Source organism: Coenobita brevimanus, chromosome 70 (assembly GCF_032717465.1).
Source record: "Coenobita brevimanus isolate Jiangsu-jjx chromosome 70, ASM3271746v2, whole genome shotgun sequence".
Classification (NCBI taxonomy): domain Eukaryota; kingdom Metazoa; phylum Arthropoda; class Malacostraca; order Decapoda; family Coenobitidae; genus Coenobita; species Coenobita brevimanus.
Window position 1 is genome coordinate 54,117,352 of NC_137023.1, and position 125,197 is coordinate 54,242,548.

Consider the following 125,197-nt stretch of genomic DNA (forward strand, 5'->3'; position numbering starts at 1 on the left):
CTTGATTACTATTGACATTTTGTCAATATTGTGCAGAAAAAACTGCTGTAACTTGATTTTAAAAATGTGGGGGGGGGGGGAGTAATATTACCGACTTTTAATAGAATGATTAGCGACATTTTAGCGACTTTTAGGCATGATCATAGCGACATTTGAAAATGTGAGGTGGCAACCCTGATTCCTGTGCCACTCTAGTCTAGTCAACTCTCTGCCCGTTTTCTGCCTCCACACATGCTGTGTGTTAACTTTGCTCTTTTTTTTTTTTGGCCACCTGACCCAGCCTAACCATGCCACACTACCATGACTCAGCAAGATGGCGGAGCGGAAGCATTTGACCCAGGAGCAGAAGCTTGATGTGATCAAGCAGAAGGAGAGAGGAGAATGTAATTGTGCCATCGCCAAAAAGTGCCAAGTCAGTGACTGACCCAGCTCATGTTATGATGGAAATGTACCCCCACGAGCAAAAGTTCGCCGACAGTCCCAGGCAGGCATTTGTTTCCAAACATAGCCCTTAGAGGGTGCAGCGTTCGTCCCCCAGAGTAAGGGGGAAGGGAGGACACGGAGAGGGGGAGGGGGAGGGAGGCAACGAGACGGGAGGGAGAGGGAGGCAAGAAAACAGGGAGGGAGAGAGTGTGGCAGTGGTAGATGCCACATATCGGGTGTTTATTAGTAGTAGTAGTGTTCATCCATTCATCCATCATCCAATCCTACGTTGCCCCGTGAGGAACATAGATGCCCGGGGCTAGGCAGGTTAGTCCTGACATTTAAGATAAAAGTGACCAGCCTCACTCATCTCTGAGTGGCATAACATGAGCAATAAACCCCAACCATCCCTTGGATAGAAACCTTCTCCGGCTCAGTCCGACTGGAGCACCGTAATAACTCACTTAACCACCCAGCGCCATAATTTGGTTATATGGTTACCACCTAGTGCAGTAAATGGTTTCCTGGTGTACAGGAAACCATTTTGCTTGTCACTCAGTGTAAGGTCACGTATAGGCAGAAAGAGGATAGAATGAAGGAAAGAAAGGCAGAAGAGGGAGTGTAAAGTCACCCATAGGCAGAAGGATGAGGAAAGAGTGAAGTAAAGAAAGACAAAAGAGGAAGGAAGTAAATAAGAAAGGAGGAGAGGAAAGGACAGACACCTGAGAGCAGCACTGCATCGAATGAGTGGATGGCGAGCGCCCCACCTATCACCAAGCCCCCACCTAATTATTATTGTTAATATTATTATTATTATTATTGTTATTATTATTATTATTATTATGTATAACATAAGTATAAGAAAGAAGGTAGACTGCAAGGTAGAAGGACGTAAACTAAGAGGCAAGGAGAGAGAGCGAGAGAGAGAGAGAGAGAGGGGGGGATCAAGGGGTTAGCTAGTGTAACACGTAAAGGGCAATGCCTAGCTTAGTGGTAAGTATTTGAGAATCATATAATTACATACCACGGGAATGATAGAAGCTGATAAATAAACTTATGATAATAACTTTAAAAGGTCCATCCATCCATCATCCAATCCTACATTGCCCCATGAGGAGCATAGGAACCCGGGGCTAGGCAGTTGGTCCCGACATTTAAGATGAGAGTGACCAGCCTCACTCATCCCTGAGTGGCATTACATGAGCAATCAACCCCAACCACCCCTTGGATATAAACCTTCACCGGCTCAATCCGATTGGAGTGCAATAATTACCCACTAAACCACCAGGCGCCAAAATTTGGTTATATGGTTACCACCTAGCGTAATAAATGGTTTCCTGGTGCACAGGAAACCATTTGGCTTTGTCACTCAGTGTAGAGTCACCCACAGGCTGAAGGAAGTGGAAAGAATGAAGTAAAGAAAGACAGAAGAGGGAGTGTAAAGTCACCCGTAGGCAGAGGGACAAGGAAAGAATGAAGGAAAGAAAGACAGAAGAGAATGGAAGGAAAGAAGGATTGAGAGGAAAGGGCAGACACCCGACAGCAGCACTACATCGTGTGAGTTGATGGCGAGTGCCCCCACCTACCACATAACTTTGAAAGGTATTAAATGTAATAACCCTTGTTATTTTGATGGTGAAAAGACAGGGTTAGTGCTGCATTTTTACATTACTGATGGTACACACTTAATATACCATCTCTGTTCGACCAATGATGTTGTCATACTTCAAAGTGGTCAAACAATCCTTTTCAGTTGGGGTGGCAATAATACATTATGTCTATCAACAATAAAGTTACTCTACCACATATCACCCTCCCATTTCTGAAGTATGTAATAATATGATTCTCAAATACCTCCAAACTAGGATTGCCCTTTGCATGATTTACTTGCTAGCTCCTTGCCCCCCCCCCTCTCTCTCTCTCTCTCTCTCTGCTTGCCTCTTAGTTTACGTCCTTCTACCTTTCAGTCTACCTTCACATCACCTGATATGTTTAATTTACTTCCTTAACCCTTAGACGATGGGAATTCTCTTGTGGCGTCTTTGATCGTCTTGATCTAATTCAAACCGTTGTTTATGGGTTGCTAGACTTTATCAAACCTTTAGCCATTGGACATCACTGTTGCTTCCGTCACACAAGAAAAATTGTCTAAAATTAGTCAAAAAATACAAAAGAAGTCACCCGTTTTCTAAGGGCTAATGCTGGATTACATCCCTCTTTCGTATACTTATGCCATACATAATAATAATAATAATAATAATAATAATGATAATAAACATCCGATATATGGCACCTACCATCGCCACACACTCTCTCTCCTCTGTCTTCTTGCCTCCCTCTCCCTCCCGTCTCGTTGCCTCCCTCCTCCTTCCCTTATCCTTATTCTCCCTTCCTCCTTACTCTGGTGGAAGAGCGCTACGCCCTGTATGGGCTATGTTTGGAAACATATGACTGGCAGGGACTGTCGGCAAACTTTTGCTTGTGGGTGTACCTGGTCATGTACTGCAACCAACGAGAGAGAGAAGAAGTTCCATTCGACTCTACAAGCACACACAGACACTTCAGTTCTAGTTGAGGAATCATCCAGTGTTTGTGGGTACTGAAGTTATTTTAGGTAGGTAAATGTCCTGGGAAAAATCCCGGAAAATTGACCCAAAAGGTGAAGCTGGGGCTGGCTTGGGTACCATGAAACCCTTTAACATGTAAACATATGGCTGTATAACGCAGAATTTTCATAAAGCGGGACCTGCCAGCAAGAAGATTCGCGCGTTATGTGAGAGGTGACCATTTATATATATATATATATATATATATATATATATATACACAGTATATATATATATATATATATATATATATATAGATAGATAGATATAGATATAGATATATATATATATATATATATATATATATATATATATATATATATACAGATATATATCTATATACATATATATATATATATATATATATATATATATATATATATATATATATATATATATATATATATATATATACAGAGAGAGAGAGAGAGAATTATAGCAATGACTTACAGGAAATATTTTTGGCAGTTGTAGTGTCTCTGCAGGTTTTCTTTGCAGTGGTTAGAACAGGCATCAGAATAGATCTTCAATATGCACACACACACACACACACACACACACACACACACACACACACACACACACACACACACACACACACACACACACACACACACACACACACACACACACACACACACACACACACACACTCACTCACACACACACACACACACACACACACACACACACACACACACACACACACACACACACACACACACACACACACACACACACACACACACACACACACACACACACACACACACACACACACACACACACACACACACACACACACACACACACACACACACACACACACACACACACACACACACACACACACACACACACACACACACACACACACACACACACACACACACACACACACACACACACACACACACACACACACACACACACACACACACACACACACACACACACACACACACACACACACACACACACACACACACACACACACACACACACACACACACATCAGTCTCTTGCTACCATCACCCCACCTCGCCAGGCTTCTCCCCTCCCCCTCTGACCTTGTCCCAGAGATAAGGTTTGAGGGCTTTGAGGAGGATAAGTGAGTGCTAGGGAGCACACATGCCCCATAGCCTTGAGGGGGATAACAAGGATGAGGTCCAGGACCGTACATGGAGTTACAAGAAGTAAGTGATGAGAGGTGTTTGATATTTTCTTACCTGTTTTACAGGTATATGATTTTCAGATTTTATTTGTTGGTTTTAGTGAGTTTTTTTGACAGATGTTAGGCATAGGTTAGCCACTTTTACAGCTGTTAGGCCATTTAGATTGACTTTAAACTTTTTTTTTTTTGCCTCATTCATTCGGGTTTAGGACTTGGTTGGGGAGGAAACCCAAGGCTCAAAAATGCATCCTTATACTTGACATGTTAAATTGTCCCTGATTTATGACACCCCGCTTAGTGATGGGTTTTTACTTAACCAGTTGCATCATTAAACCAGGGTTTGCCTGTATAGCAAATAAACTTGATGAAATAAATATCATGTTGGGTATTACAAGAATATATAGAGGAACTGTGTATACCACTGCACAGAATATTTGTGATTTTGTGAAGACAAAGTAAACTGCCAAAAAGGTATGGAAAGAAGTCAACATAGTACCACTGTTCAAAAAGGAGAGTAGAGATAACCTATTAAATAGGCTAGTCTACACAGAGTGCTACATGTTGAATACTGTACTGGAAAAACTGATAAGGATGAACTGAATCACCTAGAGAAGCATGGATTTTAGTCAGATAAAGTTGTCATCAGATCCTGGAAGATTGTGTGCACCAGTCTTGTGAGCTGCCATGACAGGGTAACAAATAATTCAAGAAATGGATGGGTTAAGTATTTGTTTAACCTTCAAGAAGGCTTTTAATCATGCACCCTATTGAAGACTTGTTAGGGAAATGAAAGACAAAGGATTAGGTACAGAAACTCCCTTAAAATGGATGGAAAATTTTTAAGTGCAAGAAAATGTTAAAAGTACCAGCAGTCTTAAGAATGTGATCAGGACGGAGAAAGGTGGCTAGTGGCGTTCCACAGGGATCATTATTTAGGTTGTTATATCTCTTTAGAGAATCAGTGATAAATAAAATTTGAAAGTTATTTGAATAAGTTTGCATATGAGTCAAAACTCTTCAAACCCATAAAAGAAATCACGCTTCTTTCAGAGAATGTCTAGCTGATAGTTATTTTAATGGAATAAGAAAAAAAAAGGGGGAGATGGAATTCAGTGTAGAGGACTCATGCAATTGAATTGGGAAAAAGTAAAAAACAAAACAGATCTATACTAATAGGTATATACCGTAAAAAATGAGAAAAAATTATCTAGGAATAAATGAGAAAAAAATGATCTTAGAATAATTGTGAACTCAAAAGTATCATTGTCTGAACACCTAAGAAAGTAAGAAATGTATAATGTACTTACTGCTGGCCAGTATGAAAGTTGCATTTAGATACTGTATATAAATGAGATTATGGTTAGAAGTAAGCTTGGGTGCTGTCCAAGCTCATTCCTTCCTTCCTTAACATGCAATTTGTATAGAGAGCCATTAGTGGAGGCCTCTGACTCTTCAGTTGATGCAGATGATCTGTAATGAGTTGGTGAGAGATGCACGAGTTCTTCCGATGTCATACCTGACATGCCAGTTGGTGCTTTTACTTGCCTTACTGTACTGGGTAGGTAGTCCAGACCATGTGTGTTTGGGGTTGGCATTCTGGCATACCCTGAGGAGTTAATGGTGAACTGTAGTGCTAGTTGTATACTGTATATGATGGGGCACTGACAGGAAATAGGTATAACCTACCTTGGACAAGGACAGGGCAGTGGTGAGGGAATGTCCCAACCGGGCCTTAACCAAGATGAGGTGGTAAAGGATTGAGATAAGAACCATTTGTATTAGAGGAAAAGGCCCAGACTACTTCCAGGATGTGCTTTAAATTCTGTTCCTGCCTGTGGCTGGGGCTTTGATTTAATGGGTCCTGCCCCTGCTGTCAGTCAGAGTCTGGTGTATCCAACAGCGTCCAGTACTTCAGTGATGGAAGTTGCTCCAAATCTCATGACTGATGAGCATAAATTCATGTACATTCTGTCTCATATGATGTAGACAGCTCATGGATATTTAATGTAGGTGTTAAAGAGCAACTGAATATCAGCATTGGGCATCCAGAGTGATGGTTAGCATCTGGACTAAACTGGAGGTGGGTCTGGGACTGGTGTGAACCCAGGCCTGCCTTGATGGAGTCTGAAGGCATTATCTGTGTGTTTGAGCCAACAGGCTGTGCTCATGAGGACACGAAGCTGTGTCAGCTTGTACTGTACTGCCAAACCAGAAAACTGTGTTGTCCTACCTATATTATAAAGGCACAAGCAATTAAACAAGAACTACCGGAAAAGGAAGTTTATTGTAGTTTCATAGTTTCCATACCTTATGATACAGTGGAGTTCCAGCATCTAACAGTACTGTGTAGAGTTTTTAGGCAATTTAAAAAGTATCTAGAGTAATAGACTAGAGCACTGAGCTGTGGTGGTCATATTCTAATTCATTTAATACTGGCCAAAGAAAGATAGTTTACTTTTTAAAATGGTATACTCTACTCCCCTCCCCTCCCCTTTGTATGCCTTATCCCATATATGTAGATTTAAGGAGGTGTTACCTTTTAGAATATCATTTTCTTTTCTTTTTTCTTTTTTATTATTTTATACATCAGTACCACTGTGGTATCCCCCCTGCTAAGTATTTTTTGACATGTTTCACAGCTCCAGTATACTGAATATGCAGTGGGTAAAACAGCTAGTCAGTGACTTGTCATTTGGTTTAAGTTGGAACACTTCACTGCCTCCTTTATTACTATTTTATGGATTGATGCAGTTCAGTAATGGAATGTGAAGTGTTTGTCTAGCATGTCTCATCTTAACCCAGGTAATAATGTATGATGATTAATTTCTTCTCATTTAACTACTGTATAGATTGTAGTAACCACTGGAGTCATCAAAGTCAGGTTTGAGTTGGAGGTTTATTATGGTATTGTTTGTAAGATGTGTGTTTAATAGGAGCACTGTGCCAGTGTTGTTAATATAGTTATTTTGTATAGTATTTACAATTTGCAGAAATGGCCTGGTATTGCATGTAGTTCCAGTGAATATGTATTGTTCAAAATATGTTACAGTCCATTATATCGCTGTTCTACTGTTAGTCTACATGAAGTGTCACATATGCTTAGTTTACTTGATATGGGATAAGCAGCATTTCTATATGAGTTTAATAATGTTCTCTGTTACCAAAATATTATTAGACACTTGTTATACATATGCTGTACGATATGCAGCAATGCTTACAGTAGCTTTTTCTCCTTTTTATTTTGTAGAGAAAGGATTGATTCAGGCATCTGTAACTTCATAAGTTTTTGTGCTACTGTATATATTTTATGTTATGGAGAAAAGTTGTCATCAAATTCATGGTTGCTGTGCATAGTACAATATATTATAAATTATTGGTACTGCACCACAGTATTGTATTCATTCATTTGGTGTAACATAATGGCATGTGACAGGATTCTATCAACTTTTGTTATATGTGATTCAAATTTTTATTGATGAACCATTTGTTCATTAGGAGTATTCCTTAGCTGAATGAAATCAAGTGGCAATAGCTGTAATAAAAACCCAAGTATTACCCTACCTTAAATGGGTTAGTTGATATTAAGTTTATAACTGTTTGTCAGGCAAGGACTCCCTCAGCTGAGTATAATCTGGCAGTGGCCATAGTTGTTGATGTTGGAGATCAACTCCAGTCTGTCTGGCTGAGCAGAGACCCTTCAGCCGCAGGCAAGCAGTCATCTGTGCGGAGCTATCCTATGGAGAGAAGTGATAGTTCCTTAGAGTTGACAGTGATAAAAGTGAAGAAGTTTGATTCTTGGATGGATACCGCATTTGCATGACTCCACCCGGTTAACAGGGCACCATAGCAGGCTCCATATGACCCTGTTATCTGGTTATATGATTACCACACAGCATTGTACATGTTTCCCTGGTACAAGAAAGCATTAGGCCTGTCACTCAGTGTAGAGCCGCTTGCAGTGAAAAGAAGAGTAATGAAAAGTGACAGGAGGATAAGGGAGAAATAGGAAGAGAGAAGGGCAGACACTGAGATAGCATGATAAATGTGAAGGAAGAAGTAGGCAGCACTACATTGAGTGGATGATAGTCAGCACCACTTACCACTTAGTGGCTACAATATAATAGGTAAGTGATGTCTTGCCCTACAGAGGTTAAATAAATTAGTCTTATACTGTACTTTACTTCAGAGTGTTGTTAATTTAGATATATATAGTTTTGGAGTAGAGAGTATAGGTGTTGGATAATCTTCAGTGCAGATGTTATTCCAGTCAGTATTATTCCATGACAGTTAGATGATGTAATAGTCTCACTGTGATACCAGTTAGTGAAATTGATACTTTAAACAGTAAATGAAAATTCCACAGGAAATAGTTGTGTTTGTGAATGTTAGTGTTGCTTATGTTTATACTGTATGTTACCTAAGACAGTATAATTTGGGGGAGTGGAAAGGTAAAATATTAGTAACAAGTACATCATATTCCTTACCAAACACCCTAAGATCCTCTTGAGTAAATCTGTGTACGTATTTAGTGCATACTGTGATTAAAAATAATAATAATAAGACAAACAGATGGATGTTAGGCAAGGGAAAATGCAGAGATGCAAAAAATACAATGTACCTGTACTGGTAATACAGTAAAAGTCCAATTTTTCTGCTGCAAATTATTCAGTAGATCTGATATTTTGGCAGTTTTGAGAAATAGTCCCATTTACGAAAGTCTTTGATTGTTCAGTAGATATTCTGAATCATCTCAGCACTCTAGGAAGTGTTATCTCTGACTTGTAAGCCTACTGTGTCATTATGCATGTATAATGTATATGTTCACTAATTTCTATATTTTTCAGATGCAGGTATAGTACTGTATTGATTACAGTATTGTACAGTATCATACAGTACAGTAACCCCCCCCCTCCCCAATTAGCGAGGGTTATGTTCCAAACCCCTCACTAATTCTTGGATTTTGCTAATTCTTGACGCCTTCCTGAAAATGACATTTACCTGTATTTGTGTAGCGTATGAACCACTGATACTGTAATGCATAACCCATAAATAAACGTTTCTTGTTAAATCTGTTTCCCCGTTGTTTTAAGCTGTTCAACTGTGACAACTCTTGTTTGATTTGTCAGCGTAATGGCGGAAGGGACTGTCCCAAGTGTTTAACTAAACCTAACCTAACCTAGTTTAACTGTACCTAATAATTTAACCAAACCTAACCTAACCAACAGTTGGAAAATTGGGAAAAGAAATCCATCTTTGGGTACATAGAGTAAGTTTCTTCCATTGTTCCGGAAACAAACAGTCGTAGGTATGGCTTAATGGCATTACCCATCAATGGCCATGGGTTCAGAAATTTGTGTGCACTCTTGGCCGGCCACAGAACAATTTTTTACGAGTTCTAAAATCATTTTCTGTGAAGAGGTTTGTTTAGTGCACCTAGCAATTATTTTTTAGCCTCCTAAACCCATCCTATGATTTGCTATGATTCACAGAAGAATTCATAATATTACGGTGCATATGCCATATTGGCAAAAACATCTGAGGTTAAGCAACTGCCTGATTACTTGGGATGGTAACGTAGACTCTTGTAAACATACCAGTTACCTGCGTTCCCTTCCCATAATTGTTCACAGTTTTCTATAGCTCATTGTAACTCGGCGTCACTGACACCGGTACTGTAAAGGGTTCTTCAGCGCTGGGGGTTATTAAGAGGTTAATGGAATACATTACTGTTTGCATCAATACTCTCTCTTTCACATATACACACAAAAACAAACAAAAGAATGAGCACTAAATGTACGTTTAACTTTCAGAAGAGAGACCATTCCTTAGTTTATTTTCTGTATTTTTCCAACTATTTTTTTTGTTTTGTTTAGGAAATCACTAATTAGTGAAGTCATTAATTGTCTGTCTATCTGTAGCCAGATGCCATAATCCCATAAGGGGTGGCCATTTGTCTTTGAGTTAGTTGTCTTACGGGGAGGGTCACTAACCCTCTGCCAATCCACTTGTTGACATGTTGGGAATTGTGTGGGTTGGTTATATGGTTTCCACCCAGTATTGCAAATGGCTTCCTGGTTTACAGGAAACCATTAGGCTTGTCACTCAATGTAAAGCCACATGATAAAGGAAAGGTGAGTAATAAAAGGTGACAGGAAAGATAAAAGAAATAGGAAGAGAGGAGGGCAGATACAGAAAAAGAATGATAAAGGTGAAGGAATAAGTAGGCAGCACTACATCAAGTGAGTGGATGATGATCGCCACCACCGACCACCAATTATTTAATTATGAGCCCAGTAGTTATGGCATCCTGCATTATACAGTACTCTCTCCAAATACATTTGTAAAAATACACGTAGTGATGACAGTGTTCACCGATAGATACAGTATAAGGTACTGAGTGGGTAGGTAATATTCTGTACCATCTTGGCAGTCCAGGAAGTGTTATCAGTGACTTGTAGGCCTACTGTGTCATTACACTTGTATATATATTCACTAATTTCTGTATTTTTCAGATTCAGGTATAATACTGTATTGATTACAGTATTGTACAGTATCATACAGTATACAGTACTCTTTCCAAACACATTTGTAATAATATTAGTAGTGACGACATTGTTCATCTATATGTGTAAGGTACTGACTGGGTAGGGTTTTCGATTATTCAGCAAATCCGATTACTCGACATCGGCCCAGTCCCTTAGATGCCAAATAATTGGACTTTTACTGTATAAAAACCAGACAAGAAGAGAAATATTGATGCCCCTACTTGCTTACGGTACATTTGTCACAAGACATGCCAGCCAGATCCACCCAGAAAGATTTCTAACAGCTGATGATGCTGACAGTTTCAAAGTGTAAATGGTACAGTGATATTAATGTAGACATATGACGTCCTTGTTTATATTCGTTTAATGTATGTACGTTGCTGAAGGTCTATACCGTGATCTTGTGAAGTACTGTACTTTCTCTGGTGTAGTTTATTCTAGTATTTGCTGTAATTCATCCGTTTTCCATTAACTTCTTTTAATCTGGTGACATCTCCTTTACTTTATTTGTGTTACCACTGGACAGTTTCATCAAGTTTTGGAGAGTCTTCAGATAAAAGGAAGTAGATATATTCCTCATTAATCCCTTCAATAGAAGAGACTGTTCATGAGTTAAATAAAATGGTCTGGTAGTAGCCAGAACAAACTAGTGAAAGATCTCACCAGATTGAAGCAACTAATTATGAATTCAGAGGAGCTATTCCATAGGCTGATGCATTGCACCAGGAAGGACTGGAAATTGAACTGTTATGTTATTATATATACAAAGAATCTCTAGAGAGTATGTTGCAATTGCTGAAAACAACCATGTTTGCTATATGCTGAATTTGCTCATCACTGCACTGTCCTACATCGTTTGCTGAGTGTTAAAGCTGCACCCGTATTCTCTTCTCATCTACTGTTTGTACAGTGACTGTATGTAATCTGATTATGTAATCTCGTATGTACCAGTATTCGTGCATGACAGTTCAGTTAATGATTTCAACACACCAAATTGTAAATACTGTACTGGGAATCATAGTAGTTTTCAGTTGTATATGCATTGCTTCTGGTGATGAACACTTTCCAAAGAAACATTGTACAATTTGTTAAAGTGTAGTGCTGGAGAGACAAGCCTTCACACACTGGCACCATTTATAACTGGGTATATCTACTGCCCAGTTACACAAACCTCCTTCAGCTCCTTCTGTGTCCCTGAAAGGACAATTGTAGGCAGCAGGAGAAAGGGATCTTGAGCCAGCAATTCATCAAGTTCACATGCAAGAGTAAGCTTGGGATCACAACAGTAACAACAAAATAAGACTCTTTAATAAAACCTGGGGTCACAACAAAAACAACAGTGTAAATAAGAAGATTGCTCTCTTTTTAATAAAAATATTAATAATTTTCAAATGGTGAATTATTTCGCACTTACCGGTACCTGTGGCTACAGAAATGATAATGTGAAAGTACTATCATTATACAGTATGAGTATATTACAGTACCTCTATACATACAGTACCACAAGTACTACAGCAGTCAAGCTGTTTCATACCACCTCCCAGGACTCTTGTCTCAAAGAAGACTGCAGTTGGACCTAAGAAATCCACATTATGAATTTTAAGTCGTATCATATCATTTGTGAAAGCTCCACCAAGCTTTCGTGCATCAGCCTTGGTCACCTAATGGCAGCTGTCCACCCCGCTCAGTCACTGGCATCCTAATCACTGGCACCCTCCCTATTCAGTCACTTATCCCAGAGGTCACACTCTATCTTGTCCCAGGTCTTTTTCAGTTTGCCTCTCACAACCCTGTCTGTGATGTTACACTTTTCATTTTCCACACCCAGTTGTCATCTTCCATCCTTGCCACATGCCTAAACCCTGTAATCTGCCCCTCCTCATCACAGCACCAGTGCATTCCTGTCCCATGCTTCCTCTCTACACTTCAGTCATAAAGCTATCACCCCCCAGGCCTCACATTCAGCAACGCACTACACATCCATCTAATCGTTGTCATTTTTGTATGTTTGAGCCCACGAATATCCTTTTCCGTTACTTCCCAGGTCTCACTACCATGCAGCATTACACTCCTAACACATGCTGCATACAAAGATCCCTTAGCATGAAGGGAGAGCCCTCTTAATGTCCGGAGAGGCAGTAGCACCCCGAACTTTCTCCATCCACTCCTTACCCTAATCGCAGAGCTATCTCCAGCCTCTTCTTCAGCACATAACATGTCCCCCAAATAACAAAATTTTTCCATACACTGAAGAAACTCATCAGCATTATTAATCCTTTCATGCTTGACGGTCAGAATATGCTCTCTCCAACATACTAAACACACAAAATTGGCATTATCTTCCAGTCTACCTCTGATACCACTACAGTACATCTCTTATGCACCCACTTATTGCAAATACAGCACCAGATGGAGTTTCGTTCTGCATCCTTGTGGCAAACTGCACATGGCCACTTTCCCTCTGCTATGACAGTACTGTCACTTGCCCAGTATATCATCACATTTGTTTTATCCGCATTTATTGTCAAACCCGTGTGCCCCACTCCATCTTTCCACTTCCTAAATCTTTTCTCTGCCTCCCTTTCATTCTCTGCAAACAGCACTAAGTCATCAGCATACAACATCTTTCACAGGAGTCCATTTCTGAAGTCACATGAGAGAGCTTCAAGCACCATGACAAACAGTAACGGGCTCAAGACTGACCCCTGATGCATCCCACTGTTCGCTGAAAGGTCATCACTCAAACCTCCATTCATTCTCACCTTGGTGCAAGCACCCACATACATAGCCATAACCACTCTAACCAGCCATTTCTTAATCCCAAGCTTTCTCATTGCCCACTTCACTGCCTTTGTAGGGACTCTGTCAAAGGCTTTCTCCAGATCAACAAAAACAAAAAATAGATACCTTTTCTCTCTTAAATACTTTGAAGCTGGTGGACTGTCAATACAGCATCAGTGGTCCCTTTGCCAGGCATTAACCCAAACTGCTTTTAATCAGTATTCACTTTTTCCATAATCATACATTTTAAGACTCTCTCGATTGCCTTCATTATCTGGTTCAAAAGTTTTATGGATCTATAATTTCCTCTTTCCAGGGCATCATCCCTCCTCTTGCACACATTTGCAGTCACAGTTATCTGCAGCCACACACTCATATACAATCGTATTTACCAAATCAGTAACTGACCCTACTCCTATATCTCCCAAAGCCTTCAGCATTTCAGTAGTCAACCCAAACACATCTGCTGCCTATCCCAATTGCAGCCTGTCTATTACCCTGCTTACAGTAGCAGCATCAAAGGCCAAGGGCCAAACACTGGATCTGTTGATAAATCAGTCAAACTCCTATTTCAGCAACTGGTTATAATGCCCTCTCCAGGTGTCTTTAATATTCTCATGGGATCTTTATTTTGTTTTTGTTGATTTGGAAAAGGCCTTTGACAGAGTCCCTAGAGAGGTGGTGAAGTGGGCAATGAGAAAGCTTGGCTTGGAGGAGTGGCTGGTTAGGGTGGTTATGGCTATGTATGTGGGTGCTCACACCCAGGTGAGAGTGAATGGAGATTTGAGTGATGAGTTTTCCGTGAATGTTGGTGTGCATCAGGGGTCAGTCTTGAGTCCCATGTTGTTTATCATGGTACTTGAAGCCCTTTCACGTGACTTTAGAAACGTACTCCCGTGGGAGTTGTTGTATGCTGATAATTTGGTGTTGATTGCAGAGAATGAAAGGGAGGCAGAGGAAAGGTTTAGGAAGTGGAGAGTTGGTATGGGGCAAAAAGGTTTAAGGGTAAATGCAGATAAAACAAAAGTGATTATATCTAGGATTGGTGGCGGTACTGTCAAAGACGAGGGAGAGTGGCTATGTGCAGTTTACCACAAGGGCGTGGGAAGTAATTCCATCTTGTGCGGTGTGTGTGATAAATGGGTGCATAAGAGATGTAGTGGTATCAGAGGTAGACTGCGAGATAATGCTGATTTTATGTGTACGGCGTGCCGGGGTGAGCAGGTGGAGTTTGTCAGACGTGAAAGGATTGAACTTGCTGGTGAATCTCTTGAGTGTGTGGAAGAGTTTTGTTATTTGGGAGACATGTTGTGTGCTGGAGGTGGGGCTGGAGCTAGCTCTGTGGCTAGGGTGAGAAGTAGTTGGAAGAAGTTCAGGGAGCTCTTGCCTCTCCTGACATTGAGAGGGCTCTCCCTACGTGCTAAGGGGTCTTTGTATGCAGCATGTGTTAGGAGTGTAATGCTGTATGGCAGTGAGACCTGGGCAGTGAAGGAGGAAAATATTCGCCGGTTCAGACGTACAGAAATGACAATGATTAGGTGGATGTGCAGTGCGTTCCTGCGTCCAAGGCCTGGAGGGGCTGGGTGTACAACGGAAGAGTTGAGAGGTAGGATGGGACTGGAGTGTATTGGTGTTGTGATGAGGAGAGGTAGATTGGGGTGGTTTGGACATGTGAAGAGGATGGGGGATGATAATTGGGTGAGGAAGGTGAGAAGTGTTAATATTGGAGGTGGGGTTATTAGGGGTAGACCGAGAAAGACATGGGACGAGGTCATTAAGTGTGACCTTAGGGTTAAGGGACTGAACAGAGAGGCTGCAGTGGATCGTGCAGCGTGGAGAGCCGCCATTAGGTGACCAAGGCCGACACATGCAAGCATGTTGGAGCCTTTAAAAACGAAAACGAAAACGAAACTGTCCACCAGTGCCTTTCCCTCATCATTCTTCATACACTGCTAACCTTGAATATCTCTGTTTTCGCTTCTCATATGCATAGCCACCTTAAATATTATAGGTTATTCTTCCTTTCAGTGCTATTCAGGTTATCCATTAAAGTCTCTGAGATTTTGCTCTGTATACTTCCTTTCTAGGCCTACTCTTGCCTGTCAACGATTCCTCTGTTACCACCCATTTTCCATTCTCGGAAAAGCCTTCTTTTCTCCCTAACTGTGGCTTCCACACCCTTATCCCACCACCATCTCACCTTATATATTGGTCACAAATGTGTTGTCTCCAGCATTATTATTAAGCTTGCTACCACTACACCATAATATAAAGAGTTCTGTCTACTTTCCCATACACTGTCACTGAGAGTACCTTGTTCCTAGGGTTCTCAACAAGCACCCCAAGTTTGTAAATTTAAAGCTTTCCTTATATAATGCACCACAGACTGGGCGTATGTAGTGGGGGAAGAGATGTAATTTGTTGGCTGTAATATCCTGTAGTGTTAGGTGTGCAGTTTTTAGTACATTCTACAAATACTGTGATCGGACGTGCTTGGCGCTGCTCCTGCATATCGAGAAATTCTCCACTTCGCCGGCCCCCAGCACACCCTAGCTCTTCTTTAACCTGGTTTGGTGTTTCCCTTATTACAATTTTGCAGTTATGGCTCGGGGAAGAACTACTAGACGTGGACGGGGTAGGGGAAACTCTAACACTGAATTGTTGCCACCGCGGTCGGACACAAACATGGCTGCGGCTCCCCTAGCACAGGGAGAAATGGAATTCCCCCGAGCTAAGCCTTGTATTGGACTATATAGCCCCGCTAGGGTTACAGGAGCGAGCTACCACTCCCGGCACGGCAGCCCGGGCGAGGCTCGAACTCGCAATCCCCCGATTACGAGTCCGGCGCGCTACCACTGTGCTACCGCGCCCCCCTCCCCTAGCACAGGTAGTAAACAATGATCTCGTCCCTTCATTAGACACCTTTCCCCCTCTGCCTGGAACTACAGTTAACCATCACTCTGATCAGTGTGGAACGTGCAATATGGTAACTAGATTAGATGCTGTAGGCTGTGATCGTTGTGAAACCTGGTTTCACCCCACAGCTATGTGTCTGGGCCTCCCAGACCAGCTAGTGGAAAGTATAAGAGAGTACGATGGTCAGGGCATTGCTTTTATTTGCACAGAGTGCCGTTCTACTACTGGTAAGAGCGGCACCGTGTCTGATTCTGCATTTAGGCAATTGTTTCAAACGGTCCAAACTCTCTCTGCTAGGCCCGACCTGAGCAGCATTGGCCAGGCAGGTCGGGCCGACCAACAGCCTGAGCCTGGGCCCAGCCCATCCATGACAGACAGGGATAGCCTGAGAACTCTTATCAGAGAGGAAGCTAAAGAAATGGAGGAGAGGAATAAAAGGAAGACATCAATAATAATTAGAGGCCTCGAGGTACAGTCCACTGACGCTGTAAATACTGCCTTTTATCCCATAACCAGACTCATTCTGGGATCCCAGGTGACTGTCAGAAGTAACATGTATTAACAGGGACAAAAAGTTGTACCGTGCTAAGATACTAGATGACGACGTGAGGAAAGAACTGCTAGATAATGCGAGGAAACTACATAACACCCAGTTTAGCCATATCTATATCAATAGAGACCTGACATACAACCAAAGAATAGAACTGCGTGCCAGGCGTGCACAGCGTAGCACTGCCAGTGGAGGAGTGGCCAGGGGACCCACCGATACCGGCCCAGCTAGCCCCCATGCTGCTGGAGATGCCACAGTTATACCCAGGACTTCCCGAACCCAGCGCACCCCTTTGGACACTCAGGTTGCTGCAACTCACGCACAAGATAATACATCCATGAGAAATTTAAACCATTAACCTCGCAGTCCTCCCAGGCAACAGTGAGTTTTCACAATTTGAAATTAGGGTTCTGCAATGTAAATAGTATAATTAATAAATTACATGTCATCTCTGATTTTCTGTCAGACAATGGTATAGATATTTTTGGAGTCGCTGAAACCTGGCTGCTGCCTGAAATCCCCGATTCATTTGTTCAGATTAATAACTTTAACCTCTCACGTACCGACACCAAAGGTAATACCCGTAAGCACGGAGTATGTATATATATAAGGAGTAGAATAAGTTATGTAGGTATAAACACCAACTGTGATAATGTCTGTGCCATCCATTTAATTACATTTAACCTGTACGTAATAGTAATATATCGCCCTCCTTCTAACAGTGATGCTGATAACCAAGTATTACTAAATTTCTTACTAAACTTCTGCCCATCCAAAGAGGTACTAATTGTTGGGGACTTTAACTTACCCCTTATCAACTGGAAATCAAGCACAGCACTGGCTATGAAATATCCTCCTCTCCATCAGTCATTCCTGGACTGTTTTGCATGTCTGGGTCTGCACCAGTGGGTAACTATGCCCACTTATCTAAGCTCAGGCACCACTCTAGATCTTGTCCTCACATCCGAGAATGATAGAGTAGGAGAAATTGAGGTAGCGAGTCCCCTGCCCAGCTGTGGACACTGCCCTGTGCTAATACAATATTATTTTCAGGCTGCTGTGGTGACAGATAGCTATTTGCACACCAAGCGCTCCTGGCATAAAGCCAAATACAACAAAATAAATAATCATTGCGTGAAATAGACTGGTATTTTGAATTCCAAAGCCTGTCAATTGATGCCATGTATGACAGATTGCAGTCCATCCTTAGCCCACTAATTGACCAGTATGTGCCAAATATGCCTAGCACACCTCCCTCACCTCCCAGATCACCTCCCAAGGCCTTAAAAAACCATCGCAGGAAAGCCTGGGAAACATACAAACACTCCAGGAATGTTTATGGAAGACTATCTCCTGAGGCTTCCCGAGCTCTGTCACACTACGACTCTCTCAACGACACCTTTCGTAACTACTTTGCACACATGCAAATCAGTCACGAAATGTCACTGATTAGAAAACTACAGGTCTCCTCAAAACCATTTCACCAGTACATCAGAAATAAGAAAGTAGGTGTACCCTCAGTAGGCCCCATAAGATTGGATAATGGTGTGTTAACATCAGACTGTACTCAGATGGCAGAAACTTTTGCTACACATTTTTGTACAGTTTACTCAACTCATGCTCCCCACGCTCCCTTCCCTCACCAAACTTTTGAGGGTACCCTCGACACAGTGACCCTGTCCTTGCAAGAAGTGAGAAATAGGCTCGCAGCACTGGACCCGAACACCAGTATGGGGCCTGATGGCCTCCACCCCAGTCTTCTGAAATATTGCCAAGCCTTAACATTACCCTTGCTTTTGATATTTCAAAAGTCTGTCACCATTGGTAAATTGCCACATGACTGGAAAAAATCCATTATCATTCCTATATTCAAGAAAGGCTCTCGACACAAACCTCTTAACTATAGGCCTATTAGCCTAACCTCTGTCTGCTGCAAAACCCTGGAAAGATTCATTACAGAGGCATTATACAACTACCTTGACACTAATGGAGTGCTGTCAAATGAGCAGTATGGATTCAGACAGGGTAGAACTGTAGATGACCAACTGTTACTCGTGTATAATGATGTTACGTCGTGGATGGATGCTGGATATGTTGTGAATGTTGTCTTGTTTGACTTTAGCAAAGCCTTTGACATAGTCAACCATTCGATACTCACTGACAAGCTGAGGCTACTTGGGGTCAGTGGTTCCTTGCTAACTTGGATCTCTGACTTCCTGTCCGGCCGCACCATGCAAGTGTCTGTGTCCGGCTGCGCCAGTTCCTCAAGGAATGTTCTCAGTGGTGTTCCCCAGGGATCTGTTCTAGGCCCCTTGCTCTTTCTGGTATATATAAACTTTCTACCCTCATACATACGCTCCAAATGTAAATTCTTTGCTGACGACATGAAGATTTACCTCAAGTTGCGCCAAAACACTTGTTCCACATTAGCTGCAGATATAAGTACATGCCAGAAGGACATTGATATGGTCTACAGTGTCGCTGAGTCCTGGGGTTTACGTTTTAATCTTGACAAGTGTACTGTTCTGCGATGTCAGAGAGGCCCAGTAGACTGGAATTCTATTGGCGCACTTCAGTACTATCACATGAACAACACCAGGCTCTGCGTAGAAACTACACACAAAGACTTGGGTATCTTGGTTGACAGTTCACTAAAATTTCATTCGCATATAAGAAATACTGTAAAAAAGGCAGCAGGCCTGTCAAATAATTTACTTAGGTCCACCCTCTGTCGAGACCGAGATTTTATGTTGACTTTATACAAATCCCACATCAGACCCATCATGGAGTTTGGCTCCACTGTATGGAACACAGGCTACCACGGAGATCAGAGGCTCCTGGAGTCTGTACAACGCAGATGGACTAAGCAAATCAATGGCCTGTCCGAACTCAGTTATGCTGACCGTCTGAAAAACCTGGGTCTGTATTCTGTAAAAGGGAGACTGATCAGAGCTGACCTCATTAAATGCTGGAAAATCTTCCATCGCCAGTCCCCAATTGCACCGCCTGAGCTCTTTTCTCTTCCTTCGTTAACTCACACCAGGGGCCATAATTCAAGGTGGCCAAGCCCCGCACTTCAGCCGAGTGTAGACGCAGGTTTTTCAGCATCAGATGTATAGACCTCTGGAACTCTCAGATGATGCTGTTAGCGCTGACTCAGTTGCATCATTTAAAAAGTCCCTCCACTCACAACTAGGTCACATCCTGTTCGACTATATTGAATAACTACGACTCTTAATTCGAAGTCCTTCAAGTAGTGCAACTACCGTGCATATGGCACAAAACTCAGCCTCTAATCAATAGTCTATTCTGATGATGATGTGTATAGGAAACGGGGCTGGCGTGCCAGCAGGTATGGGCTGCCCTACTTCTTGAAAAGCAGATTCCTACCGAGCCATACTGTTAATTGTAGTAGGGTAGCCAACCAGGTGAGTAAACCAGGTGAGTGGTTAACACAGCTGCTTTATGTACCTAGTGCCTGTTGACAAGACGACAACGCAGTGGCTCGTATTCCTCTACAAAAGTGGACACAACAGTCGCAGACTCTTGTTTCTCTGCAAACAACGGAAAAGTTCCCATCTGGAGGGAAGAACTACTGCTTAGATCGAAAATATCTGATTCTCCAATATCTGCCATGCTGTGTGAAACTATAGTTACGCAAGATAGGTTAGGCTAAGCGTAGGTCACTAGCCAATATAATTTAGACAAAGTTACCCTTAAGTAGCCAATGTGTAATATCCATGTCGTGGATGTAGTAGTAATGCGGCCGGATGGGATTAGTTCAGTGTGTACGATAGTTTTGATTAAAAAATAATTTTAACATGTACGATAATAAGGGTTTGGGCACGATAGTTTGGGAATCTGGCAGTGGCAACGCTGTATCACAACATAGTAGCTCGGCCATCTTTAGTGAGTGAGTACGCTTGTGCATGGGATCTTCTCTCTCGTTGCACACTCAGTGAGGTGAGTTGTCGAATAGTTGCCTGTATATAGATTTGTGCATTCACGACCTGGATTCCAGAAGAATGATACAAACCATTGGAATGGCGAATCAAGTAGGTGACTGTAGGTCATAAAATGCGGAGGGCTGCTGTTGCCCGGGGTACACGCAACTACTGTATCTCCACATATCAGAAGTTCAGTAGCTAAGTGCATAAACAATTTTTGGACAGCATACACCATGAAGATGCAGTGGTTTATTTTCGGTATTGCATTCTAAAACTAGAAACAAGATGCCAAATGCATAGTCTTCAGCAGGGACGGTGGTATAGCCAAAGTGTAAACATGCGGAATAGGCCAACAGACTTCAGTTACATTTTGCATTGACTTACTGGATGGCAGTCGTAATTGAAAGACCACAGAGAGAAATGGTAAAAAAGGTCTTGAACTTCATTAAATGAGGCAAATGTATGTTTTAATCAGCAGAAGGACCTTAACAGTTCAATTGCCGTTACGCCAGTTTGTTTTCCATATTTTTCACTTTTCATGGTAGTAAACCATTATTTTATGTTGACTCTTTTTTTTTTTCCCCTATGTTATCATGTTCCTCATGCCACACAGACATCGTACTTGAATCTTGGTTGTTAGGTTAGATTAAGTTGGAATGTAAGGTTGGGAAGAGGTACTAAAAAGGCAACCAGGAAGTATGTTGGAGATGTCAAAAAAACAGTTGATACAGCAGGAGGAACATGGCTAAAAACATGGTAAATGTATGCTTTAAGCAGCAGAAGGGCCTTTCAATTCAATGGCCAGTACTTCAGTTTGTTTCCCGTATATTTATTTTCGTGGTTTTCTGTTGACTTTTTCCTTTTATTATCTTGTTCCTTATGCCACACCCATGTTTGTAATGGTGGAGTTGCTCAGAGTTACATGAATATTTCTTAAGTTAGGTTACCGGTACGATAAATTGCTACTGTAGGTCAGGTAAAATGGTAAAGTAGGAAAAGGTACCATGCTGTACTTAAATGCGACCGGGACTGGTGTTGGAAGTGTCTACCGTTACTTTCAAGAAACAGTTGATATGGCATGAGGAACATGGTTAAAAGCAATAGGGAAAGAAATTTACTGTGAAACATTCATTTACCACCTAAAATATAACTAGAAAAATACCGGGTGTACCGTAATAGACACTGAGGAAGAAAAAGAACTGATTTGGTAAGGTGTTTCTGCTCTTAAAGGAAAACGTCTACCCTGTTTTACAAGTAACCAGTGTAGGGGTTCATCTTTTTAATATTTTTCATTGCTGTACATCAATAGAAAAGGACACTGATGTGCAGTTCTAGATGATGGAAGGGGCACTGTCATTTTCTCTTTTCAGCACATACCGGTACTCAACTTGGCCATAAATCTATGGCCGCCATTAGGTGACCAAGGCCGACACATGCAAGCATGTTGGAGCCTTTAAAAATGAAAATGAATATATATATATATATATATATATATACAGTAACCCCTCCAATATCCGGATCAATAGAGCCATAGGCAGGTCCGGATAGTGGTCCTGTCCGGATATTGGGCCCCAGCTTATGGACTTGTACTTATGGACCCTAACTCTGAAAAACACCTATACAACTCCCTCTGGACATGCATTGCACCTATTTAAGACCCAAATCACACCAATAAGGGACATAAAAGACTGATATAAATGCAAAAGAACCATAAAATGAGGTTTTAGAGGTGAGTTTATACAATATTAAACATTCTGGGTACTTACAAGTCCCTTGCTCTTGAACTGGTTTGAACCGCCAGTTTGCAGTCCACAGTTAATCCTCTGCACTCTAAATTCTAATTTCTTAACACTGCACAACACTGTAAATTCCCGTGTGTTCTAGTGGCAAGGTATTGCAGTTTATTCACAAAAAACAAGCACCTGTGGCTTGCACTGTTATGAGTATCTGCTCTCCATCGGAGTTAAGCTGTGACTGTTGATGTTGGTGGGGTAACAGAGTTGCCAGATCGCAACAGCCACATTACCAATCTCCTCAACTTTCATTGTCAAATATAACTTTTCATTACCAAATTCGTAAAGCTAGCATATATTCTTCACTAATTATATATACAAGTGGAAATACATGTAATCACTCTACTTATAACTAACACCATGTTGATTATTTTCACACTATGTAGGGTAGCAGATTAATCAGAGAGAGCAAACAATCCACCATCTCCATCCTGTGTATCCTCATACATGTGAAAAATCCATTTGGTAATGCATTATTCTAATTCATTACCAAACGAATTTTTCATTACCAAATTGGCCCACACTTGGTAATGAAAAATACCAAATGGCAACCTGACAGGGGAGGGGGGAGGGGGAGGAAGGAAGGGGTGAAGGGACCATGGTGTAACAGCTGTTTGGCGCCAGGCGGGAATTTCAAATTATGGGAGGGAAAAAAAGTCAAATTTTTTGCGGTTTTTGGCTCATTTGGGGAATATTGGATCCCAGGAGGATTATGTCCGGTTAGTGGGGATGTTCGGATATTGGGCGTTCGGATATTAGAGGGATTACTGTATACTGTATATATACAGGTATACTGTTTGTGTGTTTGTATAGAGGGAGAGAGAGAGTTATTTGAATAGATACAGATAATATGTACTGTACATTAGATGTATACGTGTATTTGTATTGAGATTCATAATGTGCGTCTTGTACATTTTCAGAATACAGTCATGTCTGAAAGCGATGCAAGTTACCATTCCGACTCGGAGCAGGAAAAATCAGGGCCAGGGAGTGATAGTGAGGTAAGTGATCTAAGTTGAAAGTTTATGACTGTTTTGAAATATTTACCCAAGCGTATTTCTGTTAATAAGATACCATTCATCTGTCAGTCTTGGATAAAGGGGTGTTTTCCAGTGCTTGAATGCATCAGTAAATCATCCTAAGACTGCTTTTGAGGAGTTCTCATTATTGTTATTTTTCTCACAGTCGAACGTTCTTGTTGCCTTGTCATCCCTTTTGTCTTATATTTTACATTTTGGCTGAGACTTATTGTTAGTGGCAATTTTTTTTTTTTTTTTTTTTTTTTTTAATCATGTGGAGAAATTAATTTTTTGTGTGCGAATGGAAAAAAAAATGCTTTATTAATGAATGGCAAGGAAAAATAAAAGATCTGGAATATATCAGCTTGAGGTGTCTGTCAAGTTAGATAGTGAAAATAGGAAACATCATTGTGCATGCACTTTATAATGATATGGGAGAGGGAAAGGAAGTCAGTTTTTTAGAACTTGCTATTGTTGTTGTTTTTGCCTAACTTCAGTCTGTCTGGTTGAGCAGACTCATTGACCACAGGTAAGCAACTGCTTCTGTGGAGTGGTCCTACAGGTTCAGTATGATACAAATATTTTATAGTGAACCAGCATCTTGTGACAGACAGCACCTCACCAGAGTCTTTTCCTGTGGCGAGATGCAGGGAATAGTAGGTTTTGCTCCTGCGTGGACACCACAGGTGCTTTGCTTCACCCAGGATATACAGTGCCACCTCAGTTCCGTGTCTGCTGGTTCGTAGGACTAGCTTGATGAAATGATAAGTTGGATGCCTAGAAGTTGCAGATTGTGTGTGATGGGAAACCTGAATGGGAGAGTTAACACTTGCTGTTTAACAATTTAATGTCATTTTTGAGTGTGAAAAGAGAACATTGACAACAACTGAAGGATATATGTTAGGAAAGGATGTTATTTGTTAGTCATTCTTGTTTCAAGCAAAAGATGCACACAGATGTACAGTCAGTGTAAATAGTCCTATTGCCAGTCCTGCCTGTCTTTCTCCATGAACTTGTAATATCAGGCATTTAAGAACCACAGCTACCTGTACGAGTGGCATTGATTCATAGCCAGATAAAGCCATCAGTCTCAGTAGCTGCAGACTTGCTTTTTTTTTTTTTTTTTCCCTGAGTCCATGGAGAAAGAAGCAGATGATGTGACAGGACTTTTGATGTTGGCTGTATGTGGTAGAGAGAAACAAGATAGTGCAGAAAGAAGACTGATTGATTACATGCTTGTAGAGAGATAGTTACTTGGGGGTGAGAAGACCTGGCTATAGGTAGTGGAGGAGTGTGGGTCCATGAATTGATTTGGATTCTGTGGTGAGTTGAAACAAGGATTGTTTGATTAATCTTCTGTCTTTCTTTCATTCTTTCCTCTTCCTTATGCCCACTGTTGACTACACTCCCTCTTCTATCTTTTTTTTTCTTCAATCTTTCCTCTTCTGCATATGGGTGACTCTACACTAAGTGACAAGCCAAATGGTTTCCTGTACACCAGGAAATCATTTACTATGCTGGGTGGTAACCATAATACCAAATTATGGCACCTGGTGGTTTAGTGGGTAATTAAGGCGCTCCAATGGGATTGAGCCGGTACAGGTTTATATCCAAGGGGTAGTCGGGGTTTATTGCTCACGTAATGCCACTCAGGGATGAGTGGGGCTGGTCACTCGTCTTAAATGTCAGGACCAAGTTGTTTAGCCCCAGGCTCGTATGCTCCTCATGAGGCAACACAGGATTAGATGATGATGATGATGGTCAGAAATAATGGTATACAGTGTCAGAATGCTTTATGAGTGATGAACTTCATAGTTTTAGGGGTGAAAGGAAATGTGTGAATTAACATACTGGTATGTATTTATATCAGTAGTGGAGAAAGCATGTAAGAAGGACTAATAAGGCATTTATGACACTATTTGATCAGGAAAAATGTATGACATGGTGAACAGGGAAAGATAATAGATAGCTATTTTAGATGGAGATAGATGGTTAATATGTAGCTATTGTATGAAATGCTGTCAGGAGTTTGTGATGGTAATGAAGCCTGTGTAAGAGTAGTTTGATGATGAAATGATTAATTATCATTTTTGGAGTTGAGAAGACTACGTCTCAGTGGCTGTTCGTTAGCTGTGTACCATATACGGATAGTGTTGTGAAAGAGTTTAAAACTTTTGGAGGATGGGAGGAGTAGAAAGATATGTAAGTGTTAAAGGGAAGCGTATCTCATATCTGATGCATGCTTGTCAATTGTGACAAGAACTTGGCTGGCTGGTGCTGAATTTCGTTGATGTGTAAGTACAGTAAACTCAATTATCCATTATCGCAATATCCGGCCTAATATCTGACATTCTGTCTTGGCTCCATTAAAGCAATATCCAGCCAAATTATGCAACATCCGGCACTGAAACGGGACATAACCGGCAGTCCAATGCAATATCTTGTGTCTCAACCAGCTTGTAGGTGGTTGCCAACTGGCACCAGAGGAGATCCCAAAACATGGGAGCCAATGAAAATACCCACTACATGCCAGCCAATCAGAATTGTCATGGGTGCGGCTTACCTGCCTCCGAGAATACCATCGTGCTCTTATTCTCGTCTGTGGATGTCATAGAGACAAGTCTTGCCTGTGCACACTGCTCTTTTGAACACGTGGTCACAAAATCCAGGTGCACTGACTAACTCTGTGGCATCCTATGTTCAGGGTACTGTATTGTATTTATTGCAAAGCTAATGGCCTGTCAGTTATCATGTCATAGTGCTCTGTTGTGATTGTTAAACTACCCCTGCGCTGTATTGTGTACTGAACTGTTTATGAGTGCGAACCCTCCAAAGCTATTTCTCCTCACCTGCCTCACCATGAATGGCAACACATGGTGAGTATGTACTGTCTGTCCTCGTCTAATGCGGGTACAGGATTTGCTTGCGCACCAACCTCGCGTTAGGCAAATATCATGTTACAGGGACTCTTGAAAACCCCTATTTCCTTCTGCACCCCTGCCCAAAGTCCACTTTTTCCACCCGTGTGGTGCAAAATTTTTTTTTACCCCCCAATTTAAACCTCCTAAAAACATTAATATGGTTATAAAAAATACTTTAGGTCAATAGGACTTTTATTTATTGTACTGTACCTTATGTGAGGAGAAGAGCAGACACATGTTGCCAGAGATGAGGTAGAGGGGGAGAACACACACTAAAATCCATCAAAGTCTGTTTCACTAGCAACACTCGAAACATCACTTTCTAGGTCCTCCATAGCTTCATCCTGCTCTCGCTGGATATCCTCTTGCTTTAGGCCAGTGGCAGCTTGTCTGGTGAAGTAACAAGTGATCAGTGACTGTTTGTGATGGTTTACTCGGTTGGTGTGCATGCGACTGTAGATACTGACTATATCAACAATGTGCGTAATCACGTTGTTACCTCTTGCAAGGGAAGGGTCACTGTCAAAGATGAACTCCTTGGGAGCCTCAGCTCGATTCAGGATTGAAATTACCACGTTACGCTAACACTGCCCACATTAGAATGTTTATTTTCTTACGCAAAATCGTTCCGTGTTAGAGCAATATCAGGTTACAGCAAACTGCGTTAGGTGAGGACGGACTGTACAGCAGTACACTGCAGTATGTACAGTACTGTATTACTGTACTGTATCTTCACTGTATTGTTTTTATTTGCTTATTTTTCATATTTAACTCATGGTTAAGCTTTAGGATAGAATGTCAAGAAGGATAGAATCACAATATCCAGCTCAAAGCTGAATGTTTTGCCAGATGTGCAATCCAGCATTTCATATTATTTGATGTAGGGCTTGGCTGAACTGCAGTGGAAAATTGAGAGTTTACTGTATTGTGTTGTGAAAGTACAGTAAATATAGATTACAGTGAAGCATTGGTGATAAAGAGAGATGATGACTTGATGTGCTGTGTATGGAGGGAGACTTGAATTGGTGAGGGGGTTTTAAGTACTGTATCATGGTGCATTAATGGAAAAGAAAACTGAATGTGTTGAGGAAGTGGAAAGTAGTCTGGCATGGGAAGGGAAAGTGGTGGTATGAAATCCTTGATAGTAAATGGAAGTCTGAGTGTAGAGGCTACCAAAGGATTATTTGAAGGTTTTGGTGTAGCATGAGAATGAACAGTCTTGAGAAAGAGTAGTGAAAATGGGGTTGAAAAAGTTAGGATAAGAAATAGTTATATAATTTATGAAAAATACACAGTAAAAAGGATGTGTGTGTTTTCATTAAAGTTTAAGCAAGTGCACGTTGATGGTGAGTTTGTATGGAGTGAATGGATAGAAACATGTTGGTGAAAAGGATACAAGGAGGAGGTCAAAGAGAAGGTGGATGGATATAGTAAATGAATGTGTAAGATAGTCTAGGAGTTGATGAAGCAAGAGAACTTACAAAGGGATTTAATGGGTTGAATTATTTATATGGTACAAATGAACGCATGATAAGAGTATAGTACCATTTAATTTTATGTCACCAAATTGACTCTGGTAGGTGTAAAGCACATCTATACCAAAAAATGCAGATACAGTACATGTCTCCAAGGGAGAGCCAATAATCTGACTCCTTGAGTGTGTGTGTGTGTGTGTGTGTGTGTGTGTGTGAGTGAGACGCTCATTTCACTGAGCATTCTGTTGATTCTTCATTGACAGTCATAATATCTCTTTCCATGCTGTCTGGACCATGCTTCTCCTCATTCTTTGGTGAGAAAACAGGGTCATGATGATGATGATGATAAATATGTTATGTTTCAGGGTGAGGGAAGGAGAAGCCGGAGTCGCAGTCCCAGTGGCAGCCGTGGACGCTCCCCCAGTCGGAGCCGGAGCAGGAGCCGCAGTCGCAGTCCCAGTGGCAGTCGCAGCAGAAGCAGAAGTAGAAGCCACAGCAGAAGTAGGAGTGGCAGCAGGAGTAGGAGCAAAAGCAGAAGTAGGAGCAGGAGTCGGTCTGTGAGATCTGATGAGGCGATGGAGGCACGTAGTGGTGAGGAGGAAGTGAGTGGGGATGAAGAACCAGCTGACGGGGAGGATATCGCCAACTCAGTAAGTGATCCCTATTACATATTACCCCCTCTGGCTACATGTCAAGCTGTCATGCATCTTAATCCATCAGGAGTTACCATAACAAAATATAACTCACAAACATTCACTTTCCCCTCATTGTAATGGAACCCCTCACATCACAACACACATTATATACCGTAATTCACGGCATGTAAGACGTACTTTTTTGTCTCAAAGTTACCTTAAAATATCCTCATGCGTCCTGCACGCTAGACTAAGGCAGGTTAGCTTGGCTCCATTGCGAAGAAACTCTTATAAAGATGATCATCTCTCTGCTTGGCAACCACAAGTGTTATCCCATTCAAAATATTATAAAAAACGTTGGATAATGGGTGGTATTGTTTTGGTAAAGATGTGGCAGTGCTGTACTTAATCCCCCGGGGGGCTTCACCCCAGAGCTCATCATATTCTGGTTTGACTATAGTAAAGCTATTACCATTTCCACAGTTTTGTAGTAGCCTGTGTAGGAGGTGGGTACAGGTTGATGATATGTTAACTCAGTCATTACCTGGTAAGAAAATATTTGAGAACCCCAGGTCTAAATGTATGTATATCGTCATAAGTTGCACAGAATACATTCCTAATACCAGCACATATGCACAATCCACATGAATATTCTTCATAACACTGATGTGTATAATTTAAACACAACTCTTTTGCAGTAGTAGGAATCAGCACAAAAAATGTGTCCATTGTTGTAAAAATTACAGAATTTTATTTTGAATATTTGCATCACAGGCTGCCGATAGTATGCCTAGATGAAAGAGCATGTCTTTAGTTGGATGTATGCATTTTTCATAACAATTCATTATAAGCCCAAACACTCTGGAAAACATTGTTACTGAAGGCCAGGCAGAAAGGGTAAGTGAGGCTAAAGGGATATAGTGGTGCATACATGAGGGGGAAAGTTATCATAATGAGTATACAGTAATTACAAACACTGTAAGGAAACGATAATACTTGAAAAAAGGTAAATAAATACAACAGAGAAACATACATTGCACATAAAGTCCTACACAAGAACTTGTTAGAAACATTATATGTACACACACATGTACTGTATGTAGATACACACACACACACACACACACACACACATAAATGGATAGATAGATAGGTAGATGTAGATGTACACACACACACACACACACACACACACATAGATAGATAGTTAAGTAGATGTAGATACACACACACACACACACACACACACACACACACACACACACACACACACTTTTTATATATTTATATAGATAGATAGATAGTTTGGTAGATTCATACACGAGTTCATTTATTCGTTTGTATGATTTATGAAGGCTCCAACATGCTTGCATGCATCGGCCATGGTCACCTAATGGCGGCTCTCCACATTACTCAATCTCTGGCAGCCTCCCTATCCAGTCCCTTATCTCTGAAGTCATGCACAATGACATCTTCCCCAGTCTTTTTTGCCTGCCTTTCACAACCCCACATCTGACATGCACACATTTGTCATCCTCTGTCCTCTCCTCATGCCCAACCATTACAAAATACCTCTCCTTATCGCAGTACCAATACACTCCTGTCCCATCCTCCCTCACAACTCTTCAATCATAAACCTGGCCCCCCTCCCCCTCCAGACCTTGGATTCCTGGCTTTCAGAGTCTCAAAAAACTGTCCTGAGTAACATTTCCAGGCTAACACCAAATGTTTACATATTCAAGAGAAATACTAACAATCAAAGTGTTAAATTAGTCTGTGTTGGTGGAACTGTTGCATCCCCAAAGGCCAGTCCAAAACATTACAGTATTTACCGCATTGCAGGAGTATGACAGCGAGGAGGACGAAGATGATGAGCGGCATGCCAAGAGGAAGAAGAAGAGAGGTGCTGTCTCAGACTATTTCTTGGAGGAGGCTGAAGTAGATGATGATGAAGGGGAAGATGACGAGGATGATGAGGTAAGTAGTTGCTTTCATATATCAACAATTTTACAGTATTAATGTCCAATCTGGCAGTATTTTCCTCTTCCACTTTGGATTATTATAATTTACCAAGGATGTTAAAAGGTAATTGTTGTATGTGGTAATTTCTCTGGTGGTAGGTGTGGGCACTCACTGTCCACTCGCTTGGTGCAGTGCTGCTCTCAGGTGACTGCCCTTTCCTCTCTTCCTCCTTTCTTTCCTTCATCCTCTTCTGTCTTTTTTTCACTCATTCTTTCCTCTTCCTTCTGTCTATGGGTGACTGTACAGGTACACTGAGTGACAAGCCAAATGGCATCCTGTACACCAGGAAACCATTTACAGTGCTGGGTGGTAACCATATAACCAAATTATGGCATCTGGTGATTTGATGGGTACTTAAGGTGCTTCAGTCAGATTGAGCTTGGGCAGGTTTATATCTAAGGGATGTTTGGGGTTTATTGCTCACATAATGCTATTCAGGGATGAGTGAGGCTTGTCACTCTCATCTCAAATGTCAGGACCAACTTGCCTAGCCCTGGGCTTCCACACTCCTTATAACACAAGATTAGATGATGATGACGGCAATTTCTTTGTAACAAAATTACTTATATAATTGCCCATAGTTAGTGGATTTGTTAAATAGAAAACCTTGGAAGCTGTGAGAAATTGTAGTGAAAAGTGCTGATAGTGGACTGCAAAGTAGTTTTCAAAGCATAAAAGCATTAGTTTTTGTTGCTTTGGCAACTGAATATGAATAGAAATGAAGTGAACATGACATTAGCCAATACCAGTACTGTATCATTCTTGTCTGCTGGTGTTCAGGGTTTAATTACTGTATAGCAGTTATTTTTGCTGACGGTGGTAGGTGGTGGCGATCATCATCCATTCACTGAGAGTAGTGCTGCCTACATCTTCCTTCACCTTCATCATTCTTTTTCTGTGTCTGCCCTCCTCACTTCGTATTTTCCTCGTCTTTCGTTTCACATTTTATTACTCTTCTTTCCTCTTTAGGTAGCTTTACATTGAGTGACAAGCTTAATGGTTTCCTGTGAGCCCAGGAAACCATTTACAACGGTGGGTGGTAACCATATAACCAACCCATACATATTCCCCATGTGTCAGCAAGTGGGTTGGTGGACGGTTAATGCTCCTCTCTGTAAAACAACTAACTCAGAGACAGATTACCACCCCATATGGGGTTATGGCGCCTGGCTAAAGATAGAGAAATAAGTTTTTGCTGACAGTGATAGGAGATAGTCAGCTGCATGTGCACAATGTGTGGAGGATGTGATATGCATTATTTAGTTTCATTGTTTTAAAGCATTTCTTTCCTTTGTGTTCGCTAAAGCAGAGAAGTAAAGTTTTGCATGATTTTATTGAGAATGTATGCTGCATAATTATTTTATACCTAGTAATACTACAGACAGCTTTATTGTATTGCTACAGGTGTAATGATTTCATGAGTGTTAATCAGTTACAGATGATAAGAGTCTATATGCATGTATGGTAAGACAGGCATTAAGGCATTGAATTGGAAATGTTGGATTTAGGAATGCTCAAGTTGTGTACAGCGTTGCTAGGTTGTCAACTAGTTAGGAAAGAACATTTTAGTGGGATGTTGAGGTTGAAAGAGTGTTGGAAGAAGTAAAGGAAGAACTGTTTTGGGTTCAGATGAAGCAGGGACAGTACTGAGTGTAAGAAATAATCCCCTGAAAGCAAGATAATTTCTTGGAAGGAGGTACAAAATTTTTTGGAATGTAAGAAAGACGATAAAAGTTATGAAAAGGTAAAGGCTGAAAATTGATTGATGCACAAAACACAAGAGATGTAAGGAGCAGATGGAACAAGTAACATGTAAACCTTGGGAGTGGGAATGTTAAGAACAGAACAGTGGTAAACATGAATTAGTATTTATGGTGGATAAGGAAAGAAGGAATGTGGTGTTTGAGAATGTGTGTAGTGGCAGAAATGAAGGCGGTGAAGAGGTTGAAGAATGGAAAGGCTGCAGTCATTGATGAGGTAGCAGTGTGTAAAGGTGATGATATATAGTGGTATGAGTGGAATGAAATATTTCTGAGAGATGTCTCAGAAGACCTAGAATGAGTGGAGATGTACTAGAGGTGTACAAAGGCTGTGGTTGTGTTTCTGTACAAAAGTACAGGTGACCAAATTGGGTAAAAATTATCATGGAATAAATCAGAGGAGAGTTGTAGGAAAGGTACATAATTGCACATACAGTAATTGGTACCAAGCTTGGCGCATGATAACAAAATTGGATAATGGCAGAAGCACAAAACCTATGGGAATTATTACATTTGGTACCAGGCATCCAAAACGCAGCCCCAAATTTTCTCATTTGCAGCAATTTAGTATACAAGTGTGTTTTCCTATGCTTGAACAGTTATACAGTACAGTTGCAGGGTTTTATAGAGGGGTTAGACCTCCTTTGGGGGGTTGGGGAAGGATATTGCATCAGTTTCCATCAGTACGTCACCTCCCATCACCCCTCTGGCTACTGTTCATCAGATAATTGAGGGTTTATTGTATAATTAAGGTATTTATGGATCTGGAAAAAGTGTATGATGAGGCTTGCATCCTTTGTTTCTTTATTTTTTGCATGAAAAGAGGAATAGGAAAGGATTGTGGAAAGTTTTAACTATGTATGGTGTGGATATAAAACTGCTAAATGCTGTAAAAAAAAAAATTAGTATGAAGGCAGTGAAACAAGTAGGCTATAAGAGTAGGTGGATGTCAGAGTGTTTCAGTATCAATGTTGTAGTGAGGCAAGGGTGTTTGGTATCCCCATGGCTAGCAGTCTGCTGCTATAGTCTATTCTGCATTGATTGGATTATGAGAGGGGTTAAAACTATGGATTTGTCGAAGGGAGTTGGGTGGTTATTCATGTTTAATGGTGGAGTATCTCACATCTGATTCATTCATATGATAATGTGTGGCTTGGTAATGGGACCCCAGCAAACTAGTTAAGAGTTTTGTGAATGTTTGAGAGTGAGAGTCTCTTAAATATTTAGAGATTACTCATTACAAGCAAGCAAGTGATGTTTACTCTCAGTTAGGTTTGAAATTGAGCAGCCTGGTCAGGCCCAACCATCATGCTAAGCAGAAGCAAATAACTTTACTCCTATGTGAATAACTTTACTCCATGCGAAATTCTTTCTGCATGTAATACTTTTATTCACTAAATTTTGTTATCAACTAAAAATTCACCCATAAAAGCATGGGAACCTTTTGGAATCTTGAGTTTTCCAAGGGAGTGTTCAGTTCTAATCGGTGAACGTCTCAATCACAAAATCAAATTTTACAAGATTTTCCATTGTAACACTGCTTTTTGGTATCATCTCTAGCAGTTAAATATCAGAAATTCCACCTGTAATTTTACATTTTATTGCTTTGTTTTAATGGTAAAATCACCCAGGGAAAACACCTCATTTCTGGCTTTATTCATCTCATCAATAACCAAGTCTTTATCATTTCAATTTTGTCGTAAGTGTTTGTGTGTGTGTGTGTGTGTGTGTGTGTGTGTGTGTGTGTGTGTGTGTGTGTGTGTGTGTATGTATGATGTGTGTGTGTGTGTGTGTGTGTGTGTGTGTGTGTGTGTGTGTGTGTGTGTGTGTGTGTGTGTGTATGATGTGTGTGTGTGTGTGTGTGTGTGTGTGTTTGCATATGTGTGTGTGTGTGTGTGTGTGTGTGTGTGTGTGTGTGTGTGTGTGTGTGTGTGTGTGTGTGTGTGTGTGTGTGTGTTTGCATATATGTGTGGGTGTGTACTTGTGAAAGATGTCTTTCGTTCCAGTGTGTTTTTCATTGTTCAGCTACTGCCATGAAGAAATAATGGAGGGAAATTGTGTTAACATGGTGCCCGCTCGCTCATCATGTGCTCACAAAGCACACTTTACTGGTTGCATGATATGTTGGTGAGTGGAAGAAAATGTACTTGGTGCAGTAATGAAAGTGAGAGAGTAGTGTGAGAGTGAAGTTATGCAAGGATGAATGGTGACTGATCCTTTAAATTCATTGACATAAAATGAGCACAGTTGCTGCATGATGATGTCAATACTTAAACTAACTTCGGGATTTGAGTCTGGGATAGCTAAAGTATGAAAACCTGAGCTGGAAACAGAGGTAATAGGATTGTAGAATTCAAATTATATGGGTTACATAGATTGAATTAAATAAAAATGATTCAAGATCTGCTACAGATTCGGAGTAATGAAGTCTTGTGATCAGTATGTCGAAGATTGGGTTTGTATGGTATGGTCAAATGAAGGGTGGTTTGTATAGTGTATGTGAATGAGTTTGAGCATGGGATATTGTGTGGATGGCCAAGACTGTTGGATATTGTAAAAGAATGTGTGAGAATGCAAGGTATTGACAGATAAAGACAAAAATTTGTTAGGGAGAGAACTGAATGGGTCAGATATGTGTTGTTTGGAGAAGTATAGAATGACTAGTCTACAGGTGTTTGAAGAGGTGATGCACATCACTGTAGATTACATTTGTGGGGTGAAGTCCAGAATTTTGAAGAAGTTATTGATGCGTGAATGGAAGTGTGGCCCATTTTTGTTGGTAATGTAATGATAGCTCTCCTACTTAAGTGATTTTCCAATTTGCATTTCTGGATTCTGCAAATCCCTTGTATCATGGAAAAGTGAGGATAATAGTGATATTCTGCTATTTTGTATTGTTAGCTTCTATTCAGTACAGTATTGTAAATCTCTTGATGGGAAGTTGCATTTCCTGAAAGAAATTTGGAATACTTCCAAATTCCATAAATACTGTTCCAGTTTGATTTGCATATGCAGAGTCTGTTAATTGTTGTGTATAAATGTATCCTTGAATCATCTTGACAGATATTTCATTCTCTTGTTGTCACAAGCAGCACAGAAGGAACTCAATGGTCTGTTGCTCTTTGTTATGCTCTTTATACTGCTTTATTTTTAATACTGGATATGAATTCTGTAGCAAACCAAGAAATTATGATTATCTCAGTGTATGTATTTGCTGAGTGGTGGCTACTGCATTTTCATCCATGAAATTACTTCATCATATGATTCAGAATGAGTAAAATTTTTGTATAACAGTGACGCTTGATTATGATTAACCTTGTTAAGTGATCATAGGATATTCATGAAGAATGAATAGCTGATAGCTGTATTGAGGTATTATAGTATGCCGAATAAAGTACCCTTTAACTGCTCTTTGACCCTGAAATACTAAATACTAGGCATCCATAGTTCCCATAAAGTGATATCTGTGTCCAGTTGGTGTAGCTTGCTGAATTCATGAAGAAGAAATTATAAGCACTGTCCCTACAAGAAACTGCCTCTCCTGTTGAAAGCAAGGGGAGAGTTGCTTTTAAGTGGATTTTATTTAAATGCCTACATTAATCATTTGCATCTCAAAGGGAATGGAAGTTATTATTGGTAAAACAAAGATAATGGTCAGTCAGTGTGAGCAAGACTGGAATAAGAATTTGTGACCCTGTGCTTTGTTCAACCTGTAATTGATAGGTCCACATAAGTGGTGTTATACTAAGATTGCAGGATGTGAGAAGTTTTCACTGTGTGATATGTAGGAGTATACAAGCTGTGGATACTAAAAAGGAAAGTGTCAGTTGTGGTGAAACAGCCACTTACAATGTGTGAAGGGATTTTGTTATCTGAGGGACATGCTGAGTGTGAGAGCAGCAGCAAAGACTGGCTTTGTTGTTAGAATGAAAAGTGGATTGAAGACATCAGGGATCTGTTGCCTCTCCTAACTTCCAAGGGTACTGTCTCATGAACATGTGTGAAGTGTTATATTGTATGACAGTGAGATTGCATGTTAGAGAGGATACATTCAAATTAGAATGTATCGAAATATGAATGTTGAGATGGATGACTAAGGTCCCACGGAGTGACAGCCGAGAATGGTGTGCTGCAAGAGAGATTGGGCATACAAAGTCTGAGAGGTGATGCATAGTGATATGCTGAAATTGTTTAGACATGTTGGGAGAAGGAAGGGAGACTGACAGGGTCATAGGTGTGAATGTGGAGGGAAGAATTTTCTGAGGCAGACTGAGGAGGGCATGGGGTGAGGTCATGTGTGGAGACCTCAGCGCAAGAGATTGTGTAGGGAAGTAGATAAAGACTGACAAATGGAACACTACCATCTGGTGAAAAGTTCTACATCTCTGAACATTTTATTGGTGTGTAAACTTAAATATAAGCTGTGGTATAAGATGTATACAGTCAGTCCCCTAAATTGAAGAATTCAGAATTTGTCTATTTGTAACCCAGTTTTGAATTAAGTGATTTAAGTGAAATGCTGCTCTGAGGTTGGCAGACGTTACTGATTATGGCACTAGTTTTGAGAGAGCCTGTCGAAGCATTGAGGTAAAGATACCCTGGTTTGGTGTAGTGAACGAAATGCAGTTGCAATACTGTATTAGTAGTACTACTTAATGTATTTCCTGTTTATATACTTAGCTTCATTGGAGCTCTGCAGTATTTCTAAGACTTCTACTGGGTACTTACTGTAAATGTAAGGCTTGTGAAAAAAAATATGAAACAGAAATTTGGAAGGGGAATGTCTTGGCTCAGGATTCTTATCCAGGATTAATATTCAAATTAAAGCCAGGTTTTTATCATGAAGAACTATGGTGAAGCTTGCACATACTGTAGAAGAGTGCTTGAGTATGAAGTGTTCATTGTGGCTCTTCAGTTAATAACATTAGCAGTATTATTTTAAAGAAAAGCTTCTTCCAGTTGAAAGTGCTTTAATATACACAATGAATATTAGTAAATGAGTTTCACAATCTTTAGTCCAAAGTCAAAATGATTATTATGCAGCACTTATTATGATATAGTATGTATTACAGTAATGTATAATGTACTATACAGTACTTTGCTAAGAGTCCAAAAATACATCTGATTTTTTGTATAAAACTAAGAAATTTATGAAGTCCTGTATGTGGAATATATACCATACTTTATCATGTATGTTAGGTACTGTATTTTGAATTATGTACACTAGGAATATGTAGAGAAATTTGTGGTGACAGTTTTAGTTTTACTGAAAAATTTTCCAGATAGCAAAAGTATTGAAAGTGTTTTATACCAAGATCCCTTGTAACGTTGTATTTACTACATTTGAAAATAATTTTTTCTGTACTGATGTGGCCATCTGGTGACATGTTAAACTGTTTTATTCTTCCTGTTTCCAGATGATTTTATTCAGCTTTGAGGAGACCTCTTATTCCTCTGCAGTTCACAAAGTCTATTGTTAGCTGAATAAATTTGTCTAGAAATAAGAGGAAGAAGCTAAATAATATGTCAACAGATACAAAGGTTTAAGCTTCAAATATGAAGCAGAACGAACAAAAAATGGTCACAAAATCTTGGACCTGCATTGGTTTATGCATTACATACACAACAGTTTACTAGAACACAGAGATCTTGCTGTAGGTAACTCTGTGAGTTGTGGATTTGTTGTTCTTAAATTCTAGCCATCCCCTGACATTTTTATCTAGCTCAGGATAGATTTCGAACTGGAGGGGTTTAATGTGTCGTCATCATCATCCCGACCGTCTTTCCCACTGATATAGGGTCCAGAGAATCAGAAAAAACTTGATATACTGTACTGTTTTCACTCTTAACTTTGCCCAGATTTTCATCCTTTTATTTATGGTTTATTTCATATAAATCAGTGGCAGAAAAAGACAATACTACAGTTTCTGCATCCTTTCCAGTGCTCATTTTCCTCAATAGTATGTTACTCAAGTGTTAATACATTGTTGTAACTCATCATTCAAGGTGGAGGGAGGTCAGTTTTAGGCCAAGTTAGAGTAAAAAAAGTATTAAATACAATGCAGAGAACTTGGGCCCTGAGCTGTCGATGCAAAGCATCACTCGGTATGCTTCTGTTAAGCCATGTGCTTGGACGTGCCATGCAGTCTCCATGACCTTGCCTAACTAATCAGTTCATTGTGCCTTTATACTGTATTGCTGACAAAAGATTGGTGGAGATCCATTGAGGGGGGTGAGGAGATACCACATCCACAAGCTTAAACTAAATTGATCCCATATGACCTTGACCTTTAACCCCATGACCTTGCTAACTAAATCAGTTCATCATCCCTTCTTACTGTGTCACGGACAAAAGTTTTGTCAATCCATTGAGGGGTTAGATAATGTGCCCACACTCATATGACCATGACCTTTAACCCCTTGACCTTGCTAACTAAATCAGTTCATCATCCCTTCATATTGTATCATAACAAAAGTTTTCTCAAAATCTGTTGGGTTCAGGAAATATTGCGCCACCGGGATAAACTTAGTCAATCCCATATGACCCTGGCTTTTGACCTCTTGACCTTGCTGACCTAATCAGTTCATTGTCCTATCATACTATATCACTGCCAAAAGTTTGGTCAAAATTTGTCAAGGGGTTCAGAAGATATCACACCCTCACCCATATGACCTTGACCTTGCTGACCCTTTCATTTCATCATCCCTGCAGACTGTATCATTGACAAGCTTGGTCAAAATCCGTTGAGAGGTTCAGGAGATATCGTACCGACAAGGATAAATTAAGTTGATCCCATGTGACCTTGACCTTTGACTCCTTGACTTAGCTGACCTAATCAGTTCATCATCTCTTCATATTGCATCACTGACAAAAGTTTGATGGATACGCGTCGATGAGTTCAGAAGACATCGCGCCAACAGTAGTGTTATGGACGTGCAGACCCATGCACGCATGCATGCTCTGACAAATCACATAATGCCTCCTCCATCATAGGTGGATGGAGACATAATGAGATACTAACCAATCTTTACCTAATTGAATGAGTCACTCTTATTCACTGAGAGTTCAAGTCTGCAGAATATAGGTTCCACCTGATAGGTCAAAAAACTTTCTGCACATAGCTTACACACCTATCTGACAGTCACTCTAATGACTCCAATAACTGTCAAGTCATACCTCCCCTTTGCACAAAATTCATCCAGCCAGCTTGCTTGCTTGTCAGTTAGATACAGTATAATGTGACTAAATTTGTTCAGTACTTGATTCAAAGAGTTAAAAAAAAATAAAAATAATCATGAGAGGTAGAATGTGGCACATGATTGAAATGTGAACGTTTCTCTTCAAATTATAGTGATGTGTTGCACAGGTCTGCAGTAAAACATACACATTAGTATTGATGTAGGTAATAGGAGACCCCACAAACTGGAAAAAGATGCCACTGCCCGTCAGATAACTTAATGTAAAATGCAAAGTGGGATCAACTTGAATTGCCCTCTGTAATACAATTTCTGTGTTACTTTACTGAAAATAGGAAATTTTTTTATTTATCTACATATAATACTTGAGAAAAATGGCTTCTTTATCAAAATATAATAGAAATGGAAGGTTGCGCCCATCTCACTTTAGAGACAGTCCACATGCGATTAATATGTTGCCTGAGTATTGATCACAGTCATTTTTTTAGGTGGTGAATGTACATCTGTAAGGAAAAATTGTATGTGGGTATAAAGAAATTGTATCTTACCTAAGAAATGAAGGAAATATGGTACTCAAACAATCAAAAATCGTATGAACCTACTGAGTTCATATGGAGGCCCTTTCTTATGGGTAGTGTGGCGTAGTTGTTTGCCCGCCGCCAGGGGCCCAGGGCGGCGCTGATGGTGTGTATACACCACACCTGCCTCCCGCACCTTTTGAAATTATCCGATGATTCCGGAAAACATAGTGTCATGGTCCACTGCACGGGTAAAGTTTATGTGGAAAAATAGACTGTAGCAGAACTGAGACATTTTCTAAGTGCAAGAGGAATATCATGCCTTTAAAAATTCGGGTTGGCTGATCTCGACCCTGAAAGATTTCAGCCGTACAATTCTTACTGTTATTAAGTGTATAATGGATAGAATCATGTCAGGATTTGCCAGATGAAAGATTACGATCTCTCGAAACTGTATGATATATTTTTCCAACAATTGAGTTTCATAACACTTGGTAAAAATGTGCTGAATGCAAACACACACAATAAGCTTTCATGCTTTTTAGTAAACTCCATGGAGAGCTTTTGAGCGTAAATCTCATTTAGAGCATCAGTAAAATATCTACAATGAATATAATACTGGTATAATGCTTTATGCATGAGCAATAATCCCAATAGAAATTTTTTTAAAGGAAGGTATACCAGCTCTGAGTGGGTAGTGACCCCATGCAATTTAGTTATCCGGCGAACACTGGCAACTTTCAGGAGTTTGTGGGGGTTCCTATTGTTTTGGCATATTATAGTAATCAGTCTTTGTTTCCAGGGTGACTACTATGATCTGCTCCATGAAAAAGAAGAGGTTGGAGTTACTGCCCGTGAAATTGAAGCCAATCGCAGAGCACACAGTGTCTGGGAGTAAGTCATCTTCATGATCATCATCCTCACACAGTTTTCATCACAGTCATCATCATCATCATCATCTGGACCTCCTTTCCCACCCTAGGGCAGTGTGAGGAGTAGCAATGTCCAGACAACCAAAGTTTGCCCAATTCAGTGGGCCATACTTCCATTCACTCGAGCCCACAGAATCCTGGCTGCATCAGATAGGGCAAAAAAAAATTTCACCACCTTCTGCAGCTTCACATATACCTGTCTGATAGAGCCAGTCCGAACACTGTCATGTTAAATGGGGTGCCAAATCCCTGGTTATGTGCTTCTCCGCACAAAATTTGTCCAGCCAGTTCGGTCTCTTGTCAGTCCCATAGCCTCACCAACTTCCATACCTCTTCCTCACACACATCCACCGTATTCCTCCACCCTTTTCTTGGCGTACCTCGCCTCCTCACTCCTTCAGAATCACTCTGATATACCTTTTTCACCACTCTGTTGTTATCCATTCACATGACCAAACCATCTCAGTACACCTTCGATACTGATTCCCACAGACTTCCTGCACTCAGATCTTTTATGAATCACATTATTCCATATCCTATCCACTCTCTATACTCCACATACATTCCTCAGCAGTCCCATCTCCACTGCTCTTGCTCTTGACGTTTCATTTTAATGCCATACCATAGTTTCACATCTGTATGATAAGGTTGGCACTAACACTCCTTCGTGGAAGCCTCGTGTAGCTGCAACACCCAAGCCTCTGTTTTTTATTAAGGCCTTCATTGCACCAGGTGCTTTCCTTCTTTGTGTCATTCTAATTTCCACTTCCTTTACACATTTTTCTCTCTCTTCTATCACTGTACCCAGGTATTTGAACTCACACCTATTCCATTCTCTCTCCATTCACTATAACATCACACTGGGAGTCACTTTCTCTCTCAGTGATCGTTACTTTACTTTTTTCTACATTTTACTCTCAAGGCACGACACTCACAGACATCTGCAAAACTCTGCACTAGTCTACCAAGCTCTTGACCGTAATGTGCAGGTAGCACTGCATCATCAGCATACAGCAAATTTGAGATATTCCATCCATGACCATTCACTACCAGCACCATCCCTCTCTCTAATACTCATGTTTTTATTCTCTCACACCCTATCCATATATACATTGAACATACATTAGGACATCACACAACCTTATCGCACGCCCACTTGATAGTGAACCAGTTGCTTAGATCCCCATTTACATGCCTCACTACCACCATGTAAACTCTTGACGGCACCCAGCAGCTTACCATCTGCACCGTACGTGCAGAAAACCTTCCACAATCCTTCCCAAAGCCACTCTGTTCGTCACTCACCGGGACGTCTGATCTCTGTCTTTATAACATTTCTTCCATAGACCTTCCCTACCACACTCAATAGATTTATGCCACAATAATTCGTGCACTCACTTCGCTCACCTTTATTTTGTACAGGGGTACAGTCACAGCCTTTTTCCATTCTGCAGGTACAGTTTGACTCATCAATGCCTTCTTCCATATCTCCAACAAACAATTCATTCTGCATTCTCCACAACACTTAATCATCTCTGCATATACCTCATCAACCCCAGCTACTTTCCCAATTTTCAGCCGCTTCACAGGACTCTTCACCTGTGCAAGTGTCACGTCTCCTGGCACTGCATTCCTTCTCTGCACACTCCCAAAACCAGTCATGTTTACAGCCGCTCTGTTCTCTCTATTCCCATTCATCAGACTTTCAAAAAATTCATTCCATGTGGTCCTTACTTCATCCCCATGGGTTAGTAATCTACCACCTACATCCTTCACACCATCACATTTCTTTCCACTTTCACATCTACATTTTCGCACCTCTTTCCAGAATAAATGCCTGTTTTCAGAGTAGTTTGCATTCATTTTTCTTCCTAGATTATCATTTACCTCCTTTTTCCTCAATGCTAGTCTCTTTACGTGCTTCTTGCCCTCAGTATATTCATTTCTTATTTCAACAGAACCCCTGTCCTGTAACCACTCTAGCCACTTCTTCCTCTTTTCCTTCACTGCTTTCTTAACCTCATCATCCCACCATGCCATACCTTTCTTCTTTGTTGTTACTTTTGCGACACCACACACTGCTTTTGCATTTCTAACTAAGCAATCCCTATATGCATTCCACAGTCTGTCCAGATCCATTTCATTGCAATTCACTTATTCTAACTCCTTCTCTACTTTGGTCCTGTAATCATCTACCATTTCTTTGATCCTCAGCTTCTCAACTTCCATTCCTTCTCCCTGACTGCTCCTCTCTCTCCTGATCCACTTCACTCCTCTCAGCTTGATCTTGCATACCGCAATCATATAATCTGACAGACGTCCACATTGTCCTGTCATCTTACACATGCTTCAATTTCCTCGTAGAAAATCAATACAGCATTCAGCACTTGCATACCATACATAGGTAAAAGATTCCATAGTCCTTGGATCCATGAATGCCAGAATTACTTTACAAACCTTCTTACATATTTTTTTCCACTGCTTTTCTTATGGCACATGTTTGATCCTCACATCCTATATGACTTCCAAAATCACCCTGTTCCCTACTGACTCCCTGGACATTTTTAGATATTCATTACCTTTTTCCTTCAGTGCAGTCATTGTTTAACTTCCTTACAGTAAATATACTTCATGCAGGATGTCATCATTATCATAACTGAATTTTCTTTTATCATACAGAAATTAAAGTACAGTTAGAGACTGTTTATGAAAAGTTCCTCTATGTAGGTTTTGAAATTTGTAACCACTGCATCCCTTTCCAGCAATGAACGTGAGGAAGAGATTGAAGAGTATTACCGACGCAAGTATGCTGAGGAATCATCTGCTGCCATGCGCTTTGGTGAGGGAGGTGAAGAGATGAGTGATGAGATTACTCAGCAAACTCTCCTTCCAGGTGTCAAGTAGGTACCATGCAGTAATCACAAGGTTTTGTCTTGCAGTTATAGAGTTACTGCTATGCAGATAACAGAAAGTGGTTGATATATTACCTTATGAAGTATCATGGATGGATGGATGAAGTATGCTTGTTTGTGAATGCTGAATAGTGATGGAATGATGAAATATTTCAAGGATAATAAGTTTGTGTAAGTATTTTGCAGATTTACTGGTACAGTACAGACTCTCAAATCTAGAGTGGTTGGTTCTATGGGCATTACAGAAAATAGAATATTATGGAGACTGGAATCATAAGATTATCAGTAAAAAAATAATCTAGAGCACCATGAACAGTAATGAAATTAAGTTCCTTCCATTAGTAACTATCATTTGTTATATACAGTATGTGTACAAAAGAACTTTGTCTTCAAATGTACATTGAATGTGCAAGGACATGTGATACCAAAACCCCTCTGCTGCAGGAAAAAATGCTTGGGAAAGTGGAGGTTTGGGGGAATGATATGTTGGAATTTGGGAGTTTGTACTCTATTAGAATCTAAAGAAGCAAGTGTTCATGGTAATAAACATTCATTGCATTCATGTTAGCATAAATTTTAATCTTCTTTTAGAGATCCCAATTTGTGGATGGTGAAATGTCGAATTGGAGAAGAGAAGGTCACCTGTCTGCAGTTGATGCGTAAGATGATTGCATACCAGTTCACCGAGGAGCCATTGCAGATCAAGTCTGTAGTAGCACCAGAAGGAGTGAAGGGCTATGTCTACATCGAGGCGTACAAACAGTCCCATGTTAAATCTGCCATGGATGGAGTGTCGAACCTCAAGATAGGAATATGGCGGCAGACGGTAAGTATTTTGACGGTTGCTTTATCTTATATTAGCAGTTTTCTGACTCTAGTACAGTATAGCCTTTATGATTTTAAGACAGATTTCAAAATTGCGTAATTCTGTATATCTTCTGAATTGATTAAAACCAATGTGAATCATTAGTTCAGCTGCAAGAATAATAGTAATTTGAATACATCTTTAATCAGTGAACCATTTCATCATTTTGAGCCTGCAAAATGCTCTCTTGAGACTCTCCCTGTATTAGTTTTAAGTGTGCTTGCGGATTGTTATGACACACTTTTTTTTTTTATATAAACTGCACTAGTATAAATTACTAGTTATTGATTGCATACCCTTGATGCCTCATGGCTTATTCGTATTTCTTTCAGATGGTGCCAATCAACCAGATGACTGATGTATTACGTGTGGTAAAGGCTGTCCCAACACTGAAACGTGGCGCATGGATCAGACTGAAGCGAGGTGGGTACTGAGTTTGTCAGATATTATTTCTGTATACAGTAAATTTTCATGCTTAGCACAGTGAGGCTAAAAGATTAGTTAATCCAGCAAGTGAACACTTGGTGGTCTATTTGGTTATGGTGCTGCAGCTAAATGTGGCTGTTAAGAGTTTACATTCAAAGGGTAATTGGAGTTTTTTTTTTTTTTTTTGCACATGTAATCCCACTGATAGTTGAGTAGCTGGTCATTCTTGCCTAAAATGTCTTGATTCAGTAGCCCTGTCTCAGTCCCTTACATGTAGGACAGCAAGGAAAGATTAAATTAAAGTTGGATGATGGAAATATTTGTATACCATGATGATGAATGTGTTAATATTTATTTGGTCAGTATTGTTGACTTCCAAGAAAAGCCTCTCAAAGCAGTGCACGAGATCACAGATACACCGTCAGAGTCCATATACGCCCCATATCCTTTTCTTACAAACAACACTCGGGAGACTGATTCCATGGTATGTTTTGCATTTATTGGTCACCTGTGTTGTTGTATAAAGCAGCCACAGCTTTCTGTGACTTGAGTAGTGGTACAACTCCATTTTTCCGGGCCCTGTGGTATATTTTCAGCAGTCAATTGATTGCAGCGATGTCACTAGTTTCATTTTGTCAAAACTACATGTACCTCGTGAATACAACACATGCTGCCTTTCATTTCTTCAGCAAACCAGAAATTGTTTGCTTGGTGCAGACTAAATTGCCCCCAGATGTTGATAGAAAATTTTTTTGGATGGAACAATTATAATATGTGGAGAAAGGATAGAGAAAGCAAGTTTGGGGGGAGGTGTATTGATATTAACTTGTACTGATTTAAGAACAGAAAATATAGAAATACCACAGCTGAATTTTTGGGAATGGAAATAGACGACTGTTATGGAGGAAAAAATAAATGTAACAATATTTTAGATACCCCACAAGCTAGGGCATGGACAAAAGAAGAACAGTTAATAAGAGGATCCATTATAAAGCTACATGTATTAATTGAAGGAAAAAAATAGAATAATAATCATGGGGGATTTTAACTGTAGAGAAGTTGATTGAGAAAGAATGGATGCTGGGAACAATGAGGAATCATGGGGAAATAAATGGATGGAATTGGTGATGGGAAACATGTTAACTCAATTAATTAAAGAAAATCCAGGAATTAGAGGAGACGACGAACTAACAAGGCTCGGCCTGGTATTCACAAAGGACCAAACGATGTGATGAATGTAGCCTACCAATGCCCCTTTGGTGAAAGTGATCATCTGGTTATTGAGATGGAAGTAGTGGGAGTAAGAGAAGGAGGAAGAGATGAAAAACACAGAGAAAGTAGTTACAAAGGACCAAACGATGTGATGAATGTAGCCTACCAATGCCCCTTTGGTGAAAGTGATCATCTGGTTATTGAGATGGAAGTAGTGGGAGTAAGAGAAGGAGGAAGAGATGAAAAACACAGAGAAAGTAGTTACAGTTATTGGAAGGCAGACTTTGCTTCCCTGAGGAACTCTTTCTAAAATGTAGAGTGGAGGAAAATGAATACAACCACAAATGTTGATGAGAATATGAGTTTTTGATAGAAGTATATAAAACAGGAGTTAGTAAATGTCCCAAAATTTTCCACAGCAGTGGAAAGGATGAAAGGATGGTTTAACAATAGGTGTCGAATGGCACTTGAGGCAAGAAACAGAGCATGGAATAAAGTGAGAAGAAGATACTCTACAGTAAAACCTCCCTTCGTCAGCATTTCCCTAAGTCAGAATTATATATAAGTTGGCACAGCTCCAAAATATCCATCCAACAAATCTTTTTCGAAAATTTACCACATGCAAAAATAGTAGTCTGCAAAATGCCAGCTAATAACAACTCCAACTCAGCATCACATGAGGCATGAGGTTTCAGGGTATCCTGTTTAAACTTGTAGAAGTCAAAATTAAGTCGGCACATGGTTGTTGGCTGGCAATATACTGACTTTGTGGTATAAACATACCGAGTCGCCACGCTGCACATACAGCTCAGCCATTCCCAAGCTACCACCCACGACTGGCCTCTCCTGCTTGTTCATGATTGTGACAGAGTGTTGCTAACTTTTCAAGTGTACTTATCCTGCATCTTGCCATCATGTCATCTCTGTACAGTACAAAGGGAGCCTCTGGGAGGCAACCTTGTATGCAAACATGGTTAGTGATCTTAGACTTTTGGTGGGGGGGGAGAGGTGATTCTCGTAAGTCGACAGTTTTCCTAAGTCTGCAAGGCCTCAATCCCTATTTTGCCGACTTAGGGAGGACTTACTATATGGTGAAAGGGTTTGGGAGGAATACAAGCAGGTAAGAATGAATATGTAAGGGCATGGAGATATGTAAGAAGGCATGGATAAGTGAAACTGTGCCAGCAGAATGGAAAAGAGCTGTGATTGTACTCCAGTACAAAAATAAAGGTGAGTGAAGTGAGTGCAAGAATTATCGTGGCTTAAGTTTATTGAGTGTGGTAGGCAAGGTATATGGAAGAATTATTATAGAGAAAGTAAGAGAGATATCAGAAGTCCTAGTGAATGATGAACAGAGTGGCTTTATAGTGGCAGAGGATGAGTGGATCAAATACCGGACCCTGGCGTCCAACACGGTAATATTGTCATGCATGGGTACAAGGTAGGGTAGTGGATGTTGGAGTGGCCCTGGTGAGAGAGGGTAGTGTTTGGAAACTCCCTGTACTGTTGTTTGCAGATGATACTGTGTTGTTGAGTGAAGACGTAGGAGAGCTGCAAGGCTTGGTGGATGAGTTTGGGAGAGTGTGTAAGAAATGGAATCTAAAGGTGAATGTAGGGAAGAGTAAAGTGATGGTCTTTGAGAGATATGAAGTCAGTGAATGTACAGCGAGGTTGGATGGTGAGGAATTGGAAAATATGAGTACATTTAAGTACTTGGGTAGTGTGATGAGTAAGGATGGAGGTTTGGAGGGTGAAGGGCTTGAAAGAGTACAGCAGGGAAGAAAGGTTGCTGGTTCCTTGAAAGCAGTGATAAGAAGCAGGGAAGTGAGCATAGAAGTGAAAAAGTTACTACATGACAGTATTGTGATACCAACTCTAACGTATGGAAGTGAAGCTTGGACGTTGCTGGAAGGACACACGTCAAGAGTGAGAGCAGTGGAAATGAGTTATTTAAGAGGAGCCTGTGGAGTCACATGGAGAGACAGGCTGACAAATGAGGATATAAAGGAGTGTTGTGGTGTGGATGTGGATGTGATAGGAAGCGTTAGGAGGAATACACTGAGGTGGTTTGGCCATGTGGAGAGGATGGAAAGTGAAAGACTGACTAGGAGAGAGTATGTGAGTGAGGTGGAGGGGGGAAGAGGGAGGGGGAGGCCGAGGATGGGGTGGAGAGGTATATGAGAGAGGAGGGGGTGAGTTGGGAGCGGGGCAGTGAAATGGCGGGGAACAGGGCGACGTGGAGGGGTTTTGTTTGTGGCAACCCCGAACAGGATTGAGGCGTCTGGCAATAGATAGATTGATAGGTAACCATATTACAGAGTGTCGGGAAGTGTAAAGTGGAGACTTCGTTACCCAACTTCAGAAGTCTTCACAAGTCCTACGGTAGTCGACGAAGGCTCAACAAACATCCCAGGGGAAATCTGAAGGAATGTTCCATGTGCATATTTAATTATAATATTCTAGGAGTAATAACTGATTTTTGGCAAATATTTTTAAAAAGTCAGTCAAAACGTGAATATCCCCGCGTGAGGTGCATGGACCGCTTCCGACATGCCTGCGCTAAAGGGGTTAAGGGAGCTGACCTACATGGAGAGATCAGAAAAATTGATGTTCCCAAAACTGCAAGAGAAGGGAAAGATGAGACTTGATCACGATGTTTAAAAATGTAAGAGAACTAGAAAGGGTGGATAGAGAGGATGTTTTTGTGGTGGGTGATGGAAGACCAAGAGGTCATGACTTCAAGTTGAGGAAAAGTAGATGTCTTAATGATCTTGAAAGGTTCAGTTTCCCGAATAGAATCATAGGTATTTTGAATGACTTAGACGAGGTGGTGGTGCAGGGCAAAAAACGTGTTTAAAACAATACTGGATAAATGTAGATATGAAGGTAAGACAATACGAGCTTAGATCAATTCCCGTATACTACAGCTAGGTAAATTTCTCTCCCTCTCTCTCATGCAACATCTTTGTGCACCACTCTGATTCAGTCACATTCACCATCACCACCCCCACCATTCCATTTACTTTTGTTGAAAAGTTATATGGAAGAATAATAGTAGAGAAAGTGAAGTTGGTATTAGAAAGTCTGGTCATGAATAAGGTGGTTTTCTGGAATGGTCTAAGAGATTTGTAGACTGTAAAATAGCCATGAAATATTTTTGGCATTTTGGATATGAAAAAACAGGGGGGATGAGGTGATTAGTGTGCATATATGGCCTGGTCAGATTTCTGTGCCAAATTATTATTGGATCAGAAAATTGCAAGCGTTGTTTACTTAAGATATTTTTGCTGTTTTTTTACAACTGCTTTAAAAATATTTATACACTGTGGATCGTGTTCCTCAGAGATGTAAGAAAATATATGCTGTTTTATTTCAGGAATATTCAAGGATGATCTTGCTCAAGTGGACTTTGTAGATGCTTCTCACAATACTGTTCACCTGAAGCTCATTCCTCGTATTGATTACACACGCCTCAGAGGAGCTCTTAAGTAAGTCTTCATTACTGATTTAGCAAAAGATTCATTGTATTTTATATATATATATTTTTTTATTCATTTATCGTCATCATCATCATCGGGACCTCCTTTCCCATCCCAGGGCAGGATGAGGAGTAGCAACGTCCAGAAAGCCCAAGTTTGCCTAATCCAGTGGGCCATGCTTCCATTCACACATCATTCAAGCCCCCGGAATCCTGGGCTCTATCTGATACGCCAAAAAACTTTCACCATATTTTAAAGCTTCATATAAATGTATCCAATAGAGTTAGTCCGGATGCTGTCACATTTAAAAGAGATTGTGCACTTCCTCTCACAACATTCATCCAGCCAACTTGATCTCTTGTCAGTCCCCTAGCCTCACTGACTTCCACACCTTTCTTCCTCGCACACTCATCTATTGTATTCCTCCACCTTCTCCTTGGCCTGCCTCATCTCCTTCCTCCTTCAAATTCACTCAGATATACCTTTTCCACCACTGTGTTGTTATCCATTACCTCTTTATGACCATACCTTCTCAGTACACTCTCTTCGATCCTGGTTTCCATGGACTTCCTCACTCTGCATCTTTCATGAATCACATTATTTTGTATCCTATTCACTCTCTGTACTCCACATACATTCCTCAGCAGTCCCATCTCCACTGATCTCACTCTTGACTTTTCATTTTCATGTCACACCGTAGTCCCGTAGTCTCACACCCATATGTTAAAGTTGGCACTCCTGCATGCAAGCCTCATGCAGCTGCAACACTCAAACCTCTGTTTCTTTTCAGGACCTTCATAGCACCAGCTACTTTCTCTCCTTGTGTCACTTTACTTTCCACATCTTTTGCACATTTTCCTCTCTTTTCTATCACTGTGCTCAGGTATTTGAACTCTCTCACCAATTCCAGTCACTGTTCACTGTAACATCACACTGGGAGTCATCTGCTCTCTCGATTACCATCACTTTACTCTTTTCTACATTTACTGTCAAGGCACGACACTCACAGACATCAGCAAAACTCAGTATTAGTCTACCAATCTCTTGTTCGGTATTTGCACGTAGCTCTGCATCATCAGCATACAACAAATTTGAGATATTCCATCCATCACCATTCATTACCAATGCCATCTCTCCCTCCATTACTCATGTTTTTACTTCTCTCATCACCCCATCCATATATATATATATATATATATATATATATATATATATTGAACAGCCATGGAGACAAAACACAGCCTTGTCGCACGCCCACATTGATGGTGACCCATTGACTTAGATACCCATTTACCCTTACACATGCCTAACCACCATTATAAAAACTCTTGACGGCGCCTAGCAGCATACCATCAACACCATACATGCACAAAACCTTTCTCGATCCTTCTCTGTCTACTTTGTCATATGCTTTTTTTTTTTTTTTTTTTTTTTTTAAATAATAAATGTCCTTCTTACAAGCCTTTTCCACTGTCTGTCTCACTGCAAATATTTAATCTACACATCCTCTGCCACTCGTAAAGCCACCCTGTTCGTCATTCGCTAGGACTTCTGATATCTCTCTTACTTTCTCAATAATAATTCTTCCATTTACCTTCCCTGCAACACTCAGTAGACTAATGCCATGATAATTGTTGCACTCACTTCGTTCGCCTTTAATATTGTACAGGGGTACAGTCACCCTTTTTCCACTCTACTGGCACAGTTTCACTTCTCCATGCCTTCTTACATATCTCCAACATGCACTTCATTCTGCTTTCTCCACCACACTTAATCATCTATGCATGCACCTCACCAACCCCAACTTCGCTCATTTTTCAGCTGCTTCACAGCGTTCTTCACCTGTGCGAGTGTCACGTTTCCTGGGACTGCATTCCTTCTCTGCACATCCCCAAAACCAGTCATGTTTACAGCTGCTCTGCTTTCTCGGTTCCCATTCATCAGACTTTCAAAATATTCTTTCCATCTGATCCTTACTTCATCCCCATAGTATACGGTAATAATCTACCAGTTACATCTATCACACTTCTGCATTTCTTTTCACTGTATACATTTTTGCACCTCCTGAATAAATTCCAATTTTCAGAGTAATTTGCATTCATTTTTGTTCCTAGATCATCATTTACCTCCTCATTTTTCGTCTTCACTAGTCTCTTTACGTGCTTTTTGCTCTTAGAATATTCAGTTCTTATTTCAATTGAACCCCTGTCCTGTAACCACTCTAGCCAGTTCCTTTTTTCCTCCACCCCTCTTAACCTGTTCATCCCACCATTCCTTACCGTTCTTCTTTGTTGTCACTCTTGCCATGCCACACACTGCATTCCTAACTAAGCAGGCCCTAGGTGCATTCCATAGGCTGTCCAGATTCATTTAATTCCAATTCACTGTTTCCAGTTCATTCCAATTCACTGATCCTGTATGCATCTGCCTTTTCTTTGATCCGCAGCTTTTCAACTTTCAGTCTTTCTCCCTGACAGCTCCTTTCTCTCTCCTGGTCCACCTCACTCCATACCACAATCATGTGATGTGACAGACCTCCACACCGTTCCTCTCACGGCCTCGTATCAGCAACCATTCCTAGCATTAGCCTCTCAAGGAGCACATAATCAGGCTCCTTTTAACATGATCCCAGTTCCTCTATACTATATATTTATGTGTATCCTTTTGTTTGAAATACGAGTTACAAATGCACAACCTTCTTTCCTGACATATATCCTTCAGTCACTTCCTATTATTATTTTCACCTGGTACTCCATTACAACCCAGTATATCATCCTCAGGACCAGTGCCTACTCTTACATTCATATCGCCCATTTCGATCACTTTATAGCTCCTGGGCATTCCTCCTACTACTTCATTCAGCTCATCCCCAAAACCTATCTTTCTTTTTCCTCACTTCTGTCATCACGAGGTGTATATGCTGCTTATTTATTTTCTTTTTTAATTTGTGGGTCATTATCCCTCTGCTAACTCACTTTGTCACCTTCACATCATGTATGGAGCACATGGTTTTAGTTTTTTGGTTACCACTGAGTGTTGTAAATGTTTTTCTGGTTTATTTGCCATGCCACTCTGTGTTGAGTCACCTAAAGGTAGCCATGCATTAGATCCCTCAATGAGTCCTTGATTGAACATGAGAAGAAAATACTTTAACAATAAAGACATACAGGTAATTTTGAAAATTTGTTTACATCAAAAGCAGTGTTTTGGAAATGATGCTTCAGCAGTGTTTGAATGGCCTGACCCTTCTCGGATATCACAGGTTTTGAATTTTGGGTTTGCCTGGATTTTTAAAAATTCACCTCCATTTCCTGTGACAGATATTGATGCCTGCTGGATGATGCGCCAGTGGGCACGAGTTTACCTCATGCACTGTGTATACTCTGTGTGTGTGTGTGTATATATATATGTATATATATATATATATATGTATATATATATATATATATATATATATATATATATATACAGTCGGTGCAATGGAAGTCTGGCCCCTCTAATTCGCACCATATATTTGGTAGGGTCCAAGAAATATTGTTGGAAAATTCCTATAGTCGGTGGATTTTTTTCTGGTGGCTTCTAGCAACTTTATAGGCTTACCACCACATGCTGTGAGATTATTAGCTCAGTGCCTGCCTGACTTTGGATGAGAGAGCACGTCAGATTTTCTTGTCCTGCCAGGCAGTTGTTGATTTCAAAGCTGTCGTTTTCACACCCTCCTCTGCCTTAGTGAATCATTGGAGATAGGTCCCAAGCCATTAACTGATGTAGAAAAAGCCCAAATTTTAACTATGTGAGGGGAAAATGTAAAAATTAAGGATATTTGTATTCGAACTGGGCGAGGAAAATCTACCGTTATGGCACTTCTCACTGCTGCCCACCATCTGCCAAAAAACACAATTCCCCAATATAAAGACAGGCTAGGAGCTAAAAGGAAGACATCACCAACTACAGACAGGTTACTGAAGCAAGCTGTGATAAAAGACCCACGTGTGACTACTAGACAGCTGAAAGATATGTACCCAGAATTGCTGAAAGATGTGTCTGAAAGAACCATACAGCATTGACTTCAGAAAGACTTCAAGATCCCCAGCCGTACTGCTGCACTGAAGCCTCTCCTTAATTTTTACATTTTCCTCTCTCATGGTTAAAATTCGGACTTTTCCTACATCATTTAGTGGCTTCAGACCCATCTCCAATGATTCACTAAGGCAGAGGAGGGTGTGAAAACGAGAGCTTTGAAATTAACATGGGCCAGGCAGGACAAGAAGATCTGACGTGCTCTCCCACCCAAAGTCAGGCAGGCACTGAGCTAATAATCTCACAGCATGTGGTGGTAAGCCTGTAAAGTTGCTAGAAGCCACCAGAAAAAAATTCACCGACTACAGGAATTTTCCTACAATATTTCTTGGACCCTACCAAATATACTGTATGGTGTGAAATAGAGGGTCCAGACTTCCATTTCGCTGACTGAGCCATACATTTTTTCCATCGTAATTTATATTCTAGAATTTTGCTATAACTTTGTAAACAGTAGCTTGATATTTTCATATATACTGTATATGTGACTAAAATAACCAAATTTTGGCACCTGGTGGTTTAGTGGGTAATTTTTGCGCTCCAGTCGCATTAAGCTGCTGAAGGTTTATATCTAAGGGATGGTTGGGGTTTATTGCTCACGTAATGCCACTCAGGGATGAGTGAGGCTGGTCACTCTCATCTTAAATGTCAGGACCAACTGCCTAGCCCTGGGCTTCTACACTCCTCATGGGGCAGCATAGGATTGGGTGATGGATGGATGATTTTTTTTTTATTTTTTTTTACCGCCATTGCATTTTTTTATTTGCAGGTCAAGCCAGGCGGACAATGACCTTAAGAGAAAGAAGTTTCGCCGACCAGCCCAGAAACTCTTTGACACAGATGCCATTCGTGCCATTGGTGGTGATGTGACACAGGATGGTGACTTTCTCATCTTTGAAGGCAATCGCTATACACATAAAGGATACTTGTACAAGACCTTTGCCATTTCTGCAATAGTTGCCGATGGAGTGAAACCAACGCTGAGTGAACTGGAGAAGTTCGAAGAGCAGAGCTTGGCTGATATGGAGGTATCATCTGCAGTTTAAAATTTTTTTGTGATAATCTGGGAAGATAGTGGAAAGAAACTAACACCAAAAGAGACTTTCATGTTATTGTTACTCTCATTGATAGCAGTAGTCAGTTGTCATGAAAGGCATTTAGTAACTGCTTAGTTTATCATATTTATCCTAATTACTATATTTGCATCATCATCTTCATACATGAAAAGTTCAAGCTAAACTTACCTTTCTTCAACAGTTAACCACATCAGGTCGTGATGATGAAGGCCACAGCTTCGCCCCTGGTGACAATGTTGAGGTGGTAGAGGGTGAATTGATGCACCTGATGGGCACTGTCACCCGTGTTGATGGCAACCGTATCACTATTTTCCCCAAGCATGTGGATCTGAAAGATGAGCTGGAATTCTTGGCACATGAGCTTAAGAAGTACTTCAGTCAGGGAGACCACGTCAAAGTTATTGCTGGCCGTTATGAAGGTGACACTGGACTCATCGTCAGAGTAGAAGAGAATATGATTGTCCTCTTCTCAGATCTCACAATGCATGAACTGAAGGTGAGTTGAAGTAGCTAGCTTATTCTGTACAGGTAATCTGTACTTACTGTGTGTTCATATCATGAAATACTAAATCCCCTCTTGCATTGAAGTAGTAAGTACTCTCTTATGTTGAAATTGTAGGTCATCTCCTAGAATGAAATTGTAAGTCATCTCTTAGGATGAAATAGTGAGTTCTCTTTTCGGTTGAAATTATAAATTGTCTCCTACAACACCTTTTCTTCACAAAAATCCAGGTGACCAAGGCCACTGACAGATACTGTTATTCTGAGACCTAATTTCTGTATACAGTTAGGTCTTGCTGAATGATGTAGATTACGTCAAGTGAAAATACATCACATAGTAATCGTATATTGAGGTCAGTATATCATGGGTTCGATGGGGATTGGGAGGGGACCTATGACCACATAACATTTCATTCCTTTATAAAGACTCCAACATGTTTGCATGCATCAGCCTTGGTCACCTAATGGCAGCTGCATTGTCCACTTGAGAGCCAGACCACCTCACATTTCCCTGTACCTTGCTACGATGTAGGACACTGATGAGGCACTGTTTACCACATCAGGGGATGCAGGTTTCCTACATGGTGTTAACCATTGCATCAGAGCACACACTCCTCTACCCTCTTTTATTAGTAGCCCTACTTGTTCCACATCTTACAGTGATTTCTGCTTTCTCAAATATCCACTGTTTAACCCATACACATTCTTTAAGAAGCCTGTTTCCATTGCTCTTACTTCTGACTTTCGCACTTGGGCCATAGTGAAGTTTCACTCTCATTGCTTAGGTGGGCACTGATACACTTTCATGCAGTGCTCTTGTAGTCTCCATGCTCAAACCTTTTGTTATGTATCAAGATGTTTATAGCACTGGTCACCTTTTTTCCTTGAGCCACTGCTCTTTGGTTATAATGATAATAATATATATTTAGAAAGTACTGTAGAGTGGGGTAACTGGACGATTTTTACCTATTCTAAGTCGTAACTCAGCATGTTAAGTTTTAACAAGATTATGTCTTGCATGAATGTGTGGCATAAAAATGTAGCTTTATGGCGAGGCAGGTGAAAAAAATTCAGGTCTCTGCTTGTATTTTTTAAAAATATTTATAATGCTGTCCAAAGTCATAATCGATTTGGAGTGACTTGGGACTGGGGTGGGGTGACTTCAGACAGTCAATGCTTTTGGCTTTTAAATGGGAGTGCGTGTATATGGTGATGGCTTCGGACACTGACAGAGGTTTTTAAAAAAGAAACTGTGAAAAACATATTTTTGTAGCCCCTGTAGGACTAAATAAAGATTATAATTTATTTTGTACTCCTTTTCTCACACTGAACACATATATGTGTTTGAAAGAAAACCATGTAAGTGTTTATCACAACTGAATACTGGTACACAGAACGTGTAGGAACTTTTCAAACTTAAAAAAAATATACCATAAACTGGGGTGAATTCGGACTTCTTTTTTTTTTTTTTTTCAGATCTTAAGTATTGTATGTGGGGCTGGTACCGTATTTATAGCAAATATAGTAATGGGTGTCCGAATTTGTACTCAAACTTTGGTGAATTCGGACACATTCAATAAATTCGTACATAAATAGAAAATGAATGTATATGACCACCCTGGGTTCCCAGTTTAATCTCGGCCATATGTGGGGCCGTTTCCGACGTTCTGGGGCTTTCAAAAAAATGTTCTTCCGATACAAAAATAATGCCACATCCTAACAGAATAAGCTAATGACTATAATGAGATATGAACACAACAGCAATTTTATTTTTTTCCTTGGTTTAAAGAAAACATATTAGAACACATGTAGATAATATAAATCTAGCTACAAACCTTAGTACAGTACTGTATATACTTAATCATTTCTTGACTGATAATTTTGTTTTTGGAAGACTAATGGAAAATTAGTTAAAGTTGTTATTTAACATGATTGTTTGGCTTTACCAATTTTTTGCTTGCCTTTTTCACTACGATAAGGACCTTGATCTCCACCAGTTCTTTTCTTAAATGTTCGAGTCATTGGGTGACCTTGCTTAAACAGGTAGTATCATAAAAGCTCAAGAGTATACCTGTAAATGACACATATGAACCCAATTACACACATTATCCACATCTGGCAAATTATAGGTAATTGTACATTGTAAGAAGTGTTATTTTTTCGTTCATACTCCCCCTGTCCGAATTCACCCCAATGTCCAAACTGACTCCAATTTGCATTGAAATTTTAAAAATTTCATTAAATGCCCAATTAAGAGATTAATTGAGAAGATTATGCCAATTACTTACTTTGCACTTTCACACTATGCCTGAAAATACATCTGGGCACCGAATATTTTCCTGCATCTCTTCATTAACATTTCTGCCAAAGAAAGTTTGCCAGTGTTACGAAATTTATTCTTGTTACATATGTTTGCTTTTTAGTATATATTCGGTATGTGTCACATGATATATTAAATATCTTTATACACAAAAGTACAGTAAAGAACTACAAACAGTTGGGCGCAAACAGATTTCTAATATGTTTATTCATTAATTATTATTTAATTTAAATAACTTTTTATTGCAATAATATCCGAATTCACCCCGAGTCCGAATTCTCCCCAGTTTATGGTATGATTTTCTTTGTGAAGTACATGTAGTGATGCCTTGAAAATGTAAGACACACCTGTGACTCAACTTCTTATAAAAATAAAAGTAATATTCTTGAGATAAAGCAAATAAATTTTAATTACGTAAATATAAGTATCGCAAGTAGCACCAGACTTAATACATTGCAGCCTGAGTAATTTATGGCTCATTGTGCCATTTTGCTGTAGTAATGATATGCAAAATTAAAGCCTGTAAATTAAACAAATATTTGTGTCACTTGATTATCACTTTTTTTATTCATCCCCTTCTTCTACACCCATTAATCTAAACTTATTGATCATGTTGAGCCTCATTACCCAATAATTTTCTCTGTCTCTGTCTGTCTGTGTGTGTGTGTGTGTGTCTCTCTCTCTCTCTCTCTCTCTCTCTCTCTCTCAGGCCAGCTACTGACATTCACATTGAATATCATATGACATTTTTTGTCAAGTGTTGGCTCTAGCAATGTTTTAACATGTCACAAAGGTATTTCTCTTCTACTGATGATAACACAGTCTGTCCACCACCTGCTTTGGTGTGCTTTCCCTTTAGATAATCATATAAAGTACCTTTACTTAAGTTCCATTTTGTAGCTGCCTTACGTACACTCTGGTGTTTTCTTTCAATGTCATCTTTGGCTTTTTTTATGCGGTCTTTATCTACTTTACTAGTATAGTTCCTCTTTTCACTTTACACTTTTGGGACTTATTTCCTAGACATTTTGCCTCCTGTAAAAGAAAGACAACTTTAATATACAGTAATTTCACCTAGTAATGCACAGCAAGCATCCCCAAAATCATCAGCATCTGTCGCCTTACATAGTTAAGGTTTCTTAAGAAGGGAGCAAGTGACAGATGTTGTCGTGATTGAAAGGATGCTTGCTATGTATAGTTACGTAGAGATACTGTCTGTGTGCGTCTGTGTGTCTGTGCATACACGCACACAGGTTGGAAGCTGTATATTTTTTCCTTTCCCTGTCCGAAGTCACCATGTGTCAGAAGTAACCCCAGATCATGTCCGAAGTAACCCCATTAAATCTGGAAAAAGAAGAAAATTTGCTGTTAGGCCTGTGAACCTTGAACTACAAACACTGCGGCCAAAGTAGCTGTATGTATGGTATCGCAAATGTTTTTGCGACATTCCGGCGATTGTCACGTCTTCACACCTTCCCATCCTTTACGCTCAGTAGAAATTTGACTGATACAAAAAAGCATGCCCTTTTTTATGACAAATTCAATGAATATTTACACAACTTGTGTAAATGGGATTACGTTATTATTTTATCCAAGTTTGACTGGGACAGGGAAGGCTTGAAGCCAGCAGATCCAGTGTTTGGCCCTTGGCCTTTGATTGATGATGCTACTGTGAGTGAGGCAATAGGCAGGATGAAGGTGGGGAAGGCAGCAGGTGTGTCTGGGTTGACTACCAAAATGTTGAAGGCCTCAGGAGATATAGGAGTGAGGTTAGTCACCGACCTGATAAATATGATTATAAGTGTGTTTTCCCAGATGATTGGCTCGTTTCGTTTTCGTTTCGTTCATTTTTAAAGGCTCTAATATGCTTGCATGCGTCGGCCTTGGTCACCTAATGGTGGCTCTCCATGGTGCATGATCCATTGCAGCCTCCCTGTTCAGTCCCTTAAACCCTGAGGTCACACTTAATGACCTCATCCCATGTCTTTCTTGGTCTACCCCTTATAACCCCACCCCCAATATGAACACCTCTCACCCTCCTCACCCAATTATCATCCCCCATCCTCTCCACATGTCCAAACCACCTCAATCCACCTCTCCTTATCACAACACCAGTACGCTCCAGTCCCATCCTACCTCTCAACTCTTCCATCATAAACCCAGCCCCCCCAGACCTTGCATGCAAGGACACAGTACACATCCTCCTAATCATTGTCATTTTTGTATGTCTGAGCCTACGAATATCCTCCCCCTTTACTGCCCAGGTCTCGCTACCATACAGCAGTACACTCCTAACACATGCTGCATACAAAGACCCCTTAGCACGTAGGGAGAGTCCTCTCAATGTCAGGAGAGGCAAGAGCTCCCCGAACTTCCTCCAACCACCCCTCACCCTAGCCACAGAACCAGCTCCAGCCCCACCTCCAGCACATAACATGTCTCCCAAGCAACAAAACCCCCCCACACACTCAAGAGACTCACCAGCAAGTTCAATCCTTTCACGCCTGACAATCTCCACCTGCTCTCCCCGACACGCCATACACATAAAATCAGCATTATCTCGCAGTCTACCTCTGATACCACTACATCTCTTGTGCACCCATTTATCACAAACACTGCACAAGATGGAATTAATTCCCACGCCCTTGTGGCAAACTGCACGTGGCCACTCTCCCTCGTCTTTGACAGTACCGCCACCAACCCTAGATATTATTACTTTTGTTTTATCTGCATTTATCCATAAGCTCTTATGCCCCATACCATCTCTCCACTTCCTAAACCTCTCCTCCACCTCCCTTTCGTTCTCTGCAATCAACACCAAATCATCAGCATACAACATCTCCCATAGGAGTCCGTTTCTGAAGTCACGTGAGAGGGCTTCAAGTACCATGATAAACAATAATTTCTCACTAAACCACCAGGCGCCAAAATTTGGCTATGTGGTTATCACCCAGCGTAGTAAATGGTTTCCTGGTATACAGGAAACCATTTGGCTTGTCACTCAGTTTAGAGTCACCCACAAGCAGAAGGAAGAGGAAAGAATGAAGGAAGGAAAGACGGAAGAGGGAGTGTAAAGTCACCCATAGGCAGAAGGACAAGGAAAGACTGAAGGAAAGAAAGACAGAAGAGGATGGAAGGAAAGAAGGATGGAAGAGAGGAAAGGGCAGACACCTGAGAGCAGCACTACATCGAGTGAGTGGATGGTGAGCGCCCCCATCTACCACAGTTCTCTAACTAAACATATCTGTGCTGTTTAACGTATCTCCTAATTCTACTGACTACGAAAAATTCTTCAACTGTCTTACTTCTACAGTGGAACACATCCTATCCATTTCTCCTTTCTCTGAAATCTCCTTAGTAGGAGATGTCAATGTTCACCACCACCTTTGGCTCTCCTCCCCTTTCACTGATCCACCTGGTGAACAAGCCTACACCTTTTCTATCCTTAATCCTTGAACACCGGGTGAATTTTACTGCTGCCAGCCTCTGAGTACGGGCAGTTTTTCTAAAATTGCTGTTATTCAAACCTTCATATCTCGGAAAGTATGGCAGTTAGAGAAACCAAATCAAAAACCATATTACTCATCAACTCCTCTTCTTGCGGATGAAAGCAACCCCAGGTCTGTAGGTGCTCCTGGTGATGATTACGGATGTAAAGTATGTAGGTTACCTGCAGCACGTGTCGGGATGTGTCCGACCTGTTGTGCGTGGCCCAGACTTTGGGCTTAGCTGCAGCACTCTGGCTAGCGTTTGTAACACTGACTTCCCGGGGAGAGTGGTGCATTTGTAGTGCTGTCTGACCTCTCTTCTATTTTTAGTAACCAATTTCCCACACTTTCCCTACTCACAGCTATGGTTATAAGTCATCACCCGGCATTGTGGCTCGTATATATGGTTTTCCGTTCATGACAGCATTACACTTTGCCCAGTTTGTGTGTGGGAGAAGGTGAAGGACACAATACTTACCCTGACTGTCTTACAACTTTGTACTTTGGAAACTTTTTGAGGGGAAAATTCCTTCTTTCTGTTTCAGTTTTTCCTCAGCTAACATGCACTAGTGTAATGAATACCTTATTCTAAACCATGAGGTAGATGTTTGTACTGTTGGTTAGGCTCTTTGGTAAATTTTCTTGGCATGGGGCTGATGCTTTTCTCACTAATTATGTTAAATATTACTTATTTTTCTGGTGCTTCATATCACATGTACAGAGCATATCACTTATTTTGCACAATAAAGCAAAGGCAAGAAATAAGCCTAAGTAGTACCACAAAAAAACAGTTTTTTTCAGGTGCGCATAAGGTTTTCTTTCGTAAGAGGTAAGGTAAATAGACATATTTACAACCACTTCACATCCACTTTGACTTACGTGATTATGGGGGGGGGGGATTTTTGTCTTTGTCCGCCATTGACAAACATGCTCCCACACACCTATGCTTAGAATTTACGTTCACCTTGATCCTGAAAAAGCACTCTGGGCAAAGTGCAATCTTGCACTCACGATGCTGATAGGCCATTTCCTTGCGTGCAGTGGGCCAACATTTTGTTGTTGAACACATGACAACATCTGTACATCACTCCCCCTGCAGGTGTTCACACCTGATTGATGAGATAATGCCTTCCCAGGTACTGTGCGCTGGCCAGCCCATCAGCCAGTGGCACTTGTTACACTTGCCTCCTTCCACTTGCATCCTCAACGGTTGCACATTTTTCAAGGAACTGCTGTGCCAGTTCTTTCTCATACTCATGTAAGGAAAGGCTTTTGTCCACAACGTCCTTGTTAAGGATGTAACTTTTGAGAATACTGATATCCACAAGGTGCAGGAATGCCATATTACACCACCTGCAAAACTTATGAAGGCATTCAACCTCTCCAATCTGCATGTCAGATTTACCCATGAGCCACATGTTGATATTGTAATAATTGAAAGCATCTGGCTTCAACAATGGTTGCCTAGTCCTGTAGTCTGTTTTGCCGGTGTCCTGCATAACCCCATGGTGATCTGTCGTAAGCATATTCATCTTTCGCTTGTGCCAGTGAATGGCCTACATGTTATCACATTTCCAAGTTAACAGGGCATCTTTCTCAGTCTTTTCTGGGAATGATGGAAAAGTCTGTCTTTGGGCACGAACAGTACCACAGGAACCAGTCCCATATTGCAGCAAATACTGCATCAGTGCCAGAGAAGTGTAGTAATTGTTGATGTACAGGATGTGGTTTTTGTGAAGTAGCTGTCCATATGCACTTTTACCACAGCAGCAGAAATCCCTTGGGGATTATCACTGGGTATATCCACATCTGTAGCTGAGTACCTTATCACGTCTAGCACATGTCCAGTCTTGCAGTCACAGAAGTCAAAGAAGTTTAGGCCAGAGTGATGTTGTTTGGAAGGCATATACTGAATAAATGCTAAACGGCCCAGGAATAAAACAAAAACTCGTCAATAACCTTTTTCTGAAATGACTAGAAAAGCCTAATAAATGACTCCTTCAGCTTGGTAAGAAGTGGCCTGATCTTCCCTAACCTGTCATTTGGGACTGGGCCATAGTTCCTGTTGAAGTGTAGGAACTTGAGAATGGCCAAGTGCCAGTCCCAGGCCATATATATACCAAAGACAGGTGTGTGTAAGATTTTGTCATCATCATCATCATCAGGACCTCCTTTCCCTCCCTAGGGCAGGGTGAGGAGTTGCAATATCCAGATAGCCCAAATTTACCCAGTACAATGGGCCACACTTCCATTCACTCATCATTCAAGCCCCCGGAATCCTGGCTCTGTCGAATACGGAAAAACGTTCACCACGTTCTGTGCTTCACATAAACATATCTGATCAGAGTAAATTTAGACGCTGTCACGTTAAAAAGGGGTGCCAAATCCCTGATCATGCACTTCTTACAATATTCATTCAGCCAGCTCGATCTCTTGTCAGTCCCCTATTCTCACCGACTTCCAAACCTCTCTTCCTCACTTACTCATCCACCATATCTCTCCACCTTCTCCTTGGCCTACCTTGCCTCCTCCCTCCTTCAAATTCGTTCAGATATACCTTTGTCATCACTGTTGTTATCCATTCTCTTCACATGACCATACCATCTCAGTGTACTCTCTTCAGTTCTGGTGTCCGCAGACCCTCACTCCACATCTTTCACGAATCACATTGTTTCGTATCCTATCCAGTCTCTGTATTCCACATACATTTCTCAGCAGTCCCATCTCCATTGCTCTCACTCTTGCCTTTTCATTTTCATGCCACACCATAGTCTCACATCCATATGCTAAAGTTGGCACTAACACTCCTTCGTGTAAGCCTCGTGCAGCTGCAACACACAACCCTCTGTTTCCTATCAAGGCCCGTTAGCTCTCATCCCTTTTCTGTCCAACTCTCCAATGCAAGAGTTAACCACTACTCCCAGTCCTTCATTTATGCAACAGGTCAACTCTGGAATTGTCTCCCTTTGTCTGTTTTTCCTGCTGCCTATGATTTCCAGTCTTTCAAACACAGTGTGTCCAGGCATCTCAAAATGACTGGATCTTGAATTTGGCTCTCTGTTATCTTGTTTTTGTTTTTTCTTGAAGGGAGCAGTTTGCAGGCTCCTGGCCTTTGGTTCCTCTTCTTTGCATTAAGAAAAAGAAAGAAAAATGATTGTTCAGCTCATTTCACTGGGAATGTTGTGGTTAGTTCTCCCGGTTTCACGCTTTTTCTTTCTTTATCTCTGGATCCTAGCTTACACCATCTTTTAAAGTAGGAGGGAGATGGTGATGATAGCACAGAATATGATTTTGACACATCATTCTGACTTCCTTAATTACTGTACTGTATATAGAAGCATCTTCTCAGCTCCATATATGATCAGCCTTTGTATTACTGAGTTAAGGTAATATAGGGTGTAATCTAGAACTCAGACTACTCTGGATTGCAAGAGTCGTTTCCACCGGATTTAGCTTACCGAACTGACGCTGGGATCCAGAGGCTAATTCTTCATTTTTCAAGCGAGTTTTTAACTGTCTCACTTCCCTTAGCAGACTGTCAGGGGCCTCTTCATGCTTGACATTCACAACATTTGTACAAGTGACATATATCGGCTGTTTGTTTATTCAAGTAGCCCGGTTAATATTGATTTTCATTCATTCATCATCCAATCCTACGTTGCCCCATGAGGAGCGTAGGAGCCTGGGGCTAGGCAAGTTGGTCCTGACATTTAAGATGAGAGTGACAGCCACACTCATTCGTGAGTGGCATTACATGAGCAATAAATCCCAACCACCTGCTGGTTATAAACCTTCACTGGCTCAATCCAATTTGAGCACCATAATTACCCACTAAACCACCAGGTGCCAAAATCTGGTTATATGGTTACCACCCAGCGTAGTAAATTATTTCCTGCAGTACAGGAAACCATGTGGCTTGTTGCCCAGTGTAGAGTCACCCACAGGCAGAAGGAAGAGGAAAGAATGAAGGAAAGAAGACAGAAGAGGGAGTGTAAAGTCACTTGTAGGCAGAAGGACGAGGAAAGAATGAAGAAAAGAAAGACAGAAGAGGATGGAAGGAAAGAAGGATGGTGGAGAGGAAAGGGCAGACACTGGAGAGCAGCACTGCATCGTATGAGTGGATGGTGAGTGCCCCCTCCTACCCACTTGTTAATATTGATCCATCCATCCATCAGCCAATCCTATGTTGCCCCAAGAGGAGCATAGAAACCTAGGACTGGGCAAGTTGTTCCTGACATTAAAGCTGAGAGTGTGTTAATATTGATGATTTTATTTATTTATTCAGTTAATTGTTTTTTCATGGTAAGTATATTTGTACCTTCCAAAACCATCTATCTATCTATCTATATACCTAGGCTGCTTCCCCCAAGGAAAGGGAGGTAGCCGAGACAGGACGACACACTCCCCATTTACTCATCCATTCAAACACATTCATTCGCATCTTAGCCCCAAAGGGGAGAATGGACAGATCTTCACTGCACCACACCGCACAAGGGTCAACTGCGCATTGCAATCAGTGACATCCGCAGCAGGGCCCGACAGCAGAACTGGTTTACCCCTGCCACATCATAACAGACCATCCCCTTACCCGCACCTGACCTGACTAGCTGATCAGACCAAATGTCAAGTTCAAGTTTGAGAAAGTGAAAGTGGCAGTGATTGTAGCATATGCACCAACATGAGAACAGAAGTGAGAGAGAGAAAGGCAGGTTTTGGGATGAACTGGATCAAGCAGTGGGAGGAATGCCCAGGAACTGTATTTCTGGAAGATTGATACACTCAAGTTACAGGAACCAGATCAAATTTAAGTTTTGCTGTGAAGTCGCAAGGCTTGTTGCCATTGCCAGCAGCACAAACATGATTTGTGTTTAAGAGTGCAAGATGTGCCTTGATGGCTTTGTGTGGAACAAAGATGAAAGGGTGTGAAGTGGAGTTGTGGAAGGGTGTGAAATGTGTAAGATTGGGCATGAATGGACGAGGAAGGTGCAAGGAAGGAGTTGCTTTATTGATGACTCAGTTGTGGCGGAGTGGAATGAAAGATTACAATTGTGTCAGCTGGAGATGTTTGTATGTCAAGTTCAAGTTTGAGAAAGTGAAAGTGGCAGTGATTGTAGCATATGCACCAACATGAGAACAGAAGTGAGAGAGAGAAAGGCAGGTTTTGGGATGAGCTGGATCAAGCAGTGGGAGGAATGCCCAGGAGCTGTAAAGTGATCGTAATTGGCTATATGAATGGAAGAGTTGTCACTGGACCTGAGGATGACATAATGGGATGTAATGGAGTACCAGGAGAAAATGATAATGGGAAGCGACTGAAGGATATGTGTCAGGAAAGGAGATAGTGCATTTGTAACTTAAATTCCAAACACAAAGATGCATATAAGTATACTGTACAGGTACATGGTATAGAGGGAATAGGGATCATGTTGAAAGAAGCCTGAATGTTGTGAGTAGAAGTGCATGGTCAGGGATTTGGCACCCCCATTTTAATGTGATAGTGTTCCGATTGACTCTCGGGTATGTTTGTGTGAAGCTATAGATTGTAGTAGAAGTTTTTTTGCGTAAATTTTGGCGCCTGGTGGTTTAGTGGGTAATTTCAGTGCTCCAGTTGGATTGAGCCAGTGAAGGTTTATATCCAAGGGGTGGTTGGGGTTTATTGCTCACATAATGCCACTCAGGGACGAGTGAGGGTAGTCACTCTCATCTTAAATGTCAGGACCAACTTGCCTAGTCCCGGGCTCTTATGCTTCTCATGGGGCAACATAGGATTGGATGATGGATGGATGGATGGATCAGATAGAGTCAGGTTTCCGGGGGCTTGTATGATGAACTAATGGAAGCTGACCCATTTGGATTGGGCAGACTTGGACCGTCTGGACAGTGTTACTCCTCACCCTGTTCTAGGGTGGGAAAGGAGGTTCCGATAATGACAATGGTGAATAAAAATGTATGGCGTATGTGTGACAATCTTTTAATAGTTATACTGTTGAAACTAACCAGTATCTGTGATGATTGTGATTAGAGCTTGGATTGATGCTAATCTTCATGTGGATGCAGGTGCTGCCGAGGGATCTCCAGCTGTGTGCTGATGTGGCAACAGGAGTAGACTCTCTTGGGCAGTTCCAGTGGGGAGATCTTGTGTCTCTTGAGTGAGTACCCACTACATTTTGTGCTACTAGAGTAAAAAAGCTTAAAAAAAAAAAATAATACATTCTGTATATTATGCTGGTGTATTATGTGGATGTGCAGTGCGTCTGTCAGTGCGAGGCCTCGGGGGGCTAGGTTTACGATGGAAGAGCTGAGATTTAGGGTGGGACTGGAGTGTATTGGTGTTGTGTTGAGGAGTAGTAGATTTAGATGGTTTGGGCATGTGGAGAGGATGTGCAATGATAACTAGGTGCAGAAAGTGATTAGTGTTAACATTAGGGGTAGGGTTGCAAGAGGTAGACCAAGAAAGACCTGGGATGAGGTCATTGAATGTGACCTCAGGGATAAGGGACTGGATAGGTAAGCTGCCAGAGATCAAACAGCATGGAGAGCCACCATTAGGTGACCAGGGCTGGTGCATGCAAGCAAGGTGAGGACTTTAAAAATGAACCAAAACAAAATGATAATTAGTCCAGGAGCTGGCAGCCATTAATAAAAAAAAAAAAAAAAAAAAAAGCCAGATGTTCGGGGCATTTGAAATGCGTCATCTTATGTTTGACCAGTGGTCGATGTGGACGGTATTAATCCTTTTCCATTGTTTTGTGACATCCACTGCTTCTTCAAAATCATGGGGTAGGGCAAACGTAAAATGCTCTTTCTGACAAGACATTCAGTGCAGAACAGTAATATATACATCAGAGTACTTTTTATTGAATTGTATTTCATTGATATAAGATTTTCCATAGGGCTTAGTGCTGGCACCAGTTATGTTTTTAGTACGGTATATATAAACGACATAGTAACATTGGAAATGAAAGCTGTCTAAATTTGTTTGCTGATGATGAAAAAATACAAAGGAAAATTGCTAACACAGATTCTTGGGGAGAGCTACAAGAAGAATTAAATAAGCTTCCTGAATGGAGCAATAAATGACATGGAATTTAATGTAGACAAGTGTCATTTAACCCTTAGACTTACCAATGACGACCTGGGTCATCATGCATTTGTCAACCTCTGACATCAGTATGACGACTTTGCCCGTTATCCGATGTAAGCTCTAAAGAAATATTTAGGGAGTCATCATTTTTGTTGGATGACAGGCAAAAGTGGGTGGAGCTAAGCCTGCCACAGCTGGTGCATGCGTGCTCAGTGCTCACTTGGTTTGCTTGGCTCAGTGTGGTGTGAGGTTCCCCACAGGTATGATGTACACTTCTTGACTTACCGCCAAACACTTATGCTCCTTTTTCTCACGTAAATATGCAGCGTTATTCTTTACGAAAATACAACAAATGATGCATTATTGGAAAGGATATTTATTCTGCTATGTATTGAAGCAAAAAATATTATTACTTCTTGAATAGTTTTTTGGGGGCGAATATTTTTAAAAAGGAGTGTAACTCTTTAGCATGTCAGCTAACTTCTACTCACTTTTTTTGCATTTTATTTTGTATATACTGTATTGTCATTTTGAACAGTACGACAGAGCAGAGGTCTTCATCTTCAAAATGGGACCAAAGTGACCTTTCTATGATGAATAGTAACTTTCCTACGAGCGTCAGAAGTAAAATATCTCTACACAACTGTTCTGAAAGCTCTCAAGCAAGAGTTACGCGCCACAGCCAAAATTTACGCTCACCCCTTTACAGGATAGGGTTAATTAAGTTTGGTAGAAGTGAAAAAAGACCAGGTTGGAGTTAAAAGTTAGGTAGTTCAACCCTACACATATAACAAGGGGAGAAGAACCCAGGAGTGATTTTCAGTAACAGACTATCTCCGGCTGACCACATCAGAGAGAAGGTACGTAACATGTATACACTGCTTGCTAATATGAGAACAGCATTCACATATTGTATATGAATAAAGACATGCTGAGAAAGATAATAACATCATTCATCAGTCCATCCCTGGAGTATGCATCAGTAATCTGGAATCCTCATCTCAAAAAACACGTAGATATGATTGAAAAAGTACAAAGGGCAGCTACAAGATTGGTACCAAGCTTGAGGGATCTGAGCTACGAAGAAAGACTAGAAATATTGAATCTACCAACACTGCAGGAGAGAAGGAAAGAGGAGACATGATTGTGCTATATAAATGCATCTCAGGGAAAGAGAAAATAGACATAAATGAATCTATAACCTATAGGGAAGCATCGGCAAAAGGACACTGCAAAAGCTACATAAAAAGAGAGGCGATAAAGACGTAAGGAAATTCAGTTTCCCAAGTAGGGCAGTTGATCAGTGGAGTGCACGGCCAAATGAAATAGTATGTGCCAAAACTCTTCATGAATTTAAGGATAAATATGATAAAAATGGTTTAATATATGGGACAGTATGAGCTTGACTCATTCCTGTAAAGATACAGTTAGGTAAGAACACACACACACCAATAAACTGGAGAAGGGACAGACCGACAGCGGGTTTGAAGAGAGGGGGGGAGCCTTCTTCCTTATTATCCTTATCTCGTTCTAGTAGTTCAGTTACTCATGTAGGAGCTGCTTGGCATGGGCCAACTGGCCTGCTGCAGTTATCCTTTCTTCTTATGTTCTTATGATAGCCATAAAAATGACTCCAGACTTGAGGGAACTTGTCTTAAAAGAGAGAGAGAGAGAACCAGTAATATTGAATTAGGGGAAAGGAAAGAGAGAGGAGACTTGATTAATTTATACAAAGGTGTAAGAGGTCTAGAATGACTGGACAGAGAGGCTCTGTTTGCAGTAGATTATTGAAGGACAAGAGGGCTTGAATACAAATCAAGAAAGAGCAGGTGTCTCAGTGATATGGAAAATTTTGCTTCCCAGACAGAAGTATAGATATATGGAATGGGTTGGAAGAGGAGGTGGTGAAGCACAGAACATCCATGTTTTTAAAACTGGATTGGATAAAAGTAAATATGAAGGCAAGACAACACAAGCTTAGCTCATGTCCTGTATACCACAACAAGGTAAATACTGACCTACAGAAACAGCTTATGATGATATTCACATTGATCCATTTTATTTACCATTTTAAATTAACTTAAGTGGTTTTTGTACCATACTCCATTTATTGTGTTGATGAAATTCAAGTTTCTCATTTTGGCCTTTTTTTCCCCCCCCTTCAGTGCTCAGACAGTTGCTGTTATTGTACGACTGGAGAAAGAGAACTTCCAAGTGTTGAACATGCATGGTAAGCTGGTGCATGTGAAGCCCCAGGCAGTGCACAAGAAAAAAGAAAATCGTCGTGCCATGGCCCTTGACTCTGAGCAGAATACCATCCAAGTAAAAGACATTGTGAAGGTTATTGATGGACCACACTCAGTAAGTTAACAAAGGGATTTTAATATATTGAGATATATAGGTGAGCAGTGTGTGGAGAAGGAAGGGTAGTGATGAACAGTGGGGATATTAAAGATGCATGGAGAGAGCATTAGAGCTGGTTGTTGAAGCAGTGTGTGGAGAAGGAAGGGTAGTGATGAACAGTGGGGATATTAAAGATGCATGGAGAGAGCATTAGAGCTGGTTGTTGAAGCAGTGTGTGGAGAAGGAAGGGTAGTGATGAACAGTGGGGATATTAAAGATGCATGGAGAGAGCATTAGAACTGGTTGTTGAAGCAGTGTGTGGAGAAGGAAGGGTAGTGATGAACAGTGAGGATATTAAAGACGCATGGAGAGAGCATTACAGCCAGTTGTTGAATGAGGAGTTTGACTAGGACATGGAAGGTTTGGGACCAGCAGATCCAGTGTTAGGGCCTTGGCCTTTGATTGACGTTGCTACTGTGAGTGGGGCAATAGGCAGGATACAGGTGGGGAAGGCAGCAGGTATGTCTGGGTTGACTGCTGAAATGTTGAGAGCTTCAGGAGATATAAGAGTGAGGTTAGTCACTGACCAGATAAATACGATTATATATGAGTGTGTTGTCTCAAATTTGTTGTATGCTGATGATCCAGTACTACTTGCAAATACTGGACAAGAACTTGGTAGACTAGAGCAGACTTTTGCTGATGTCTGTGAGCATCGTGCCTTGAGAGTAATGAAGAAAAGAGTAAAATACTGGTTATTGAGGGAGAAAGTGACTCCCAGTGTGATGTTACTGTGAATGGACAGAGACTGAAATTGGTGAGAGAGTTCAAGTACTTGGGTACAGTACTAGAAAAGAGAGGGAAAAGTGCAAAAGAAGTGGAAAGTAGGGATGATAGGAGGAATGGGGGAGTGGCTGGGGGGATTGGAGGATGGGGGTGGGGATGGGGAGGAGGGTAGGGATGATGGGAGAGTGGGAGTTAGGGGTGGTACAAGGCGGTGGGCTGTATTGGGATGATGGTGGGGGGAGTTGGGGATTTGGGGGTGACGGTAGGGGGAAGGATGGGGGGTGAGGGTGGGGATGGGTAGTGGGTGGTATGTGGGTGTGGTGGTAGGGGGGTGGGGTGTGTGGGGTGGGTTTGGGGGGGGTGGGGGTGTGTGACTGCATATGTGGACACCCTTCTTTTTGGCCCTAGTACCCTTGGCCATGTGGAGAGGATGGAGGGTGAAAGACTGACAAGAGAGTGTATGTGAGTGAGGTGGAGGGGGGAAGAGGGAGGGGGAGGCCGAGGATGAGATGGAGGGATGGGGTGGAGAGGTATATGAGAGAGGGGGGTGTGAGTTGGGAGCAGGGCAGTGAAATGGCGGGGGACAGGACAATGTGGAGGCGATTTGTTTGTGGCCACCCCAAGCGGGATTGAGGCGTCTGGCAATAGATAGATAGGTAGATAGACCCTTGGACAGCATATCCAGACACCCGTCTTTTTGGCCCTAGTACCCTTGGACAGCATATGTGGACACTCGTCTTTTAGGGGTTAAGGTGCAGGTTTATATCCAAGGGATGGTTGGAGTTTATTGCTCAAGTAATACCACTAAGGGATGAGTGAAGCTGGTATACTCTCATCTTAAATGCCAGGACCGAACTTGCCTACCCCAGGGCTGCTACGCTCCTCATGAGACAACAAAGGTTTAGAGGATGATTTAGCCTTTGGTTCATTCTTCTTTTCATTTAAAAAAAAAAAAAAAAAAAAAAAAAAAAAAAATGATAGGTTTTAATATGTTAAAATAAAAGAACAAATGTCAAATCATGGCAGTTCAGTTAGGCAGGGTTCTTGTAGTTTCATATTGTATGGGACATTGTAGCATTTGGCGCCACACCTCAGTTTCCGTTGTAGATATTTTTTACCCAGGTCTGTGCTAGTCATAAATATTAGCTGGTAGAATTGTTGCTCCAGATTAATTGTCATAACTATGTATTTCTACTATAATGAATATTCCTTGGAAGAATATAATTGTGGAATTATCATCCATATTTGATACTGCTATAATGGACTGAACAGATTTAATCCTCTCGAAGTTAAGTAGATTGTAAATCATGTAAATGCTGGCAGTGGCATAAGTTAGTCTGCTAGCATTAACCTTTGGCCCTTGGGGAGTAATATGGTGTCTGTATTAGCATACACCATTACATAATGAATTTTGTATGATGGATGGCTCTGAGTTGTTTGGATTTGGATAGTGAATCTCTTCAATATATTTCAGGATAATTGCTTAATAATGAGATAGTTTCCGAGGGAGTCATAAACAAAAGCCGTATCTTTTGATTTCAGGGTCGACAAGGTGAGATTCGTCATTTGTACCGCAACTTTGCATTTTTGCACTCCAAGATGATGATTGAAAATGGTGGCATATTTGTTTGCAAGACACGGCACTTGGTTCAGGCTGGAGGAGCAAAGGTGAGCATGGTTAGATTAAGTTGTTACAGTAATTGCAGCCAGCCTCTTTTAGTCATTCACCCCCTTGAACCTAATAATTTTTTTTTTTTCTACTGGTACTTCGAAGCAGCTTTATTCAGTGTAGACAATGCTACTCATTTGGAAGGGGCTAAAGAATGCTATCAGTGTATGTAATGCATCCAGTTTGAAGCCATTCCTTAGGTGAGTCAGGTAAGTTAGTGGAAGTAAGGATATATATATAATATATGTCATTGTATTGAAGAAGTAGCATTTATCAGTATGACATATACCATATTTTTCCCCATTTTTCCATACTGTGGAGTCTCTTAAATCCAGTCTGCTAAGGACCAAGTATCTTGATGATGGTTCCATTTGTTATATAAGAATGAAGTAACAAATGTGGAAGAACTACCAAGAGCGTGCTCATCGAAACTGGTCACAACCATCCACACATCTTTGAAACCTTAGAATTCTGGCTGCACCCCACAAGTTTGTCTGCACACTACTTTTGTACATTGAATAATAGATGTGCTTCACATATGCCTACTGCTGTAAAAGAAAAAAAAATGTCATGTGCCTCTCTATTGAGTATATACTTAATCCAGTCAACTGGATTCCTTCTCAGTTCCCTGGCCTGCTTTTGTGCTTCCCTCATTTGCCATGACCATCCACCGTGTCATTGGCCTACCGTGCCTCCTCCTCCTTCAGACCCACTTTCAGATACATGTTTCACAACCCCATCTCCATCCATTCTCTCCATATGACCTTACTATCTGAGCACATATTCTTCTGTCGTACTGTATTATCGGTTGACTTCTTGCCTTCACCATCCATCCATCCATTGCCAGACGCCATGTAGCCCAAACTGGGTGGTCAAGGGCTTAGAGTTAATTGTTTTACAGGGAGGGCCTTCACATCTTCCATGAATCTCTCCCCCCCACCTCGCAGACACTACCCAGCAGTCCCATTTCCACAGCTTTTACTCTTGATTTTTCAGGCTAATGACATATCAGATCTTATACTCATTTCTTGATATAGGCACTAGCACACCATCATGCAGCCTACTTGCCCTCTTCGTGCTCAGTCCTCTTTTATAGTAAGGTTTTCAGTATCCCATCAGCTTTTCTTCCTAGAGCCACTCTACTTTCCATTTCCATTGTCTGTCTGTCTATCTACCTATAGCCCGACGCCCTAATCCTGCAAAGGGTGGCCGCAGACAAAACGCCTTCAGATTGTTCTGTCACCCACCTTTTGACAGCTCTCCCTCCAGCTCACTCCCCCCCCAGCTCACTCCCCCCCCCCTCCTTATATACCTCTCAACTCCATCCCTCCACCTCATCCTCAGTCTTCCCCTCCCTCTCCCTCCCAGCACTTCACCTACATACACATTCTAAGTCAGTCTTTCATTCTCCATTTCCAATGTACCATTTGTATTTTTTGTTTTGTTTTGTTTTATTTCACTCATAAAAGCTCTGATGTTGCATCCCTCTGCCTTGATCACCAAATGCTGGCTATCCACATTGCTCAGTCTCTGACAGCCCCCCTATTCAGATCCTTTTCCCTGAGGTCACACTGTATTTCCTCGTCCCTGGCCCTTTTTGGTCTGCCTCATGTCACCCTACCCTCAGTGTTCACACTCCTCACCCTTTGCACCCTGTTGTCATCTACCATCCTCTCCACATGCCCTAACCATCTCAGTCAGCCCCTTCTCATCCATCCATCATCCAATCCTGTGTTGCTCCATGAGGAGCGTATGAGCCTGGGACTAGGCAAGTTGGTCCTGACATTTAAGATGAGAGTGACCAGCCTTACTCATCGCTGAGTGGCATTATATGAGCAATAAACTCCAAATACCCCACGGATATAAGCCTACACAGGTTCAATCCGATTGGAACTCCTTAATTACCCACTAAACCACCAGGTGCCATAATTTGGTTGTATGGTTACCACCCAGCACAGTAAATGGTTTCCTGGTGTACAGGAAACCATTTGGCTTGTCACTCAGTGTAGAGTCACCCATAAGCAGGAGGAAGAGGAAAGAGTGAAGGAAAGAAAGTCAGAAGAGGAAGTGTAAAGTCCCTCACAGGCAGAAGAAAGAGGAAAGAATGTTCGAAAGAAAGACAGAGGAAGAGGAAAGAAGTTGGAAAGAAATACAGAAGTAGGGAGGAAGGGGCTAACACCCAAAGCAGCACTATATCGAGTGAGTGGATGGTGAGCGCCCCCACCTACCACTTATCCCTTCTTATCACAGTACTGTACTCTAATACAGTGATGTCTTGGTTAAAATGCGCTTGGCCATCATGGTTATCATTACAGTATCACTGCAAGATGAAAATCTGCACTCCTGTCATTATTGGGCATTTTTCGGCTCAAAAACATTGATATCGTGCGTCTGTTCTGGACTGAGCCTGAGAATCACAAATATATGCACTCACACAAACCTCACGTGCATTGGCCCTGCGCATCTGCTGGTGACGTTTTCCAGTGAGTGAGCAGGGGTGAGCCCAAGACTCATGAACAAATGCATTTGTACGTGCCTAATGCACGGAGGCCTGACACCATCACACAAGTGGGATTTTTTCACTGGCTGGGAGATTTTAGCTGTAAGTCCTTATTTTTAACTGGCCAGCACCAACACAGTTGGGTAAAAGGTGTTTAATGAAGTTTTTCCACATCCTGAAGTTACGAGCAGGAACAGTGTCAAATGATGTTGATACAGCAGTATTTCAATTATACCAAGGGCATTACACATTTTTATGCTTAATGAATGCATAAGATATTAATATCATTATGGATAAAATACTCAAATGATTTTAAAAGCACAGGAATAGTATACAGTTGATGTTGGTTTGACCAGCTTTTGTTTACAACTGGGCTCACCACTGAAGGTCACAGATTTCCTCAGGTTTGTTTAAGCAGCAGAAATACTTTATTGATTCACCTCCTCTTGCCCCCCTGCCCCCCCCCCCTTTTTTTTTTTTTTTTTTTTTTTTTTTTTTAAATCGGTGCTTATTCCAATTCACTTGTGTTTGATTCTGAAACGTAATGGCATACTATCTAAAACCTACCCAGATCTGCTGAAATTTATTACTCCATACCTCACCTTGCATATTCATACTCCAGCTTTACCTAACCTTATTTGTCTAACCTGAGTTCCTAACAAAACAAAATAGCCTAACCCAACCAAAATTAACTTAACCTTACCAACTTTCAGCCAAACCAAGTCAAATGTAGCCTGACCCAACCCAACTCAACCCAGTCTAAAACCAACTTCATATCCTGACCAAATCTAACCTAACCTAACCTAACCACCAGTAACTTAACCAGACACACCAAAATGGAAACCCAAGTGAATTTTAGTGCAATCTTCAAGGAGACATAGGACCACCTCGTAAATTTTAGCATATTTTTATCTACCTTTAGATCGATTCAGTGACTCTGTAAAAGGTGTACAGAAGTGCATTTTTTATCTACCTTTAGCTTGATTCAGTGACTTTGTTAAAGGTGTACAGAAGTGCATTTTCGAGTATGAAAATGATCCATCAATAAACAAAGTATGGTAGGTGGTGGCACTCACCATCCACTCACTTGATGTAGTGTTGCTTTTGGGTGTCTCCCCTTTCCTCTCCTACACAGTTCTTTCCTTCCATTCTTCTCTGTCTTCCTTCCCTTCATTCTTTCCTCGTCCTTCTGCCTACGGGTGACTTTACACTCCCTCTTCTGTCTTTCATTCCTTCATTCTTTCTTCTTTCTTCTGCCTATGGGTGACTCTACACTGAGTGACAAGCCAAATGGTTTCCTGTACACCAGGAAACTATTTACTATGCTGGGTGATAACCATATAACCAAATTTTGGCACCTGGTGGTTTATTGGGTAATTGTTGTGCTCTAATTGGATTGAGCCGGTGAAGGTTTATATCCAAGAGATGGTTGGGGTTGATTGCTCATGTAATGCTGTTCAGGGATGACGGATGGGTGAAGCTGATCACTCTCATCTTAAATGTCAGGACCAATTGCCTAGCCCAGGGCTCCTTCGCTTCTCATGGGGCAGTGTAGGATTGGATGATGGATGGATGATGATCATATACAGGATAAGTTAGAATAAGTTTGGTCAGATAGGTGTAAAATAGGTTAGGATAAATTAGGTTGAGATTATTTAAAAATTTAGGTTAGGGTTACATAAATCAGCAGTGAGAAGGGTAAAATCATGCCAAATTTAGCATTGTAAGATGACATCTGTCAGGCTTGAGCACACAGGGAACTTTCAGAGTGTTGAGTCATTCTCAAGTTGATCCTACACCAGTCCTTTGCTGGGTACCATGGTTGTAATACAGTAGTCGCTGATTATTTTTTATTCCATGTTGAACTGTCAGATATAGCAATTGGAGTGCTCGTTTTATCCATCCATCCGTCATCCAATCCTACGTTGCCCCATGAGGAGCGTAGGTGCCTAGGGCTAGGCAGTTGATCCTGACATTTAAGATGAAAGTGACCAGCTTCACTCATCCCTGAGTGGCATTACGTGAGCAATAAACCCCAACGATCCCTTGGATATAAACCTTCACCGGCTCAATCCGATTGGAGCACAATAATTACCCACTAAACCACCAGGCGCCAAAATTTGGTTATATGGTTACCACCCAGCATAGTTAATGGTTTCCTGGTGTACAGGAAACCATTTGGCTTGTCACTCAGTGTAGAGTCACTCATAGGCAGAAGAAAGAAGAAGGAATGAAAGACAGAAGAGGGAGTGTAAAGTCACCCGTAGGCAGAAGCACGAGGAAAGAATGAAGGAAAGAAAGATAGAAGATGGAAGGAAAGAAGGGGTGCTCATTTTAATTTGTATAATTTTACCATTTACAATCAAATGTCATTACTTCACAATTTCAGTTTTGTTTGGTTTATTGGAAATTGTAGCTAATGTCTTATATAAAAGGCCTGCTTATTTTTTTTTCATCATCATCAATCTTAACTGACAGGCCTGTTATTAACTGAAATTTAATATTGTAAATGTAAGCATTTACTGTATTTTGCAGCAAATAAGACACCGCATTGTGAAAGACACACCCTAATTCTAGAAGAGCAGTTTTGAAGGGGGAGGGGGGGAAGTGTCTTGGCCAACACTGCAGAAAGCGTAGGTTAATGCAAGTCGTTTTCAGACACACACTCGCCTTTCAGAATCTTCATTCATTGCAGTTCATCAGTCATTGGTTTCCAAATTTTTTAAATAAAAGACTTGTAAAAAAAAAAAAAAAAAAAATCATCACAAAAAGTTCTTAGTTGCCATCTGAGCATTGTTTGTGTTCATGAAGTGCGACATCATTTGTAGAGTAACTGGAATTAATATTCCATCCATCCATCCATCATCCAATCCTATGTTGCCCCATGAGGAGCGTAGGAGCCCAGGGCTAGGCAGTTGGTCCTGACATTTAAGATGAGAGTGACCAGCCTCACTCATCCCTGAGTGGCATTACGTGAGCAATAAACCCCAACCACCCCTTGGATATAAACCTTCACTGGCTCAGTCCAATTGGAGTACAATAATTACCCACTAAACCACCAGGCGCCAAAATTTGGTTATATGGTTACCACCCAGCATAGTAAATGGTTTCCTGGTGTACAGGAAACCATTTGGCTTGTCACTCAGTGTAGAGTCACCCACGGGCAGAAGGAAGAGGAAAGAATGAAGGAATGAAAGACAGAAGAGAGAGTGTAAAGTCACCTCCATTAAAGAGTTGTTAATTTATATATCAGTATACTGAGGTAAATACTGTACTAGTTTTGTTGAAAAGTCATCAGAACAACACCACTGAAATCAATAAACTCTGTTCTTTCATTTGTTTAACCCCTTAACTGTGGGGCGTCACTTTTGTGACGCTTGGGAGCAAGGGATCATACCGCGGGGCGTCACTTTTGCGATTCTGTGTTATTTTGAATTCACCCGGGCTTTCAAGTGGTGGCTTGTATCATCTGTCAGTACTGCCAATGTCCAACACTAGTCAGCACTCCTAATCTCATCTGTATTCCCATCCATTGTTGACAATTTAGCCATTTCTCCCCGTTCTTGACTCCCCTCCCTACCCCCCCTCCATTACCCTATCCTCTCGCCTGCCCGGCCGTGCTATGCTAAGTAAATCTTCCCTGGAATTTTTCACTGATTTCATCTATTGAAATAAGCCTTATGCCCTATTCTTATACCAAATAATATATACAAGAAAGAAATAAGGTAAATGAGAGTGCCATACACCTAGAATTGGCTAATTATCACCTGACAACACCTCATGTGCACTCGTTTGCTAATTTTCACTGTTTATTTCCCCTTGAACTATGCTCTATAATCTATTTTCGCAATAAAAATATATATAAGAAAGGAAGGGAGAAGCCTAAGTGATATTTACATTCACCTGGAACTACCTAATTATTGCAGGCCACCACGCTGTATTCTACGCTAAGTAAATCTTCCCTGGAATTTTCCACTGATTTCATCCATTGAAATAAGCCCTATGCCCTATTCTTAAACCAAATAATATATACAAAAAAGAAATAAGGTAAGTGATAGTGCCATACACCTGGAATTGGCAAATTATCACCTGACAACACCTCACGTTCACTAATTTTCACTGTTTCTTTCCCCTTGAAATATGCCGTATAATCTATTTTCGTAATAAATATACATATAAGGAGGGAAGGGAGAAGACTAAGTGATATTTACGTTCACCTGGAACTACCTAATTTATAATGTATTGTCTAGATTTCCTGCCAATCATTTCACTGCTATATATTAGCAGCTGTCAAGAGGCTGACGTTGGCAGTAATGCATTTCCCTGGGTAGGCCACCCCGGCCCACCCCTATCAGTTCACTGTCATCTTCTAATGTGAAGGTACGTCTGTTTGCTTCTGCTAACTTCAGCCACTTTTCACCCCCATGCAAAGGGCCCTGTGACCTTTACCCCCTACTAAACCTCGTGTGGAAAGAGGTAAAGGGCTGACAATTGATAAAAGAGTGACTACGATCTTTCTATTGAGTAAAACAGTGCAAGTGGAATTGTAAATAATGTGTAAACAGCAAGTGAAAGTAATGAATGTAAATATACGTGAACAGTGGAAAATAGTTTTATAAGTTACTTCAAGTGACAGTGCATAACACAGTGTAAATAAAATAGAAATGTAAATAATGTAAATAAAATAGAGAATGTAAATAGAAATGTAAATGAGTAGTACAGGACCCTCGCGTCCGACACGGTAATATTGTCATGCATGGGTCACTTGTTGGACCAAAAACGTATTGGACTAACAATAGAGCTTATGGGGAAAAATGAATTATGTGAGTGACCCTAGGAAAAGTCACCCTAAATACCTACCATATACCTATACATATATTGGTACAGTACTATTGTAATTATAATAAATGGTACTGTGCTATGAATGATAACTAACCTTTTAGGATAGTGTTGTTGGGCTTGCTGGGAATGGAAGGTGGTATCCAAGGCTGTAGGTAGTCCTACTGGGTCCCCGGAGGATGGCTGCTGGTGTCACTAGCGGGTAATGGCTGTTGCTCCTCCTCAACCTCCCTCATAAATCCTTCGAAATCACACTCAGAATCACTATCTTCGTCCACAGCCATGGAAGGTCCTGCTTCTGCCTGTCCTAGCACTCTGTAATCCTCGGCAAAGGGCATGCTTCTCACACTGTTGCCAGAGCCCCGTCTCGTGACTGTGGAAAGTGATCGCTGTCGCTGACTCATTAGAGAATAAGGAGAAGCAACTTTGTTTATAAACTGGTACACACACCGATGAGAAGGGTTTCAAAACGATTGATATTTATTCTAAAATATTAATATGTATTCAGTGTCAGGCTAAATGTTCAATGCTGTAGTACGATACATTCTCTGTCGAGTCGCCTGGGTTTTAGTCACACTGTTTTGCCCATCGTATCCTTGGCAGGAATCCATCCAGATGAATTCCAAATGCCCGTGGTATCGTCGGCAATTTTACCACGTTACTATTCCGATTTACCATTGTATTCTCGGCAAACCTGGTATGAAGTGCTGTGTGATAGCATTCGGCTGCCAGGATCTTGTCTTGGTTTTGTATTATGGTCCTCACGTTGGCTTCATTCATGTCGTAGGCCTTGGCAATGTCAACTTTCCTCTCCCCTTTCTTCTTCCTCTCGATGCTTTCTAGCTTGGTGGCCTGAGGGAGGTGCTGACGCTTCTTGGGGTTCTCAGAAGGCTTCCTAGGCATCACGAGCAGGGTAAAATGCAGTAACAAGGGCAGAAAATGCAGCAAGAAAAAAGCACCTTCCAATGCGAATTATGCGACTGAGTGGCGCTGTGGCGGGAGAAATTCAAACAAAACATCACGTGACAGCAGAAGCGTTTTTAATTGGGCGGCATCACAATCACGTCACGATAGCGGGCGGGGAAGGCTACTTGATCAGAAGTTTTCATTGGCTATCATCATCATGGGAATGTCCAGTATGACCGTGTTGGACCGGGGGTGATCGTGCTAGAGGTGAACTCTGCGGATTTGGCCCACTTCTCGGAGCTCTGTGCATGTTATGCTAACACACTCGTGTTGCAGTAATTAATTCGTATTAAATAATACTAATTATTTGCTCTCCGTGCTGGACTAACGCGTGTTGGACGCGAGGGTACTGTATATATATATATATATATATATATATATATATATATATACATACATACATACTGTATTACTGTATTTACATACACATAAATGTGACAGTGTCCCACTTTTAGTTCCAACAAATCTGGTCACCTTAAGCATGAGTGGCTTTAGGAGTAAGAAAATATGTGGAAGAGATAAGATAATGTTTTCCTTGTGGAAAATAAATCTGAGAATGTAACATATGGAAGTTGATGAACACTAGAAGTGGATAGTGGAAGTGAACATGGCAAGGGTTGCACCCCACTCTTTATGTAAAGAAATGGTCTCCTTATAAGCATGTGTGAGTGACTGAGTTTTGAAGCACTTTTTATGGAGCTGTAAATTTGGAAAGCTTGAATGAAGAATGAATAGACATACAGCTTGTACCACTGGTCACTATGTTGGTAGTGCACTGAATTTTATCCCCTCTCCCTGCCTTTTTTTTTTTTTTTTTTTTTTTTTTTTTTTTTTTTTTCCAGATCCTACCCACTCCAGGATGATGGTGGTGACATCCTACTGTATTATATTTTAAAAATTGTTATTTTTAAAACATATGTCAAACCAGAAATAATCAGTACCTCCCACTGTGTACAGGATATTGGTAATAAAATTGTCTCTCCCTGATGGCAGTCTGGTGGTGGTGGGTTAGGCGTAGGAGGGCTGGGGATGGGAATGGGGTTCATGTCGCCACGGCTGTCGTCCCCGGCGCACTCACAAGCTGGCGGGCAGAGTGAGCGTGGTGACCGTGGCCCTGGCGCTGGCTTTGGCGAACGCAACAGAGGACGTGGCAGAGGCAGGGGAGCTGGCAGAGACCGTGGTATCATCGGACAAACCATCAAGATCACACAGGGACCATACAAAGGTGGGTTATCTTCTCGGAGGGCAGGTTTTTGCCTCTTCAGATTAAGGATATATTTCTAGTTTTATTGTTGCATCCCTCGGTTTTATTCAGAGTATGCTGAAATATCAGATTATACAGATTTAACTGAAGGGAACACTAGGGCATTGAGCGTGTAATTAAGACTATATGCATAGCTAGGCCAAGGAGGTTTATACGTATGGAAAGAATGCAGTAACTAGGTCAGTCACATTACAGACCTGAATGTGGATGGAACAGCCCATGCTGGCCGATTAAAAAAAGGGGGGGGGGGTATTTGATCTTCATGATCAGAACAGTACAAGTGTTTGTGCATATTAGAAGAAGCCATTTTGTGCAGATTAGCAGAAGCCATCAGCTATTAAAGAAAAAGAAAGAAAAAAAGGTACAGAAGTTGGAAATAAGCTAACCCATGCTGGCATGCAATACTGCCTCTCAAAATTTATCCTACCCTTGTATGTATGTGATAAGTCAATGAAAATATTTATGTAGGTTTAACCCTTAAAATATGCAAGTCTCTTGGCATGTCTGTTCCTCAGGACAGGAAATGCCAGTGAATCAAAATATCTTGAAAAATAACATCACCTTTGACACCATGTTGTACAAATCTCAAAATCTGAATTGCAGATTCCTAAAAATATCAGTTATCCTAAAGACTTCTGAAAGGGTCACTTTACTGAAAAGACCTCAGAAAAATTTTTGGTACAGTAATTCTTTACGAAATAGGTGCAGTGATTCCACCTGTATTATAACAAACTTACCATCTCAGCTTATGCAACTTTGATACATATGCAACACAGGTAGCCTGCTGTTGAATTGAGACAGCAAGAAGTGATTGGAAAAAGTCAAAATATACCTATTTTCGGGTAGTTAAGGAAGCCCACGTCAGTGTTTACCGGCGATCCCCTCAACTGGCCACGTTGTTTATCAACCATTGTTCCAACTGAACGTTCATTGTATCCCTTGTCAAAGCTATGGAAAACTAAATTATTTAACCAAACTCAACCTTATCCAACCTAACCTCACCTGCATTTGACAGCCAGCTTTTAAATATAAAAATGCATGTTAAGAACGTTAAATATGGCCAGATACAGGTACACATGAGCAGAATATTTACGCATTTTAAATCCTCATTTATAGCTTTCAGAGGTAAATTTATAAAAATGCTTGGTAGCTGTGGTAATCCATGAATAATAACAAGTAACCTGTGAAAGACTCATTTCAATAGAAAATATGGAAAGAGCATGCCCGTTTGGTAAAGATTTAATAAATATTTTTAGTTTCCAGGGTCACATGTTTGTTGACACAGTGCTACAGTAGGCTACAGTCACTTAAGCTAACTTAAGCTGGACTCACATGAACCATTTGGTTGATTTTATTTTTTTCTTCTCTGCAATTTTGTCCCAGTGCAGGGAAAAAAAAATGTTCCATCCATCCATCATCCAATCCTACACTGCCTCATGAGGATTGTAGGAGCCTGGGGCTAGGCAGTTGGTCCCGACATTTAAGATGAGAGTGACCAGCCTCACTCATCCCTGAGTAGCATTACATGGGCAATAACCCAACCATCCTCTGGATATAAAACTTCACCGGCTCAATCCGATTGGAGCGCAATAATTACCCACTAAACCACCAGGTGCCAAAATTTGGTTATATGGTTACCACCCAGCATAGTAAATGGTTTCCTGGTGTACAGGAAACCATTTGGCTTGTCACTCAGTGTAGAGTCACCCACAGGCAGAAGGAAGAGAAAAGAATGAAGGAAAGAAAGGCAGAAGAGGGAGTGCAAAGTTACCCGTAGGCAGAAGGACAAGGAAAGAATGAAGGTAAGGAAGACAGAAGAGGATGGAAGGAAAGAAGGATGGCGGGGAGGAAAGGGCAGACACCCGACAGCAGCACTACATTGAGTTGGTGGATAAAGATGTTTATTTTGAATTTTCTCACTTTAACCATGAAAATTTTCATTGTCACATGAATTATAGCATGGATACAGTAGATACTGAAGGGAATGCCAAACAAGTGGAAGTTTATACAGATAACTAATGGCAGTTATAATGAATTCCAATTATCCCAAAAAAATTCAGATATCCAAAACTCTTAATGCCAACCATTTAGATTTTATGAATTGCACAGTATAATAGCTGAGGTACAGTAAGTAAAAAGATAATGAAAATGCCCAAGAACCATCAGGAGTGTATAATTTTGCCTTCAAGTGACGTGCTTGAATTTCCTGCTGTTTAATTCTTCTGGGGCTAAGGTTGTGCCGTAGGTCTTCATGCTGGTTCATTGAAAACGGTGATAAGAAGTATGGAAGTGATCTTAGAAGTAAAACAGTTGCTGGGTGATAGTGTTGTGATACCAGTTCTAACATACAGAATGAAGCTTGGACCTTATTGGAAGGACACAAGTCAGGAGTGAGAGGAGTGGAAATGAGTTATTTGAGAGAAGCATGTGGAGTTACATGGAGAGACGGACTGACAACTGAGGAAGTGAAGGGGCATTTTGGTGTGGATGTGGTTGTGATGGAAAGCGTTAGGAGAAATATATTGAGGGGGTTTGGCCATGTGGAGAGGATGGAGAGTGAGAGACTAATGAGGAATGTGTATGTGAGTAAGGTGGAGGGGGGGTAGAGGGAGGGGAAGGCTGAGGATGAGGTGGAGGAGGGGGGGATGAGGCCAAGGATGAGGTGGAGAGAGGGAAGAGGGAAGGGGAGGCCAAGGATGAGGTGGAGAGGGGGGAGAGGGAGGGGAGACCGAGGACGAGATGGAGAGATGGATTGGAGAGGTATATGAAAGGGGGGGATGTGAACTGGGTGTATGGCAGTGAAATGACAGGGGACAGAGCGACATGGAGGAGATTTGTTCGTAGCCACCCCTTATGGGATTAAGGTGTCTGGCAGTAGATTGATAGAAATACTCTTTTGCATCATTTACTAAAACTTTAATCATCAGATAATTTTGTTGTGGCTAAAACCAGACATGTTTATTTGCTTTAGGTGGAATTTGGCTGTAGGGGCTAAAAATAATATTAGTAAACTCTTAAATCCAAATACAGCTGCCTCACAGTAGCTATGCCTTTCCTTGTGTGAGTTTGTTTGCTTGCAGCAGCATTTCATTACTAGAATACAGGAGATGTTTGAATCTTTTACAATTATGTGAACACTAGCACTGCAAGCAGTTTGCTATTTGTACATCAGAATCATCACAAGAAGACATGAAAATCCAGAGAGAACTGCTCGTCGTTTACATTTCATACTTGTGGCCAGCACCACATGATCGTACTTAGCTCTGGTGGACGTCCCCAGGCTGTGTACAATAAATTAAGAAAACATGGTACTGTAGGTAGTGGTAATATGTATTGTACAAGCTGGTGCGTTGGTGAAGCCATATGTTTAATAATATTCTCCTCATCAGGTCATGTTGGTATTGTAAAGGATGCCACAGACTCAACAGTGCGTGTGGAACTTCACTCAAAATGCCAGACTATTATTGTGGATCGATCACGTGTGTCCTGTGTTGGGGCCACCAGTGCAAAGGCTGGTTCCTTCACTTCATACACACGAACACCTACTTGGGGTGGTGCTGCTACTCCCATGTATGGCAACACTGGGTCACGTACACCCATGTATGGCTCAGCAACACCACAGTATGATGGTTCTCGCACACCCCACTATGGCAGCATGACACCTTCACACGATGGCTCTGCTACACCTGGCAGGTAGGAATCAGGCTGCTTAAAGAAAAACATGTGATATTTAACCTTTCATTTAGAATGCACAGTACTATCTTAAGTTATTCCAGCTGCTTATGTGTGGTCTTATATATTTTAGGAAAGTCCTTTAATAATGTTTGGGCAAAATGCCTACATGTAATTGCCCCCAGTTTGAAAGTTCTATGTAGATCTTCATAGAATTGTCTGAAGTTGGTATGTGTAAAATTAAAAGCATTTTCATGGCATTAATATTGACTTGAATTATTTGAATTGCTGAAAACAATGAAGAGAGTTTATAATGTGTACTTTGATTATTATTTAAATGTAGATGTATGGTACTTTATTATATACTTGTAATAATTCTCTGTGTTTAATCTCTTGCTAGACAATCTGCTTGGGATCCTACCATCACTAACACTCCAGCACGTCATTCAGAGTTTGATGATTATTCCTTTGATGAGGCTTCTCCGTCACCTGCCTACAACCCAGGTAATTTGTTCATATTAAGCTGCTATGTCTAAAGTCAGGTATTGTGATTAGAAATAATTGACTCTTTGATAGATGTTTCCTGGAGATTAATTGCAGATACATTATTCCTGTTTATTAGTGTACACATTCAGGTATAATGAAGACTTGAGGGAATACCTCCTGTACAGTACCAGCTACCGGTATGTAGCATTATCATTGGAGTTCTTTCCTACTGATAGGGCATGGTACTCCCTTGTTGTCAAAAGGATTTCTTTCATTGGCTTTCACACATGACATACTGTATTTTATTTTTCAGCTGGGAATTATGTGTTAATTATTTCCAAGACAAGCACTAGCAGCAGCATCTCGCCAACCCACTAGTCACCCATTTTTGGCTCTATCCGCTTCCATCTACCCATCTCATGCGATGAATACTAAAATATGCTTAGTGGTTATTTATTGCCCTTTCGGTGAAAAATAATAAAATGTTTACACAAATATGCATGCTTGTGGTGCCTGCCTGTGTACTTTGTGTTATGTAGCTACATACCAAGTCACCTGCTTTCAGCTCTACTCATTTCCATCCATGTATCTCTTTTAACCCCTAAACTGCGGGGTTGTTTTTGCGTGACTTGCGTGTCTCGCGGGCATATTCGCGCTCCAACAGACTCTCTAAAAATATTTGCCAAAAATCAGTTATTAGTCCTAGAATATTATAATTACATATGCATATGGCGCATACCTTCAGCTTTCTCCTGGGATGTTTGTTGAGCCTTCATCAAGTACCGTAGGACTTGTGGAGACCTCTGAAGTTGGGTAACGAAGTCTCCACTTTACAGTTCCTGACAACCCGTAATATGATTACCACAGCCTGATGTTACACTAGAAACATTATTCTATGATTCTCAAATAGTTTGGAATCCATACTCAAAAAAAAAAAAAAAAAACACTGTGAAAGCAATGAAAATTACGAACGCGTATGACTTTTCCACTTGCACTCGTTCGCTGTTGGTGTTCTGTCATTTATTATTCATAAAAGCACTCACAGTTTATATTTCTATTACTATATAACACTTATATATATCTACAGTCTTTATCCATAAGTTTCCTTCAGTAATAATAGTTTATTGTCACTGTAGGCATTCAATTTCTCTTTCAGTAAAATACATAGCATTCACTTTCTTGTCCTGTATACTAGCATTCAACTGCACCATTTGTCATGCACTTTCACTGTTATTAAATAGCAGTTGTGTTTTGGTGGCCTTGCACATACAAAATTGAATGACAGGGTGATGATCACATCGAATGTAGACATTAGATGGGTAACTTGGCTCAAACAGCTGACACTGCTTGCATTGGAGGCACCCTGTACATATGGGAGACATTATTTCCGAGTCACAAGTTTTAGTATTTCACACAGAAAATGGTATCACGTCACTTAATATTGCACACTTCATTATTATGGGGGAGGCGTGGCTGAATCGGTAGAGAGGCGGCCTGCATTCCTGATGGACCCAGGTTCGAATCCCGGCTTGGGCAGGGAACAGTTTAAGGATTTGAATTTCATAAAAGGCAGACTTTCCTGATCTACCAGATGACCCGCCGACATGTCGTAAAAATACCCCCACTAATACCAATACACCAATCCTGTATGAGACAACCCCAGCATGTATTATCTATGGACGGTGAGTGTTAGTGCCGAAGTGGTGACATGTGTGGAGGTGTAGGAGGACTACTGGGCCTTGGGATAGGCTACTCCCCCTGAGATATAGGCCCTGAAGCCTTTGCCCAGAGTCGGACACATAAAAAAAAGAAAACTTGCATTGTTATTTGGAAATAGCATTGGTGTTTCGGTGGTCATGCTTGCACAAAATGGAATGAAAGGGTGACAATCACATGGAATGTAATGAGTGGGCAATCATCTTTGCTCAAACAGCTGACTCTGCTTGGGGGGTAGGTACCACGTCTGCATTGGAGACATGATTTCCCTGTCACAACTTTTGGTGTGTCACACCAAAATGTTATCAACTTCCCTTAACTGATATGCACTGCACTGTGTGTACACTCATACACTGTTATTTAGCAATAGCAATGGTGTATCAGTAGCCTTGCACACACCAATTGGAATGAAAGGGTGATGATCACAGTGAGTGTAAACACTGGGCCGCCATCTTAGCTCAAGCAGCTGACTTCTGGCCACTGGAATTCTCACTCTTGCAAATTTACAATAATTTCAGGATCATCATAGCAAAACTGGACATAGCTTTTTGTTCATCATTCTAGTGATTTATCACGCACGAACAAATCTCTGGCGAGGCCTGTCTCTAGTGGATGAATGAGCAGCTCATTACAGTATATTAAGGCAAAGGAGCTGGTAAGCTCCACTGACAGTGTGGTATGAGGTGCCCTAGAAGTACTGTACTTGGTATTGCTAAAACACCAGTAGTTGGTGTTCATGAAATATTATGAGAAACACTCACAACTGGCTTGAAACCATATCTAGCTGTAGTTGTTTACTTTGACGATATATCTCAAGTTTCTTGTGTTGGTTTTTGGTTGTATCAGTATAGTTGAGAATATATCGAGACTGTCACGAGCAATACTCATTTTAATCTTAATAACTTTGCATTCATCTTCATCACTGCTGCTCTTGGCTTTGTCACAAGCACTCACATCCTGGCCAATTTCTTCCGGATTCCCATTGTCATCTTCAAGACATGACTCGATATCATTTAAACTAACCTCCAGTTATGTGAACAGTGTACACATAAGATTACTTTGGCCCTTCCTTTTTTGTCAGCTCATTCACCCTGCATTGTTAACATCATCTGTTGCTGCCGTCCCAGCCATTCCATAAAGTTTTCTGTTTCCAAGCCTATGTCTATTTGGGGTCTACCAGAGCCAGCCATTATTTCTCTTGAATTGTATGCCAAGGTTCTCAGATAACTACTTAGCCGTGCCAAGTAAAGCTGAACCAGTCACATAAACACTACAACTTCTTTCTTCACATACCCCATGTAAATAGCCTCATATAGGTCTTTGTCTCTCACCACTTTTATGTTTTCTACATGGTACTGATCTACCCATATATTTCCATCTACGCTGTATTTCAGAGCAGTTAAAGTCAGTTTTTCCTTTGTTTTCCAGATATTAGAGACTGTTTTCTCACTCCATAGTCTTCATACACACATGACACAGGCACACCTAATTCAGATTTCTGTGCACCTCTTAAAGTTACATACTTTCTCTTAACACCAGACATATATTTTGATAGCATAGTTTGTTGAAGTAGGATATGAAGAGCAGTTATCTTAATGCAGTGGTTTGTTCCAGGGAACACACCAGAACATGTGAGTGATGAGTGTACTGTGCAGTAATAAACAAAACAAATGATGGTGCACAAGCCAGGTTTAGGAGATGCATAACCCTGATTAGCTGCCTAGCGGGCACCTCACAGAGCAAAATTGGGGTTACTGGTATTTAAAAACAGTTGTGTCTGCAGAGAAACAGATTAAAAAGCAACAGATTTTGTCTGTTGTATCCAAAATCTGGTAAATTGAGGTCCGTGTTTGCAAGGGTCTGCTGTGTATTATTCATGTCCATCCATCCATCATCCAACCCATTATTGTCCCATCAGGAGCATAGGAACCTAGGGCTACTCTGTCCAGACACTTAAGGCATGGGTGACCAGTTCCCTGCCCCATAGCAGCATTACCTGAATAGGAAATCCAAACCATCCATCATAATTAAACCATTATGGGTAAGAACCCACTTAACTACCATGCATTTAAAAATTGTATGAGGGCAACAGGACTCATCGTAACAGGCCTACCCTTGATCTCGCTACATTTATCAGAAAACTGACCCATAAAGGGAAATACCCAAGGGTTTCTGAGGATTTTAGGTTTACAGATTGTGTTGGTATTGAAGGACCCCAAACTCTATAAGAACTTCCTCTTGCAGCAGGAACACCAGGGTACCAGTCTGACGGAGGGCAGGGTCCATACACACCCCAGACTCCAGGCACTGTGTATAGCTCGGACCACAACTACAGTCCCTATCAGCCAGAGCCATCTCCTTCAGGCTATCAGCGTAAGGCAGAACATAGCTCTTAATCTGTTTTGTATTGAAATATTTGAGACATAACATAATAGCTAATGGAGTGACTGCCAGATATGTGTGAAGTGCATGTACAGAGAAAAGCAGAAAAGCATGAGATGTGTGTTTTTTTTTTTTTTTTTTTTTTTTTTTTTTTTGTTGATGGCACCAACCTTCTGGGGGTTTGAATGATTTGTAATGATTGTGTAGCCCATTTCTCTGGGGTTTGCTGATGTTGGTTTCCCAAGTTTGGTATTTTCTTTTTTGTTGTTTCAGAATCTAACATTCTATCTTTTGGTGGGAATAAGAGTTGGGAGTGGAAGAAGTAATAGGGGTGGATAGAAGTTGTTCTGGGATAAAATACCATAAAGGGATTTCATTAAAAGAAAGAAATTTGTGGGGTGAGTTCCTGAGAGGGAGTAAAATGTCAAAGATGATTGTTGGTGATAAAAGCAAGATGGTATGAATGTTTATAGTGGGTATCCGAATTTAGCATTTGCTTTATACTGGCTGTACCATGCCAAACCTGATTATTGCCGAACTCACGATGTACAGGTATGTTTACATTTAAAGAGCCATGTTCCTTCTGACTCATGGCATTATCCACTCATATTTACCTCTTAGTCCAAGTTATCTCTCATATAAAACTATAAGCAGTCTGCTGCACAACACAGTATGTTATAATTTTAGCAAGGTTTGGACTCGGTAAAGACCGTATGTAACACGCGTAAGATGATATTTTCATACATTAAAAGCGTCATCCAGCATCACACCACCAGTTCCTTCTAACTCGTAACAGTAGTCCATTTGCCTAACTTTTCTCAGATGCCACAGTAAGTAATTTATTGCATAACAGTAAAATTTAAGCAATGTTTGGACACAGTAAAACTCATAAGTAATAACAAAAAATATATTTTCTTACGGACAAAATCAATGGTAACCATTTTGAGTCACTTGGCTCACCCGACTCCTCCCTACCTTGCCGAGTGTTCATCATCATTCAGCACCTGGTGAAGGATCACTCATAGCAAATCCTTCAAAATCTTTACCCATATCTTCAGGGTTATCATCAGGGAACGGTGAATCGTCCTCCAGATTATCTTCACTGGCAGGAGCTGGATCTGGTTGGGAACTGGAGGTGTATCTTGTACCTTTGCGTGCTGTATAATACCTTGCGTGCCATGTACCATATGATTAATGCTTGGTGTCTTGAATTTATATTCTTTTTCTGTACAATTCTTCATATGCAACAGGGCTTGATAAATTCAGTACAGGCTTCACACCGTTTGAGATCAAGATCACATTCGGTGACCACATGTTTGTATCTCAAGGCAATTGCCAAGTTCTCGGTCAACTGATGAGCGGTTGACTCACCTTGTGGTGGTTCCATTGCAATCAGTGTTTGGTATGTATAATTTTAACCATACGAAAGCTGAAGAAAGTGATTTTTTTTTTTTTTTTTTTTTTTTTTTTTTTTTTTAAGTACAGGTATACCCCGGTTTAACAGTGCAGTTGGGTAGGTTAAAACCAGTTGTTAGGTGGGGTATCGTCTGTCAGGGTAGATTTAACATGTAAAGTAATGGGATGCGTTTTTCAGCCATGGGTTTCCCCTCCAACCAAGTCCAAAACCCATCCATATGAGCCCAAAAACAAGTTTAAAGCCAGTCTAAATGGCCTGACAGCTGTCAAAGAAGCTAACCTAAGCCTAACACCTGTAAATAACTCACTAAAACCAACAAGTCAAATCTGAGTATCATCCAGTATAAGTCTGGAAAAAATCAAGCTTATTAAACTGTACCCCAAATGACAGTGTTCAACCCACTTATGACTAAAACACGTTAAGTCTAAAAACAGTTTATAAATCAACCTAAACATACATTTTTACACTAAAATATAATCAAAATCGGTAAAAAGAATCAAAACCCATCATTATACTGGGGTTTGCCCATCGTTAAGTGAGGTATGGTGGTATTTCTACCCCATCGTTAAGCCGGTGTATCATATCTAGAGGTATCATATATACCAAAATCTGTTATGTAATTTATTGCAACCTATGTCAAAATTAGGAACAACTGGAAACTTTACCTGTTCCCACATGGTGAAGTCATAAATATGGCCGCAGAACAAATGAGCTTTGCATTCTGAAGGTTGTAGCAAGCAAAAGCAAAATACCGCTGAACACAGTGAAATGTCTACTAATGATGAGCAGGGGATATTTTAGCAGTCACCACTAAACATGCGTATTGCTAAACTCACATGACGCTGAAGTTGGGTACCCACTGTACTGCAAAGAATGCATGTAGATAGGTTGCCCAAGAAAATCTTTGTAAGTGATAATGAGAATAATGTTCATAGAAGCAAACTTTATTATGGAATGGAGAAAGAGAGTGGTGCAAAAAATTGGATATAGAGAAGAAGGAGAGGAGTGTTTGAGTGAGAGAGATATATGAGGACAAAGCAACTTGGGAGCAATTCTGTCATTCTGTTCCCTGTCAGAGGGTTCGCAAGAGGGATAGTAATGAGGTTAGTAAAGAGAGACACAAGGGTGGACAGTGATCTGGAAGGAGACTTGGTTTATAATACCCAGAAAAGAGGAAACTTTTGGAAGGAGTTACAAAAATGCAAGAAAGTATTAAAAAAAAAAGCATGAAAATATAAGGGGGAGGGGGGCAGAGATAAGAGATTTGTGAAAGATGTGGAGTAAAGAGTTTTGTTTAGGGTAGAAGAGAATGCTCTTGTGTGACATTGTCATATTGAAAGGATATGAATAAAGAGGAAATAAAATAAATGGGATTTACAAATTTATATAAAGATGGTCATGTCTTTGAGTTGAAGCCATGCCTTCAAAACTGTGAATTAGTGTGTTGCCCAGATATGGTAATTTTGTGCACTTTTTTTATTTTTTTTCCAACCCATATTTTAGTTGGAGTAAAGTTATGATGATGGTAGTGATAAACCTGTGATTTTTCTTTTATCCTGTAATAATATCTCAAGATTGTCTGAAATTGATTTTCTCAATAATCCAGTTTCTAATGGCATGTGGAGCACAATACTGTATAGTGTTAAATGAAGAATTACTCTGGTGCTCAGACAGAGGTTAATGTTTGGAACACATACCTAGGTTTACATTGGTGTCAGACAGATGACCATTGTATTACAGTACTATTGAAATATAAAATACTGTATTACATACATTTACAGCTGGTGGTAGCCCTGCTGCATATGTGGGAACCCCCAGCCCTGGAACTGGGTACCAAGGGTCTCCCTCTCCAGGTTCTGGGTATGCCTCACCCTCCCCTCTGGCATCCTTCAGTCCCATGACTCCAGGGGCACCTTCTCCCTACAATCCACAAACTCCCGGTGCAAGTAAGTTTTATTCATTGCAATGAGAAAACCATCTGCTGTACACTAAGCTTATGATTTTGATATTAAGAGAATAAGTTTCTGCTCTTTTAATAAATTTTTTATTATAATGACAATAATAATAATAATATTAATATTATAGAGTACTGTATGTGAGGTGTATTCAACATTGAATATGATCTCGGCCATCCAGTGAAAATAGCAATAATATACGGTATTGTAATGTAAGAAGTACCATATAAAATGAAATTCTGGTTCTGTAGGATACCTGATAATCTTAAATTCATTGTATTTCCAGCAAGAAAGATCATGAGAACAAAATCCTACAAATGCAGAATACTTTAGTTTGTTATGTATAACCTGAAATTTTACTCTGGTTCTCCATTAATTACTCAGTTTGTAAACAGCTTTCAGCATAGTTTGCTAGGCTATACATTATGAAGACCAGATATTGACTTCTAGGTTTCACATGTCACAACTTGTAATGAAAGGTTAACTGATTTTAATTATATATATATACAGTACCAATGGTCTTTTTCAATGGGATGCAGTTAATTAAGTCATGCTACTTGTACTATGTAGTATAAGTTATTGATGACTCCATGTTTTCATCAGGCATGGATTCCCTGGGCATGCATGACTGGCAGACTACAGACATTGAAGTTAGAATTAAGGAGACTCACGATGATTCTGGACTCATTGGCCAAACTGGTATCATTCGAGGAGTGTCGGTAAGATACTGACATCATGTATTGCTTTTAATCTTCATGCAGTAAGTTTCTGCCATCTGGAAATATTTAATACTATGTATTGGGAGGTGGTAGGTGGGGGCACTCACCATCCACTCACTGAATGTAATGCTGCTTTGGATGTCTGCCCTGTCCTCTCTTCCTTCCTTCCTCTTCTGTCTTTCTTTCCTTCATTCTTTCCTCTTCTTTCTGCTTATGGGTGACTTTACACTCCCTCTTCTGTCTTTCTTTCCTTCATTCTTTCCTCTTCCTTCTGTCTATGGGTGACTCTACACTGAGTGACAAGCCAAATGGTTTCCTGTACACCAGGAAACCATTTACCATGCTGGGTGGTAACCATATGACCAAATAATGGCTCTTGGTGGTTTAGTGGGTAATTAAGGTGCTCCAGTAGGATTGAATGTGTGCAGGTTTATATCCAAGGGATGGTTGGGATTTACTGCTTACCTAATACCACTCAGGGATGAGTGAGGCTGGTCACTCTCATCTTAAACGTCAGGATCAACTTGCCTAGCCCTGGGCTCCTACGCTCCTCATGGGGCGGCATAGGCTTGGATGATGGATTGATGGATAGGCTATGTATTGGAACCCTTCCCAAAATATGCAAGGCTGTTTTAGTCACCTATAGTGAAAAACAAAAGTCGTGTTGTGAAATTTGGTGAGAACATCTGCTGAAAGACCATAGTTTTGATGCATTCTGTTTTGTATCATATGGAAAGTTGGCAGCACTGACATGAGTTGCTATATGCTCCAGGTGACCAACCTTTGAATGCAGTCATATTTTTGGTAACTAAGCAGAACCAATCAATATATCATGTTTTTCCAACTGCCATTTTTATTTGATATATATGATGCATATCTCAACTGTTCTGTTTTTTATTACCATGTCAACAGCACTGCAGTTCAGTTAGCCAAGTAGCTGTTCAGAAGTCAGTTCTCCATCTTTAATAATTTAACTTTTGAATTAGCCATGTTGTGCCCCACACTCCCCACATAACCTTTGGTATGCTTCACACTCAGTCTCACTGAGCACAGTGAATGGCTGCCACTAATTTATTGTTGGTAGCATTTAACAGTAGCAGTGGAGAGTGCAGACTCAAGCCCAGAGGGGGCCACAAACCTCGTAGGTTAGGACAAGAAGACATTAAGTATCCCTTTCTGTTCCAGACTCCCTCCCGTACTACCAAAAATAACTTCCACACACAAAGGTTGTAAAACACAAATGGTTTTTACTTTAATCTTAACATTTGTTTGCAGAATATATACACTACTTCAACAGACAAGTTACACAAGTCAGTTACGTTAATATGAATATGACAAACTACTTTGTCTACTGAGTTTCAACTCGACACAAAGGAAATCTCAACCACTTATGTACAACTTGACAGCAACTCATTTACTTAACTTGATAATTATGTTTGACATAGGTGCAACTTAGTCACTTGACCAGGAAACTCCTCCATTGAGTATTTAATATTCACTTCAACATTACAAAGTCCTGCTCTAAAGTTAATTCAACAACTTAATTAGTACTTCCATGCCCAGGGACATATGCATCAAAATGATATTGCTGGTCTTTCTGAGTAATGACTGCTGGTATTTTACATCACACTAATAGCACTTAACACATCTTGCACTACACTCTTGCAAAACTATTCCTCAAACACTTCTACTTATCAGAACTGCGATGCCCGTGGTATTGGCTGTGTCCCTTCCCATCTGTCCAGGTTGGACACAAGGCAATTTCTGTTTGACTGCCAAACTCTTTCAACCTGCATCGCCCTTATGATGCTTATGAACATCTTCATATGGATCACTGAGTCATCGATGCACCCCTAGACTACCCCAGTTCGTATCTCCTGTGACTTTACCCTTACTGGCACACGACCAGTGCATTAATCTTTGCATCCTTGCAGATGAGAGTTATGTAACCCCCACATACTGGGGGGTTTTCCGATGTCGTCTACTCCTCCCCACGGGAGATTTCTGTGATTTTGGAAAAAATACCCTTACTTCAAACCCAAATATCTGCCAAACTATAATAGCTAGAGAAAAAAAATAGATACATAAGACTCACCAACTCTTCCTCTTTCAAATGAAAGTATTCCCAGGTCTCTAGGTGGTCCTGTCGATGAGTAAGGATAAGTTGAAGATTACTAATTTTTCGTGCTTCGGTGGGCTGCTTCCGAGCGCGTGCCACTGGCAGTGACCTTGGACTCACTGGCTAGCATTGGCATCACTGAGCAGAGTGGTGATTGTAACACTGCCCGGGCATCCTTCGAAGGAATTTGGAATTTTCCACTCAGTCTTTGACTTTTCCTTACTCACTGTCATAAGGATGAGTCATCACCCTGTTCGTGTGGCTCCCCATAGGGTTTTCTGCCCGTTTCATAGTACCACTATGCCTTGTAGGTGTGTGGGAAAAGAATAACTCTTTGACTTTCTGTGCTCACTTCTTGCATCAGATATAATATTTCGCTCTACTGTGACACTTATACTTGCACTTGACATCACGATTACAGGTAATTGCACTTTGAGAAGTAAATGCTGTGGCTGTTTCACACAGTATGGTTGAGTATGAGGTAATTACTTGTACAAAAATTGTGGCTGATTTGTACTAATTAGGGGCATCATGAAAATATTACTAATGTTATACACAACTTACTTTTTTTGTACTTCACATGCTAACATATTCAGCATTATTTTCTGAGTAATGAGTGAAAAATTTAGTTATAGCCAACCAGGTAATTTTCTTCCTGGCCCGCACACGCGTGGTTTTCTTTCATGTAGCAGGTAGGCTAACTCAAGGTCCAATCATTGTTTCACCAATAACCATAAGCAGTAACACTATTTGCATTTCACTTGTCAAACTTATTATAAAACACTTATATATATCATAACACTTACAAGATATAAATTATAGTATCTTACATTTCACTTATGTATAAAAATAACACACATGTGCATACCTGTTTACTATTTACAATTTCCCACACACCTGATCAGTATTCACGCTCAGAGTGATACTCGTTAATACATTTAGGGCACAGGGAGACCTTGCACTCTCCTTGTTGCTAGGCTGTCTCATTTTGTGCTGGGGGACGGTGTTTGGTGTGTTGCAGATGTGGCACCGCCTGTGTGCCTGAATACCTGCAGTGGTACGGCCAACTCTTCCAGCCCATGTTGCCAGAAATACAGTATTCAGTTCATATTTCAACTGAACCCTTGTTCTGTATCCACTCTATCCACTTCTTCCTCTTTTCTTCCACAGCTCACTTAACCTCTTCATCCCACCATGCTGTACCTTTCTTGTCTGTTGTTACTCTTGCCTTACTGTATATACATACAGTCCATTCGCTTAATACATGAGAATTTGGGTGGTAGAAGAACTTGCTCCATAGAAATTTTGGGCTTTACAAATAATATACCTTATGGGGAATATTCAGATTGGTGGGATGGCTGCTCAGAAGTCACCCTTTTGGCCCCTTGTCTCCCATTTTGCGTATGTACTATGAGACATTAAACACATGTATTAAACACATGTATACAATAAGTATAACCCACATAATAGTCCCATACCTTAAAATATGTGCAGTGAAGGCTTAGTTGACTCAAAGAAATGGGTTTCCGAGGAAGGACAAGACAGTAACAGTGCCCCGGCCCCAGCACCCTAACCACCGCCCAACTCCATCACACCACCACCACCACCAACATGTTTCACGTCAGTCTCAAACTCCTCAAAGTCAAAGGCGGACACAGCAGATGTACGATTGTTGTCATCCTCGGCTGATGTTGAGGGCACTGGATCACCATCTTGTGGTGGAATAAAGAAGGTGGTGATCAGAATCTGATGCCTTCAGCTCACTTCCTTGGCATCCCCATGTCAGCAATAGTGGAGGCTGTTTTCTGTGGCATCCAGGATCTCTTCAGCTCTCATTTTACAGTTTTCGTTCATTGCCGCTGGATCTTTACACTTGTTAAAGGCTGACAGGATTTTGCTTATGTTTCGGATTGGTAGATCTTCACTATCCATGGCCTTGGCTTGTGACATCATGACCCGCATCACTTCCTCGTGTGCTTTACAAAGGTAGGTCGCACTCCGCAGCGCGACACTGGATTCAACTCACTTTGCCGCCCCGATTTTGCATTTTCCAAACCAACTTGCGTATTTTTTCACTCCCCTGCTACACTTTAGGCATTTTGCGTCATAGAAATTCACGTATGAAGCGAATATGCTGTGTACCATAGATGCTTGATTTAATGAACTAATTCAGCCAACCCCCATTCCGTTATCTCAAATTTTTCGCTAAACTGAGTTCCATAGCTAAGGTTCAATATAAAGGAAACTTTTCCAGTATTTTTATTTACTTCCTGCTAAATCCTTGAAGCCAATGATCAAGCCGAGTTCCTGACAATGCACACCCAAACCTTGCAGACTGTGTTAACTCTCAGTGCTACACACAGCAATCTGAACCCATATTTAGTACCCCCACTTATATCCATTATTGTGTACATGTTAACAGTGATACATACAGTACTGATTTAGTAATAAAATATGCACACATAAAGAATAAGGTGAGGATAGTAGTGTACCAGATATAATACTGTAGTATAGTAAATAGGGATAATAATCTACAGTCAGGCTTACCTCCAAAAGTAGGGGTTCTCTACTTGTTGTAGAAATATGCCTGACACAGGTAGCCATACTGGCCCCCTCAAACCTGTGTCAGGCCTGGGTGTGGTTTAGCCACTGTCAGAGTCACCCTCCATCAGCACTCGAGGTGCTAAAGAGGAGACGGGTTGGGGAGCATTGGGGATGTTGCCCCATCTTCTCATTTCTTTCCAATTTCTGGCCAAGAGAAAGGCTCACGTTCTCCTTCATTTCCTGAACCTTGGGCATGGTTCATAAAAGATTTGGTTCAATGAAAAAACACACAAATAAGGCCGAAATACCAAGGCAAAGCTGCATGCACGCGGAGCAGTTGTTCATAGTTGCTTTCCGGGTGTGGAGTGACTCAGAATGCAGTTACCCGTGCTGGCAGCAGTTTTTCACACCTGCTTGGGCTAGTCATGAAGTACTCTGACGAAGGTGTGAAATTATGGGCAAAGTGTAAAAATTGGTATACAGTGTCCATCCAAGCAACACAGTTAGTGGGTCTGGGCATTAAAATGCGGAAACAGAAACTTCATAGATGGGTACTACATTGAAACCTATTTTAAATGAGTCTGGAAGTGTCCTAAAATTTTCCTAAACCTGACATTTAAGATGTGAGAGAACAGCCTCACTCATCCCTGAGTGGCATTATGTGATCAAGAAACCCCAACCACCCCTTGAATATAACCCTCTCTGACTCTTGAAAATTTTTAAACCCTTCTTGAGCATACCAAACATTAATTGTAGTACAGTGAGCCCTTATGTTTTGCGTGATTTGGGTCCGTGAATTTACCTTTCGCGGAAACACCCAAAATTTCCAAGAACTTACATCTTATGGTCAAGAATTCACCTTTCACATCAATATATGGGATGCCAGTGGGCAAGGTGATCATCAGCTGTTGTGTGCCATGTTGTTTTCACGGTTTTCGCCAGCTGTGAGACTGTGTGTGGTGCTTAGGTAGTGATCGCAGCCACAATCACCTCCCCCCTGCCCCCCCCAGCTATTGTTCTTGTATGCCCTATCTGTACTGTATTATGGGTTCCTCTTCATTGATTGGAGAACCAGGTAGTAATGGTGACGGTGAAATACTGGGAAGTTCAAAGGATGAGGGCCAGAAGAGAAAAGAACGTCATGAGTATCGAGTTGGTGTGAAGAAGGAAAAGTATTCGGTAGAGGATAAGATGAAAAGATTTCAGGATGGTGATCCATGTATTTAATGTTTCTTAACATTTTATCATATTCATATGGTTGTCAGTTATTCTGGTATCCTGTTTTATGAGAATTATATCGCAAAAGTGAGAAAAAGAGTGACTTTGGGAGGGGCTCGAGAACCAATTAGATTTTTTACCATTGAATTAATACTTTTAAGTTCGCGAAATTCAGGTTTCGTACCAACCTCATAGTACCAGTTGGACATGAAACATAGAGGCTTACTGTATGCATATAGTTTGAACAACATCACTGGCATAAGAACTAGTTAGAGTGTACAAACTGCTGTATAGGGTAATCACCATGAAGAAAGACAGAATGACATACAGCTACTGCAAATTGACTTAGGACCTCCCCCCACAAGGTATGAAAAAACAGAAATCATAGTATATCACAATGTTTGTTCATGAAATGCTATTCATTAATATGAAATCATGTTTCCCATGTTTTTCAAGACGAGTTGAATGCATTTTGGCATGGAATCACTTAGATCTCTAAAGTAATCTAAGGACATTTCTTTGCACCAAACATTTGTCAGTTCAGTCTTGAGGTTGTCCAGATTCAGTGTCTTCCTCTCTACCATGATTTTCTTCATCTTTGCCCAGCAGTTTTCTATTGGATTTAGATCTGTACTGTTGCCAGGCCAGTCGAGGACCTCAGTCTCGTTATCCTGAAGCCATTTTGTCACCTTTCTTGACTTGTGACATGGAGGTGAATCATGCATGAAAAAGTCACATCCATGAATAGCAAAAAAGTTTAACAAATGATCTTTCAGAACTTGAATGTACTGGCCACCATTCATCAACAAGTTCTTAGGAAGAAAGTAGAGCCCTCCCCTTCCCATTTGACCTGAGGAACACCCCCATACCACTACTGATTGTGGGTGCTTAACGGTCGGCACTGTCAAAGCAGGGTCATATCGACTACGGGAGGCAGGGTGACAAACCTTGGCAGAATGCACCTGGAACACTTAAAATGTGCTTTCATCGGAAAACATAACTTTTCTCCACTCATCTGATGTCCAGTGTGCACACTTATTGGCAAACTGAATGCGTTGCTTCTTCATGCGGTCAGTGAGAAGCGTATTCTTGGCTGCGGTGCGGCTTGGCAAACCCAGCTTATTCTGCAAGTGGTGTTGGATAGTTCGAATTGAGACATCTTGTAACAGCTGGGGATGCATTTGCTTCAATTCTGCTGCTGTCAGTTGAGGATTCTTAATTACTTCCCTCTTCAGAAGCATATCTGTACCTCTGGAAGTCATCCTTGTCTTTCCACCACCATGCTTGTGCTCTGGTACGACATCAGGTGGCAGGCCATGCGCTGCAGCAAGAATCTTCATGACAGTCGACTTTGCGCGTCCAGTATGTTCACAAATCGTGTTGATAGGGACATTATCCTGCCTCCATGCAATGGTACAGACCATCTCATCCCTTGAGCAATACATTCCAGACATGACAACTCGACTCTAGGAAAATAACAGGGCAAACAGTAATGCATACAAAAAAAGATGGAGGTGCAAGCTCGAAGCGAAGGGAACATCTCCCACTCTCGCTTCTGGGCAAGCACTGATGTCTTGAGTGTTTCACCACCTCCCGCCAACACTGGAGGAGTTCCAAGTTACTTCTTGCCCCCAAAATTTGCTTGGTAGAGGTGGAAACACAAAGCAGAGACAGACAACTCTCCCATAGCATTTCTGTGTGTGTAGGTCCTAAGTCAGTTTGCGGTGGGTGTAACACTGATAACACACCACAGCACCAGGAAAATGCATGTTTTATATATGAGAAGGCAGGGGAAGGTATAGATCACACATCATGAATAATGGATGGAGGGTATGGCGCAGGACCAGGGAAGTGGAGACTGATTGCACAGGCATGGCAGCCATGTTGGCATTCATCACCACACGGTAATCTCAGGTGGATTGCAGAGGGGTCCCTCCAGTAAGATTTTTACTGTGCTAATGAGGAGTTACTGCTCTGATTGATATGGAGTATGGTTTATGTTGTCGTCAAATCTTGACTTGCGAACTGAAACTGCACTGCTTACAGGCCTACTGTAATCGTTTTTTGTACCAGTGTGTGCTATTTTACTCATTAATTTTCCTTTATGTTTAAAATCCCACTGCAGGGGAGGAGGGGACCATTAAAGTTACTAGATAATCAACTTATTGGATTTGGCTTCTCCCACTTGATTCAGCATAGAGAGGTTCTAGTATACAGTATACTGTATAAATGTGTGTGTGTGTGTGTGTGTGTGTGTGTGTATTTGGTGGGAGAATGGAGCTGGAATAATAATGATGCTGAAGTATAAGCCACTTAAGCTAGTTCAAGTTTTACCCTTTCTTTCCAGCCTATCTTTTATGGGACTATATTTTATTTATTTTTACATACATACATACATCATCTAATCCTGTGTTGCCCCATGAGAAGTGTAAGAGCTTGGGGCTAGGCAAGGTAGTTCTGACAATTAAGATGAGATTGACCAGCTTCACTCATCCCTTAGTGGCATTACACGAGCAATGAACCCCATCCATCCCATGGATATAAGCCTACACTTGCTCAGTCCGGCAGGAGCGCCTTAATTATCCACTAAACTGTTTTTTCCACTCAGACTAGCGGGACAGTAATCAGCAGATGTTGTCTTACCACCATTCATGGGTAATGATATCGTGCATTATTGTATCGAATTACAGTACCTAAATGATGTAAATTATTATCTAGCCCATTCTGCTGTTTACTGCACCCACTTTCATACTTTATATTTCCTTGTTTATGGATCCTGCCTCACCCTATCCTTAGGTAGGAGAAGGAAATCAGGATGATGATGATGATGATGACTGACTGACTGACTAAATGATTAACATATACAGTTTTTCATACAAAGTGTATGCTGAAAGGTCACCAAAGATTAATCCTGTCAGTGTGTTGATAATTTTTATGTTTATTTATTTAGTTTTAGCTGTGTCCAGAGGATTCGTCCACCATATACTGTTGAGACTTTTGCTTTGGAGAGCATAAATATATCCATCATTTATCCATTCAGGAGATCTCACCCGAGCGGATTAAAAGGATTTGAGAGTAGCAAGAACTTGCCTTAAAAATACATCATTGAAGTGAAATTTCATTGGTATGGAAATCCCACTTGATCATACTAAATTTTAGATAATTAGATTAAAGCCCAGTGGTCTTGCTGCTAATTGATTAATTTACTGGTGAGATATCAGACACTTTTATGTACAGTAATGACTTCCTTGTGCAAAGTGAGATTTTCCTCCTCTTTGTGGTATTTGAAATAATCAGACTGACATCCACTAGCATTTTAAAATCTGATCCTTTTGACCATCATAAATTCAATAAATATAAACTAGACTCTTGGTGCGTTTGGCAGGGTGGGATGTGTTCAGTGTTCCTGCCAGAAGAAGAGCGTGTCGTCAACATTCTTGGTGAGCACCTAGAGCCAGTTACGCCAGCACAGGGTGACCGTGTAAAGGTGAGTTTGGTTATGTGGTTTGTTTTAATCTGGTGGTTTGGCAAATCAGTTTCCCAAGGATTTGACCTAGTTTGGATGAGGTAACTTCCAGGCACAGTCAGTTTGCTTATAACTCACTCTCCCATAACACCAATCATAATAGCATGGAAGGCACTTAACCAGGTCCTCAGAGCTACATCAGCATGGTTATATTGACAGCAGTGTGGATGGTGGGCTCAAATATGGCATTATCTGTCACTTCACAGAGGTATCTCCCACAGCACTGGCCATGTGACAGCTCAGAAGCCTTACTGGTGTGGGATGATGATGTGAATGATGGTATGGAATGATGGTCAAGGTGGTTGGTGGGGAGCAATGGTGTGGGGAATGGTGTGGTCATTGATACATTTAAGGCCAATTTTAAGTGATCAGGGTTGGCTTGGAGAGGGTTATTTGTGGTGACTCTGGGGTGTGTTCTGACCATAAGCTGTTTTTTCCATAAAGTTTGTAGTTCCACACTGAGGCTTCACATAATGCTGCTCAGGTTACTGACAGAGTAACCACATCATATGCATGTTGATGGTATACAGTCAAACCTCACTGTTTGTTGGTTTTGTTGCTGCAGTTTTTCTGATTGTTATTTTGTAGGAAATTGCATTACCTGCAGTTGATCAAGGTTGAGCTGTGGGGGGGAGGGAGGGAATCAAGGGAAGAAACAAAAGTACAGTACAAAGTACAGTACTGCACTCTTTCTTGCAGTAAAAGTGCTTGACAAGGAAAAATAAATGTATTACCTCTTTGATAAACGTAAACTGCATTTGTCAGTGCATTTTACAAAAAAAATAATAATAAAAAAAATAAATAAATAAACCTTTTGCTAATAAGGTGGATGAGAGTTTACATGAAGGTATAGGTGGCCAGTTTGGTAGATCACTGGGTACATATTGGTTATTGCTGGAACGGCATGCCTCTTTGCAGCTGGCTTCAACAGGCAGACAACCCTGAAACATAATAATGCTTTATGCATTCCACACCCACTTGTGAGGTGCCTCAGTAGATACCAGTGGTGGAAATAAGCTTTCGATTTGAGTGGAGTAGTAATTCAGACTAAACTGAAACTTGAATCCTTATATTTAACCAAAAGAATGAGATAGGTTGTGAGAAGTGTTGTATTAATAAGGACAGAAACTGGTGATTAGGAATGGTTAAGTAGAGAATTTCATGTTCACACACATACAAAAAAAATCGTTGCTAAAAAATGCTGGCTCACTAGTTAAGTGAAATGCTTTGTAAGAAAAAGGGCCATCTGGTTCACAGTTGAGAATATAAGAAACATCCCTGATCCAGTCCTTCTAGTCTGTTTAGAGTTTAATATTTGAGTTTTAGGTATAACAGTGAGTGTAAGTTCGTGGATCTTGAACCAGTTACACTTATTACCATTTATTATTCTATTTTATTAGTATGGTAGTTTGGTGGACTGATTAACAGCGGTCAGGGAGGTTTGACTGTACATATAGTTCATATATTTTTTTTTCCAGCTATGATGAACACAAGGAACAATGCAGAACTTTTGCATGGAATCCTAAAATGTATGACACACCTTTTCAAACCTCTTCCTCTCAGCAAAGCAGATGAGTGACGTTCAGACTTCCTTCTTGCAGCAAAGCAGATTAGTGATGTTGCACTTAAAATATGCAACAAACCTTTTCATCCCTCTGTCCCTAAGCAAGGCAGGATAGTGTATGTCCCCATCTCTGCACTGTGCCCTTCATACTGCACACAGATAATTTTTCTTTTGCAAAATTCAAAGTTTTGTACAACTTGCAATGAGCAAGTCAGCCTAACCAGGTTAGAAGGAATGGTAGACCAACAAGATACAAAGAGGTGCTTGTCAGTCCTGTCCTTGTTGAAAAATATTGCCAAACTGTTTTCACTGACTACCATGTTTGGATGTTTGTTGGTCAAAATATGCAGGACACCAAGGCTGGTCTAAAATATAATATTCTGATTGCCAATGAAGTGTTGCTAGGAAGGATGGGACTTGAATGTACAGTATTAGTGTTGTGATGAAAGACAGTGGATTGAGATGGTTTGGGCATGTGGATAGGATGGAAGATGACATCTTGGTGTGGATGGTGAAAGGTGTGTGTGTTGAGGGTAGAGTTACAAGTGGTAGACCAAAGAAGACTTGACAAGGTCACAGAAATGGGAGAAATGGAATTCCCCCGAGCTAAGCCCTGTGTTGGACTATATAGCCCCGCTAGGGTTACAGGAGGGAGCTACCCCTCCCGGCACGGCAGCCCGGGCGAGGCTCGAACTTGCAATCCCCCGATCACAAGTCGAGCGCGCTACCACTGTGCTACCGCGCCCCCCGACAAGGTCACAGAGTGGGACCTCAGGGTAAAAGGACTGAATAGAGAGACTGCTAGAGATACGCTGTGTGGAGAGCCTTCATTGGGTGGCCAAGGCAGATTTGTGCAAGTGTGTTGGAGCCTTTATAAACAAAATGATTTTAAAAGTCAAGGAAGGGATGTGCAATTAGGGATCCTCAGCATTTGTGTTGTGGTAGGAATGTATAAGCTGCTGTAAGTGTTCATGTTTTTGCTTTTCATTGCTGAATCATGGATAGATATAGTGTGTTGGCTCTTAAAATGCACATCACTGCATGATTGCAGTTGTGTTTTATCATTTGGATGTTATTAAAGTTTTTTTTTTTTTTTTTTTTGCCACTGCTAGATCATTAGGTGAGACCACTCATAATTACAGTAAATGCCAGTACTGTAATTTGGAGCATAGTATGAACCTTCAGTTATGTATTTTTATTTTTTCAGGTAATATGTGGAGAGGAGCGTGAACAGACTGGCAACTTGCTGTCCATTGATCATAACGAAGGTGTAGTGAAGTTGGACCATGCTGATGTGAAGATGTTACAACTGCGATACCTGTGCAAGATGAAGTAGATTATTGACGGTACAAGATAAGCTTATAGGATTATCATATAGGTTGTGTACAGTTTCTTCTGGCAAAGATTTTTATTTTGTTTTTTTCCATGACATAGCTGGTATGTGAAGTGAAATGAGTATATGACCAGCCCTGTCATTGTTGTCATTTGTAATATAGAGATTCATTAATGTTGTCTAAGCCAGAGACATGGCTTATTTTGTTATTTTTTTTACTCTTATAAAAGTATTTATATTTAACTCATTTCAGAGTAATTATTTTTCATGATCATTCTCTCTCTCTCTCTCTCTCTCTCTCACACACACACACACACACACACACACACACACACACACACACACACACACACACACACACACACACACACACACACACACACACACACACACACACACACACACACACACACACACACACACACACACACACACACACACACACAGTGAACCATGAACCACTCCTCCAGATAATTTTTTTCATGACATTAACAGATGCATATGGAGTTGTAACTGAAACAGTGGTGTGTTTTATTTTAACAGGAAAGCATTGCTAGTTGTAGTTATTGTACCATTCTTTGAGCCTCTCACACCTCATATACAGTACATTATGCAATATGTGTCTTTATCAGTACACACATTTAACCCAAATTATAACATTAATTTATACTGTACTGTATTATATGGTTAGCTGTATATACACATTTCTGTGTGTCCCTAGATTGTTTATAGCATATAGTGCTTTCAATTTTTTTTTTCTTTATTTTAATATAGTAATTATCTATATTTAAGGTTATGTTTATTTAATATCTTTTTTTGTTTTTTGTTTTTTGTTTTAGTTTAGTCTACCATAATATATACACACATATATTTGTGGCTGTTTTGTCTCAAGCCCACAAAAGTAGTTGATACAGTATAGCAGTCAAGTGAAGAAAAAATATGCTGTAAATATACATATTAATATAACTGAACTTGATTTTTGAGCCTCATATGATATAATGATATTTTAAGCATTATCCAGAATAACTGCAGTCTTTGTAAAGTAATAGTATTAGTCAATGAATGTGATTGCAGTGTTAACTGAATTTTCCTGAACAGTTGGATAACAGTAAGTAGCAATTGTTCATAATTACAGATACACATTAACGTTGCTCAGCTGCATTGATATTGATTATGAAATACTGTGCAACACCTCTACAACTCATTCACTAGCACTACCAACATAGAATTGATTTTAGTGATTTTTTAAATACACTATGTTGCCACAGTCATAATTACTTCTTGTCATTAACCCATGACTGGATTTCATGAACATTGCCCAGTACAATTATCATGTAGTACTAGTACCACTTTGAATAACTCTACTTCCAGACTGCCAGGACTACAAGAGTAATCTCATGTTGTTGGTTCTTAGCTACGTGCTGATTTCAGCAGCAGATGCTTTTATGTACAGTAGGTATCATTGATCAGAAGAAGCATGTGATTTGGTTAGGGAGGGAAAGTGTACGGTACTATCATGAGTTTCTGTGATGGTAGAGAAACATGTGCAAGAGTACACCAATACCTCAGCATTCTCGGAGGACACTTTCCTGACACCTTCAAGAATTATAGAAATAACTTGTTTGCTCTCCATATCCTATTTTTGTAATCATCCCACCCTAGACAGGAGTTGCTGAGTATGGGCTGCCCACCCAGTCTAATCCTTCCTACGTGTATCAGGTGGTCTCAGATATTGTCCAGCCATAAGTTTGGCTTCAAATCGCCAAGAAAGAGTTATTAAGCATTAAGCTTTGTTAATCGGAGATTTAAAATCATGTGATATTGTTGATCTAAAGTACTATGAAAAATAAAAAAGAAAGGCATGTGAAATCTTGTTTTTAATGTCAGTTGAAAAAGTTTGTACACAATACACTTCATGTTTGAAAAGACCTGAGTTTGTACAATGAGAAAGTAAAGATATGTTTAACTCTCCAGTTCAAAAAGTCAGCGCAACAGCATGTTTCTGTTAACGTCTTCATAATGAAGTTGAATATTGTGGCAGGTGCAACAGTTTCATAAGATTATATTTTTAAATTTGTTCTCTTGTGAACAATTGAATTTTGCATGTATTCTACTATCACCAGAGCAGTGATGGAATGTGTATATGATCATGACAATAGTATAAAAGTTTTGTTACAGGGAGAGTAAATGTAAGACTTTTACTAGCTGATTGCTGCTAAGCCATACATGTATATACAGCCATGAGCATGATATTTATGTCACGATCAGTTGGGTCTATGGGTGGTGTTACATAAACTAATTTTTTTACAGCCATATGAATTGCACAAGATAATATGAGAATGCAGAATATTCTGTTGTTTTGGGAGGAATATGAAATATAGAATACAGTTTGTGGTAGGTGGGGGTGCTGACCATCGACTCAGTGTAGTACTGCTTTGGGTGTCTGCTCATTCCTTTCTTCTATCCTTCCTCTTCTGTCTTTCCTTCCTTCTTTCCTCTTCCTTCTACCTGTGGGTGACTTTATACTCCCTCTTGTCTTTCATTCCTTCATTCTTTCCTCTTCCTTTTGTCTGTGGGTGACTTTACACTGACAAGCCAAATGTTTTCCTGTATACCAGGAAACCATTTATTACACTGGGTGGTAACCATATAACCTACAGTCGGCGCAGTGGAAATCTGGACCCTCTGATTCGCACCATATATTTGGTAGGGTCCAAGAAATATTGTAGGAAAATTCCTGTAGTTGGTGGATTTTTTTTCTGGTGGCTTTTAGCAACTTTACAGGCTTAATACCACATGCTGTGAGTTTATGAGCTCAATGCCCTTGACTTTGGATGAGAAAGCACATCATATTTTCTTGTCCTGCCTGGCCCTTGTTAATTTCAAAGCTCTCGTTTTCACACCCTCCTTTGCCTTAGTGAATCATTGGAGATGGGTCCCAAGCCACTAACTGATGTAGAAAAAGCCCAAATTTTAACTATGAGAGAGGCAAATGTAAAAATTAAGGATATTTGTATTCGAACTGGGCGAGGAAAATCTGCCGTTATGGCACTTCTCGCTGCTGCCCGCCATCTGCCAAAAAACACAATTCCCCAACATAAAGACAGCCTAGGACGTAAAAGGAAGACATCACCAACTACAGACAGGTTACTGAAGCAAGCTGTGATACAAGACCCACGTTTGACTGCTAGACAACTGAAAGATATGTACCCAGAATTGCTGAAAGATGTGTCTGAAAGAACCATACAGCATCAACTTCAGAAAGACTTCAAGATCCCCAGCCATATTGCTGCACTGAAGCCTCTCCTTAATTTTTACATTTTCCTCTCTCATAGTTAAAATTCGGGTTTTTTCTGCATCAGTTAGTGGCTTGGGACCCATCTCCAATGATTCACTAAGGCAGAGGAGGGTGTGAAAACAAGAGCTTTGAAATTAACAAGGGCCAGGCAGAACAAGAAAATATGACGTGCTTTCCCATCCAAAGTCAGGCAGGCACTAAGCTCATAAACTCACAGCATGTGGTGTTAAGCCTGTAAAGTTGCTAGAAGCCACCAGAAAAAAAATCCACCGACTACAGGAATTTTCCTACAATATTTCTTGGACCCTACCAAATAAATGATGCAAAATAGAGGGTCCAGACTTCCATTGCGCCGACTGTAATTATGGCGCCTGGTGGTTCAGTGGGTAATTAAGGTGCTCCAATCGGATTAAGCCTGTGTAGGTTTATATCCAAGGGGTGGTTGGGGTTTATTGCTCACATAATGCCAGTCAGGGATGAATGACGCTGGCCACTCTCATCCTAAATGTCAGGACCAACTTGCCTAGCCCCAGGTTCCTATGCTTCTCATGGGGTAACCTAGGATTGGATGATGGGTGGATGGATGGAAGGCAGTGCTCAATGCTGGGAGAAAATTGCAGTTAACTTTTGCTTATGACTAAGCAGGCACTGCCTGGCTGCTCTTTCTCACATCTTCACCTGTACAGAGCCACCCAGTACAAAGCTCCACTGACTGCCAAACATATATCTGTGTAACATCATCTCTTATGTCAGGACTTTAGTGATGTGTGTTTTATGTACTACATGTTTGGTGGCACTGCTGTGCAGGGCTTGCTGACTTCTGTCTTTCTGACCAGCCCCCTCATTCATTCACCTAATACAGTTTCACAGAACAATACACCGGCTGCAGCAACATTGACCATATATACACACACCCAGTCATTACTGTATAGGGAATGTACATACAGTACATGCTTATTCTTTACATGACTGATACACCTGGTACAGCTTCACTGACCATCACGTCCACTGCAGCTCAAGTGACTGCACACGTACGCTGTGTCGAGAATGTTCGTACATAGGTATGCACATTCTCAACGGATCCCATGCACGATTCCAGGTTAAAACTCAGAACGCACTCGCCTTGGAGTAGGTGATGCATTTACCATGATGCAATTGGTGCTGCCACTCAGCATTTTTTTGTTTACATCTGAGGCTACCTCGTGGATAGGTGAACTCATGGATGTTGATCCCGTGAAGGTTGAGGTGCTGGTGTACATGTATTTCTGGGTGAGTGGTTCAGTATTAAAACTGAAATGAGGCAAGGCTGTACATATTTATGCCTGCCTATACATCTGTCTGTCTATTTCTGTGTGTGTATGGGTGTGAATGTGGATGAGAGAGTGAGTGAGTTTGGAAAGTGAAGTGTGGTAGGGCTGTTGATGCATGGTGAAAAGTAGAATATAACATACTGATGTGTGCAGATGATACTATTGTGCTTGCTTTTATTGAGCTGGGTCTTTGCATTGTGGTTTAGGTTTGTGATTGTCTGCAAGGAACATGGCTTGAAAAGAAATGTGGCCAAGAATAAAATGATGATTGTTAAGAGAGTGATCTGATCCGTAATGGAAAGACTTCAGTTGTAATGAGTTTGAGTAACTCAGTGTAGTAACTGGAGGGAGCTACATCTCTTGTGTGTAAAGGAAGTGGAGAGTGGTATGGCTCATGGAACAAAGGTGACATAATGCTGTGGAGACCATATTAGAAAACAGAAAATTGAGTATGTTGGCTGAAAGATACATATGAAGATGAGTTGATGCCTGTATCAAGATATGGGTAAAAGATTTTGATATGGTAATGACTGTGCAGTCATGTGTGAGAACAGTGGAAATGGGATGTGTTTGGACTGTGTAGATTGGACTGGGTAAGAAATATAAGATCTTGGAAAACAAATCTGAAGAGAGCAAGTTGATAGATTGGAGAGTAAAGTGTGTGTGTTTAGAAAGAATGGAGGCAGATATGACAGCAAAAAGGGTTTATGAAAATAAGAAAATGGGAGGAGTGTTAGTAGATCAAGAAGAGAAATAATCTTTTAGGACCGAATTAGAGCTGGAGTGCATCACTCCTAACCTGCATATTAAGAAAACTATTAATTTGTTTAGATGACTGTGATTTGCAAATTTCAGTGGAAAGGAATGAGATAGATAAAAAGAGGAGCAGACAAAATGAATGATAATGTGGAGAAGCTGAGGATCAGAGAAGTTATAGATAAATGCCAGGTTAAGGTAGTGGGTCAGTGAACTGGGTGCCAGTGGATCTGAAGAATGTGGAATACTTATAGGGAGTGTCTGGTTAGGAATGTTAATGCTGTGTGTGCAATCACAAGGTTAGAATCTATTTGGTATAGCTTGATGGAATGGAGGTTATAAGGGTAATAGAAGGAAAGAAAAAGAAGTGGCCTGAATGGATGCAAGAAAGGAGTTCAAATGAAAGAAGGGAGTACATTGAGAGTATGAAGCATGCAAAGATACTGGTGGAGAGGAAAAAGGAAGATGTAAATTATGATTTTGGATGAAAAACAGATGTAGATTACTCTGAAAATTGGAGACTGTTTTGGAAAAAGGGGTGCAAAATTGTTGAGATGAGGGTTGGAAAAAATGTGGAAGTAGAAGATAGTTAACTGATGGAAGAACAGTAAAGAGGAGGTGTAATGAATATTTTGAAAAGCTGAATGATGAAAATAGAGCACTAGCAAGCATGATTGGTTTTTGTGGTGTGCAGGGAAGGAATAAAGGACCAGGAAATGTGTCATTGGCATAAGCAAAGAATGTTGTGATGGGGTTGAAGAATCGAAAAGCAGCAGGTGTTGATGAGATGTAAGTAGAGATGATTAAGTACAGTTGAGTGAGTGAAATGAAGTGTTTGCTGGAGATAATGTAAGGAGTTGGATGAGTGGAACTGTACAAGTAGAGTGGAAAAAGGCTGTGATTGTACCCTTGTAAAACAATATCCATCCATCATCCAATCGTATGTTGCCCCATGAGGAGCGTAGAAGCTCGGGGCTTGGCAAGTTGGTCCAGACATTTAAATCCACTCACTCGATGTAGTGCTACTGTTGGGTGTCTGCCCTTTCCTCCCCACCATCCTTCTTTTCTTCCATCTTCTTCTGTCTTTCTTTCCTTCATTCTATCCTTGTCCTTCTGCCTACGGGTAACTTTACACTCCCTCTTCTGTCTTTCCTTCATTCTTTCCTCTTCCTTCTGCGTGTGGGTGACTACACTGAGTGACACGCCAAATGGTTTCCTGTACACCAGGAAACCATTTACTACGCTGGGTGGTAACCATATAACCAAATTTTGGCGCCTGGTGGTTTAGTGGGTAATTATTGCCCTCCAATTAGATTGAGCCGGTGAAGGTTTATATCCAAGGGGTGGTTGGGGTTGATTGCCCATGTAATGCCACTCAGGGATGAGTGAGTTTGGTCACTCTCATCTAAAATGTCAGGACCAACTGCCTAGCCCCAGGCTCCTACGCACCTCATGGGGCAATGTAGGATTGGATGATGGATGGATGGAAAGCAATATCAGTCATCAAACTGAGTGCCAACATTACCGAGGTATAAACGTTGAGTGTTGGAGGAAAGACATGGAACAATCATCATCGAGAAAGTAAGGACTGTATCAGAAGGCCTGGTCAGTGATGAACAAGATGGCTTTACAAGTGGTAGGAAATACCTGTGGCGGGGGGGACACAACCTGGCCGCACTATGGGGTGGTACTACTACTCTGCGGCCAGGTTGTGTTAGGAAGAATACTGCCACCGTATTCCCTGCGTGTCGTAAAAGGCGACTAAAAGGGGCGGGGTGAGGGGACTAGGGACCCCCTCCTCTGTTTTTTAGTTCCTAAAAAGAGACAGGCCAGAGAAAGGGATGGGGGATGGAGTTATCCCCGTACCCTGAAGATTGGGTCTATGAATGTGCGTGGATGTAGTACAATTGAGGCTAAAAGGGAGGAGATTGGGAGAATGTTTGTGAGAAGAAAGTTGGATGTGTTAGCTTTGAGTGAAACGAAGATGAAAGGGAAGGGGAGTCTATGTTTGGAAGTGTGAATGGAAGATTGTCAGGTGTTGATAGAGGAAGGGCAAGAGAAGGTGTGGCCTTGTTAGTGAGTCCGGAAGTACAGCAGTGTGTGATTGAATGGAAGGAGGTGTCATCGAGACTGATGTGGGTGAAAGCGAAATTTGAACGTGAGTTGTGGGTGTTTGTGAGTGCATATGGGCCTGGTAGTGAAAGGGGATGAACAAGAGAGGGAGTCTTTCTGGAATGATGTTGATGAGTGTCTGCAGAGTTTTGGAGCGAATGTGAATGTGGTAATGATGGGAGATCTGAATGCTAGAGTGGGAAATGTAGCAGTTGAAGGCGTAGTTGGTATGCATGGTGTGCCTGGAAGAAATGAAAATGGGGAACGAATGATAGCGATGTGTGTTGAGCGAGAGATGGTGATTGGGAATACGCTGTTTGAGAAGAAAGATATTTATAAGTATACATGGGTGAGACAGGAGGGTGGAAGGGTTGTTGATAGAGCCTTGATGGACTATGTGGTTGTGTCTAGGAATGTAATAGGAAGATTGTTGGATGTGAGAGTTCTGAGAGGGGAGGGTGGAGGTATGTCTGACCACTACTTGGTGGAGGGAAAGTTAAGAGTAGGTAAGAGATGGGTGAGAGCTAGGAGGGTTAGGTGTGGCAGGAGGTTTTGAAAGTGAGTGAGTTGGATAAAGAGAGAAAAGATAGAGTATCAGGAGAAATTGAAAGATGAGTGGAACGCAGTGAAAGATCGGGAAAATGGCAGCGTGGAGGAGGAATGGCAGTTGTTTAAGAGTGCTGTGGTGGGGCATGCAGAAGAGGTGTGTGGTGTGAGACGTGTGGGTGGTGGTGTAAGAAAAGGAAGTGAATGGTGGTGCGAGGAAGTAAGTATGGCTGTGGCTGAGAAGAGACGGGCATATGAAGTGTGGCTGCAGAGAAAGGATGAGATGTCATATGAAAGGTATAAGGAAAGAGGAATAGAGCGAGAAGGGCTGTGCGTGATGCTAAAGTGGCAGCAGATGAGAGGTGGGGTAGGCGGCTGACAGAGAATTTTCAACAGAATAAGAAAATGTTTTGGAAGGAGGTGAAAAGGGTGCGAAAGGGAGAATCTGGGAAGGAAGAACGAGTAAAAGCAGAGGATGGAAGGATGTTAATTGAGATGGATGCAGTAAGGAAGAGATGGGCAGAGTATTTTGAAAGATTGTTAAATGTAGAGGAGGAAAGGGTGGCTGAGATTGTGGCGGATGGAAGGGTGCAAGGAATAAATGTGTTGGGAGACATGAATGATTCTTTGATCACGGAGGATGTGGAGAAGGCAGTAAAGGAGATGAAAACAGGAAAGCTTCAGGTACGGATGGGTGTGTTGTGGAATGCCTGAAGCGTGGTGAATTGACTATTGTTGACTAGTTATTAAGATTGTTGAATGTGTGCTTTGGGAAAGGTATGGTGCCAATTGACTAGGCAAGTGCTTGTGTTGTCCAGTTGTATAAAGGCAAGGGTGATAAGTATGAATGTACTAGCTTTAGGGGTATAAGTCTGTTGAGTGTTGTAGGTAAAGTGTATGGTAGAGTGTTAATTATGAGAGTTAGAGAGGGTACAGAGGGAGTAATTAGTGATGAGCAGTGTGGCTTTAGGAGAGGGAGGGGATGCGTTGATCAGGTGTTTGCTGTGAGACAAGTGTGTGAAAAGTATTTAGCGAAAGGCAAGGATGTGTTCTGGGCATTTATGGATTTAGAAGAAAGCGTATGATAGAATTGATAGGGAGGCTTTGTGGACTGTTTTAAGATTGTATGGACTTGATGGTAGGTTACTAAAAGGGGTGAAAAGTTTTTATATAAATAGTAGAGCGTGTGTAAGAGTGGGAAATGCTGTGAGTGATTGGTTTCCCGTGAGAGTGGGGCTGCGACAGGGATGTGTGATGTCGCCTTGGTTGTTTAATATTTACATGGATGGTGTTGTAAGGAGGTGAATGCAAGAGTTTTAGGTGGTCTGAGTCTGGTAAATGTTGATGGAGAAGAGTGGAATCTGAAGCAGCTGCTGTTTGCAGATGATACTGCACTGGTGACTGATTCAGAGGAGAGATTGAGACAGTTGGTAGAGGAGTTTGGAAGGGTGTGTGAAAGAAGGAAATTGAAAGTAAATGAGAATAAGAGTAAAGTGATGAAGTGTACGAGGTTGATAGATGGTAGGGGGATGAATATAGTTTTGAATGGTGAGTTGCTTGAGGAGGTAGATTGTTTTAAATATCTAGGGTCACATGTTGCTGTGGATGGAAGAATAGATGCAGAAGTGAAGTTTAGAATAAATGAAGTAGGAAAGGTGCTGGGAGGAATGAAAAAAGTGTTTAAATGTCGTTCGCTTAGAATGGATGTAAAGAAAGGCTGTATGAGGGTGTTGTGGTACCGACTGCGTTATATGGGGCTGAAACATGGAATGTGGGTGTAGCAGAGAGGGAAAAGTTTGAATGTAATGGAGATGAGATGTCTGAGGAGTATGTGTGGAGTGACGCGTATGGATCGAGTGCGAAATGATGAAGTGCGAAGGAGAACTGGAGTTGTTCGGGAGATGGCTGGTAGAGTTGAGCAGAGGGTGTTGCAATGGTTTGGGCATATGGAGAGAATGGATAATGAACGATTGGTGAAAAAGATACTTGAGATCTGATGTGAGAGGAGTAAGGCTGAGAGGAGACCACGAATAGGATGGATGGACAGTGTGAAGAGAGCGCTGGATGCGAGAGGGATGTCTGTTGAGCAAGGAAGAGTGGCTGTGCGTGACAGAAATAAATGGAGAGAAATTGTGAATGAATAAGTGATGACGCAGCCCTGAGGGGATATTCTCCCGCATTTGGTCTGATCAGCTAGTCAGGTCAGGTGCGGGTAAGGGGATGGGTCTGTTATGATGTGGCAGGGGTAAACCAGTTCTGCTGTCGGGCCCTGCTGCGGATGTCACTGATTGCATTGCGCAGTTGACCCTTGTGCGGTGTGATGCGGTGAGGATCTGTCCGTTCTCCCCTTTGGGGCTAAGATGCGAATGAATGTGTTTGAATGGATGAGTAAATGGAGAGTGAGTCGTCCTGTCTCGGCTACCTCCCTTTCCTTGGGGGAAGCAGCCTAGGTATATAGATAGATAGATAGATAGGAAATACATTGATCTGTTATTTGTAGTGTTTGGATGGATATCATTGAGATGGTGTTAGTGGCCAGATATGTTGTTAGCCACTGTACCAGTAGAATTTTGAAATCAACATTGATTGCGGTTCAGCAATTCTTGGCCTGCTTTGTGAGGTGGTAATGCAGCCAGTCCTCAACAACCATACTGATAACAAACTTTGCAATTACTGTTCCAAAATTCTCCAGGTGCTAGGGGTTGTGATGATGTAGGAACAGTGGTTGAGTAAGCGCACATCCACGGCCTTCAGATTACATTTGTTAGTGTTAGTGCACGAAAATGCTAGTAATAATTCTTTGGAAAGGCAAACACTAGCACTTATGTTACACTACTGTACAGTTTTATGTGGCATCTTCTTGAAGACTGGGATGTTTCCATAACAGATTAAACAAGCAGATTTAAAAACTTGGCAAAATACGCTTCCCGAGGCAGCCCTGTCACCAGTAGTGGTGAGCTATTCTCAGGCAGCAATTAGACAGACTATATGACTGAACAGCGTGAGCCCACCGTGGTATAAAGTAAGAAAGAAATCACTGATGAATAGTAAGTGTTACAATTATGTTTGGATCATAAGCTTGAACTATTGATTCTGTGTACCTAAGGCTGAGTTCTGTAACAGGGATGGTTATGTGAATAATTCCTATCTTATAGCCATGTACAGTATATACTTACTTTCTTAGGACTGGCAGTAGCCAAACACGTATAGTGTGTCAAGTATATACAGCATTATATTCTCCATGTTATAACATGCATAACTGCCTTTCACTCTCCCATGCAGAGTGCCAGGTTATGGCTAGCAACAAAATCATTTACCATCTCTTATTGCCATAAACCTTGGCTTCTGGCTCATGGCACAAATCACTGTTCTACTTAAGCATTTGTCACTGGTGCAGAGGCTCATTTTGCAACCAAAATCACTTTCTTCTTGTGTAGCAAGTCATTTCAGGGAACTTTGAGTGATGTATTGAGGAAGGAAAATACTGTGCCTGTATTCATATGATGCATAATCCTAGTACTGTAGAACCCTCATTGTGTGTACACTTTGTCCACTCACTTGCCTGAGAAGACATCTCCAGTTGCACAGACCTTCCCACCTGCTTTTACTGTACTCACTTTCATCCTTTTCATCTAAAATGAGTTCTTATGCATCTTGGAAGGCAGGAGGTATACTGTACCTTAATTTGAAGAAAATCTGCAAAGATTTAATAATTGGATCCAAATGCAGCAAGTAGACAGGCTGACTTGAGTGCTTGCAGCTTGTTTAAAACTGCACATAACAAGTACTGTCTACACAAGTGGAAAAGTGTTAATTTATTCACATATTTAAAATGTACTGTACCATATTTTTGTGGTAGGTGGGGGCACTCACCATCCACTCACTTGATGTAGTGCTGCTTTCAGGTGTCTGCCCTTTCCTCTCTCCATCCTTCTTTCCATTCATCCTTTTCTGTCTTTCTTTCCTTCATTCTTTCCTCTTTTTTCTGCCTGTGGGTGACTTTACACTCCCTCTTGTGTCATCCTTTCCTTCATTCTTTCCTCTTCCTTCTACCTGTGGGTGGCTCTACACTGAGTTACAAGCCAAATGGTTTCCTGTACACCAGGAAACCATTTACTATGCTTGGTCGTAACCATATAACCAAATTTTGGCACCTAAGTGGGGTTGGTGGAGGATTAGTGCCCCTCCCTGTAAAACAATTAACTCTAAGCCCTTGGCCACCCCGGTTGGGATACATGGCGTCTGGCAATGAATGAATGAATGAATGAATGGTTTAGTGGGTAATAAACGTGCTCCAATCGGATTGAGCCGGTGAAGGTTTATATCCAAGGGATGGTTGGGTTTTATTGGTCACGTAATGCCACTCAGGGATGAGTGAGGCTGGTCACTCTCATCTTAAATGCCAGGACCAACTTTCCTAGCCCCGGGCTCCTACGCTTCTCATGGGGCAACGTAGGATTAGATGATGGATGGATGGATGTACTATATTAAAGTCACTTGAGGAGATGAGACTGCACACTGTATGTGCACCATCAGGGTGAAGATTATATCTGATATTTTCATGGTAGATGTCAGAAACTTTAAAGAGCGGTTCACCAAAAGATTGGGCAGGGGGATTTCAAAACATTTTAGCTGGATGTGAGGTGATATGGCAGAGCCACATAGCACTAGAGACTCCAGGCTGTGGAACACTAATGCCATCAGCAAATCTAATGAGAAAAGGAGGACTTACAATCTGTGGTCATTTTTCTATTTATTTGTCTCTTTTTTTACACATTTTTTGTAACTGACATGTGGTTCTAAGAAAGTCTTTGTGTCAAGTGATGACAGTTATGTGGAAAAGGAAGATAGGTTTTAGAATCAACTTCATAAAAGGATGGAACATAGGCATTGCAATTTTACAAGTACCGTATTAGTAATGGATGATCTGGATGGACGAGTTACACAGGTCTTTTTAATGATGTAATAGGTCATTTTGGTGTGCCCAGAAAAAATGATAGTTGATGGTGGCAGAAGAATGTGTTTCAGGAGAAAAGTTGTGCTTAAGCTATTCACATTTCAGACTCAAAATGCATGAATATACTGTATATGGTACCGATAAACTGTAGTCAGTGTTGACAGGGTCCAGGTCATTAACACGAGGACCACAGAAGGATTGCCCTGTCGAAAGATTATGGTATGCAATGTGCAAGCTGAGAGAAGGGTGAGAAAGGCATTCGTTGTGAAAAAATTAAGTGATAGACAAAGCAGGGGGGGATGACTGTAAAACATGAAATTAGGGTCAGTACTTTAGGGCAGCATTTGGAAACATCCTGTTCTGTTGTTTGCAGATGATACTGTATGTCAAGTGAAGATGAAGAGGAACTCAAATGAGTTTGGGAGTGTGTGTAAGAAACGGAATCGAAAGGTGAATGTAGAGACGAGTAAAGTTATGGTCTTCGAGAGAAATTATATTCACTTAGTGCACAGTTAGGTTGGATGATGAGGAAATGGAAAATGTAAGTGCATTTAAGTACTTGGGTAATGTGATGAGTAAAGATGAAAGTTTGGAGGACTAAGTGCTCTTGAAATGGTATGACAGGCAAGAAAAGTTGCTGGCTTTTTTAAAGCAGTGATAAGAAATAGGCAAGTGAACATGGAATTTAAAAAGTTGCTGCATGACAGTGTTGTGATAACAACTCTAATGTATGTAAGTGAAACTTGGACCTTGTTGGAAGGATGGAAGTGAAGAGTGAGAGCAGTGGAAATTAGTTATTAGAGAGGAGCATGTGGAGCTGAATGGAGGGACAAACAGACAAATGAAGAAGTGAAAGAGCATTAGGGTGTGGATGTGGATGTGATAGAAAGGATTAGGAGAAATACATTGAGGTGGTGTGGCCATGTGGAGAACATGGAGAGCGAGAGACTGTTGAGGAGAGTGTATGTGAGTGAGGTGGAGGGAAGGAGAGGCAGGGGGATGCTGAGGATGAGATAGAGGGATGGAGTGGAGAGGTATATGAGAGGGAGGAGTGTGAGTGGGAGAGAGGGCAGGGATATGGCGAAGGATAGGGCGACATGGAGGCGATTAGTTTTTGGGCACCCCTTACAGGATTAAGGCATCTGGCAGTAGACAGATAGATTGATAGACATTAGGAACAGATCAATTTAGTAAGTCATAACTAGTGATATACCTGACGAATCACAGACCAGTTGCTTAACTGAGGGGGGTTTCCAGGCAACCAAGGAACTCCCTTGGGTGTGTCATGTAGTTGGAGAATACAGTACTGGTATATGGAGATGATGGGGGATGATAATTGGGTGTGGAAAGTGAATAGTGCGAACAATGAGGCTAGGGTTGTGAGAAGCATACCGGAAAAAACCAGGGACGAGGTTATAGTGTGATCTCAGGGATAAGGGACTTGATAGGGAGGCTGCCAGAGATTGAACAGTGTGGAAAGCCACCATTAGGTGACAAAGGCTGACACATGCAAGTATGTTGGGGCCTTTATAAATGAAAATGAAACATACATCTTTACCCATGCTATGGTATATGACATTACTATTCATATGTTTTTGTTCCATTTGATCAAATACATAGGAGTGCTTCAAAATTTCAATAAAATAGGGCATTGATAATTCATAATCAGGCTGTCCTGATCTCTGGCAGCCTCCCTGTTCAATCTCTTATACCTCTGACTTCAGGGATAAGGGACTGAATAGGGAGGCTGCTAGTTTCCATGTTGTGTGGAGGGATGCCTTTAGGTGACAGAGACCGACGCTTGCAAGCATGTTGGAGTCTTTCATAAAGGATACGATTCCTGGTGCCCGGTATCAAAGACCATATGGCACTAATTCAGAGAAAAGATCTGCAACTTGCAACTGAGCAGAAATGGGAAAGGAGATGTAGAAGTGGTCTTGGCATTGCAACAGTCCTGCCACAAAGGTGGTCTTGCCGTGAAAGTGGCTTGGCGATGAAGTGGCTTGATGGGTCAGTTGGTTGAAGGCTTGACCCACGAAAGGAGGAAGGGATCGATGTCAGTGGGAAGTCCTTAAACTGTTCATGCCATAAAACCAAATGTCTAGCCTGAACATGGAAATATCAAAAAGAGAGGTAGGACAGAAGAAATGAGGATAGTAAGGAGAGAAAAATTGGAGACAAAAAGACCCCATTTAGTCACTGCTTATAACAACCAGGAATACTGGGAAAGTATTCCCTCCCTCCCCCACCAGGAAGATACCATGGTCTGAGAGTGCTAAAGAAATTACCAAATCCTGACTGGCATTTTCTACCTGTCTATAGCCAGATGCCGTAATTCAGTAAGGGGTGGCCATATGTCTTTGAGTTAGTTGTTTTACTGGGAGGGGCACTAACCATCCGCTAACCACTTGTTGACTTGTAGGGAAAACGTATGGTTGGTTATATGTTTACCACCCAGCGTTGTAAATGGATTCCTGGCTTACAGGAAACATGAAGTTTGTCACTCATTGTAAAGCTACCTGAGAAGGAAAGAAGAGTGATAAAAAGTGACAGGAAAGATGGGAGAAATTGGAACAGAGGAGAGCATGCATAGAAAAAGAGTGATTAAAGTGAAAGAAGTTGGCAGCATTACATCAAGTGAGTGGAAATTGGTCACCACCATTTGCCACCACTGACAGTATCAAAAAATAATATCACACAAGTTCATTACAGTGCTTGGTAGCTTTTCATTTTATATATATATATATATATATATATATATCGCCAGACGCCCCAATCCTGTTTGGGGTGGCCACAAACAAATTGCCTCCACGTCGCCCTGTCCTCTGCCATTTCACTGCCCTGCTCCCAATTCACACCCCCATCTCTCATATACCTCTCCACCCCATCCCTCCATCTCATCCTCGGCCTCCCCCTCCCTCTTCCCCCCTCCACCTCATTCACATACATTCTCTTCGTCAGTCTTTCACCCTCCATCCTCTCCATATATATATATATATATATATATATATATATATATATATATATATATATATATATATATATATATATATATCACTGACCACTCCTTCATCCCAAAATCTTGAAGCAACCCTACAAATTGTGTGTTTTGATGAAGTAGCATAAGCAGAAATTGTTAAAATGGTGGGTTGATTGGGCTGCAGTAATAAACATTTGCTAGGGAAGATATAAAAGCATATCATGCTGGACAGTCCTCTTCATTGTTCATGAAATTGTAATTTTGTTCAAAACATGAGAAAAATTTGTGCTAGGTATTTTAACTATGAAATACACTCCTATAGTATGATGTATGGTAAAATTGGGTGTGTTTACATTTTGTATATATATATATATATATATATATATATATATATGTATATTGATAACCTAAATCATGGGGAAAGGAAAAATATGATATTTAGGGTGGCAGGTCAAATGAAGAGGGATAATCAGGATATTATAGGTGAGCAGTGTGGGAAGAATGATGAAGGAAGGGTAGTGGTGAACAGTAAGGATATTAAAGATGCATGGAGAGAGCATTATAACCGGTTGTTGAATGAGGAGTTTGGGACAGGGAGGGTTTGGAGCCAGCAGATCCAGTGTCTGGCCCTTAGCCTTTGATTGATACTGCTATTGTGAGTGAGGCAATAGGCAGGATGAGGGTGGGGAAGGCAGCAGGTGTGTCTGGGCTGACTGCTGAAATGTTGAAGGCCTCAGGCGATATCGGGGTGAGTTTAGTCACTGACCTGATAAATAGGATTATTTATGAGTGTGTTGTCCCAGATGATTGGCTGAAGAGTGTAATTGTAAATGTGTACAAAGGGAAGGGTGATGCCCTGGAAAGAGGAAATCATAGAGGTATAAAGCTTTTAGATCAGATAATGAAGGTAATGGAGAGAGTTTTAGAATGTATGATTAGAGAAAGAGTGAATATTGATGAGATGCAGTTTGGGTTTATGCCATGTAGGGGGACCACTGATGCTATATTCATTGTTTCATCAGCTTCAGGAAAATTATATTGGTAGGAGAAGGGATCTTTATTTTGTTTTTGTTGATTTGGAAAAGGCCTTTGACAGAGTCCCTAGAGAGGTGGTGAAGTGGGCAATGAGAAAGCTTGGCTTGGAGTGGCTGGTTAGGGTGGTTATGGCTGTGTATGTGGGTGCTCACACCCAGGTAAAAGTGAATGGAGATTTGAGTGATGAGTTTTCCGTGAATGTTGGTGTGCATCAGGGGTCAGTCTTGAGTCCCATGTTGTTTATCACGGTACTTGAAGCCCTTTCACATGACTTTAGAAACGGACTCCCGTGGGAGTTGTTGTATGCTGATGATTTGGTGTTGATTGCAGAGAACGAAAGGGAGGCGGAGGAAAGGTTTAGGAAGTGGAGAGATGGTATGGGGCACAAAGGTTTAAGGGTAAATGCAGATAAAACAAAAGTGATGATTACTAGGGTTGGTGGCGGTACTGTCAAAGACAAGGGAGAGTGGCCATGTGCAGTTTGCCACAATGGAGTGGGAAGTAATTCCATCTTGCGCGGTGTGTGTG

At 41.0% G+C, this 125,197-nt stretch overlaps 1 protein-coding gene across 1 annotated transcript; it reads left to right on the forward strand.

Annotated features, from left to right (window-relative positions):
• The first annotated feature begins 23,659 nt into the window (after window positions 1-23,659).
• Window positions 23,660-108,095, forward strand: Spt5 (Transcription elongation factor subunit Spt5). The gene is made up of 21 exons (XM_080277541.1): window positions 23,660-23,736; window positions 28,516-28,800; window positions 30,628-30,762; window positions 41,085-41,176; window positions 43,977-44,114; window positions 44,718-44,952; window positions 45,324-45,414; window positions 50,006-50,117; window positions 54,958-55,216; window positions 55,446-55,760; window positions 67,631-67,722; window positions 70,823-71,018; window positions 73,329-73,454; window positions 82,754-82,985; window positions 86,414-86,717; window positions 87,097-87,200; window positions 91,143-91,271; window positions 94,479-94,643; window positions 95,256-95,371; window positions 104,638-104,739; window positions 107,550-108,095. The coding sequence occupies exons 1-21, from the start codon at window positions 23,665-23,667 to the stop codon at window positions 107,676-107,678; spliced, it is 3,429 nt and encodes a 1,142-aa protein (XP_080133667.1). The 5' UTR covers window positions 23,660-23,664; the 3' UTR covers window positions 107,679-108,095.
• The last annotated feature ends 17,102 nt before the right edge of the window (window positions 108,096-125,197 follow it).

What these genes read in the sequence shown, in the direction of transcription:
- Spt5 (XM_080277541.1), top strand. Translation starts at nt 23,665, where the DNA reads ATGTCTGAAAGCGATGCAAGTTACCATTCCGACTCGGAGCAGGAAAAA. An exon ending in ATCTCCTTCAGGCTATCAGC is followed by an intron (nt 91,272 to 94,478) that starts GTAAGGCAGAAC and finishes ATACATTTACAG; the next exon opens with CTGGTGGTAGCCCTGCTGCA. An exon ending in GTATCATTCGAGGAGTGTCG is followed by an intron (nt 95,372 to 104,637) that starts GTAAGATACTGA and finishes TGCGTTTGGCAG; the next exon opens with GGTGGGATGTGTTCAGTGTT.